The sequence below is a fragment of the Mesocricetus auratus genome, unplaced genomic scaffold (genome assembly GCF_017639785.1).
Source record: "Mesocricetus auratus isolate SY011 unplaced genomic scaffold, BCM_Maur_2.0 Super-Scaffold_100011, whole genome shotgun sequence".
NCBI lineage: Eukaryota > Metazoa > Chordata > Mammalia > Rodentia > Cricetidae > Mesocricetus > Mesocricetus auratus.
In genome coordinates this window covers 81,500,334-81,643,736 of record NW_024429195.1, presented here as the reverse complement: position 1 = coordinate 81,643,736, position 143,403 = coordinate 81,500,334, and the positions used below count along the sequence as shown (strand labels likewise).

General features: G+C 44.9%; 2 protein-coding genes across 5 annotated transcripts; one reads left to right on the top strand and one right to left on the bottom strand.

Annotated features, from left to right (window-relative positions):
• Positions 1-129: 129 nt before the first annotated feature.
• Positions 130-7,243, bottom strand: Nopchap1 (NOP protein chaperone 1). 2 transcript variants are annotated; one of them, XM_013123347.3, is made up of 4 exons: positions 7,090-7,243; positions 5,835-5,921; positions 2,104-2,240; positions 130-930 (listed from the first exon to the last, which is right to left on the bottom strand). In XM_013123347.3, exons 1-4 carry the CDS (start codon positions 7,202-7,204, stop codon positions 703-705), a joined length of 567 nt encoding a protein of 188 aa, XP_012978801.1. In that variant the 5' UTR covers positions 7,205-7,243; the 3' UTR covers positions 130-702. The 2 variants fall into 2 exon arrangements, with proteins under 2 accessions (XP_012978801.1, XP_012978802.1); XM_013123348.3 differs by lacking the exon at positions 5,835-5,921 and having other exon boundaries at positions 7,090-7,240.
• Positions 7,244-33,213: 25,970 nt separating this feature from the next.
• Positions 33,214-141,683, top strand: Slc41a2 (solute carrier family 41 member 2). 3 transcript variants are annotated; one of them, XM_040755164.1, is made up of 11 exons: positions 33,214-33,339; positions 57,199-57,913; positions 64,382-64,489; positions 72,839-72,910; positions 75,664-75,808; positions 77,966-78,112; positions 92,306-92,453; positions 94,359-94,438; positions 121,179-121,310; positions 123,028-123,176; positions 138,546-141,683. In XM_040755164.1, exons 2-11 carry the CDS (start codon positions 57,362-57,364, stop codon positions 138,729-138,731), a joined length of 1,719 nt encoding a protein of 572 aa, XP_040611098.1. In that variant the 5' UTR covers positions 33,214-33,339; positions 57,199-57,361; the 3' UTR covers positions 138,732-141,683. The 3 variants fall into 3 exon arrangements, with proteins under 3 accessions (XP_040611098.1, XP_040611099.1, XP_040611097.1); XM_040755165.1 differs by lacking the exon at positions 33,214-33,339 and adding an exon at positions 33,672-33,878; XM_040755163.1 differs by lacking the exon at positions 33,214-33,339 and adding an exon at positions 42,698-42,826.
• The last annotated feature ends 1,720 nt before the right edge of the window (positions 141,684-143,403 follow it).

Genomic DNA, 143,403 nt, shown 5'->3' with positions numbered 1-143,403 from the left:
CCTCTGGCACCTGCTAGCCCCGATGAAACAATCCTGACTGGTGTGTCAGAAGAGCTACTCAAACCACCCACCAATCTGTAAGATAACCAACTGGAGAACTGGAGTCAATCCTTTAGGCTGTCGGTACCATTACAATTTGAAGACAATGTTTATATGAATCCATATTCATACAGCAACACAGTGATATAGCACAGAGATTTGTAAACACCAAACCTCTTTACTTGAATGTTGCACCTTACAAATCTTTAAGAGGCAGTCTTGATTACCTTGAATAAAATATAGCCACCATCACACCTTAAATGGCAGGGCGCCATTATCCTGGGCTGGTCTCTAGTACCCAGTTCCCTTACAAGGAACTGCAACCTCCCTTGGTACCTAATTTATAAGTGGGAATTTTGTAACCAATAGCCTTATTTTAGCTTCACAATAGGTTAGCTTCACTGAGTCACAGGCCACTGTGCAGAGATGTCAACTTGGACAAATGCCTGCACGTAACCGATCAAGTTATTTCTTCCATATTTCACTCATCAGCGTCCAAGGGCACTACCCTCTGCAGTTGGGCTCTGTCACTTTCTATTTAGAAGATGCCCAGATCATCACGTTTTCTTTTTGACACTTGAAGGGTACCACAGGCACCCTGAAGCCCTTCACCCCAGAATCCACCTTCCCCACAAGTCACAGGCGGGGAGCACCTGTCTCTTCTCATTGGTCTATCTCACTGCTTCTTTTTTTACTTGCCGGACTGTCTAAAACTTCAATCTTGCCTCTGCCACCTTCTGCATGCGGAAGCTTTATGTTGTCTACGGTGACTTCGGAGGGGATGCAGTCTTCATCTTCAGACTCTGAGCTGTTCTCAGAGTCATCCTGTGAGCTCTCTTCTGAACTCTCTTCTTTTGAATCTGACCGATTCATCTCAAATAAGGCCACATCCTATAAAACAATGTCAGGTTGAGAAATCTACTTCAGGGCAGGTCTTAACATGTTCTAATAAAACAACATGGCCAGCTGCAGGGATGACTCAAGGGGTAAGGGTGCTTACTGACTCCCAGAGGACCCCAGTTCAGTTCCCAGCACCCATTACCAAGCGGCTTGCAACACCTCAATTCAGCTTCAGGAAGTCTAACAGTCCTTTGGGTCTTTGGCCCCCATGGCCACCCTCATAGGAGGCAGACACATACTACCATATAACTCTTAGGTAAAAGCAGCAGAGGAAGCTACAGTACTCTTGTAAACTCTGGCACAGGTTGGCTGTGTGCTTAACGCAGTGGTACTTTCATGCTTTTGGGTGCCAGAGGACAGCGTAAGAGCAAGGTCAGCATCAGTTTATTTTCTTACATCTTTAAAAAGCCTCTTCCTGGGCTGCAGAGATGGCTCAGCAGTTAGGTGTACTAACTGCTCTTTCAGAGGACCTGGGTATAATTCCCAGCACCCACACAGTGGCTCACAACTGTCTTTAACTCCAGGGGATAGGACACCCTCATACAAACATATACGCAGGGAAAAATACCAGTGTGCATAAAATGAAAAAAGGAAAAAAGGTTCTTCCTGCCCAGTACACATTCAACAGCATTCTCTGAATCCAAATGGAGCAGTGGTTCTCAACCTTCCTGATGCTGCTGTGACCATTTAATACAGTTCCTCGCATTGTAGGGGCCCCCAGTTATAACATTATTTTCACTGCCACTTCATGACTGGCATTTTGCTACTACTGGAATCATAATGTAAATATCTGTTTTCCAATGGTCTTAAGCAGGTGGAGACCCACTGGACTATACCAGGCACCACACTGGACACTTTGGACTTAAGAAATGCAAACACTGGCCATAGTGACACATCTATAATCCCAGCCAACAGTGGGGAGATAGGCAGGACTGACAATGAGGCCAACTTGGGCTACATGTAAGGCGTGCCCGCTCCCCAACCCCACTCTCAAAACACTCCATATCTCTTGTCCTAACGAGATTGACATTCCTGAGCAAGGGCCAGCAAATTATAACCAGCAGGCTAAATCCTACCTGCTCCCTTTAAAATGTCATTCTTTTCCTGTTTGGGTGGCAAGTACACTAATTCCATCACATGAAACAGAAGCAGGGGCACAGTTACCATCTGTATGATGTTTCCGGATGTCCCATCAATAGTTTCAATATTGAAGCGGTCAGCTGGAGCGACGGCCATTTCCTTTCGTAGCTTTTCATTTGCCTGGGCCATTTGTGGGAGAAAGGCCTGAACCTGGTCTAACACTGTGGAGAGCAAACATAGCATGCAAACAGATTAGTACATTCCGAACTCCACAGCTCCTAGTAAAACACTTCAGAGCAGCACAAGTAAATCCATCAACTCTTAAGGTGCACCTGCTTCTGAGCTGCCTTGGGTGGGAGGGTGGATGGGGTTAGGGGAGACTGCTACTGCTGGGGATTGAACCAGAGCTTTACTTTTGCTAGGCCAAGAAGGGCTCTACCAAGCAGATACACCCCCCAGCCTCCTTTGGGACTCCCAGAGCAACAAGACCACACAATTCAGCAATTATTACTCAAATAGTCTGTGTTTCTCTTCCATCCTGAAAGCATGAAATTCTAGAAAGTTGGCATTCAACAAGGTAACTACAGGCAGAATGACGCAATGGTTAAGAGTGCCTGATCTTTACAGGGAGGCTGTCAAGGTTACTAATGGGAACCCATTTCTAACCTTTTACTATTTCAGTTACTTACAATGTGTGTCGTCTGCCCAACGTCTGTCCACCTTCCAGCTGAAAATGTTAACACCAAACACTTCTTATTGGAAATAGTCTTGCTGTGTAGCCCAGGCTAGCATTCGCAATGTTCATAAATTGGACTGGTTCCTAACTTGCCATTGTCCTGGACAGCATCATGTCCTGCCCTTCCTGTTCACCTTAGGTCAATACTGTCTCTCACCCAGAACAAGCAAGCCTAGGTATTCTGTAGTCTTGCCCACCGGAATCTGCTCTGGGGCGTAAGCTGCCATGGTGTTCTAGCCAAGCCAGGAAATGGTCAACTTGGGAGAGAAAAAAGCCAAGTAATGAATGTTGGCCTGGAACTTCTCATGAACTACCAACTCGCCACAGCTTGGGGCAGCCATCGTCAGATCAATCCAACACCAAAACAGCAGAGCTGAGAGACAGGCCTCGGTGAGGACATGAGCATCTGGATCCAGATAAACTTACACTTTCTGGGTTCTTTCATTCCCCCCCCCCAAAAAAAAAGCAAAGCTGAGTTTTCCTTAAGGCACACTGTGCTTTCACTCTTTGCAATTCAAAGCTGTGATTAACACATCCAATTTCCCCCCCCACGTTGGCTCCTTTAGTCAACTGGACACTAGCTAGAGGCATCTGAGAAGAGGGACCCTCTACTGAGAAAAGCCTGTGCAACACCCCTGCAGGACATTCTCTTAAGCAGAGTTCCACAGGGGAGGGCCTACCCTGCTGTGGGTGGGGCCATCCCTGGGCTGGTGTCCTGGGTTCTACAGGAAAGCATGCTGAGCAAGCCATGTGAGCAAGCCAGTGAGCTGCACCCTCCATGGCCTCTGCATCAGCTCCTTCTCCAGGTTCCTGTCCCGCTTGACTGTGTTCCTGACTTCCGTCAGCAATGAACAGCAATCTGAAGTGTGAACCCAAATCCTCCCCTCCCCAAGGTGCTTTGGCTATGACATTCCATGAAACCCTAACTAGGGCAGAAACTGGTACCACAGTAGTGGGGCATTACTGTGACAGACCTGGGCATGTGCTTTTAAGAGGCTTGTGGAAGAACTCTGGAACTCTGGGCTTTACATCCAAAGTGAGCTGTTGAGAGGGAGCTCAGAAGAGAAGAGGGCTGAGAGCAGCACAGCGGAGACTAGCTTGTAAAGTTTCAGGCCAGCCTCAGAGTCTCTTAGCGACCGACTCTCCTCTCTCTGCTCCACAACACAGGGGGGCTGTTCCAGGCTCATGCGGCCACACAGCTTTTTAAGTGGCTCCACTCTGAGCGACATCCTAGAGTAAGTAACTGCCAGGTATAGTGGCATGAACCAGTACAGGCAGAGGTAGGAGTAGCTATGAGTTTGAGGTTAGCATGGCCTACACAGAAAGTTCCAGACCAGCCAGGGATAAAGTCCAGGAGCAGAGGAAAAAAAAAAAAAAGACTATAACTAAAGCTAGACATGGCACACATAACTGTATCCTAGATCAGGAGACATAGGAGATCTGGAGTTCAGGACTATGTTTAAGACCCTGTCCCAAAAAGAAAAGTAAATTTGGCCTTTTGGTGAAGGTCCATAAATCAGTTACTTGATAGGAGGAGAAAAAAATCACAAGATCATACCTAGTTACAGAGAGAGTTCAGGGCCAACCTGAGCAACTTACTCAGAGAGACCCTATTTCAAAATAAAAAATTCTGCTTCTCAGTGGTGGCACACACCTTTAGTCCCAATACATGGGAGGCACAGGCAGGAGGATCTCTGTAAGTTTGAGGCCAGCCTGGTCTACAGATCGAGTTCCAGGACAGCCAGGGCTGTTACACAGAGAAACTGTCTGAGATAAGAAGAGAGAAAAGACTGGATATATAGCTCAGCACCAGTGCTTGCACAGCCTGCAAAAAGCACCAGGTTCAAGTTAGAGCAACACCACCAAAGACACACGGCACATTACTGTGGTGAGCACTGGGGAGGCTGAGGGTCTCAACTGAACTTCTAAAAATGAAGTTTTCTCACAGATAGTGAAGGTTTTATGAAAGCTATTTCAACAGTCTCCACGAGGGGGAGCACACCTGTGAGCATGCAATTCACTGTACTGCAGTGTGATTAATGAAGAAGGCTGGCTGTTAGGTTATAGTATTGTCAAGATTTACCACATAAAGCGGTGAGCCGTACAACTGATGCTTGTAATCCCACAACTCAAGAGGCTGAGGCAGCAGGGACACAATGAGTTCAGGGCCAGCCTGAGCTATAGAGTTCTAGTTTAGCTTGGTATGTGAAGTCTTTAGAGGACACAAAGTAACACGTAGATAGGGCCCCAATGAGTAACTTAGTGAATCAGTACGTTTATTGGGCTTACGCAGAGGAACTAGAGTGACAACTCCCAAAAGCTGCCTCCCTGCAGCTCTCTGCTGGGCCCACTAGCAGCTAGGTTTCCCTATTACTGCTGGTGTAATCCTTAGGGAAGGGGTCTTGGGAATCCTGCTAAGTTTACTTCCAAAGGGCATTTACTATCTATAACTTCTTTCGTGTCTTTCTTGCTTTTGGAGAAGGGTTTCTCTGGGTAGCCCCGGCTGGCCTGGAACTCAGAGATCCACCTGTCTCTGCCTCCTGAGTGCTGAGATTAAAGGTGCCTACGTTCTGCATCTTAGCCTCCTTACACCATTTAGAAAATGTTTTGATTTAGGAGGGAATGCGTCAATTCTAAGAATACTTCTATACAACAAACTACACAGGGGCCACACAGACTATATCAAAACAAAATAGTTAACCAATATTGGTGGTCTCCATAACCATATTTAATATTCCAAAGCACGTGAACAATAAGTGCTTTTTCAAACAAGTGAAGTCTTGGTAAGTACCCAAGCTGATCTCCATTACAATTTCCCAACTGCAGATGTGGGACATCTCACTCAGCAGGCAATATTATTTTCAGTTTCAAAAAGAAAACCATTCTGAAAAACTGCAGGCAAGAGATTAAGCTGAGAAATCCTATTCCTTAGACAATGACTTACACAATCAATGTAAGACTTACTGCATTTGACTGCAGAGTTTGATATGAGCCAGTAAGACACACTAACCCATCAAATAAAGGATTAATTAGCCTGCACTGGGGGAGCCCTCCCCTGGAGTAGAAAGGCAGTACTTACAAGGGCTCCTCTGCACCCAAGCTGTTTGAAGACTAGAGGTCTTCCTGAAATGAGGCTTAGAGCTGATAAGCAACTGGTCCCAGATACCTGAAAATACACACCCAATTTACATCATAAACACAGCTGAGCCAGGGGTACAACTCAGCACTGGGTTGACCCTCAGCACTGCAGAACACTGCCAGAGGGGACAGATCATCAGCAACAGCTCCTGCGACTGTCTTCAGTCTGGACCATTCCACACCCTGAGGGAGAAGGGGCAAACCCACTCCTCTACATGCTGGTTCTTCGTGGACAAGCATCTCCCTCTGTCCAGCCCGTCTCACTCATCACCAGAACTCAACTGCAACAGATGTACATCGGATTCCACCTTCTGGATTAACAACGACAAGGTGGCACCTGGACTAATAATAGTAACAAGCGGGCAAGGTGGAGCAGACCTCTAATTCCAGCACTCAGATAGGCCAGGCAGGGTCACAGAGTCAAACTGTCCCAGCAGGAGCTGCTCTTGCAGAGCGCTAGGGCTTGATCCCCAGCACTGCTCTGTGACTTCAGTTCCAGCGGATCAGACACCTTGGGACCTCTCAAACCATCTTCTCGTTACTTAATATGCAGCAGACACGAGAACTTTTATGCATTCGTTTAAATTCTACGGGTAGTCCTACCTGCTTGAGTCAAAATGGGAACACGGAGGCCCTGAAAAAGCAACTTTCATACACGCCCCACTACGGAATAGGGATTTGAACCCACTTTTTTGCTTTTGTTTCGGAGACAGGGTCTCACTGTATTATACCTGTGGCTGTCCTGGCCTCCAACTCAAGAGACCAGTGTGCCTCTGCCTCCCAAACGCTGCCATTAAAAGCGTGCGCCACCACGCCCCGCTGAACCCACGTTTTTCTCTTCTGTATCGCACCATCTGAAACCCGGAGTGGATTTCCTGCACACACCTCTCCCTCCACCAAGGTGACACTAAGGAGTGCGTGCTTAAGACCGAGGTTATTAAAAATGGCATTTCGTCCGTCACCTAGCATCCCAGCCCGGCCAGGCCCTCCCTGTAGCTGTCCGGGCTGGCGCAGTCATTTCCCTGGCGGCCCCGCAGCATCCCCGGCCCCGCAGCATCCCCGGTCCCCCGCAGCATCCCCGGCCCCCCCACGGCGTCCCCTGCCCCGCTCAGTGTCCCGGGCCCGCCGCATCCCTAGCCCCCCCACGGCGTCCCCGGAACCACCAGCCCAGCCCTCTCTCCGCGGCCGCCGCTCACCTCCTGAGCCCTCGCTCCCTGCGGTCAGCAGCTCCCTGGACACCGTGACCTGCGAGCGGTCCCCAGAAGACGACGAAGCTGCAGCACTAGACACGCGTTCGCCGTGAAGCTCCATACTTGCAAAACAACAGGAAGGAAATGAAGCCGGATGGAGGAAAGCGTGGGGCGGGGTCAAGGCAGCTATTGGCGGAAACTCGGAGGTGGGCGGTGACAGTGGGGGGAGCGGGTCGGATGCTGGTGCAGGAGGCGGGGCTGGAGCCATGGGCAGGCGGGGGCGGAAGCGGGGTGGGGGGGATGGCAGCGTGGGCGGAGCGCTGCGGAAGCACGTGTGGGGGCATCTTGCAAAAAGGTCTCCCCTTGTTGTTATTGGCAGAGTCAGCAGGGCTTGGCTTAGACAAACAAATTCAAGTTGAAGAACATAGTGTGAGGCCTTTGTCGTTCTGTTTTTGTTGTTGTTTGGGGAGGTTTCTGTGGTCTTAAATTTGTGGCAATCCCGCTTTAGTCTCCCAAAAGCCAGGATTATAGACGGGAACCACCACACCCAGTTCCTCTACCCCGTTCTTAAAATAGAAAAAAGTCATTTTGTCATGCTGGTCTGGTTGACCTCAAGCTAATCATTTTCCTGCTTCAGTTTCTGTGTACTTAGATACCGGCACCCATCACCGTGCTTGGTTTAAATTATTTGCTAAACCAAGTATCACCAAGTTACTCAGGTTGGCTTGGTAATCAAGGTCCTCCTAGTCACTTAGCCTTCTAAATAGCTTGAATTACATGCCGGGCAGTGGTGGCGCACGCCTTTAATCCCAGCGATCAGGAGGCAGAGGCAGGTGGATCTCAGTAAGTTCAAGGCCAGCCTGGTCTACAAAGCTACACCGAGAAACAGGTTGGATGACAGATGTGGACTACCAGACCCAGCTGAATTTGGATTGTAAACATAAAATTCGGCACCATGAGTACTGTTTACATTGCTATGCAACAAGCCTTCAGAGTATTTTCATCTCAAAATACTAAAAGATTGTTCTAGGCAGTAAATGATAAAGTTCGTATTGGAGGCCTGAGTTTGGTCTCCAGCACCAAAACAATTTTTTAAAACCCTGAAACTAGACCCATTGAATAGCAATTCTTCCTGCCCCTGGTACCCATGCTCTGCCTTCTCTTTCCATATAAACAGAATCGTGAACCACTTGTTCTTGTGACTTATATTTCACTGAAAATAATACCTTCAAGGTTTACTGGAAACTATCCCTTTCTATTTTGATGTTGAATAATATGTCATTGAATTATGTACCATATTTGCATTTGTGGGAGAAGGAATTTGTTTGGGAGGGCAGGGTCTCACTATATAGCCCAGACTATACAGTTGAACTCCAGGCTACCCTCAAATAACCCCAAAGTGTTGAGATTGCAGAGAGGCTTTGTTATCAGGGCTAGATCAATAACACATTATCTTTGATCGTAGATATGTGAGCTCCTTCCACCTCACGACTGCTGTGAACAGGAGCTGCAGTTAATATTGCAAATGTCGCATCAAGCTAAGAGTAATAGCACGGGTCTTTAATTCAGCACTCAGAAGACATCGAGGCAGGTGGGTCTTTGTGAGTTCAAGGCCAGCCTGGTCCACATAGCAAGATCTAAAACAGCCAGAGCTGCACAGTAAATCTATATCTAACAAAACAAAACACTCGTGGGGGGGGGGCAGGGCACATGGCACGGGTATGGAAGTCAGAACAACTTGAGGGAGTCTGTTCTTTCTTTCCACTTTGTTAATCCTATGAATTATAGCAGCAGACACTTTACCTGATGAGCTATCTGCCAGCCCAAATAACACAATTAAAATAGGATCAAAGGGCTTGAGTATATTCGTCTTCTTTTTTTTTTTTGAAAGTGGACAAATGTTTATTGTTCATTTCATGCAGTCAGGTACTCTTCAACGACATCTTTAGCTTGAAATTATTTGCCATAGTCATTTGTCACTACACCACTGCAACCTATCACTTGAGTATTCGTCTTAGACCACATCTGAGCTCACATATACCATACACAGACACACACAAGTACAGCAATGTCCCTAATCTGCCTGAGAAACTAGAGACTATGTTCCAGTCCATGAAAGTAGTCCACATGTGATTGGATCCTAAGTGAGCTGTGGTGACAGCTGCCTGCCTGGCCTACACTGCAGTTAAAGAGTCATGCAAATGAGGCTGAGCTGCCCGTCAACAACAGCACCAGGGAAGACGTGGACTCGACCCTCCATGCCAGCCTCTGCTCCAGCTGGGAAGTGGGAAGGGGGAGGGGTGGCTATGACACTACACCAAGTTGGCCTCAAACTTGCCTCAGTCCCCCTGCTTCTGCCTCTTGATTTCCGGGATTACAGGCCTTTGCCACTGTGGGAACACCAGACCTTGAGCAGAAACCCACTTCCCCTTCTGCCTGGGAGTAGGCAGCTGTAAGACAATGTTTAGTAAAAACGTGTTTACTAAAAATGATACAATAAGTTCCTGGCCACTTCCCCTTCTGCCTGGGAGTAGGCAGCTGTAAGACAATGTTTAGTAAAAACATGTTTACTAAAAATGATACAATAAGTTCCTGGGAAAGGCCTTCCCACGGAAACCGCCCTGACCTCGACCTTGTCAAAAGACTAACCGCACCTTCAAAAAACCCACACACATCCACCTCTGGTGTCAGAGCAGGACCAGCCAGGGGAGAGGAGAGAGCAGAGGCTTCTCTGGTGGGAGCCTTTCTTAGGAAGTTTTTCTTGAACCTTTTTGGAGCCTGTTTAAAGTTCTCTTTATATCATTGAACGAGTCTCTGTGTTATCAATACCCGACACCCTCCGCACGTTCTCGGACACAGGCCGCGCAGCAGTCGTGACATGCCACCATCAACTTCATTGTTTTAGTTTGTTTATTTTTTTTTAACACAGAGCCTCAGGTAACCCAGGCTGCCCTCAAACTCACCATGTAGTCAAAGGTCACCTGATACTCCTGTCTCTACTCCCCACATCTGGTTATGTAGTTATAGGATCAAACCCAGGACCTCGTGCATGCACGCTGAACAAGCACTCTGCCAACTGAGCTACAGCCCCAACCACTGAATTTGTTTTTTAAAGTCAAAACAATTTTGTTTATTTCCATACCTTTAAATGTTATCTCCTGGGTTAAGTTTCTAGGATCTTGTCCTAGAACAGCAGTGCATCTAACACTGGCTTTTCAGCTTCTGCTAAAAGGACTTAAAAATACATTCAGAATTAGGACATAACCCTGCTTTCTAGTAGAATGGTTTAATACAATGCAGGCACACTGTAAGGGATGGAACCTACCTCTAGGTGGAGACATGCACTTATCTCCTTCTTAAAGGGTTAATCCAAAGCGGCAGAGGAGGACTTGGTTATCTGATCACCCCCTAGCAAGACTGGTTCATCTTAAAATATCTTGCTCTTCCTGTCCAGAATTCCCACCCCTGATACTGTCCCCACTAGCTAAGGTGCCTTGCAGTGACTCCAAGTTTCCCTGTCTTTCTGGGGCTTATTTCTTCTTTTCTTTTTCTTCTTTTCAGGCTCCATAACTAAAGCTCCCCTTCAGGGCATGTGGCTATGTGCCACTTTGTGACCAACCTCCACGTGGCCTTATCGTAGGGAACTGGGGGTTTGTTCCTTCTCTTCTCCATTGTACTCCTCCCTTCCAGGCTTGGGGGTTTCCCTGGAGTTTCCCTTTTAAACCCAATAAATGGTCCCCGAGCTTCTGTTTGTGTCCATTCTTAAATTATTTTACCAACTAAACTAAAAGCCCTAAGGAAGTTCCCCCATTTCTCGGGTATTCTGTGACAGCTCTGCTGGGATTCCCCTTTAATTCTTCAACTGGCAGAGAAAATGAACCTGTTCCTGTGACTCTAGACGCATCTCTACAACACAGCAGAAGTGAGTTCAGGAGGGGACACATTCAAGAGCGAAACTGCAGGAGAGGACCAGCTGAAGTACTTGTTTCCCATGTTGGCAAACCGTGTTCAGCATGTACTGTTTCCTGTCCTCATCCTACAGATGCAATCTTCTTTTGATCTATTTCCTGCTGAGAAGGTTTTTCCAAGTGTACATATTCTGATCACAAATGGGTGTAGGCTGTCCCAGTTACAGGCCCTATCCAGGACAGAGAGGTCTCCATTATCGTAAAATAAATAGGTTCATGTGGTCGTAAATGCCCACTATTCCCTTTGAAATGGCCCAACCAGAACCCTACACAGTGGGCGTGAACTTCAGATTTATTTAGCTAGGAACACAGCAGGGCTGTAGGCAGAGGCGGCTGCAGAGACTGTGTGGACACAGGGCATACGTCTTTGTACCTCTTGCTTGTGGGACTCAGCAGAGTGCAGGGCTCCTGCTAATACCCTAGCCTTCCAGCCTTCTTGTTTACTTGCTTTGCTATAATTTCTTAGTAGATAATTTGTAAAAGTAATGCTTGTATACCTATTATGCAGATTCCAAAATGAATACATTTTGTCTCTCTGTTTCCTTTTTCCTTTTTTGATGAGGGGTGGGGATGCACTAGGGATTCAATCCAGGAAAAAAAATTTTTTTGAGAGTGTCTCACTGTGTTTCCTTGGCTAGACCTGAACTCACTGTGTAGCTTTGTAGGATATTGTATCACACTGAGAACTCCAAGATTGTGTTATTTACTGGAAAAACCTGTTTCAAGTTGTAGTGTGGCTTGGCCCTAGCAGACACCTTGTATCTAAGAGTTTTCTGACTGAATATTGTAAACAGGATTAAATAAAGTCAACCATAGGTCAAGAGGCAGGAAAATAAACAAACAAACAAGCAAACAAAAAGCACAGAGATTAAGACTGAGTCAGAAGGACAGAGAGACACGCAGGAAGTAGGAGAAACATTCAGTGTGAGGGGTTTTGTTTGAGACAGCTAGGAGAAAGGCCTTTTTTTTTCTGGGACATTGGCAGAGGAGGGTCAGCTGGGTGATCGATCTGCCTTTCTGAGCTAGCAGATTTTCACCCCAGCATCTGGCTCCTGAGTCTTTATTGGTAAAATCAAACAATTGAGATTCAGTCAAAAATCACACTGTTAACCAGGCTGGCCTTGAACTCACAGAGATATACTAGCCTTGGCCTCCTGAGTATTGGGTTTAAAGACCTGCTCCACTACACATGCCTCTATTTTTTTAAGATTTTTATCTTTATGTGTATGAATGTTTTGCCTGTATGTATGTAAGTGCACTCTGTGTGTGCCTGATGTCTGGGAGGCCAAGAAGAAGCCATATCTCATGGTTGTCCGCTGTCATGGATACTGGGAATTGAACCTGGGTCCTCTGCAAGAGAAGTTAGAGCTTTTATCCATTTCTTTTTGCTTTTTTTTTCAAGACAGGGTTTCTCTTCTCTGTGTAGCCGTGACTGTACTAGAACTCAGAGATCCTCCTGCCTCTGCCTCCCAAGTGTGTGTCACCGCAGCCCAGCTTTTTTTTTTTTTTTTTTTTTTTTGCTTTTCAAAATAAAACTCCAGCACTTGGGAGACAGAGGCAGGAGGATCTCTGTGAGTTTGAGGCCAGCCTGGTCTGTAAGAGCTGGTTCCAGGACAGCCTCCAAAGCCTCAGAGAAACCCTGTCTCGAACCCCCCCCCAAAAAAAACCATAAAACTTTGAATTTAAAGATGGATGGCTCAGTCTAGCTTTAATTCACTCTCTAGCCTAGGCAAGGCTTGTACCCTCATGAGTCAATCTCCTGAGTTGCCGAGATTATGGGCCTGTGTCACCAGTCATGAGTCCTTCCTTCCTTCCCTCCTTCCCTCCTTCCCTCCTTCCTTCCTTTCTTTCTTTCTCTCTTTCTGTCTTCCTTTCTTTCCCTAAGACAGGGTTTCTGTAGTCCTGGCTGTCCCAGAACTCACTTCGTAGACTAGGCTGGCCTCAAACTCACAGAGATCTGCCTGCCTCTACCTGTGCTGGGACTAAAGGCTTGTGCCAACACTACTAGGCTTTGTGGCTTCTTTATCAGGATTTTTTTTGTAAGATTTTGTTTATTTTTTATTTGTTTGTTTGTTTTATTATTTTATTTTATTTATTTATTTTGGTTTTTCAAGACAGGGTTTCTGTGTGGCTTTGGAGGCTGTCCTGGAACCTAGCTCTTGTAGACCAGACTGGTCTCAAACTCATGGAGATCTGCCTGCCTCTACCTCCCAAGTGCTGGGATTAAAGGCATATGCCATCACTGCCCCGCTAGGATTTTATTTTTAATTACATGTATATGCAGGTGTACCTTGTGGATGTGTGCACTTGACTGTAGTGTCCACAGAGACTAGAAGAGAGAGTTGGATCCCCTGGAGCTGTTGTTACAGGTGGTTGTGGGTGTTGTACCATGTGGGTCCGGGAAATGAACTCTGGTCCTCTGGAAAAGCAGTATGTCTTGCGTCCTTAACTGCTGAGCCATCTCTTCAGTCTCCAGATTTTGGCACACTGTTGAAGATAGGATAGAGGAGCTGGGCCTGGTGACACAGGTGCGCAATGCCAGCTGCAGAGAAGTGGGGTGAATGCAGAGAGTCTGTGTCCCAGCAAATCTCCATGAAGGCAACTTAAAGCATATCTTATGTAGTTATTTTTTAAGTTAAATACCTTTATTTATATTGTATGCATTTTTTGGCCTGTAAGTATGTCTGTTTGCTATGTGCCTGGTCCCTCAGAAGAGAGCATCAGATCCCCTGGAAATGGAGTTAAGCAGCTGCAAGTTACTGTATGTATGCTAGGAATTGAACCTATGTCCTCTGCAAAAGCAGCCAGTGTTCTCAGCCACTAAACCATCTCTCCAGCCTCCTATAGTTAAATTCTAAATTAAATAAATACCATCCAGCATGGTGGTATAAGCCCGTAATCCAAAGCACTTGAAGGTAGAACAGAAGGTTTTCAAGCTTGAGATCAGCTGGAGGTACCTAGCTCTATTTTTTTTTTTTTTTTTGGTTTTTCGAGACAGGGTTTCTCTGTGGCTTTGGAGGCTGTCCTGGAACTAGCTCTTGTAGACCAGGCTGGCCTCGAACTCACAGAGATCCACCTGCCTCTGCCTCCCAAGTGCTGGGATTAAAGGCGTGCGCCACCAACGCCCGGCCTAGCTCATTTTTTTTAAATTAATGAATTATTCTGCTAGGAGTGGAACCAGAATCGAAACCCCAAATGCAAGTTGAGGCACCATCATCAGAAGCCCTTCTAGATGTGTTCATTCATTCATTTCAAGTGGGTAATTACAGCCTATTTGCTTAGGGTTGGCAATGTCAAGCAAGTACGAGATACTAGAATAGCTGACAAACACCGAGAGATGGACAGATGGTAAAGCTTCATCTCACCAAAGCAAATAGTTTCAAGTGCTATTTAAGTAGTATCCAATGGCTACTGTGGGAGCAGAGAAGAGAGACTCAATCTGTCTGGGGTGATCAGGGCAGGTTTGTGCAAGAATGGAGTCTTCCTAGTTAAAAAGAACAAGAAGCTTAAAGCCTGGAGGCAAGAACTCAGTGGACAAGGTTGGCAGAAACCTAATGAATGCACAGGGCAGAGCCCCTTCTGAAGACCCTGGGGGCAGGGACAGCTCTGTGTGGGAACACCAGACCTTGAGCAGAGACCCACTTCCCCTTCTGCCTGGGAGTAGGCAGCTGTAAGACAATGTTTAGTAAAAACATGTTTACTAAAAACGATACAATGAGTTCCTGGCCACTTCCCCTTCTGCCTGGGAGTAGGCAGCTGTAAGACAATGTTTAGTAAAAACATGTTTACTAAAAACGATACAATAAGTTCCTGGGAAAGGCCTTCCCATGGAAACCGCCCTGACCTTGACCTTGTCCAAAGACTAACCGCACCTTCAAAAACCCACACACATCCACCACCTCTGGGGTCAGAGCAGAACCAGCCAGGGTAGAGGAGAGAGCAGAAGCTTCTCTGGTGGGAGCTTTTCTTAGGAAGTTTTTTGTGAACCTTTTTGGAGCCTGTTTAAAGTTTTCTTTATATCATTGAACGAGTCTCTGTGTTTTCAATACCTGACACCCTCCGCACGTTCTCGGACACAGGCCGCGCAGCAGACGTGACACTCTGAGCATGACCCAAGTGCTCATGGGAGAAAAGCTCAGTTAAGCTTTTCTCAGCTGTCAAACAGAAACGCCCTGGTCCTTCCTGATGCTCTGCCCCACTCTAGTCATCCCGGATGCCTTGTCCCCACTGCCGTAGTTCTTTCTGCTTTTCCCTTGGAGTGTGTGCATGCATTTGTCTGTGTGTGTTTGCAAGCGCGGGGGCATCACAACACCTGTGGTGGAGGTCAAAGGACAGCCTTGGTGTTGGGTCTCACCTTCTAGCCTACTCAAGACAAGGTCTCTTGTTCACCACTGTGGTTGAAGGACTAGCTGGGCTTCGTGCTCGTGGGAGTTCTCCTTTTCATCTCCCGTCTCTAAGCAGGAGTGATGGGATCACAAACACATTTGACCATAGCAAGCTTCGTGTGGATTTTGGGGGATTTGAACTCAGATTCTCAGACTTGCACAGCAAGAGACTTTGCCTGCTAGACCATCTCTCTTGCCCCTCTCCTTCTTATTCCCATTCCTAAAATTTATCTTTCTATGACTGCTGATCCTTCCCATTTCAATCTAACATTATGTCCTCTTACAAGTCTTTATTGACCCTCCCCCCACCTCCAAACTTCGAAAGATGCTTCTGCTCTGTAAACTATGCCCCCCCTCCGAGATTTCCCCTGGCTTCGTAGCTGCAGGTGTGGTATTGTGTGTTAAACTGTTGTCTCTAAGATCAAGGCAGTGGTAAACTCAGAATATTTTTCCTTGTGTATTTCTGGGTGCTGGGGAAGTAAGTAGCCCAGGACCTCAAATTTAGTAAGTAAGTGTTCTGTTAGTGCTCTACACCCAGGTTCTAAACTCGGGAGGTTATTATCTGTTTCGAAGATATGGAGTCTGAGCCTCAACTTATCAGTCATAAAGTATGGCTCAAAACTGCCCTCTACTGCAAGGCTCCCAGGCCCGTCTCTACTGCAGCAGCAACAGAAAGCCCATTCTTCCAGTTGCTCTTTTTGATTCCCATGCCACATTTCCATGAGCAGATTCTGCCTTTTGCCTCGGCTTCCCAGCAGACATGTCCAGAGCCCAGCAATGTCTTACTGTTTCTGTTTGACCCCAGGGCTGGGCCACCGTCCCTCTCACCTGGGTTTATGAGCGACTGTCTTAGGGGTGTCCACTCTTGTTCTCCACACCAACTCCACTGAAACAAAACTTACAGTGGGCTCAGATCAGGGGACTCTTTCTCACTCCATTCCAGACACAGGATTGTGCCCTGTCTGTTTCTACCCTGGCCCCCAACACTTGGTGGTACCCTCCCAGTTACATCCCAGCCTTTTGATGTATCCAGAATATGACACATTCATTTCTGTATCAGGACATCTGTGTTTGCTGAATTTCCCCCCACTTATCAGAACTGCTTTCCTATTTCTTTCTGCTCCAGCTATTACATTTTCTTCCTGTTATGTTATAATTAAGGAGGATGTTTAAATGAAACAAAGCCCCTCCTTCTACGGCCTCCCCATCCCTACTCTAAAACCTTTCTTTTGAGGGTGGGGTGGTGACATGGTTTCACAGTGCAGTCCTGGAACTCACTCTGCAGACCAGGCTGGTCTTTGACTCGTAGAGATCTGCTTTCCTCTGCTTTTCTGAATGCTGGGATTAAAGATGTCCACCACATCTGGCCCAAAACTTTTAACTCTGTTTTCTTGGTAATTATCACTATATGGCTAGATACACTTACAAATTTATTACATAGCCAGGCAGATGTGAGGCACGCCTTTAATCCCAACACTTGGGAGGCAGGCTGATCTCTGTGAGTTTGAGACCAGCCTGGTCTACAAGAGGGAGTTCCAAGACAGCCTCCAAAGCCCCAGAAAAATCCTGTCTCAAAAAGCAAAACAACAAAATTTATTACATATATTGTGAGTGCATGTGTGTGAACATGCCACAGAACATGTGTGGGGATCAGAGGACAACTTACAGGAGTTGTTTCTCTCTACCAAGTGTGTCCTGGGGACTGAACTCAGGTTGTCTGTCTTGGTGACAAGCGTCTTTACTGGCTATCCCACAGGTAAATGTTTTAATTGTTCAGTCTTTTCTTACTTGAACAGGGATCCTGTGAGACAGACACTCATTTCTCTCTCTCTCTCTCTCTCTCTCTCTCTCTCTCTCTCTCTCTCTCTCTCTCTCTCACTCTCTCTCTCTCTGTGTTTTGATTTTTTTTTTTGTTTTTTTGAGACCGGGTTTCTCTGTGGCTTTGGAGGCTGTCCTGGAACTCCCTTGGTAGTCCAGGATGGTCTCGAATTTACAGAGATCTGCCTGCCTCTGCCTCCCGAGTGCTGGGATTAAATGCGTGCACCACCAACGCCCGGCCCTGTTTTGATGTTTTGAGACAGGGTTTCTCTGTGGCTTTGGAGGCTGTCCTAGAACTAGCTCTTGTAGATCAGGCTGATCTCGAACTCAGGGAGATCTGCCTGCTTCTGCCTCCCGAGTGCTGGGATTAAAGGCGTGCGCCGCCGCCGCCGCCGCCGCCGCCCGCCGCCGCCGCCACCACCACCACCACCACCACCATCACCACCACCACCACCACCACCACCACCACTGCCTGGCTATATTTTCATGAATGACACCAGAGCGGTATTCCCAGAGCAGAGGATGGAAAATCACTTTTAATTAAGTACTTATTAAGTATTTGTACATGGATGAATGGTGACACGTGTTGGCACACTGGAGTCTTGTGAGTGACAAATCCTGGACAAACGGCTAACTGAGGTGCCTATTAACATATCACAGCAGACATAGGCCGCCAGGTTCTCCTAGTATCCCCAGTCCCTACTGTTACTGGGTATGGTTGGCACACCCTGCACCCTACCCTAAACTTCTCCAGCCCAGGGGCTGCCCTTCCCCCATGTAGCCCAGTCCTTTTGGGTACCTGGCCCTTTAGGTCTGCCTTTTTCCTGGTGGCCCGGGCCACTCTCGTCCATGGTCAGCAGCTCCTTTCTTCTCTCCTCACACGGCCTGGGTCAGTCCGCACTCTCCCAGATGGCTGTGCCTCTGATTATGCTCTCCTCCGCCACACCTAGGAGCAGCCATGTCCTTTCCTTTCTATTTCTTCTTCTTTTTTCATTCATCTGGTGCTGAAACCCGGAGGAGTGAGAGTTCCCTCCCAAGGAGCTCTGAGCCAAGCTGCTGCTCTGACTCCCAGGGTGTGCATGGTTCATTTGTTTCTGCTGGCTTCTGCCACCCACGAGAGTGGGTTCCAAATCCTAGAGCCGGATTCGCCAGCTGCTGCTTCCCTCTCCCTGTTTTCTAAGCATTTGTCTCTGGTCTGCTCTGGGCTCCGGCCTGCCATGCCCTCCACACTCCACACGTTTCTGGGGCTCCTGCAGCTACTCCTCTGACCTGCTGCACCCACGTGGATGTCTCCCTTGGTCTGTGCTCTCCCTTCTTCTCCTCTGGATAAGAGTCACCCAGAGCTGCCTTTGTTTTACTGTTTCTACAAAAGCCACCTGGTGTGCAAGGAAGCTCCTCTCACCCCCACTGGGCTCCAGTCACAAGGACAAGGGCTGCCTTTCCTCTGTGATTTGGACCCTTTTTCCCATTGTGAGTTTCTTTATCTCTTCCCTCTGGAAACTGCAGTCCCACAGCACAGAAACTGTGCTCTGCTCCCTCCTGAAGCTCCCTTCACCCTCTGGGAGCTGCCTGCTCTGTCTGTTCCTTGATCTCACAGGCCCCCAGCACCATCCCCACACCCCTCCCACCCTCCCCCACCCACCCTCTCCCCACCCCTCTCAGCTTCCTCTTGGAGCTTAAGGGAATCCCCTCCACTTTCTCTCTTCCTTCACGGTCTCTGGTTGTATTACTACAGCTTGGCCTCAGTACAGATCAATGGCCAACAATTGAGAACTTGATTTCTTAGTTATCTTAAATCATAACAATTGCCACTGCACAAACAAATGATCTTCCAAAAGTCTCCTTACCTCTAAAGTTCTACTTCCTGCTCTTTTTCTTTGTTGTTTAGCTCTTTTGGTTTTTCCAGACAGGGCTCTGGTAGCCCTGGCTGTCCTGGTACTTGCTTTGCAGACCAGGCTGGATTTGAACTCACAAAGATCTGCCTGCCTCTGCCTCCCAAGTGCTGGAATTAAAGGCATGTGTACCACTGCTCAGCATAAAGAAAAAAATCTCTGAAGACTATGCTGTAAACTCTATCTCAGGATTTGTAAGTTCATTGGGTATGGTTTAAAATATATAAAATATGTAGCAAAATTTGGATGTTGTTAAATAGCAACCATGTAGTTCTCCTGCACCTTGACTGATGACCTCATCAATATGGAACCAACCATGTGACTGCCAGCCATCTTTACTAAGGTAAATGAAAAGGGATCCCTGCAGGTATCAGACAGGGAAGTGATCTGCTCAAAGAGATAAGAGAGATTGACCTCATCAACCTGGATCAGATTCGGGAAGCTTAATACCAGTCAGTTTGTTGTAGGCATATTTAAACACAATATTTGGAAAAGTGTCTCCAGGCAACAAAATTCCCAAAATTCCAATTCTGGGTATATAATAGAGCTTAAGATGTGACTACATAGAAACTCTTTTATAGAATACATGTGACCATGAGGGTGGGTTCCATAGTTAAGAGATCTGGAATCTGGTGTGGTCTCCTTTGATAGCATAGAAATCAGCAGGCCCTAAAGTACATGTGACATCTCTCCCTAAGGATGGGAAATGGTCTAGGGAAGGAAGAGTCTGGGATAATCATTCTGTGGAGTTAGGGTGAGGTCTGTCCCTTCAGATAGCAAAAGATCGCCAGGTCCTTAACAACCTCCACTCTCAGCTTTCTGGACAGAGTGCAGGTGTTTGGTTTTATCTCCTCCATTGACTTAACATTAACATCACTTGGTCTCTTAGGGCTTCTCTGTGAGTACAAGGCCCTTATGAACTCTACAAAAAGTACATGTGACATCACCATCTTAAGATAACATAAAGTGACAGCTGGAGGGGGGGAGGGGTGACACACCTTTAATTCCAGCACTCAGGAGGCAAAGGCAGGCAGATCTCTGTGAGTTTGAGGCCAGCCTGGTCTGTTACAGAGCGAATTCCAGGACAGGCTCCAAAGCCACAGAGAAACCCTGTTGCCAAAAGTACAGCCCCCCCTAAAAAAACCAAAAAGATGATGTAAAGCCACAATTAAAAAAGCTCCTCTGTCCTACTGTCATCATTGTTTCTCCTATTAGACTAAAGAAACAACAGCAGTTTTCTAAAATATTTTAGATCAGTATGGATTTACATATGATGATAAAATTTAAAGTTATAATGGTCTACTCAGAATAACAAAAGTTGACTTAAAAATTTATATCTAGCCGGGCGTTGGTGGCGCACGCCTTTAATCCCAGCACTCGGGAGGCAGAGGCAGGCGGATCACTGTGAGTTCGAGACCAGCCTGGTCTACCGAGAGAGTTCCAGGACAGCCTCCAAAGCCACAGGGAAACCCTGTCTCGAAAAAAACAGGAAAAAAAAAAAACAAAAAGATTTATATCTAAGTACTTACATCTTTGTTAACTGTTCAACATCAGGCCTCTACAATATTTATATAAGTAATAGCACATGTTTGATAAGTAAGGTATATTTGATAAATAAGATTCATAAATCCCTAGGGTCTGCTTGAGTTCACAGTAATGTTTGTCTAGCTTCTTTGTCTTTTTCACTTAGTTACACCTTAGCTTTTGGGACAAACTAAGAAACTATGCTATTCTGTAATATGGTACCATAAATAAATCTTCAACTCAAATTTTTAAGGCCCAAACTAACAGGAATAAATCTATAAATTCGTAATCTTATGAAAGCTAGGAACTTACAAACTGTTATGTAATTCATTTAGTGACAATCTTTATTTAGTGTCCTGTATGTGTTTTCAAGGTTAAGCTAAATTCAGGTATACTTAATAGATAATGGTCCTCAAACTCTTCAGCGATCTGCTGAATATGGCATTTGAAGTGTTTAATAAAAAGCTTCCAATTGTAGCGAAATGCCCCTTCCTAGCATATTGAACGAAATGACTCCACCTGAATTGTGGTAACACTAAACACTGGGAAGAACTGCCCCGTGCCTTGCCTGCTGCCAAGTGTGGACACTTTTAGGGTGATTGTCCTACTCTGCCTGGTCAAAGATCAGTCCCCCAAGTTCCTCCTCTACAGGGAAATCCTCAGACCTGGGTCTGTCAGTGGAAGGCTTGCTGCTCTGTTGTGGCCACAGATTAAATAAATACTGTCCTATATGACAGCTGAGGACCCAACACCCCTGCCCAGTCATCAACGCTGTGTGGTGGCCGCAGATGAAATAAATGCTGTCCTATATGACAGCTGAGGACCCAACACCCCTGCCCAGTCATCAACGCTGTGTGGTGGCCGCAGATGAAATAAATGCTGTCCTATATGACAGCTGAGGACCCAGTACTCCTGCCCAGTCATCAACGCTGTGTGGTGGCCGCAGATGAAATAAATGCTGTCCTATATGACAGCTGAGGACCCAGTACTCCTGCCCAGTCATCAAGACCACAGGAGCCAAGAGAACCCATCCAGGTAGTAGGGACTTCTCTGTCATTTAATGGCCATTTGGATTATACCTCCTGCTATAATTTATTCTTCTCGGATGATATTGACTAACTGTAGCTTTGTTAGTTTAACAGCAAGCAACCAGCTCCTTCCTCAAGATTACAGCTGCCCCCTCTTCAGACCTGACTCTCCTAGAGCGACTGTTAGGTCTCCAGCTGAGAAAGAGGAACAGTTTACCTCCAAAACTGACTCTTGAAAAGAAATACACTCACAAAACAGGCTTCAAAGTGACTTTTAATTCCTTTATTTAAAGGAACTTGCTTTGCAATGACTGCTGTCAGTAACCAACCACCTGTGTCTCAGGATAAACGCTTGGATGGGGAAAAAAGCTTAAAGTTTATGCAAGTTATACAAAAATGATTTAACCCGCCATGGTGGCACACGCCTTTAATCCCAGCACTCCGGAGGCAGTGGCAGGTGGATCTCTGAGTTCAAGGCCAGCCTGGTCTACTAAGTGAATTCCAGGACAGCCAGGGCTACACAGAGATACTGTGTCTTGGGGGAAAAAACAAACAAAACAAAACAAATAAAAGTGACTTAAGAAATGCAAAAAATAAAAAAGTTTCAGGTTTCTTTTCCTCTGTATGCCATTGTTTTACTAAGCTTGCAAAGTCTTAGAGTTTTAAGATGATTAATTAGCGGAGTTCTGATATGCTATTAATCTAGCCTCAATTGTTAAGAGCACTTGGTCCTCTTGGAGAAGCCCTGGTTTGATTCCCAGCATCCACGTGGCAGCTTACAACTGTTACTTCCGTTCCAGTGCAGATGATGTCCTGTTCCAGCCTCCCGAGCACTGTGCACATAACGGTGCACACATAGATATGCTGGCAAGACACTCAGACACATTCAGTCTCATCAAGTAAGTCGCTATCCTTCCCTTTGTAAAAGAGAGCTGGATGCCTCCAGCATGCACTTCTAATTCCAGCAACGGTGAGATGGCAGGTAGATCATGGAAAGTCCTATAGGCAAAGGTGGTTTAGCCTACTTGGCCAAGTTTCAAGCCAATGTGAGACTCTGACTCATACAAAAAGTGGAAGGTTTCCAAGAAATGTCACCTGAGGCTGTCCTCTGCCCTCTACAACACACGTGCACACACACAAAGAGCCAGTGTGTGAACTACTTAAGAGTGATCCCACAAACCATATAAAATACTCCCAAAGCACAAAGCATTAGGGAACACTATCATTCAAATGTCACACAGCCCGTGCAGCAAAAGACCCAAAGTTTCTGCCCTTGTTGTCACTGCTGTTGCTCTTAACCACTGAGCCACCTGTCCAGCTCCACATCCAGCCTTTTTCTTGGTCTGGGCATCCTGGCTCAGGTCCTGACACTTGTGAGGGAACCATTGGTCAGTTTCCCCAGCTGCACATGGTAGTTCTAGACTCAGTGGGTGTCAGCTAGTCACATCTCAGGGGAAGCTCAAGAATCGCCTTTGAGCCAGCATTTACTCCTCTGCTTCCTCCTTAATTACAAGGCCATGCTCAGAGGGTGAAGGGAAGGGTTCCTTCCAAGCATCTGATACCCTACCAGGAGTGCTTCCTTTGTTTCCGCTCTGGCTTTCTCTAAAATTTAGAAGTCTTCACAGGCAAGCCCCAGTACCTGCTTTTACTCCATCTTAGTCTGCATCTCTGTTCTGGGAGTTGAGTTTAGCAGATCATTCGCTAATGTCACGAAGAGGTTCAGTCCCAGGCTCATCATCCAGACACAACTTTTTTACTTCAGTGAAATCAAACTCAGCATACCCAAAGCAACTCAAATTGTCCCTTTCTGACTTCCTAGTGAACAAAGGTTCTCTGAAGAAGCTATCCGTATAGTAACATTCCTGCAAAGGGCTTGGCCTTGGTTGGCTAGAACATTGTGATTCTAAAGAGAAGCAACATTGTAAGTCAAAAGCCAAACTTATCTGGAGCTGTCTTGGGCCTTTTACTAGGCAATGATCTTAACTCTGTATCTTACCTAACACTCTGAACACTCATCTGTGATCCCAGTATCTGGGAGGTTGAAGCAGGAGGATTGCCACAAATTTAAGGCTAGCCTAATATACTGATACTTACTGAAATCCTGTCTCAAAAAGACAAAACAAGGGGCTTAGTAGGTAAGTGTGCTTGCTGTGAGAACAAAAGGACCCATGTTCAAATCCTCAGTACCCACATAAAAGCCAGTCAGTCGTGCCAGCGTGTCCCAGTTGTGGTTCGAGGCTCTGAATCAACCCAAGCAGACACAAGAGGTTACCAAAAGCAGTATTTAATGCAGGGCAGCGCAAAAGGAGGGGGGAAGGGGAGCTGACTGATCAGGGCCACAGAACAGACTTGGAGGCTGAACTGCAGCTCAGAAGGCCAGTTGGAACAACTATTCAAGCATAAAAGCCATAAATTTGTTGCCAACTTACATTTAGAATATTTCACCAATCAGATTCAAAGATTGAGGGTCTTTCCTTAGAGTTCCACCACTGTCAATCAACATCCAACGCGAGCTTTGCAGTCCAACCGATGGGAACAGGCATGCTTCTAGAGAACTAAAGCTGCATAATGACTATTTCTGTGGTTTAAGGAGGAGGCAGATCAGCTACTGGAAGGTTCCCAGCTCCTCTAGGGCTTGGGAGCCTGAGCTTTGTTTCACCCTACAGGTAAAATGGAGTCTGACGTCAAAATGGCAGCTCGTGGGACAAGGTGCTTTTGCCTTTTCCTAACATCCCAACACCGGGGCAGCAGGGAGGGCACACAGATATCAACACCCCCGCTCCCCCAATTATCTGGGTGCATTAGTTTACTTTCTATTGCTCTGAGGAAAAAGAGGACAACAGCAGTTTGTAGAGGAAAGGGCTTATTAGTTACTATCTCATCACAGTCCACCATTGAGGAAATCCAGGGTAAGAATTCAAGCAGGGTTGGGACCTGGGAACTGGACCTGAGGGAGAAGCCATAGAAGAACTCTGCTTACTTGGCTTACTTGATTGCTGCCCATAGCTGGCCCAGCTTTCTTTTCTTTCTTTTTTTTTGGGGGGGGGTCTACTGATTAGGTTTTTTTTCCATCAATATATATATATATTTTCGAGGCAGGGTTTCTCCGAGGCTTTTGGCAGCTGTCCTGGAACTAGCTCTTGTAGACCAGGCTGGCCTCCAACTCACAGAGATCCGCCTGCCTCTGCCTCTGCCTCCTGAGTGCTGGGATTAAAGGCGTGCGCCACCAACACCTGGCTTTATGTTTTTATTTAAATTAGAAACATGAATGTTTCACATGTCAGTCCCAGCTCCCTCTCCCACCCCTCCTCCCTTGTCCCTCCACCGGTGAGGCCCTCCTTGGGGGATCTCTAAAGTCTGTCATTTCATCCAGGGCAGGACCTAGGCCCTTCCCCATGTGTCCAGACTGAGAGAGCATCCCTCTATTTGGAATGGGCTTCCAAAGATCATTCATAAACCATGGTAAACACTGATCTACTACACAAGGCCCCAGTGATTTCTGTGGCCTCCTCACTGAGACTACATTCCATGGAGACTGGATCAGTCCCCTGTTGGCCTCTCAGCCATCAGTCTTGGATTCAAGAGCTCCCCTTGTCTGGTCAGCTATCTTTGTGGGTTTCATCATCATGGTCTTGACCTCTTTGCTCATCACTCCTCCATCTCTGTCACTAGGTTCCAGGAGTTCAGTTCAGTGTTTAGGTATCTGTGGGTATCTGTCTCTGCTTCCATTAGTCCCTAGATGAAGGTTCTAGGATGGCATATAGGGGGAGTCATCAACCCTATCATCAAGGAGGAGCTATTAGTGTAGTCTCTCCACTATTGCTTAGTTTGCCAGTTGGTGTTATCCTTGTAGATCTCTGGAGATCTCACTAGTGTCAGCTCTCCCCTCAAACCTATAATGACTCCATCTATTATGGTATCTCTCATCCTGCTCTCCTTTATTCTTACCTCGACTCAACCTTCCTGATCCCCCATGCCTTCTTCTCCCCTCCTCTTATCCCCCTCTCTTTTTCTGGGTTCCTTCTCCCCTTCTCTGATGTTCCCAATCTGCTCAGGGGATCTTGCCTCATTCCACTTCTCTGGGGTATAATGCATCTCTCTTGGGAACCTCCCTGTTTCCCAGACTCACTGGCCCTGGGATTGTAGGCTGACACTCCCCTGATCCATGTCTAAAAGCCATGTATGAGTGAGTACATACCATGTTTGTCTTTTTGTGTCTGGGTTACCTCTCTCAAGATGGTTTCCTCTAGTGCCATCCATCTCCAGCCTGCTTTCTTATACAACCCAGGACCACCTGCTTGGGGCGGCCCCACCCGCAGTGGGCAGGACAATCCACCATCTATCATGAATCAAGAAAATGCCACATAGCTTTGGCTACAGGTAAATCTGATGCAGTCATTTTCTTTTTAAAATAAAAATTTATTTAAATTAGAAACAATCTTATTTTATATACCAATCCCAGTTCCCTCTCCCTCCAATCCTTCCATGCCCCCCACCCGCCCCCATCCCATCCCTTTTCTGCTCCATAGAAAGGGTGAGGCCTTCCATGGGGTATCATCAAAGTCTGTCACATCATTTGGGACAAGGCCTAGGCCTTCCCTCGTGTGTCTAGGCTGAGAGAGGATCCCTCTATAGGAAATGAGCCCCCAATGTTCATTCATACACTAGGGATAAATACTGATCCACTACCAGGGGCCCCATAGACTGCCCAGGTGCCCAGGTCTCCTAAATGACACCCACATTTAGGGGGCCTGGTTCCCAGCTGTCAGTCTGGGGTCCATGAGCTCACCCTTGTTCAGGTCAGCTGTTTCTGTGGGTTTCCCCAGCCTGGTCTTGACCCCTTTGCTCATCACTCCTCTCTCTCTACAACTGGATTCCAGGAATTCAGCTCAGTGCTTGGCTGTGGGTGTCTGCCTCTGCTTCCATCAGTTACTAGATGAAGGCTATAGGATGACATATAAGGAAGTCATCAATCTCTTTAGGGGAAGGGTATTTAGGATAGCCTCTTCATTATTGTTTAGAATCTTAGGGTCATCCTTGTAGATCTCTGGGCATTTCCCCAGTGCCAGATTTCTCTTTGTACCTATAATGGCTCCCTCTATTAAGGTATTTCTTTTCTTTTCTTTTTTTTAAGGTATCTCTTTTCTTGCTCTCCTCTATCTTCCCCTGACTCAATCTTCCTGGTACCTCATATGTTCCTCTCCTCCTCTTCTCCCCTTCTCTTTCTCCTAACTCCCTCTCCACTCCCTCCATGCTCCCAATTTGCTTAGGAGATCTTTTTCCTTTCCCCTTCTCTGGGGAACCATGTAGAGGCATATTCTTTACTGAGGTTTCCTCTTATCAGATGATGCTAACTTGTGCCAAGCTTATGTAACACCCAACAACTAACAAGCAAGCCAGACTAGGTGAAACAGCAAGCTTCAAGTTTATTCAGAGACCCCGTCTCAGAAAATGGACTGTAAAGTCACACACACACACACACACACACACACACACACACACACACACACACAGACAGTTGGGCAGTGGTGGTGCATGCCTTTGATCTCAACACTCAGGAGGCACAGGCAGGGAGATCTCTGTGAGTTAGAGGCCAAGCCTGGTCTACAGAGTTCCAGGACAGCCTCCAAAGCTACAGAGAAACCCTGTCTCGACCCCACCCCCCAAACTGACACACATGTACATGTGTTTGTTTGTTTTTTTTATTTTATTTTCCAGTTTAAATTTAGATAAGAAACAAGGTTGCTTCACAAGTCAGTTCCAGGTCCCTCTCCCATTCCCTCCCTTCCTCCTGTGCCCTCCCCCCAACCCCCCCCCTTATCCCCTCATTTCCCCAGGGAGGGTGAGGCCCTCCATGGGGGTGTGCATAGTCTGTCATTTCATATAGGGCAGGGCCTAGACCCTTCCCCAAGAGTTCAGGGTGAGAGTGCACCTCACATTGTTCTATGGGAGTCCAAAGTCCGTGTGTATACTTGGGATGGGTACTGATCTGCTGCCCAAGGCTCAATAGATTACCTAGGCCTCCTCACTGACACCCAGATTCAGGGGGTCTTGATCAGTCCCATGCTGGATTCCCAGGCTGATGCCTGGGATTCAAGAGTTAACCTTTGTCTGGTCAGCTGTTTCTGGGGGTTAAACCAGCCCAGTCTTAATCCCTTTGATCATCAGTCCTCCCTCTCTGTTACTGGCTTTCTTGAGTTCAGCTCAGTACTTAACCAAGGGAGTCTGCCTCTTCTTCGATCAGCCACTAAATAAAGTTTCTGTTTCCCAGACTCTCTGGCCATAGGATTGTAGGCTGGCACTCCCCAGATCTATGTATAAAATCCATATATGAGAGAGTACATGCCATGTTTCTCTTTTTGTGACTGGGTTACCTCACTCAGGATGGTTTCTTCTAGTGTCATCCATTTGCCTGCGAATCTCATGATTCCATTATTTTTTCTGCTGAATAGTACTCCATTGTGTAGATGTACCACATTTTCTCTATCCACTCTTCGGGTGAGGGACATCTAGGTTGCTTCCAAGTTCTGGCAATTACAAATAAAGCTGCTATGAACATAGTGGAACAGACATCTTTGTTGTATGAATGGGCATCTTTTGGATATATGCCTAAGAGTGGAGTTGCTGGGTCTTGTGGTAGGTTTATTCCCATTTTTCTGAAGAATCTCCATACTGATTTCCAAAGTGGCTGAACCAGTTGGCACTCACACCAGCAATGGAGGAGTGTCCCCCTTTCACCACATCCTCTCCAGCATAAATTGTCATTGGTGTTTTTGATTTTAGCCATTCTGACAGGAGTGAGATGGTATCTCAGAGTTGTTTTGATTTGCATTTCCCGGATGGCTAAGGATGTTGAGCACTTTCTCAAGTGCCTCTCAGCCATTTTAGACTCCTCTATTGAAAACTCTCTATTTAGTTCTGCAGCCCACTTTTTAATAGGGTCCTTTGGTGTTTTGGAGACTTGCTTCTTGAGTTCTTTGTAAATTTTGGAGATCAACCTTCTGTCAGATGTGGGATTAGTGAATATCTTTTCCCATTCTGTGGGCTGCCTTTTTGTCTTGCTGACTGTGTCCTTTGCCTTACAGAAGCTTCTCAGTTTCAGTAGGTCCCATTTATTAATTGTTGATCTCACTGTCTGTGCTACTGGTGTTATGTTCAGGAAGCTGTCTCCTGTACCAATTCGCTCAAGGGTACCACCCACTTTCTCTTCTAAGAGGTTCAGTGTGGCTGGATTTATGTTGAGGTCTTTGATCCATTTGGACTTAAGTTTTGTGCATGGCGATAAACATGGATCTATCTGCAGTCTTCTACATGCCAGTCTCCAATTATGCCAGCACCATTTGTTGAAGATGCTTTCTTTTTTCCATTGTATAGTTTTAGCTTCTTTGTCAAAGATCAGATGTTCATACATGGACACACATGTACATGTGTTTGTATACACATAATACATAACTATAGGAAAACTTAAATTGGGGAGATAGTTCAGCAGTTTCCAGATGATCTGGGTTCAACTCCTAGCACCCATATGACAGGTCACAGCTGTTTGTAACTCCAGTTCCAGGGGATCACACACACACACACACACACACACACACACACACACACACAAACACACCACACAACTTTTTTTAAAGAATTTAATCATGCTGGGCGTTGGTGGTGCACACCTTTAATCCCAGGCAGAGGCAGGCGGAGCTCTGTGAGTTCGAGGTCATCCTGGTCTACAGAGTGAGCTCCAGCAGAGCCTCCAAAACAATACAGAGAAAACCTGTCTCGAAAAACCAAAAAAAAAAAATTTAATCATGACATTTGTAGGAAGATGAATGAAATTTGAGATTATGTTAACATAAACCAGAACAGGACAAATTCTCCAAATGAGATCTGTATGTCACTGTGAATGTACACACGTGTGTCTGTGTGTGTACACAAACTTCTCAGGATCTACTACAGAGCTTAGCTGACTTCTGGCCTCCTGGAAACTCCATACCTGAGAGTGCTGAGGTAACATCCAAAGGGAAGCGCTTCCTGTGCTGGAACCCTCCTCTCTGACGCGCCACAGTTATCAGCAAATGCATTGCTTTGTGGATTTCCGTTCCTTGCTGACTACAGACGTTTATGTAACCTCTTCCAGGGTGGAACATGCCATTTAAGGTAATGGATCCGTGTTCCCTATGTCACAGTAACTCATATTTGGATCTTTGTTGTCTGTCCAACTTTTCATCCCCTGGGTTCAGATTAAACGCCCTTTCTTCCAGGGAAAGCTTTCTTGCCTCACAGGAGACAGGCCCCTTTGGCCTGGTCCATCATCACTGCTGAACACCAGCTCTAAGCTGCTTGCTTCACATACAAGGTTGCCAGCAGTTAGACAAAAGATGAAATGTGAATGTGCCTGCCTGCGCCGAGACCTGTGGTGGTGATGGGGGGGGGGGCAGGGACTGCTTCTTCACCAGAGTTCAATGAGTTATTTTCAGGATGAAAACTGAATTTCCATTTGAGTTCCAAGTTGAAGATCAGCACATTTGTTGTTGTTGTTGGTTTTATATTAAAAATCCACACTATACCGTGGCATACAGAATGAAGAGTATAAGCAGAAACTGCCTTCCACAGCCAACGGATTGAGATGGGGAGCACTTGAGACCTCCAGCTTTCTCAGGAAAAATGGTAGATATTGACTTCCAATGCGTGTTTTTGTTTGGTTGTTTTTGGAGACAGGGTTTCTCTGTGTAGCCCTGGATGTATGTCCTGGAACTCAGGCTGTAGACCCAGGCTGGGCTTGAGCTCACAGAGATTTGCCTGCCGCTGCCTCCTAGTGCTGGGATTAAAGGAGTGCTCCACCACTGGTGTGATCCCTACGGGTGTTTGTGAGTGGATACTTTAAGAGACTCCATGAGCCAGGGAGACACACTTACCTGTTAACTTTGACACATTTTGAGCAGCTAATTACCTTCTAGTAAGATGTAGTTGTGGTGGTTTGAAAAAGGGTCTCTACAGGCCTGTAGGGAGTGGCACCATTAGGGGGTGTGGCCTTGTTGGAGTGGGTGAGGTCTTGTGGGAGGAAGTGCGTCAGTGGGGCCAGGCTTTGAGGTCTCAGACGCTCATGCCACGCCCACTGCCATCCGGAAGTGGATGTGGAAATCTCAGCTCTTTCTTCAGCATCGTTATCGGCCCACATACCTACCTCTCACCACAGCGGTAATGGGCTGAACCTCTGAACAGTTAGCAGCCTCATTTAAGTGTTTTCCTTTAAAAGAAGTACCCTCGACAGGGGTGGTGGCACACACCTTTATCCAGCACAGGAAAGCAAAGGCAGGAGTATCTCTGTGGGTTTGGGCAGTCAGGGATGTTACACAGGGAAACCCTGTCTTAAAAAAAAAGTTTTCGTGGTCATGGTGTCTCTCCACAGCAACAAAATACTAAATTAGGACAGTAGTTAAAACACAGACATCTGGAAATGCCATGGCGTCGCTGACTGTGGTTTAAGGGCTTTAAATGGCTTTGTCTTCTGATTGTAAAAGTGGACCATACTTCATTCCACAAAATAGAGTGAGCATCGCAGTGGGATAGAGGGTTCTTTTCGCAGACACAAAGGGGCTGAAGAAAGTGGGAACCAGAAGCCCGGGACCAGACTGGTCATTTAAAAGTCCCTTCCTTTGTAAGACAGAGACAGGGAAACAACAGCTGTTTCTGGGAAAATGAAACAAAACAGTTTCAGTTACTGGTAAAAGTGACTCCATTTTGGGGTTTAGTACAGAACCCTAAACCAAAATAATGACTTCCTGTAACTTTATTCAGCGCCTATATTCTTCATAGCAAGGCTCCTATTCTTAAAGGTGTTTTAAAATCCTCCAAAGACTCAAACTTTATTTTAAATTTGTATGTGTGTGTGTGTGTGTGTGTGTGCTCATGAGACAGATGCCCTTGGAAGCCAGGAGAGGGCTTTGGGTCCAGTGGAACTGGAGTTTCAGGTATGTATTGGTGGAGGGTTGTGAAGATGGGCACTAGGAACTGAACCTGTGTCCTCGGTAAGAGCAGTACCAGTTTTTAACTGTTAATCCTCTTTCCAGTCTTAGCCCACCACCACCACCACTTTAAAATCCTTTAGAAGGTGTGCTAGAGGGGGCTGGAGAGATGGCTCAGCGATCAAGAGCACTGACTGTTCTTCCAGAGGTCCTGAGTTCAATTCCTAGCAACCACATGGTGGCTCATAACCACCTTGAATGAGATCTGGTGCCCTCTGCTGGCATGCAGGCAGAAGACTGTATACACAATACATAAATAAATAAAATATTTAAAAAAAAAGAAAAGAAAAGAAGGTGTGCTAGATCTGGGCACAACGCTACAACTTGTAATTCCAGAACAGGAGGGGTAAGCGTTTGAGGCCAGGTTGGAGAATGGTGGTTTCTGCCTTTAGTCTCAGCATTGAGAGGCTGAGGCAGGCAGATCACTGTGAGTTCAAGGGCAGCTTGGTCTACATATCAATTTCCAGGCCAGTCAGAGCTACATACTACACATGGAGACTGACTCAAGAAAAACAAACAAACAAACAACCCTCCCCCCCAAAAACAAACAGTCTGGACTGCACGGAGACTTTGTTTTTTCTAGACAGAATTTCTCTGTAGCCTTGGAACCTGTCTTGGGAGATCAGGTCGGCCTCGAACTCACAGAGATCTGCCTACCTCTGCTTCCTGAGAACTGGGAATAAAGGTGTGCAACAACACTGCCCAGCTGTGTGTTTTTTTTTTTTTTTCGAGACAGGGCTTCTCTGTGGCTTTGGAGGCTGACTTGGAACTCGCTCGATAGTCCAGGCTGGTCTCGAAATCACAGAGATCCGCCTGCCTCTGCCTCCTGAGTGCTGGGATTAAAGGCATGCGCCACCGACGCCCGGCTTCTTTTTCTTTTTTTCTTTTTTTTAGACAAGGTCTCACTATGTAACCTTGGCTTTTCTGGAACCTGCTAAATAGAGAAGGCTGGTCTTGACCTCACTGAGAGCCACCTGCCTCTGGGATTAAAGGCAGGTGCCACCATACCCAACTGTGTGTGTGTGTGTGTGCGTGCCCGTGTGCGCGCAGAGGGTCAAGAGTCATTCAGAAGCTCCCTTACGGGTCAAAGTTAAGTTCAAGGTCTGACTGTAACACAGAAGAAAAACAAGGATAAATAGTCCAGTGTCCACCTAAAAAGCCGCTAGAGCACCCCTGTCTCAGTCCGGTGAAAGCTTTTGTTTGAGGCAGTAGCATAGCCTCAGGATCAAATGGAGCAGCTTTCCCCTGGAGCCAGGGCCCTAGGGCTCACACCTTTGTGGGGTGGGGCGGAGTTCCACTAGCAGGATCGCATATAATAGGTACCTAACAAATAGTCATCAAAGCAGCTCCCGGTTTTCCTTGGCAAATTCCGGCTCAAGTCTAGCTCGACTACCAAACTCGAGCGTGGGCAAACCGAAAGGCTTGGCTGGGCAGCGCTCGTGCACTTGGCTCTGACCCTGCCAGGCGCTAGGAGGGCGTGACGCTGCCCGCACGTCTCCTCCCCGTCCTTTGGCCTCCGAGAAGCTCGCAACGACTCCCACGTCCTCGGTTGAATCTCGGTCGCATTCTGATCCGCAGGGAACGCAAGCCGGACCCCGCAGAGGCCCCGAACCCACGGAGCGGTGAGCCGAGGATGCGCGGGCTGGGATGCGGCGCGGAGGATGCGCGGGGCAGCCTGAGCTAACGCTGCCAACGGGAGCCGGAGCGGGCGGGCGGGCGGGCGGGCGAGCCGGCGAGCGGCTGCCGGGGCGCGGCCGCGGATCCGGGTAGCCGCCCGGGCGGCCACATCAGCGGCGTTCGGCGGGCTCGGCCGGCTGCGCGCGTGCGCGTGCGCGGGGCGGGGCGGGGCGCGCGAGTGGCCGCGGGCGTCGGGTGGCTGTCAGCGGCGGCGGGGAGGCGCGGCGGGCCCGCGGGGCTGGGCCGGGCGGACTGACTCCGGGGGCGTCGCCGCGCTGGGGCTCGGCCGGGGCGGCCGCGGAGGGAGCGGCGGCTCCGGGGTGGCTAGGTGTCGGAGGGCGGCGGTGCTGCCGGGCGCTGGAGCCGAGGCCGGCGGGACCGGAGGCCGCCCGCCGCTGCCCAGCCCTGCCCGCCGCTGCCCTCGAGCTCCGCGCCCCTCCGGAGGCCACGGCGACCAGGGGCGCGCGCCGAGGGATGCAGGCAGGTGAGCTCAGATGCGGATGCGGGGAGGCGGGCTGCGCTCGCCCCGGGAGCCTGCTTGGGGCTCAGCCGCGTCGCCACCCCGCTCTTGGCTATGTGAGTGTACAATATGTCTCAATTTAAGAAGGCTCGGTGTCCATTTGCGGCGAGAACTGGCGAGAGTGTGTATGTGTTACTTACATGTTGTATTCTTAGGCATATTATACCTGTGTCCTCTTTTTGTAAATGGACGTTTGATTGATACATCAGCTGGCGTACGTGCTACTTAGCCTCCAGAATGTGGCTTTTCGTATATTCATCTAGTTTTGCAACTGTCACCACTATCCAGATCATTTTTTTCTTGTAACCTCCAAAAGAATCCCCGTACCTGTTAGATGCTGCGCATTCCCCCACGGTGCCAACCCACTGGCTGCCACTAATCTTTCCATTCCTATGCACTTGCCCTTTGTGGACACCAATGAAATCATACAGTATTTGTGATTCCCCACCTCCTCCGTTTAAACACAAGATTTTGCCTCTTACCTTAGGGAAGCAGTCTCGCTATATAGTTCAGTCTAGTCTGAATTCATGGTCCTCTTGCCTCAACTTCTCAAGTGGTGAGATCACAAGCTTTTGCCCCAGCCAGCTAAAGTGTGTGTGTGTCTTTTTGTTTGACGTCCTTCATTTAGACACATGCTTTTAAAACTCAGTCATGTTGTAGCTCGTGGGTGTCTGTTCGTACTTTCCTATAGCTGAATGACTGCTTGGATGTGGTCACTAGTTAATGAAATTGCATTGGTTTTCACTTTTTAGCCATTGTCTATAATTAATGCGGCTGGAACATTTGTGGATGTTCCTTTTTAATGCACCTGAACGCATGCTTAGGTATGAATTTGCTCAGTGCTTAACTTTTTAAAGAAACTTTTAGGCTTTAATCAAAATTGCTGCGTTTTAAACTCACCAAACAGTATATGCCAGTTGCAATGTCCTTAAATCGCCAACACTTGTCATTTTATTGCTATTTTTTTACTGCTTTTTTAGCCACCCTAGTGGGTGTGACTTGATATCTCTTTGTGGTTTTAATTTGTGTTTCAGGTCAGGGATAAAAACAGTCTTTCCTATGCTTATTGGCCAAGTGTGTGTCTGTTTTGGAGAAATGTCTAATGAGATCCTTTGCTCCTGTTTTTGCTCTTTGTTGTTTTGTTGTGGTTGTGGTTGTAGTTGAGTTGTACTATTCATGTATACGAAAAAAATCTCAATTTTAGACTGGTACTGGTCAAACTTGGGTAAAAATTGACCAAGTGGTATTTGAATATTTCAGAATGCCCTTTACCTGGTCATTCTTGGGCATTTTATTGTCTGTTTTCATTTGTAGGTTTTTTTTTTCCGGCTTGCTTGAGAAAAACCACAGGTGGTATGTACTAGGATCCTGATGAGATTTTAGTTGCTGCTTTCCTAATCCTTGAAAAGTTTCACTTATCATTAACTGCAAGTAATTTATGCTGAATGCTCAAGCAGATTTTCATGTGCATCTCTATAAAGCAAAAGGTTTTCCCCCTTTCAGTTTGTATAGTTTGTATTGCAGTTATGATACATGTGAATGCTAGATAATTTGTTTGCTTTTTGAGATAAAGTCTCTCGCTGTGTAGCCCTGGCTGACCTGGAACACACTGTGTAGACCAAGCTGGCCTGGCAGCAATCCTCCTACCTCTGTTTCCCAAGGACCAGGATAACAGGTGTCCACTGGCATGCCCGTGAAAAACATTGTGCTGACTGAGATTAAAGCCTCCTGGAATGGAATGAATGCGACTAGGCTTTCCGCATGGCTGATTGTTGAGTGCGTACAAATCCAGCCTCTTGTCTTTCAAAAAATTAGTAGATGAGATGATGTTTCTCTGTTCTAGAACATCTCAAGTTCCTTTTTCCGTTGATCTAATTGCTGCTAAAGAAAAACCTATTTAATGAAACTGGCTGTGTGGTGAAGAACTGTATTCAAGGCCATTGTAGCAAAGTAAGGGTCATTTGGGAGAATGGGTTTGGCCCTAGGGACACAAATTGGGTTTAGTCTTGAAAGGATTGTGGCTATGAAAGGGGTGTGGCTAAACAGGGATTTATGGGCAAAGAGCAAGGTCAGGGGCCATGGATAGGAAAGTAGTAAGAGGAAGCATCTCCACCCAGCAGGATTCTGGGTAAGTATTTTAATCTGATGATGATTCCTGCTGAAGATGAGCCTGGGCTCTGGGGCCCTGTGGTGAAGCACGCAGGCCCACCTCCAACACACACCTGGGGAGGGTGTTCTAATTAAACTGGCTAGTCAAGACTCTTTGCTAAAGATGAAGTTTGTGAGACATGGAAGACTCAGGAAACTGAATAGTTTGGTCATGCAAGGAATCTGCTAATGTCGACATATCCTATCCAATTTCAGGAGCTCTCTAGCAAAGAAGGTGGAGATTGCCAAGGAGATAATGGAAAGCAGGAGATGGAAAGGATGAAGGGACAGCCTAATCCCCCTCTCTTCAGCCTATAACATTGTTATTATTGTCATTATTATTATTTTGGGTTTTCTTTTGGGGGGGTTCGAGACAGGGTTTCTCTGTGGCATTGGAGGCTGCCCTGGGGCTAGCTCTTTTTTTTTTTTTTTTTTTTTTTTTTGGTTTTTCGAGACAGGGTTTCTCTGTATTGTTTTGGAGGCTGTCCTGGAACTAGCTCTGTAGACCAGCCCGGCCTCGAACTCACAGAGATCCGCCTGTCTCTGCCTCCCGAGTGCTGGGGTTAAAGACGTGCGCCACCAACGCCCAGCTGGGGCTAGCTCTTGTAGACCAGGCTGGTCTTGAACTCACAGAGATCCGCCTGTCTGTGTCTCCCGAGTGCTGGGATTAAAGGCATTCACCACCACCTCCTGGTCCAACCTATAAGTTAAAAAGCAAATAATCTTCAATTGTTCTTATACCTTTATTAGAAATCAGCTGATGGCATCAGCACATGTCCTCTTTGTGTTTTTGCGTTGACTCACCTATTGAACATGACTCTGAAAGTATAAACGTTGATCTCTTCCTGGTTGTCCCCCACGTGCCCAGTAGATGCTCCCTCTCTGCTCCCCGCAGTTTTTGTACTTCATGTTGAGAAAGGTACTCTGTAAACTGGGCTTGGTAGAACATGCCTGTAATTTTGGCCCTGGTGCTCTTAGTTTCAGGTCAGCCAGGGCTACCTAGCGAAACCCTGGTACAAAGAAGATCACCCTAAACAAAAATGCCTTGAAGTAGGTGGCAATGAAAACTTACAGGTTTGGGGGAACTGACCCCTGGTTAGTTTTTGTTTGTTTTTGTTTGTGTTTTGTTTTTGAGACAGGGTCTGTCTTATGTAGCACTGGCCATCCTGGAACTTGCTATGTAGACCTGGGGGCTTCTAGAACTCACTGGGCTGGCCTTGAACTCCCAGAGATTACCTGCCTTTGTCTTCCTAGTGCTGGGATTAAAGTTGTGTACCACCTTTCATAATCAGTCCCTGGGAAATGATGGTCTGAATCAACTTGCCTGATTAATGTAGTGGACTTCTAGGGATCCCCTCATCTCTGTGAAATTACTGTAGTTAAGTTTATTTACCTTTAAAATACATAGAAATGAGCATAGACAATCTCTGTATAAAAGTATATGTCTCTCTCTCTCATCTCTATACATACATACATGGGAATGGCTAGAACTAATCTTATTTTGATTTTTAAATTTTTAAATTTATTTTTATGTTTATGAGTGTTTTGCCTCCATACATGTTTGCTCCACGTATGCATGCCTGGTGCCTCTAACAGTGGTTACCCTAGTGGTTGTGAGCTGCCCCGTGTGGGTCTTTGGAAAGAACTGTTAACCACTGAGCCCTCTCTCCAGCCCCATCTGCTTTAATTTTGATGTGGGTGGATTTAGTCATATTCCTGTTTTCACAACCAGCTACTAAGGAAATAGTACCTTTGAGTTAAGGAGGGACAGGACAAGTAAGTATTGAAGACTGTTTTAGCCAGGCTTGGGAAGCAGAGGCAAATTCAGAAGCTCTGAATTTGAGGTCAACCTGGCCTATATAGAGAGTTCAAGGATAGCCAGAGCTATGTAGAGAGACCCTGCCTCAAAACAAAACAAAAAATAGGTAAAATAAAATTAAAAATTGCCAAAAGAATGTTCTACAGATTTGTGCAAAACTTGCTATATTTCAGAGAGTGTGGTTCAGAAGATGCAGGGAAAAGCAGGAAGGAGGAAAAATTGAGGTGAGAGTCTAGGAAGTATGGAGATTTTGCTTCAAAAACAGTCTGAGTAGGAAGAGTTGGAAACCCTTCTTCCCTTGATCCAGTTCTTGTTATTTTAACCCAAGTTCTGGTCATTATTTGCTACTCTTTTTAATATATGTTCTTAAGGACTTATGTCTGCCTGGACTCAGAGTTAGAAGTAGAAGGTCCCAGTGAGGACAGCCTATGTCTCTTGGCAATCTGTTCCTGGCGTTTTTCTTTGCCTTCCTTCATTCATATTCTCTCTCTCTCACTCACTCACTCTCTTTGGTCTCTTTCTTCACTACAGGATTTCTCTGTGTAGTCCTGGCTGTCCTGGAACTCACTCTGTAGACCGGGCTGGCCTCACAGAGATCCTCCTGCTTCTGCCTCCTAGGTGCTGGGATTAAAGGTCACCACTGCCTGGATTCCTTCATTCTCTTGAGTTTAGCGTATTTGTAGCCTCCTTCTTGTTTTTCTTAGTGTGTTGTTTCTTCCAAGTAATTTGTCGGCATTCGTGTTTCAGGATACTGGAAGTAACCAGACCCTGAATCTTTGGTACTGTGGTCCTGGGCTGTCCCCTTCTTGTTTAAGGGCTTTCTGACAACATATTGGCATTCTTCAGAGAGCTTCAGAAAAGCTCTAGGACCTTGTGGGCTCTTGAGCTCCAACCACCAAGGCAATGTCCAGGAATAGTGTTCTCTTCTCGAAGCCGCCAGGTTGAGAGCACTCAGACTGGCATCCACAGCGCGTCCTCAAGGACTCTTGTGTTTCCCCTTGCCAGTTCTCTGTGGCCTGTAGCAAGGGTGTCCCTCACTGAACAGCAGGTGTTCTCTGCCGTGTCTCAGACACCATGCTCCAGGGGAAAACCTTGTCGTTCCCGCACTGATTTGACCCACATACGGCACCATCAGCAGCTACTTCACCCAGCCATCAGCAGCTACAGTGGCCTTGTGCTTCTCTCATAAGTGTACAGTTTGCATTTCTTTGTCCACCTCGGTGAATGGGTTTCTTTTTTATTTTTTTTTATTTTTTTATTTTTTGGTTTTTCGAGACAGGGTTTCTCTGTGGCTTTGGAGGCTGTCCTGGAACTCGCTCGGCAGACCAGGCTGGTCTCGAACTCAGTGATCCGACTGCCTCTGCCTCCCGAGTGCTGGGATTAAAGGCGTGCGCCACCAACGCCCGGCAGGGTTTCTTTTTTAAAAGATTTATTTATTATGTATACAGGGTTCTTTCTGCCTGCACGAATGCTTTCGGGCCAGAGGGCACTAGATTCTCATTACGGATGGTTGCTGGGAACTGAACTCAGGACCTTTGGAAAAGCAGCCAGTGCTCTTAATCACTGAGCCATCCCTCCAGCCCCCTCAGTGGGTTTCCAACAGTCTGTGGCTGGGAAGGAGGTAAACATCTTCATCTACACATGGCTGCCTGCCTAGAAGGTGCCTCGAAGAGGGGCTTCTTTTAGAGACAGCGTCTCACTGTAAGCCTTGCTGGCCTGGGCCGGGCATTGGTGGCCCACGCCTTTAATCCCAGCACTCGGGAGGCAGAGGCAGGTGGATCTCTGTGAGTTTGAGACCAGCCTGGACTACCAAGCGAGTTCCAGGACAGCCTCCAAAGCCACATAGAAACTCTGTCTCGAAAAACCAAAAAAAAAAAAAAAAAAAAAAAAAAAGCCTTGCTGGCCTGGAACTTACTATGTAAACCATGCCGACCTCAAACTCAGGAATCCACTTGCCTTCCTAGTGTCAGGGCTAAAGGTGTGTGCTGCTGTGGTGGGCCCTGTGCCTGTGTTTTCTCTGCCTTACCTTGCTTCTCCAAGATGACCTCTCCTAAGACCCAGGAGTAAGTGTAGGGTCACCATCATCACGTTGGAGGCTTTTTTTTTTTTTTTTTGGTTTTACGAGACAGGGTTTCTCTGTATTGTTTTGGAGGCTGTCGGACCAGCCCGGCCTCGAACTCATAGAGATCCACCTGCCTCTGCCTCCCGAGTGCTGGCATTAAAAGTGTGCGCCACCACCGCCCGGCCACATTGGAGTTTTTCAATGTGCTAACTGCTCCGCTCTCTCCAGAGCCTAGTAAAATTAAGGTCAGGCCTGAGGTTATAATGCAGTTGCAGCATGTTTACCCAGCTTGGAGGAGCAGGTCCCAGGACCTGGGTTTGACACCAGCTTCTCAGCAGCTGCAACAGCTGAGATCAAGCAGGGGATGGTGGTGATGCCTGTAGCTCAGCTGCCCCAGAGGCTGAGTTCACCATCAGATGAGACTTAAATACTGATAAAAGATTCCAAGATTCTGCCGGGCAGTGCTGGCGCATGCCTTTGAATCTGGGCGGTAGAGACAGGCTGATCTCTGAGTTTGAGGTTAGCCTGGTTTACAGAGTGAGTTCTAGGACAGCCAGGGCTGTTACAAAAAACAAACAAACACACACACACACACACACACACACACACACACACACACAAAACCAAATCCCTGCCTCAAAAGAAACAAAATTCTGGTAAAGCCAGACTGGAGAACTAAGCGTAAACCACACTTGGTTTCTTCTTCCTTTTTAAAAATGTTTCTTGCGTATGTGTGCACGTGGTGTGAGCACATGCCTGTGTGATTGGGCAGCAGGTGTCTTGCTCTGTTACTGTCTGCCTTATATCCCTTGAGAGAGGTCTCTCATTGAACCTAGGCGTCTGCTGACATATAGCAGCCCCAGCAATTGTCCTGTCACCATGTCCCACAGAGCTGTGGTTACGGGAGTAGGTGTGGCTGCATCTGGCTTTTAGACATGAGTGCTGGGGACTCGAACTCAGGTCCTCATGCTTGTATAAGAAATGAGTCCTCTTGCTCAGTGAGCTGTTTCCCCAGCCTCCGGTCAACTTTACTTACTCAGATGAAATTGTAGCGCCTGAAAACCTCCAGGAAGGAAAGCCCTGGACTTCACTGAGCTTATGTGATGGGAGTTGCATGGAAAGGAGGGAGGGGCAGGTAGACAGACCTCTGTGAGACCCGCTCCCTGCATAGCAAGTTCTAGCAGCCAGGGCTACACTGACTCTGTCTCAATAAGTAAGTAAAGCAGAAAACAAGAATATGTTGTACATGGATACTGCTAGACCCTAAGGGTTAAGGAGTTGTTGTAGGTATTTAGTTAGCCTTCTTGAGGAATTTGGATTTATCTTAGAGGGAGTAAGATGCCACTGAGTCTAACCAGGGCCTGATTGAGATTTCTGGCGAGTGATACAGGTATTCCAGAACCTGGTTCCACCGGAACAATCTTCCCATTGTTTTTGTCACCAGAACCTCTCATTCCATAAAGTCTTTGTTTGCCTTCCCTTCTTGCTCCACGATGGAAAGGTCTGAGAACAGATCTCGCTTCTGGCTTTTCACATTGCATCTGGTAACTAGTATAATACCTGGTGCATAGTAGGGGTTAAACACATGTTTGCAACCAGTCAGTGCCTGGTGTACAGTGCCTGGTGCATAGTAGGGACTCAGCACATGTTCATTGAATTTCATGTTAGACATTTATTATCCTAATATTTGAAATATACATAATGAGCCTAGTATGGTGATTCATTTCTATAATTCCAGCACTTGGAAAGATTGAGGCAGGAGGCTTGTTATGAGTTTTAGGGCAGCCTGGGCTACAGAGTGACACCTTGTCTCAAACAAAACAAAACAAAACAAAGGGGGCAGGTGAAGGCTCTTGCCTGACAGCCTGAGTTTGATCCCCAGAACTCCTATAGTGACTAGAGAGAAGCAGCTCCTGAGAGTAGTTCCCTGACTTCCATACACACCCCCTCCACACTCGTGATGTGATACACGCACAGTCACAGACACGGATAAACATATACACACAAATAAATGTCAGACAGAAAAACAATGGGACCGAAATGCGGTGTCACATACCTGTCATTCTGGCACAGAAGGCAGCAGGAGTAGAATTTCTCCAAACTCCAGGGTGGCCTTGTCTTCACAGGAAGTTCCAGGCTAGCCTGGACTACATACTAAGACGCTATCTTAAACAAACAAGAGACAAAAGAGGGGAATATTTCCCAGTAGCAAGAATGACTGCTGTTTCTAGCTATACTGTCTTGAACAAAATTGTTTTATTAGAATTTTTTCTCAGTTGAAGTTCTAGGGTTAGTACTTAAATTCACCTATTTAGAAAATAATCAATCCAAAGTTTTCTCTTAAAGTAAAACAGTGGCGAGGATAGGGAAGGTGATGGGTATGGCGAACTCTCTGGCAGATCATGTCAGTTGCATAGTGGTTCCAGGCCAGCCGGGTATACCCCAAACCCTGTGTTAAGACGACAGCAGGAGCAGCAAACCACAATAAAAGCAGTGAGTCTTGACTTTTACTTAGAAGTGTGGAAGAACGGTGCAGGTCGCCCACAGGAACTCTGAATACTAACAAAAGCAGCTTTGTGCAGGTGCTGGGGACACCGAGTAAGATGGGTCAGAGTGCATCAGTCACCAGCGCCAGCCAAAGAGGTGAAAGTAGGACATCCGTGTGCCCGAAGAGCTTATGGGAAAGAACTGAATGATGTCAGTTTGTTTCCAGAGAATGTTTCTGCTGTCACAGTACTGCGACATCACAGAGTAAAACTGAGAAACCGAGCTGCACCGGGAAGACGCCTTTGGTGTATGGTTCTGATGACTGGGAAGAGTTTGGGAAGTTCCACGAGCAGCGAGGGATTTCAGTTCAAACTCTGTTATCTGTAGATTTTCGAGGTATTGAAACTTGACTAGACTTGTAAGTTTATAGAGATAGATTTTAGACTGGACTATCAGAATCAAACTTTGTTAGTATACAAATGGCCTCAAAATATTCATTGAACTAAATTGATATTGTTAACATGTATAGGTTTTAAAATGTATCATCTGCATGCAAGTTCACAGGTGTGTTCAGGGATGTGTGTGTGTTTGTATATGCAGGGATGTGTGTACACGTGTGTGTGTGCATGTGTGTATGTGCATGTGTGTGTGCATGCGGGTGTGTGTGTGCATGTGTGTATGTGCATGTGTGTATGTGCATGTGTGTCCCTCAGGCACAAGTGGACGACTAAGGACAACTTGCAGGAGTTGGTTCTCACTTTATACCATGTGGGTCTTGGCGATCAAACTCAGTTCTTCAGGCCCAGTGGCAAGTGCCTTTATCCACTGAGCCATCGTACTGGCCCCGTGTAATTATCCTAAAGTAATTCCAGACGTTGGAAAGTATTATGCACAAACTTGCTCATTTTCATTGCAGTGTAATTTAGTCAAGAGAGTTGACTCTAGGGGAATGACTCATTAAAATACGTCGGCCCTTTGAAGGGATTTAACCTGCCGCCTTCCTCTTCCCCTGTGGATAAATGTGTTGAACACTCAGACACTCTGTGCTTTCCTCCAAGCTAGGAATTCCAGGCCTGGTCTTAATGGCCACTTGATGTCTGGTCACGTGAGTGTGTGACTTAGAGGTCTCCATTCTCTGTGTGGTTTTCTGTCTGTCTGCTTTTGTACTCCCTCTCCTGTTGGTCCTCTCCCCACGCCCCAATTTCTCTGAGTCTTACTTACCCTTTAAAGCTTTTAGTCTGTTTGGTGGGCACATTTTGTCAGGCCCTGGGCAGTGTATGGGAATTTGTTTCAGAAGCTCGCAGACTGGTGAGGAGCTGAGGAAATGAAATGGAGCAGGCACCTTAGCACGCTTCACACGTGTGACACGGATGAGCAAGCCAGCTATGGCAAGCATATCTGAGTGGCCAGAAAACATTTGTTCACTTATTACTTAATAGAAGATAATACCAAGTGAGTTCACCTGTGAATCAGGCAGGACTCTTTGTACCCTTGGCCTGTCTATATGCTGGCTGCAGGATCATCTGGAACACCACAGTGACTTCCATGTCACCAGCTGGCTAGTCAAAAAGTCCAGTGCCCTTATCTTACTAACTTTATAACTATGGGAGCATTACTTAGACCACTTAGACTCAGTTTTCCAAGTGTAAATTATGAATATATAGCAAGAGGATTTTGAGGCCGACCTGGGCACATTCTAAGGCATCCTGAACTACTTAGCAAGACCCTGTCATAAAAGCATTTTACAGTAATTAAAAAAATTATTCTAAATAACAAATTAGAGATCTCTATTCTGTAACCTTCCTACATTAGCAATATTTCCTTTTAGAGCCCCATGCTCCCACCCAGTGTAACTTAGTGGTAGAGCGTGTGCTTAGCATGCATGTGCTCCTGGGAGCACACCCATCAAACAGCAGTGTAAGAGACTGCTGTGGTTCCTTAAAGGCCAACACTGTCAGTAGATGTATGTACTTCTCCTCCCTCCCCCGTTTGTTTGTTTGTTAGTTAGCAGGGTTTGAATCCAGGACGTGCTAGGCAAATATTACAACCCCACTTTTGTTGTTGTTGTTTGTTTTTTGAGACAGGGTTTCTCGTGTAGCTTTGGAGCCTGCAACTCACTCTGTAAGCCAGGCTAGCCTGGAACTCACAGAGATCCACCTACCTCTGCCTCCCAAGTGCTGGAATTAAAGAAGTACGTGTGAAACACATCTGATTGTGTATCACAAGGTGAGTGGAACCCCTAGACAGCCTGGGGTACCCACAAACTTGGGATCTTCTGGCTCAGGCTTCTGGGTGCTGGGTTCCCAGACTTGTGACCATGCTCAGCTCAGCGGGCTCTGCTAGTCAAAGCTTTGGAAGATGCTCTGATAAAGACTGGCCTGTATCCCTCTGGGTCTGCTCTCATTTCCACCATTTCTGGACCAGAGGACAGTGTGCCGGGGATGATTGTCTCTGCAGGGTTCACCCCACAATACATACTCTTCTTTTTCTGTAACTCTTTGTTTACATTGTACATAATCTGTGTGACAAGAAGAAAAAGACACTGAAGAATGCTATGCTGTAGACTTAGGGAATAGGTTCTTACTATTTCTTTGATAGTCTCATACATGTTTATAATGAATCATGATAACTCTCACTCTCTCATCCCCCTTCTTTCCCTGTCCACCTGGCTCTGTCTCACTAATCTGTTTCTGCATTCCTGTCTTTTTGTTTTGTCTGTCTGTCTCTCAGGGTTTGTCAAGGTGTGTATGTGTGGCTGTGGGATTGGAAATACCCACTGAAGCTGAGGTTGGGGGCATTTTGACAGTGGAGTGGTTTCACAGCTGAAGATGGAGGCTCCTCCTCCCGGAGGCTGTCCTAATGTCCTAAGCAATGTTGCTCACCACTGAGGGGGAGGATCCTTGAGCTCCTCCCCCATCCTCACTGACTGTTGAGAGCCTGTCCTGTGCAGGCCTCCTGTAAGGGAATGGTCTTATCTTCAACTTCTAGTTGTACTGGGAACCCTTTCTCCAAGGGTGCTTTATTTTTGTTTTGTTTGGCTTGTTTTGTTTTTTATCAGTTTTCAGCTGATAGTCAACTAAGAAATACTCAGCTTTGACCAAAGGTAGAGGAGAGATTGCCAGAGTAAAGATAGGGAATGCTAGGTCATTACTTCAATTTGATGCCAAGACAATTGAGTAATCGTGTTCCTATAATTGGCCTAATCAGCATGTAGATGTTTCTAGTGAGTTCAGCACCTGAACAACCAAGGGGAGCATAGCTGCTGGGTGTGAGGTCTGGCTCATCCCCCTGGAAGGTGCCACTCTGACGGTGGCCGGCTTGGGAAGGTGATGTCAGCTGTCTGAGTTAGACCTCCCTCAGTGTGGGAGCTGTCCCATGTCACTCATTTGACCACCTAAGGAGGTGAGGTAGTGCAGTGTGTGTGTGTGTGTGGGATCAGTGCGTGTGCATGCGTTCGTGCATGTGTCTGAGATCCCATGGGAGTCCTACTTGTTCAAGATAGAAAATAAGAATGGGTCTCGGAATACTAGAAATGCTGAGTAGATGTTTGGACTATGAGAGTGGCCAGACATTATTGTATTCATTTTTTTTCAGCTAGCCTACAGAATACTGGAATTCATCATGACACTCTCATACATGTATATATGACTTCCAATGGGACATTTTAAGTCTTAAAATAGAGACTAAAAATGGAAACTTTACATGAGGCAAGGAATGTTCGTAGAGACATCTTTGTTTCTCTTTTAACCTTCGTTATGTTGGCTTTGTCCTTTCTTGATCTCTTTCTCTCCCTTTAGTTTTTCCATTGTGAACTTTGACCTGTTGGCATCTTTTCTGTATTTGGTCATTCTGGAAGCTTTTATTTTATTTTCAGTTTAATTATACAATGGGTCAAGTCCAGGTTTTAGGTTGGTTTCAGGGTTAAACACTAAACGGGGGTAGGAGCTGGTGTGTGAAAAGGCAGTATAAAATTGGTATGGGCTCCCAGTAACAGCTGGTTCTTACTGGAACACTAGTGAAATGCTGTCCCTTAGTGTCAGGGCTGGAAGAGCTGGAGAAGTATGACTCATTTATTCCTATATATGCCATCTTGTCACATCTAAGTGTTGAGTCAGCTTATAGAATCACCTTCTGAGAACAGAATCGTTGGTTTTACTTTAAAGGTTTATTTTTAGACAATTTCGCACGTTTGTATACAATACATACCAATTTTACTTATATTCGAGACATTATCTCAACTGTAGCCTGGTTGACTTGAAACTCTGTGTGGCCTGGCCTAGCCTCAAGCTTTGGTAGTCCTGTTTGAGTGCCTGGATTACAGGTGTCAGCCATCACGCCTGGTTAAATGTTAGTTTTAATAAAGTGGTATAGTTGGCCATGGGAGGCAGAGGCAGGTGGACCTCTGTGAGTACAGCCAGGGCTGTATATATAGTGAGACCGCCTCTCAATAAACAGACAGCAACAAAAAAAGAGTATAAAAAGAGAAGTGTAGAAGAGTCAGTGGTAGCAAAGTAAATTGACTGTGAGATGTAGCTTCAGATGTGACGGGACGTTTCCTTTCTATTGAAGCGAAGACAGATGCCCTGACTTTCATTACAGAAAAGCAAAACAACCCAGCTCCCAGCAAGGTGTGGTGGCACATCTCCCTTCTGACACCCGGGAAGCAGAGGGAGGAGCACCAGAGGCTCAAGGGCACCCTTGGAGATGTAATTCAACGGTTCCCTTGGAAGTGTAAAGCCAACCTGAGCTGCTGGGGATTTTGTCTCAAAAAACGGCCCCACCAGGTTTAATGTTGCATTCCTTTAATCCCAGCACTTACAAGGCAGATCTCTGAGTTCAAGGCCAGCCAGGGTGTGATAGTGAGCCCCCCACCTCAAAAACGACACACCAGGCTGCAGAGGACTCAGTCACTAGGAATGAATGCTCCCTCCCTGAAGACCAGAGTTTGGTTCCCAGAACCCACGTTGGATGGTTCCCAGCTGCTTGTAATTCCAGCTCCAGGGGTCGATTCTTCCTCTGGTCGCTGTGGCGTCCACACATCCAAAGCATACACTCACACAGACACACACAACATTTAAAAAGAAAGGAAAGAAGAAGGGAGAGAGAATTAATCAATCTAAATACAGAAGAAAATGCACACCAGCACTCCCACCCCAGGCCTCTGCAGCAAATGCTGGGTGCAGTTTCTAAATAACGTTTACTGTGCATTTGTGTGAGGTGCTAAGTCGTGTAATATTCTCTGAAACTGCAAGTAGTTAATGAACTTTACATGTCAGTTGCAAGAGAGTGTTTTTCTTTGGCAGTTTTGCAGAATACATGTAAGGAATATTTAAGATAACATAGTTGCTGAGTTTCTTGTCCCGCCTGGTCCTGCTGCCCTTCTCAGTCCCAAATAAAAACTCAAAGACATATATTTATTAAACTGTTGGCCAATGACTAGGGCTTCTTATTAGTCTTAATTATTAGCTCTGTCTTAATTATTAACCCATTTCTATGAATCTATGTATTTCTACGTGGTCTTGGCTTACCAGAGAATGCCCGTCCCTGTTACTCTTTTGGCTGGTTACATGGTGTCCGTGTCTGGCAGGCTCTCCTGCCTACCTTTCCCAGAATTCTCCTTGTCTCCTAGTCTGCCTATCTTCCTGCATCTATTTGCTATTGGCCAAACAGTGTTTTATTCATTACCAATAAGAGAAACATATATACGGAAGGACACCCCCATCATAGCACAATGAAGTATGTCCTTGGCTTTTTGTAAGCAGTTTTTCTACATTTCTGTGATTCAACTTGTCTTTTATGATAAGCCTTGCTTCAGACAGTTTCTCTCTCCCTCCCTCTTTCTTTTGCCCTTTAAAATGATTTATTTTTTGTGTGTGCATTAGTGTTTTGCCTGCATGTGTGTCTGTGTGAGGGTGTCTGATCCCCTGCTGCAACTGCAGTGACACATAGTTGTGAGCTGCCACGTGGGTGCCAGGTCCTCTGGAAGAGCAGCCAGTGCTCTTAACTGCTGAGCCGTCTTTCCAGCCGTCTTCATTTTGAGACAGGGTCTCTCTGTGTAGTTCAGCTGTCCTGAAACTCACTTTGTAGATCATGCTGGCCTTGAGTTTACAGAGATATGCCTCTCCTCCCTAGTGCTAAGATTAAAGACTTTTGTCATTCCACCCACTAATTACATTGAGATGATTTTTCACATTTCAACTGGTTATTTTGACAGGGGCTAGATATAATCTAGCAGAGGGTACTTGATAGAGTACTATGTTTATGTAATCCTTCTCATTCTGTAGACACATCTGTATTTATTCTGTCAACATTTTCTTAGTAAATATGAGGTGGTTTAATGGTTGATTGTGTGTTAGTTGATCTGTTGATTTAATTTTTTTGAGGTAGGGTTTTATTAAGCAGTTCAGTTTAGGCTTCAATTTTTAATCCTCCTCTCTCCACCTGATACTGGGATTACAGGCTTATCCATCATTGCCCCCTCCTACCCTTTAAGAGGGGGGGTTTGCTATATTACCCATGATGACCTTGATACCTCTATCCACCAGAGTGACTTTGTGTGTGTGTGTGTGTGTGTGTGTGTGTGTGTGTGTGAGAGAGAGAGAGAGAGAGAGAGAGAGAGAGAGAGAGAGAGAGAGAGAGAGAGAGAGAGAGAGAGAATAAGATTATGGTGAGAACCAAATTAACTTCCCGGAGTCTCCTACATTGAAAGTTTCTTTCTGTGAGATGTAGTAAAGATTTAGCACAGGAAGGATTGTTGCCTCCACTATTTCTTTAGACTTCAGCACAGTTTTACAAACGTTTAGCCTGCCTTCTAGTTATGCAGAGCTTTAGGGCTGCCAGACTTGATGACGTGTTATGATAGTCTGCTGGCATTGGCTGGCTGTTGAGTAGAGGCTGACTCATGCCTGGATCTTCTCAGCTTCTGTCTGTGTAGTTTCCAGAGCACCAGAGTGTTGTATGGTGGCCAGCTACCCTTTCATGCTTTTTTAATTTCCCCAGGTGGTCAAGAAAGTTGACATCACTCCTAAGTCAAGCTTGTCTTGAGTTCACTGTGGATGGGAAGGTTCTGGTGGAAGCTAAGGAAGTGAAGGTTTTTCTTAGATGCCAGCTCTGTGTACTTTAGCCCCATAGGAGACAGCGTTCTTTTCTTTAAAACACACGCGTGCACATACACAGACACACAGACATACACACATACACACACTCACACACAGACACACATACACACGCTCTCACACACACTCATACACACACATTCACATACACATTCTTTTTAAGACTCTGTGGGGGGGTAAGGGGCACATGTGTACTGTGTGCGTGAGTGCAGCTGTGCGTGGGGGGTTGGATTCCCTTGGTGCTAATATCTCAGGCAGTTTGGCTGCCCAATGTGGGTGTTGGGAACCCAACTCAGGTCCTCTGAAGCAGAACACATTTTTATTGCACTTTAGATGTAAACTTATAATCAGACAGGATAGTGTTTGGGGGAATATTAATTCTTATATTTCTGAGTACTTGTAAATCAGCTTAATAAAGTAATGATAGGGTAAAGTATGTAAATTACTGTACCTCCCACTTTTTTTCACCTATATTCATATGATAGTTGCTGACTCAGCTGCTGGTTCTTTACACTTTTGCCAGGGAATAGACTTTTTTCTAGAGATGCAATAACAAAAGGAAGTCACATATCTGCCCCTATCCTTGTACATTTCTGACTGGATGCCGTGCCTGTTTGAGGTAACAGAAAGAACACAATGGAATGACAGAGAGCTCCTTTACGTTGCCATGCTGTTTGTTTTTTACAGTTCTGGGGATCAAACCAGATGCCTTGTACACGGTAGACAAGCGCTCCACCACTGAGATACAGCCCAGCCCTGTTTTTCTAGACCTCTTACTAAATTGCTCAGCCTCGTCTTGAACATCAGTGCCCTTGTCTCACCTCTCTAGTGCCTTGGGTTAGAGGTGTGGACCGCCATACCCCATGCCAAGCTGGATTTTAACCTTTGGGAGCCAAGAATCAATTACACAGGAAGTGCAAGGTGCCTTCTGTCATGTAAGAGTTGACAGTGGGAAACTAAATGGATACTTTAACTCTTACAAATTATTTTTAAAAACTGTAGCTGGGCCTTTTAATCCCAGCACTCAGGGCAGAGGCAGCTGGATCTATCTCTTGTGAGTTTGAGGCTAACCTGGTCTATAGGTTGAGTTCCAGGATAGAGAAGCCCTGCCTCAAAGCAAAACAAAACAAACAACAAGACAAAACAACAACAAAGTAAAATGGGGCTGTATGTGGCAGTGTGCACCTGTAATCCCAGTTTGGGAGGCAAAAACAGGAACATTGCTGCAAGTTTGAGGCCAGCCTGGTGTGTGTGAAGAGTCCCAGGCCAGCGAGGACTGCATAGTGAGATACTGACTGAAGAAAAAAACCGAAATAAAATTATAAACAGTAAGTGTGATGATGTAATGGCTATCTTTCACTGTCAGTTTGATTTGTAATCACCATGGAAACACATCTCTGGGTATGGCTATGAAGATATTTCCAGAAAACCCAGCGCATGGGGGCAGAGTCTCATGGATTGGGTCAGATTGACTGAAGAAGGAAATCAGGTTGAGCACCAGCACTGTCTGTCTGCTTCCTGACTGGATGCAGTGTGACCATGTACCTCATGCTCCCGCCACCAAGTCTTCCTGACTGTGAGCTCGATAAGCCCTTGCTGCCTCCCTTGAGCTGCTTTTTAGGGTTTTGTCAGCCTTCTCCGTGGAGGGGGATGCTGATTGTGTTGGTAATTTTAATGCTTACCTTTCTCTCTTCTCTGATTGTTAATATGGGAGATTTTCTTGCTACTTTTACTAGGGCCTTTTTTTGAATGCAGCAAAAGTTCTAGGTCTTAGGGACAGTGTGGTAGAAAGTATAGAGACTGCAGAAATTGTAAAGCAGATTGGATTGCAGGAGTCTGGTAATATAGCTCAGTTGCGAGATTGCTTACCTCACATGGGCAAGGACCTGTGTTCAATTCAGGAGAACACACACACACACACACACACACACACACACACACACACACACACACACACACACACACACACGTACGCACGCACACACGCACGTACGTTTAGAGCAGATTTTGGTTGGTCTAGGTAACCTGGAAAAACATTGTAGGGAGTCCAGTGGATAAGAGTGATGAAATCAAAGGGTTAAAAATGAGAAATGGGCTGGGCTTGGTTGTATGCACCTTTAATTCCAGCATGATTCCAGGCAGATCTCTGTGAATATTAGGGTAGCCTGGTCTACATAGTGAATTCCTGGCTAGCCTGGGCTACACAGTGAAACTGTGTTTCATGAGAGGAAAGGAGAAGACAGAGAAGGAGAAGAAAGGAGGGAGGAACGGGGAGACGGGGGTGGGGGGTGGACTTTATTTTGATTTGGGTCTTTAAGGAAAGTTGAGCAGCCATGGCACTTCTGCTGTTTGCCGGCTGCGTAAAGCAGATTAAATAGAGTCAGTCTCCATCTTCAGAGCCTCCTGCACAATTAAGCGCTTCGTGGGTATTTTTAAAGGCGTTAGGATTTTTAAGTAAAACAGGGAAGTAATTTGTATGCCATCAGGCAAGTTTAGTTTGGCTGAGCCTTCTGAAAGCAAACTTGATGAGGAGAGGATGGAGGAACGGGGGGGGGGGTGTGGAGTGGGGGGGTGGGGTGGGTGCGTTCCTGCAGAGTGTGGAACGAGGAGTGTGTGGAGCTGAGGCCAGGACTGGTAGCCCAAATGCATTTCTTTCATCTTTTAAAAAGAAACACTTTTCGCATCAATGCTAAAATTCTCATGATTCAAACTGCTTTCAAACAGAGTGCCTGGTCCTTATCTCTATTAAGTGTGTTACCCTGGGACAACTCTTTAACTAGTGATAAGCTGGGGCAGGCCTTTCAGGGGACATGCATGAAGTTTTCCATGAACCTAAATGTGTAGTATTTTTTTTTTGTTTTTATGAGACAGGGTTTCTCTGTATTGTTTGGAGGCTATCGGTCCAGCCCGGCCTCGAACTCACAGAGATCCTCCTGCCTCTGCCTCCCCAGTGCTAGGATTAAAGGCATGTGCCACCACCACCCGGCAATGTGTAGTATTTTAAACTTTAAAACCTTTTATTTATCATCATCATCATTATTGCTGCTACTATTATTATAATTATTGTGTGTGTAGGTCAGAATGCAGTTTTGAGGAGTTGATTCTCCTGGTCAACATTTATGTGGGTTCCCAGGATTGAACTTGAAGTCTTCAGGGTTTGCACAGCCAGGCTGTGAATCACCCTCGGCTGCTGAGTCATCTGACTGGCCCCCGGGAAGAGCTTTTAACTTGGTAAAATATCAGAAGAAATTGCTGTGGTTTTTGAGATTCAGATCTTTGGAAACTTAATTGGAAGCTCTTGATCAGAACCTTTAGTTGCTCAGTATGTCAGATAGACTCCTGAAGAGAAGAAGGCAGCCATTTGGGGTCAGATCAGCTGAATTATTCCTCCTGGTGTGTGTGGCTGCTGATGCCAGCAGAGATGAAGATGTGTCATCCTCATTAGTGTCCAGGAAACCATGGCAACAGGTAGAGGTCAATGCCAGTGAAGATGAAGATGTGTCATCCTCATTAGTGTCCAGGAAACCATGGCAACAGGTAGAGGTCAATGCCAGTGAAGATGAAGATGTGTCATCCTCATTAGTGTCCAGGAAACCATGGCAACAGGTAGAGGTCAATGCCAGTGAAGATGAAGATGTGTCATCCTCATTAGTGTCCAGGAAACCATGGCAACAGGTAGAGGTCGTCATCCTCTCATAGGAGGGAAGCAATGTCTGGGATTGATGGTAAGATCTGCCACAGCAGCACTCATCCTGGAGCACTTTTTGGAGTTACTATTTTATGAGTATGAGCATTTTGTCTACGTGTATGTATGTACACCGTGTGTGTGCCTGATATGTGAGGATCAGAAGAGGTTGTTGGATCCCCTGGGGCTGGAGTTATAGGTGGTTGTGAGCAGCCATGTTGGAGCTGGGAATTGAACCTGAGTTTTCTGCAAGAGCACCAAGGGCTGTTAACCATTGAGCCAGGTCTCTCTCTCCTTAAGCACTTTTGTAAGATGAATGCAAATGATTGCTCAGACCTTGAAGCTTAAGTTACATAAGCAGTATCAGGAAGGGCCCTGTGCTTTTATTCCCTCAAACCATTCTCTGGCAACTTACATTCTATTCTCTCTCTCTCTCTCTCTCCCTCCCTCCCTCCCTCCCTCCCTCCCTCCCTCCCTCCCTCCCGTCTCTCTCTCTCTCTCTCTGTCTCCCTCCCCCTCCCTCCCTCCCTCCCTCCCTCCCTCCCCCCCCCTCTCTCTCTCTCTCGTCTTTTTGTCTTCTTGTCTTACACAGGGTTTCTTCAGGGTATGTGCTTTGGAATTCTTTGGTTCTAGGACTGTAGGGTGCATGTTGACTAGTGTGTGTTCACACTATTTACATACTAGTTCACATTCACATTTGGTCTCCAGGGTAGATCAGATTATTGAATGTATTAGAAAGTGCTTCTCAGCCGGGCCGTGGTGGTGCACGCCTTTAATCCCAGCACTCGGGAGGCAGAGGCAGGTGGATCGCTGTGAGTTCAAGGCCGGGCTGGACCAACAGCCTCCAAAACAATACAGAAAAAAAAAAGAAAAGAAAAAAAAAGAAAAGAAAGTGCTTCTTACACTTGATTATGTATGGAAATCACCAGGGATATTACGAAAAGTGCAGCTTCTGATTTATTCTGTCTGCCCCCTGCCCCCCTCCACTGCACAGGGTTTCACTACCTAGCTCTGGCTGTCCTGGAACTTCACTATGCAGGCCAGCTTGGAATTTGCTATGCAGACCAGGTCGAGGCGACCTGCAGGTCTTGCCTCCAGAGTGCTGGGATTAAAGGTGTGTGCCACCACACCCAGCTTTTCTCTCTGTTTCTGGGCATGGCTGTGCAGGCCCATTATCCCAACTACTCTGGAGAATGAGGCAGAAGGATTACAAATTCAAGGTCTGCCAGGGAAACATGGAGAGACTCTGCCTCAAAATAAAAAGTAAAAGCAGCTAGGGTGAAATCTCAGGTTGAATACTTGCACAGTCTGCATAAAGCCCTATGCTCAGTCCTCAGAGGCACAGAAAATAAAAGCACTCAGATTGCTTATAGCACTTGAGATAGTATAAACGGCACATGTCGTAGTTGCTGTTCCGTTGCTGTGAAGTGACACCATGGCCAGGGCAGATCTCATAAAAGAAGAATTGATGTTGGACTTGCTCACAGTTTCAGAAGGTTAGCCCATTATCATCGGGCAGGGAGACAGGCATGTCATGGTGCTGCCGCAGCTGATCTGCAGGCAGCAGTCAGAGAGACTGGCCAGGCATGGGCTTCTGAAGCCTCAGTCCCACCTCCAGTGACACACCTCCTCCAGCAAGGCCCATGCTAATACCTGACAGCTCACCAGCTGGGGAGTGAGCATCCAAATCTGCGCCTACAGGGGCCATTCTCATTCAGCCGGCCAGAGCTGAATTGTCTGTATTCTGTATTGTTGGGGACTGACGACAAGAACAACCAGTAGTACCTATTCAGTAAGATGCTTTCCCCTCTTTGAGACAGGATCTCATGTATTCCAGGCTGGCCTTGAACTCCGTACATCTGCAGATGAGTTTGAACTTTTGATTCCCTGCTTGTATCTCTGTGGTGCTGGGATTGCATCATGTGTGCCACCAAGTCCAGTCTCTATGGTGCTGGCCTTAAACATAGGTCATAGTGCATGTTTAGGCAAGAGCTGTGCCAATGAGCTACCCACCAGCCCGTAGGTACACCCTCCCAAATGTTTTCCATCTGTAACTGGCTGGGTTTGCAGCTGTGGAACAACCCTCGTATACGGAGGTCCAACTGTAGTACTTAATCAGTCACTGGATTCCTGGCGCCACTCCATAGAAGTCAGTACCATAGTCCCCTGCGGAAGTTAAGAACACAGGACCACACATGCATAGATGTTCTGAATCAGGAGGCCTGGGGTCTTTGAGCCAACGCTGTAAGAATGTTCCTTAGCAGTAGTTACCGGGTTTCTCCCAGTGCTGAAGAAGAGGGAACAATAAGACAGATACGCCAGCCCCAGTGCCTGCTTGTCTTACAGACCCTCATGTGCTTCTCCTCTTGTCATGCTTGGTGCTCAGTCACTTCAACCGAGGAGAGGACACCTTGATGATGAAAGTGTCATGAAGTCACCAGTACAGTTTAGCTTGGTAGGTGAGCAGTACCGTAGGGCAGGGGGCCATGTGTCCCATATCACATCAGTGCCAGGCTCTTGACCTTGGTTCCCCAGGAAGTGTAAGACAGCCTGTGGGTGTTCCTGAGAAGCATCTGAGGCCTCCAGACCCTTTGTGATAGATGTGGCCATGATGTTACTGTGCGGTTAGGTGCTGCTGGGCAGCTCAGTGCCAATTGGTGACTAGCTACAGTAGCTATCTGTGTTTGTCTTTTGAGACTCTAGTCACTAGCTAGCTACTCAGAGACCTACTTGGGGACATTAGTCCACAGCAGACTTGAGGAACTTGGAAGGGAATTACCAGCTTTGTTTGGTTGGCTTACAAAATGGAGGACTGATATTTATCATTATTTTGAGTTATTTCCTAAATAATCTAAGGAATATATTTATATATATACATATACACATACATACATACATACATACCATATATATATATTTCAAGACAGGGTTTCTCTGTGTAACAACCCTGGTTGTCCTGGAACTCACTCTGTAGACTAGGCTGGCCTTGAACTCACAGAGATCCACCTGTCTCTGCCTCCTGAGTGCTGGGATTAAAGGCGTGCACCACCAATGCCTGGCTAAGGAATATATTCTTAAGTCAATTAAATGATTTTTTTTGTATGTGAGAATGATAGATGACTCTAACCTAGTTTTATATGTGGACTAAATGCCCTGTACTGTATTCAGGATACCTATAAAATGTTTTTTACAGTAAATGTCACCTTTGTCTCTTCATATCTTAATGAAAAATGTGTAATAACCTATAAGTAGAGGAAATGGCTTATTAGTTTAACACTTTATTGTGTCTTTTATATTGACATGTGCAAGGGGCTGAGACTATTTTGGTGCGGAAACTCAGAAACAAGCACAATTTAATTTTGAATGCTCTCCACAGGGACAGGAGCCATTGCTTCCTTCCTCTGCCTCCTTTGGCGTTGTTAGAAAGCGGGTCTCACTCTGCAGCCCAGGCTGCTCTCCATCTTTCGGCAGTTCTCTGCTTGGGCTTCTCAGTGCTCCACAGGAGTGTGCCGCTGTGCCCAGCAGCCGCCGTCACTTCTTATCTTAAATGGATCCACTGTAGAACCTCACAGGCGTCAAAAGACCTCATATGGACTTATGTGAAACATACAAGAATACAAACACTTTTACCCAAGATAGATTATAAAGTGTTTACACATTTTGTTTGTTTGTTTTGTTGTTTTTGAAGCAGGATCTCGATTGTAATCTTCACTGGCTTGGAAATCACTATGTAGATCAGGCTGGCTTCAAACTCAGAGATCTGCCTGCCTCTCCCTTCTGAATACTGGTATTAAAGGTGTGTACCACCACGCCTGGCTTCTGCACTGTATTTTTTATTAAAAATGCACTTGTATGTCACAAAACAGATCTGCATCCAACTCATAGACTAGACTGTGGGTCCTGCACTTATATGAAAATCAGTATGAGTGGGTTAATGTAAGTTTTAAATTTTATTTTTTCCTTTGCAGATTGAATCCATCTCTGGAACTTGTGACTGCTTTTAACCAGAGGAAGCGTTTTCTGCATAGGAAAGTCAATGGCTTAATTTCGGCAAGTGCTGGTGTGGCTTTGCTTCTGCTATGATCCACGAAGCTTGAGTCTGAAGGACACAGTGCTTTTTGGGATGACAATATGACTCACAGTAAAGGAAGATCTGTCACTTGCAAGACAAGTGGCAGTCCAGATAGTGGAGGAGGTTTTGTAGACTGGACTTTAAATTTAAACACAATTCAGTCTGACAAGTTTTTGAACTTGCTTTTAAGTATGGTGCCAGTCATTTACCAGAAGAACCAGGAAGACAGGCATAAAAAAGCAAATGGCATTTGGCAGGACGGACTGTCAGGTGCAGTGCAGACCTTGAACAGGAGGTCAGAGCCACATCTGGACTACCACGAGTTCTCAGAGCAGGCCTTCCACAGCAGCAGTGGGCATGCTCCAGCCAGCTGCAGCCCCAAGTACGACGACTATGCCGGCTATAACTACTGCGACGAAAGGGAGGCTTCGGAAACCACCGCCATGTTACAGGACGAAGATCTGTCCAGTGAGGGCGATGATGTTATTGTGGAAACAAACCAGAAGCTACCCAAGGAGTCCAGCGGCATCATGGCTCTGCAGATACTCGTGCCGTTCTTGCTGGCTGGGTTTGGAACAGTGTCTGCCGGCATGGTTTTAGACATAGTACAGGTGGGTTTTCATCTTTAGTTTCAGTCTGCAAGAATGTGTGTGTATGTGTGCGCGTGCATGCGTGTATGAGTGCACGTGTGTGAGTATGCACATGTGAGTGTGTGGGCATGCTCATACGTGTGCGTGTGTGTTCGTGTGTGTGTGTGCATGCGTGTATGAGTGCACGTGTGTGAGTATGCACATGTGAGTGTGTGGGCATGCTCATGCGTGTGTTCGTGTGTGTGCGCGCTCACGCATGCTAGTGCACATGTGTGCCAGAGGTCAGCCTTGGATGTCTTCCTTAGTTGCTTTCCACCCTGTTTTGTGAGGCAGGATCTCTCACTTCTACCTGGAAGGTACTGACCCAGTTGGCAGCCGGTGAGACTCTAGGGGTCCAGTCTGTCTCTGTCTCCTCAGCACTGGGACTATGAGTGTGCGACTGTGCTCGGCTCTCTGGTTGAAACAAGAATTTCCACATCTCCCTGGCTGACCTGGAACTCACTATGTAGACCAGGCTGGCCTTGAACCCACAGAGATCCAACGTCCTTGATTCTGCCTCCCAGTGTTGGGGGTAGAGGTGTGTGCTATCCCTCCCAACTGGTTTCTTGTTTTCAGCCTAGGTTCTGAGGGTTGAATCTAGTCCTTATGCTTTACTCACCCCTTCTCCTCGTCTCCCTCCTCTCCGCTTCCCTTCTTGTTTCTGTTCCTCCTCGTCGCCCGTCTTCCAATAGGGTCTCACGGTCCACCTCTGACTGGCTTTGAACTTGCTGCCTGTCCAGCCTTAGCCCCACCCCCAGCCCTCCATGCCCACCCCAGGTGCTGGGGTTACAGGCGTGCGTCCACATCTGGCTTGACCACTTTTTTTGTTAAAAATGTTTGATGTAGGATACGTATCTCAAGCACTTATCTTTGCTGTGGGAACATCATGTGTGGTAGGAGTCTGAGCTGTAGCCTCTGCATTCAAGCCTTATCTTAGATTTAATTTATCCCTTTGTGCAGTGAATGGCTTGAGAAACTCTTATCTCTGTTAACTTCTCTTTTAGAAAATTGTCTTTTTTCCCATGCCGTGGATAGAACTCACATGCCAAATGAAGTAACTCTTTGTTACAAACCCAAAAGCAAGCCAAGTAAGAGACAAGCCTAATGATGATTGCCGATGCTATAGGGGATACAATATATTTATTTACCAGAGAGAGAGAGAGAGTCACACAAGCTAGGAGTTAGAAGCGTGGCCGCCTTCCAAAAGAGGAGGTCCTTTTTCCTTTTGCTTCCTTTTATCTCTACCTGTGCTAATTTACTTGTCCCCGCCCTCATGGCCGGATAGCTTTGTGAGGTTCACTCCTACACAAGCCCAGTAAGCAAGCAGTATGTTGAAACATTTTACTTTAAAATAAAAAATGTACATGCGCTCATTAAAATGAACTCAAGCAATGTAGTGCTAAATATGGGCTCTCTTCCATTCGTTCCTCATCTCCCTACCCAAACCGCCGCGCTTCTTGGCTTCACCCTCCCCTCCTTTACTTCCTCCGCCTCCTTCACCCCTGCTCCGCCTCCATTTGTGTGTGGACACAGCCTCTCATGCATCAGGAGGCCCTCAGTCCCTGAGCTATGCCCCCAGCTGGCTCCAGTGCTTAAAGCGTTTTTGTATTTGTGTGTATTGTATGTGTATGCGTATGGTGCTGACGTGGAGGTCAGGGGACGGCTCCCAGGGTTGTTTCCCTTCTCCAAAGGTTCTGAGGTAGAACTTGGGTAGTCGGTCTTGTCGACAGCCTTGACTCACCCAGTCAGTGTTTCTTTGATGTTGTTGTTTTTCAAGACAGGGTTTCTCTGTGTAACAGTCCTGGCTGTCCTGGAACTTGCCCTGTGGACCAGGCTGGCCCTGAACTCTCAAATCCACCTGCCTCTGCTTCCCAAGTGCTAGATTAAAGGTGTGTGCCACCACTGCCTGACCCAGCCAGTGCTTCTTTTATATGCTTATTCCCTTGAACCCCAGATGACTTCCCACCAGGGCTCTGGTCCACTTTCCTCAGGTCCCGGTTCTTCTTTTATTTAGCGACTTTATAGGCAAATAGAAGGGTCTTGTTTTCCTGCGTCTCTGATGGATTTCACCTGTTTTGTTATCAATGACAAAGACCTGTTCTTTCTGGCACGAGTTGAGTTGATATGCCAGCTCATAAAGTCTCCTCCTGGGATAATCCCATTTTAATTGCATTTGTAAAATGCCTCCTTGTGTTATTAAGTATTTCTATGATCTTTTCAATTTAGAATGCAGTTTTGTATCTGTTAACTTTATGGTATTTTTTTGAGGGTCCTTTTTTGCTATCTTCATTTGATTGATGGAGATAGTGACATTTGAGAGGTAGTCTGACTCCTCCAGGGTGTCATAATCAGCTGTGACAGGTCTATCCCTAGAGGTATGAGTTTTGTTTCACTGGGGCATGGTGACACATGCTGGAAATCCAAGCACCAGGGAAAGCTGAGTCAGGAGCATCACGAGTTTGAGACCAATCTGTTCCATTATATAGGGAGTTCAGGACAGCCAGAGCTACAGAGTGACACCGTGTGTTAAGAGAATCATTTCCAGTTTGGTGGTGGTTTTATGACTCTGTGTTATGCCACCTCTTAGCTTATTACTCTAGGATGACTAGCTGCTTCAGATGCTAACTCTCAATGTGTTTTCTTTCGTTTTTCTCCCTTCCTTCCTTCCTCCCTTCCTCCCTTCCTTCCTTCCTTTTGTCCTTGGGAATATCATTATATCTCTTGGAATTCTTAGCTCCTCATCTGTAAACTTAATAACAACAGTCTAATTTTCTTATGAAATTGTTCTAAGTAGTGCTAAAACCCAGACTAAATTCCAGACGACCCAGTCCCATATGCTGAGCTCTTAACCGTTAGCTACATGGACTCTGTCACATGAAATGGTAAAATAACTGGGAAAGCCTGGTTTCTGGCATTTGGGATGCAGAGCCATGTGGATCACAAGTTTAAGACTGACAGTCGTGAGTTAATAGCCAGACTGAGCTGTCTTAAAATCTCAAGCCACATAGCAACATGGCTCAGGGGTAGAATGCTTGCCTAGAATGTGATAGGCCGTGGACTCCTCCATCTTGAGCAATGCCAATAAAGGACAAAAGGGTGTTGTTAAGAGAAGCTTTTTCTTTGCTAGCCGCTTTGGTTTATCCCCCGCCAGTCACCTGGGCTCTGCCGCGCCAGCCTGGTTCTAGATCCGCATGAGTCCCAAATAAACACACAGGAGGCTATATTCATTATGAAGCTGTTGGCCTTGTTTGTCTCTTACTGGCTAGCTCTGCTTTAAGTAATTACCCCATAATTGTTAATCTAAGTATGTTTCTTACCGGAGAATAGTTCCAGGCTGTCCTACTCCCAATGGCGGTCACATGTTGAACTCTCTTGTCTTTCTCCTTCCCAGAATCCTCCTGGACTCCTAGCCCCACCTATCTAGATTCCTATTGGCCAGACAGTACTTTATTGACATATACACAGGACTTCCACAACATCTCCTCTTTTCTGTTTAAACAAAAAGAAAGGTCTTAACTTTAACATAGTCAAATTGTATATGACAGAACAGTTATCAAGTAAGAACACAGTTACAACATTTTGTCTATTAACATTTAGCAAGATCTAAAGAAAATATCATCCATCCCATCCTTGTGAGTCCAAAGTCCTATATGTAGCTTATCTTTTATCATAACTAAGGAAAACTATAATTATAACTATCTGTCTTCAACTCCATCAAAGACCACAGAAGGATAATATATAAACACTAGGATTGACAGAGACATCTAACTGCCTGGACAGTCACCCGAAGTTCCTCTGTAACGTTGGGGCATCCATCTTCAGCCCATAGGCCACAATGTGTCTGGAACACTTCTCAGCAAAGCAGGAAATTTCAAACTGTCCATCTGCATTGGCAGTCTGTCAGTCATTTTTCTTTGTCCTGCAGAACGTCTCCTAGACTCTTCCATGAAGCAGAAACCCTGTAAGACTGAGTTCAGCAGTCACTTTCCTGTGGGTCCTGCATGTCCAGATGATACAACAACAGTCAAACAGTCTAGGCAAGAGCAGTTTCTTGCCCAAATGGCTAATCTTGCCATGTTGAAAGCAAACTCCATAACAGGTTTCTTCGATGCCCATCTTCCTCTCAGATGTAATTGGTGCTGCCAGGAGCAGACATTTCTCATTGTCAAGACAAACCCTAAACCATTTTAAATGCCATGTTCTGAAGGTCTTTGAGAGGTTTGAAGACTGCTATCTATCTCAAATATATTTCTGTATATCTAGAAAACCTAACTTACCTAACTATAAGTTCTATTGTAAGTAACTATCTATAGTCTGTATTCAATCATGCATTATGTTTTAAAAGATCAGTATAAGCACAATACTTAATCAAGAGGAGAAATATACACATCACAAAATTGACCTTCAATTTGTATCAATAAATGAAAAACAATACCCATACCATAATTCCCCTTTTTACCATTAAAAAGGATTGGCTGTGATCACTAGCCAATTATAAACAATCCCCTTTAAATGAAAACAAAGATTTATAAACAACATGGGAATTGGGACGTCGCTCATTCCAAACTGCTTCCTGCTGGAAGGGGGCGCTGTTTATACCATTGGGGATCATGACAAAACTCAGAAACCAGTATAAGTCCATATTTTCGGGATCTGTAAGACTGCATCATCTTCGCTGTTTCGATTGTTGGAACACCTGGTCCACTGCTTCTGGGGGTCTTGGTTCGACAAACCACAAAAGCTTGGAAGGAATCCTTAGCTTTTCATTTTCTGTGGAAACATAAATAAAAACTCCTTTTCCAAGTAACAAATCCTTACACTTAAATTTTGAAGTCAAGGCATTTTTAAAAGATAGAAGTTGGATTAATTCAGCAGCATTTATAATCAAGTGTATTTTAGCAGCAGTTCCTTCCTGAGCAAGCAAAAAACTGAAAAACACAATAGCGTACAGTATCCAGACTCTCTGTGTATTTTCCATATTTACGTGGCTTATTTATTTATCTATTATTACTTTATTTCTTTCACTTTTATTTCTTTTTCTCTGAGACAGGGTGTCTCTTTGGAAATCCGCCTGCCTCTGCCTCTGGAGCAATTCCTACCGGCGTGCGCCACCACAACGCCGGCTTTTGTATTTATTTACCACTTTGCCGTTTCATTTTCTCTCTCAATCTCACGTATATTTTTAAACACACTGTAAACCTTTAGAGGTTTTGTTCATCCAAGTCTGACTTTACTGTAAATCTTTACGTTTTCCTGGCCACGTGTCTTATCTGTAAAACCGTGGCTGTTTTAAACTGCCGTTTTTTTTTTTTCAAGATGGCGGGCATAAGCTTGATTCCAGCTTACTGCCTCAGTCCATGCTGACATCCAGCAAAAGCTGCCACTTCCAGCTGTACGTACACACTTTTCAATCGTTAGCAGAGTCTCTTAAAACAATCTTGCTGTTTTTTTTTTTCTTTTTTTTATGCCGAGTCAGGAAGACTCCGTAAGCAAGCCAAGTGAATCTCGGCTTGTCGTTAGCAAAACAGAGCACACCTGAGAAAAATGCTGCTACCAAAAATCTGTGCTTCTCTCCGTTCTTCTGTTTCTAAAATTCCTTTAAAGCTTTTGTCATTCTGCGTGGAAATTCAATCCCACTCCTGATCACCATTATGTTAAGAGAAGCTTTTTCCTTGCTTGCCGATTTGGTTTATCCCCCGCCAGTCACCTGGGCTCTGCCGCGCCAGCCTGGTTCTAGATCCGCATGAGTCCCAAATACACACACAGGAGGCTATATTCATTATGAAGCTGTTGGCCTTGTTTGTCTCTTACTGGCTAGCTCTGCTTTAAGTAATTACCCCATAATTGTTAATCTAAGTATGTTTCTTACCGGAGAATAGTTCCCGGTGTCCTACTCCCATGGCGTCACATGTTGACTCTCTTGTCTTTCTCCTTCCCAGAATCCTCCTGGACTCCTAGCCCCACCTATCTAGATTCCTATTGGCCAGCAGTAATTTATTGACATATACACAGGACTTCCCCAACAGGGTGTGACACAGAAAATCTTAGAAGCCCGAGGTTAGTTACGTTATTAGTGTTAGCTGTAGAACGGGATGCAGTTATATCAGATGTTGAGCCAACGCCAGCTGAATCTTTAAAGTCACTCAGATCGTGACCTCAGGAGGGCACGTGTTCCCTGACGGCCTGTGCTGTCCTTTAGACATGGAAGCAAAGCCAGGCGGCTGGCGCACGCCTTGATCTCTGCACTCGGGAGGCAGAAGCAGGCCGGTCTCTGAGTTTGAGGCCAGTCTGGTCTGCATACTGAGTTTCACTCCAACCAGGGCCACATGGTGAGACCCTGTTTCAATAGCAGTGACAACAACAAAAAGGAAAGCAAATTTGGAAGTAAAACCCTGAGGTCTTTAGAAACATCCTTGTTCTAAAGAGCGGTTGTTTCCTTTTGTTTCACAGCACTGGGAGGTGTTCAAGAACGTGACAGAAGTTTTCATTTTAGTCCCTGCACTTCTTGGTCTCAAAGGGAACTTGGAAATGACACTGGCTTCTCGATTGTCCACTGCAGTAAGTTTTCCTACTTCCTCTTCCGTGTATTACTTAGTCCTCTCTGCTTAGAAGAACCTGTGTTATTTGTGGTTGCTTTCTCTATCTATAACCTCAGAGAATGCGAAATACTTTCGACTGACAAGGTGCCCTGAAACTTCCTGGGGTTCTCTCACCTGAGAATATAAACCTGCTTTCCCATATCACCTGAAGAGCAATAATGTTTGCCTCCTTTGATGCTAGGCCACATTAGCAGTTATTAGGGTGGAGTAGGCAAATTCTGATAGTATATAGGTTTGTGATTAGTAGAGTTGAAAGTAGAGCTTCTGTAAACTGACCAATTAAAATATATACTGCAGATCTTTTTATGTCAGTTAATCTTTTTTTTTTTTTGGTTTTTACAAGACAGGGTTTCTCTGTATTGTTTTGGAGGCTATATCGGTCCAGCCCAGCCTCAAACTCACAGAGATCCGCCTGCCTCTGCCTCCCGAGTGCTGGAATTAAAGGCATGCGCCACCACCACCCAGCCTAGTTAATCCATTTATATACTTTATTGGTATATGCTTTTTCTTTTTCAGATAGGGTCTCAAATTTGCTTTGTAGATCAGGCTGGCTCTGAACTCACAGAGGTCCTCCTGCCTCTGCCTCCTAAGTCCTGGAATTAAAGGCGTGGCCAACACACACTTGGTTATATCCTTTTATATTATATAACTCCACAGTTTGATTTATCATCCATTATTGGATATATAAACACTTTCTAATGGTCTCATTGTAAATGAGTTGGAGAAATGCCTCAGAGGTTAAGAGCACTTACCTACATTAAAGACGAGTAGGCCTCCAAGATCTGCCCAGCCGGGGACAGCAGACAGCACGGACCTCTCCAGTCTTTCCCCAAGTATCTGAAGAAAAGAACTCTTACCTCCATGGAACTGGATTTTAGGGCCCACCATGTGTCAGGCTGTCTCTGTCCGTAACTCCAGCCCCAGGAGGTCCGATGCTCTCTCCTGGTCTCCTGGCAGACTCTCATAAATAAACAAGTAACCCTGAATAGTCTCCTCTTTTTGAGTGAGGGTGTCTCTCTCTAACCATGGCTGGCCTGGAACTCATTATGTAGTCCAAACTGATCTTAAAATCAGAGGTCTTCTGCCTCTGCCTCCCAAGTGCTGGGATGCACCAGCACACCAGGCACGACAAGCAGTACAGTGAATGACAGTGCAGGCATGAAGCTGACATAAATCTGAAGTAAAAATGAGGTAGAACACACCAGTGATTGGACACTGATTTATTGATTTCTGCAGTGATTTACTTAAGGCACTGCACATTTGCCAAGCATGACTTCACTTGGTGCCTGAAACAGAATGACCTGGAAAATACCCAGAACAACGGGTTTCAGGCACACTGTCTGTCATGTGTGCTTCCATAAAATCTTGCTTGCTTGCCTGCTCCACCTGGTGGTTTTAGTGTGTAAAATGAGAATGCAAATGACCTGGGGTGACGCCTTTCAGGAGCCGTGGTCACTGGTGACCTGTCCTCTCTCCCACCCTCCTCAGTGCTGGAGTGCTCATTCCAAAGATTCTCCTGACAGCTCATTTCAGGCCTCAGTAGGGGAATGAAGAAAACCCGGCAGGTGCTTCAGATCCCTTCTGGAGAAGTCGCTGATGTGTCTAGAACCCATCCTCTGAGAAGATGATATGTAAGCTGGAGCCTGAGCAGGGGCAATGAGTTGGCCCTGGCAGGACCTCAGAAGAGAAGACCATTCTGCAAACCTCACTTAACCGCTGTGATCATGTCAATGGAAAAATCTATGTATGAATGTTTTACTTGAATGTATACATGTGCACAGTGTGTGCTTAGTGACCCCAGAGGCCAGAAGAGGGCATCGGAGTCCTTGGAACTGCAGTTATAGAGGTCGTAAGCAGCCATCTCTATGGGTACCGGGAATTGAACGTGCTTTCTGTGCAAGAGCAGCTGCCGAGACAACTCTTCAGCCCCAGTGTCAGCTCTTCATAAGATCTAGGTAGATCTTCTTTGTCATTTTGATTTTTCTTTTTTGGTTTTTCAACACGGGGTTTTTCTGTAGCTTTGGAGGCTGTCCTGGAACTCGCTCTGTAGACCAGGCTGGCCTTGAACTTCACAGAGATCCGCCTGCCTCTGCCTCCCAAGCGCTGGGATTAAAATAGACCACACCTGGCCTATTTTGATTTGTTTTCCAGACAGGGTCTCACTATGTAGACCAGGCTAGCCTCAAACCTGCCTCTGCCTCCTGAGTACTGGGATTAAAGATGTACCCCACCATGCCCAGCTTAGATATGGCTTCTCTAACAGTTGGGCTTGGGACTCACATGACATATATTTACATAGTTTAAGATTATATAAACTTGGAAACTTTAAATATTTTACTCTCTTTTTTTGTTTGTTTTTGTTTTCCAAGACAGGGTTTCTCTGTGTAGCTCTGACTGTCTTGAAACTTGTTATGCAGACCAGGCTGGCCTTAAGCTTAGAGATTTGCCTGTCTCTGTTCCCTAATTGAGGGAATTAAAGGTGTGCGTCACCACTGCTCAGGAATAAATTTTCTTTTCAGTCTGAAAGTTCAACATAATATTTAGAATTCATGATTCTCCTGGTGTTTGTTCTGGAACGTGCTGTTGTGGAGAGAGCCAACCCTGCTCTAAGGTTTGCATCTCCTCCACTCCTGCCCCTGGTTCCTACTCAGCACTTGGAAAGCCCTGAGATCAAAGCATGCAGGAGGCGAAGGCATGGGGACTGTTGTGGGTTTGAGGCCTGTCAGGGTTACACAGAAACACCTTCTCAAAAAGCAAAATACTAACAAGAGGCTACACAGACGGCCCAGGAGTTGAGTACTTGTTACGTTTACAGAGGACCTGCTTTTGATTCCCAACACCAACACGGGGATCGACAGCCATCTAACTCCAGCTCCGGGGGCTCTGGCACCCTCTTCTGACCTCTGAGAGCACCGGGTATACATGTGGTCCATAGGTATACACGCAAGGTGCCTTAGTCACTGTAGGACCAAGACAACTAGTGTAAGAGAGAGGTTTAGACCATTATCATCATGGTGGGCAGTAGCTGAGAGCTGTGACCTAATCCATAGGCTGAGAGACTCTGAACTTGTCATGGAATTTTGAAACCTCCAAGCCCACTCCCAGTGACACACTTCCTCCAACAAGGCCACACCTCTTAATCCTTCTAATCCTTTCAAATAGTGCCACTCCCTGGTGACTAAGCGCTCAAATGTATGAGTCCATGGAGCCATTCTTATTGAAACCACCACACAGGCAAAATACTTTTACATGTAAAATAAATCTAAAAGCAAGACAAAGAACAAGCAATAAAACCCCAGTGAGACAGGGCTAGATCATAAGTTTAAAAATATCCAATGCTACATGACAAGTTCCGGTCCAGCTTAGGTTACATCACCAGATCCTGTCTCATGTTGTAAACCAAGCATCCATCCAGGAGTGGTGGCATGGGCTTTTAATGCCAAGCACTCAGGAGACAGAGGCAGGTGGATTTTATGAGTTCAAAGCTAGCCTGGTCTACATAGATGTTCCAGGATAGTCAGAACTACACAGTGAGACTGTCTCAAAAAAAAAAAAAAAGAAGATGGAAAGAAAGGAAGGAAGGAAAAACAGGTAACCCCTCCACGCCCTCACCACAGTGACAATAGAACACCAACATGGAAGAGAAGCTGTGTGTTTAAAAGGATTACTTAAACAGAAAGCCCTTAATATTGTACTCTGTAAAACAGTGCGGGCATAATAGGACTTGTGAGTGACCATTCGTTATTTGCAGAGAAAGCAGTTATTTTTCTGGAAACTTCTGGAATAACCAGTGTGCTTGGAAGAGGATGGGTGTTTCTTTCATGATGTACTGCAATTAACGTCTGTTATTCTACTTTTGAAAAGACTCCGAAACTATCCTGGTGCTGACACTTGGCCAGAAACTTATTCTTTTCTTCCTCTTCTGCTCCTGTGTTGTTATTTTCAAACCTAAGGTTTAAGGATACATTTTCTCAAGTGATGATGTGATACAATAATACATTAAAAAACTCTTAAAATACAAAAACCCCAATAAGTTAGGGGGTGGAAAGATAGCCCTGTGGGCAGAATGCCTGCCTTGTAAGTGTGAGGATCTGTGTGGTCAGCCCAGAGCCTGTGTTTTGAAAATGACAGATGTGGTGGTGCATGCTTGTCGTCCCAGAACTGGGGAGGCAGAGACAGTTGCAGGCCATGAGACACCTTGTCTGGAAAACAAAGTGGATGACACCTGGGGCATGGCGTCTGAGATTGTGCCCTGGCCTCTACACGCATGTAACACAGTGTGCACGTGCACCTGCACACACAGAAGTTCATGCATATACACACTTATACAATACCGATTTCTTAAAGCAGTCTAAGAATGAAATCTTGATGAATGCCTAAAATTCAAGTTCATGCTTATTCACTACATGCTGAATTTGGGCTTTACTCCTTGATCAGTTGGCATCCAGATGGAATGTGTGTTGGTTATACCTTCAGCCTTTGCCTTTGGCTTTGAGGAAGGACATGAGGCTTGCCTAGACCCAAATCCAGGGGGCGTCCTCCAGGAGAACCTGAGGGGGGCCTTGAGAAGCCACAGCGGAAGTATTTAAGGAGGAAGAATATTACTGGAAGGGAACTGAAAGGTGGCTTCTGCCTCACTTGTTGCAAAGTGGACTTTGTTCTGATAAATACAGTTAAGCATACAAGCATTTAAGCAACTGGGTCACTTTGCCAGGAATACTGAAGTTTGAGTTCAATGATCTCAAAGAACATTGTTCTAAAAGCATTTGCTGTTCTTGGTCCTTGTCCAGCATTTGTTTGGATTCGTAATAGATAAGCTCTGCCATTCTGTTTTGACATAGGTCATGCTGTAAGGCATAGGTGACCAAAGGGCTAAAGCAAAGTGACCGTCTGCTGCTATAAGTGAGGCCAAAGGTGGGGTTGATTTGGGTTATGGTGGCAGGAGAGGATGTGGTGAAGTTGTTGGGACTAGAACTGATTGCCAGAGAATGACAAAAGACTGTAGAGTAGTCATTCTAAACTCCCTTTACCTGGAAAGGGCAGCAGGTTAGTCGACCGAAATGTTGGAGCTGGTGGCCCATCGCTGAACCCTGATCATTTCCAAGAGAAGCCGAGCTCACGTGTGTGAGGTTGAGTTTGCGCATCCTTAGGTTGTCGGCTGGGAAAGACACTCCATGTTAGTGACTTCTTAAGATGGCCCCAGCCTCAACTCCTCTTTCTCCATTCTCTCCATTCTGCGTTGCTACTCTCTCACATCTCGTGTTGCTTTTTCTCCTACTTGTTTTCATTTATTTCTCTTTGATCTTTTTCATAATATGAGGGTTTAACAATCTTTAATTAAAATATAATTACATTATGTCCCCTTTCCTTTTTTTTTCTTATGTCATGTCTGCCCCCAACCACACTCCCTCCCAAATTCATAGTCTCCTCTTTTTTTTTTTAATGTGCATTGATGTTTTGCCTGCATGTGTGTTTGTGTGAGGGTGTTGGAACCCCTGGAACTGGAGTTATGGAAAGTCTTGAGCTGCTATGTGGGTGCTGGGAATTGAACCTGTGACCTCTGGAAGAGCAACCAGTACTCCCAACCACTGAGTCATCTCTCTGGCTCGCATGTCCTCCTCCTCTTTAACCCTTGTTGTTAGGTGTACACATGCGCAAACAGAAGCACAGCTAGTTCACTGTGTCCTTTCAGTGCTGTCTGGCGTGCATGTGTCTAGGACTCCTTGACATTGAATAACCAAAGAGGAGACTCATCCCTGAGAAAGACGAGCTTTTCTTCTCTCAGCATTGTTACTTGCCTGTAGCTCTTCATCTAGGGGCCAGGCCCCATGAGCCGTGCCCGTCTATGTTGGGATGGCAGCTGGCATTAGAAGTGTTCAGGTCTTGTTCGGGCAGCCGTGTTGTCGCCATTTCATGGGTGTAGCTTCCCTGCCATAGCTCGAGGACACCATCACAAGCGGCAACTTTGTTCTCTGCCTCTCAGAATCTTTTCACCTCCTCTTTGATGATCCTCTACGTGTCATTTGTGCTGTCGGTGCATCCACTGGGGCTGGGTATCCTATGGCCAGTTCTCTGCATTTCGAGCAGTTGTGTAATGCTCTCTGCTGCAGAGGAATCTTCCTGGGTGAGGGCTGAGCTCTACGCTTGTGTGTGACTATAAGGGTAGCTATTTAGCGTGCAGTTACGAATTATACTGGTTTAGGAAAGTGCTGGAACTAGGTTCTTCTCTAAGATCCATGACCTCACCAGCCATGCGTAGTCTGTGGCCTTGTGGTAATGTGAAGGTTGCTGGTGCGATGAGCTGAGAAACAGCCCAAGCATTGGGGTGGGGAGAGGGCTGTGTGAACTTGGCAAGGGAATGCCTCGATGCCCGCTGTTTCTGACTGCCTTCCAAAAATCATGACCTCCCTCACTTGCATTTCCCCAATTTTAGAGTTCCTGTCATGCAGTAACCTGGATGCTGTGTGGACAGGAATTTTGTGGAATGTAGCTCCCACCTTGGAAGAGTTGGATAGTGATGACATCGAGTGACTCTGCCAGATTCCCCAAGCCAGTGCCCTCATTCTGTCCCTCTGCCACCCTTTATCTCTTGTAGACCCTAACACACGGCGCCTCTGCTCCTTACTAACGACCATGGAGGCTTCGTGTCTAATGCTTTTTTATGGAGTTAGTAGTCTTAGGTTGCTAACTATAGCCATCAGCATCTTTTTTGATGAGTTACTGAAAATGCACATCAATCTTTGCCTGCCTCTTCAGCTCTAACTCTGAGGTGGATCCACATTGCTCTCTTGAGTAGAGCTTCAGATTGTTAGAGCTATAAACATCATTGAACCAATAACTATGTTCAGGTTTAGTAAATAGATCTATAAAGACTGCATGAGTAATTATTCTAACACACTGAGAAACCTCAATATTTGCATTAACTGGATAGTTTGAGGCCAAAGTCCACAGGGAGATTGCAGAATAAAAAATGGTTTCTAAATTAAATAGATGGCATCTTGATGTGACTGTTCACCTGCTGATTTGCTGCTACTGAGACAATGCTCGGCTGTCCATGGCTAAAACTATCGGTAAATAGCGATTTTACGTGTCTCTGTGGTGCTGGATATTGAGCCCAAGGCCTTGTGTTTGCTGCATCTCCTTTACTCACTTTTGTTCAGAATTTTAAAAAGCTTGAAAGTTAGGCAGTGGTGGCACTCGCCTTTAATCCCAGCACTTGGGAGACAGAGGCAGGAGGATCTCTGTGAGTTTGAGGCCAGTCTAGTCTACAGAGAAAATTCTAGGACAGGCTCTAAAGCTACACAGAAATTCTATCTTGAAAAACAAAAAAAAAGCTTTAAAATATTTATTTAGTGTATGTGTGTGTAGTGTAGTGTATGCACATACCGTGTGTTAGTGGGAGGGGCGGTCAGGACAATTTGCAGGAGTCCATGTGTCCATGCCCCCCCCCCATCATGTGGCTTCCAGGAATCAGGCTTCAGCCGCCAGGCTTGGATGGTGAGCACCTTCACTGCTGAGCCTTCTCACTGACTCCAGATGTTTTTATAACATCTGAAAACCTTCCATGACTGGATGATGGATAATTAAAACCTAACTCGGTGTAATATATTTATAAATGTGTTTGTGTATTGCTAATCATTGTCCATTGCTTTCCAAATTACTACATTACAAAAACTTGGAAAATTTGGAGGTGTGTGTGTGTGTGTGTGTGTGTGTGTGTGTGTGTGTGTGTGTATTTTTAAAATCCGGAGTCGGCAAGAAACTTATCTTGATCACAGAACGGTAGAATATGTGAATACTACCCTTATTTAGTAAAGTATTCTTCCATTTACCAGAAAGATGTATATATATTTTGATGACTGGAGGTATACAATCAAAATCTGTGAACTGAATGAGTCCTTATTGCTAATAATTGTACTCATAACTCAAATACAGATTATGTACACATGAATGATTTGTTTATTTCTTGCTCTTTGGCCAATAACTCTTTGGATTTTATTAGTTTTATGCTATGAAATTATGTACCAACAGCTCAAAATGTATAGCAGTTTTTTTCTGTTGGGCCTCATTATATCAAATTGGGCATGTGAGGATGATAATTGATGATGTAGTTATAACATCTGCCAGTAGATGGAGGACTATAACTTGTTGTCTAAAACATTTTCCCCATCTCTGCCAAGTCGATGTCAAATAGCAGTCTGGTGGTGAGCTTAGAATTGCTCTGAACACAGGCTGCACACAGCACATTTGTTTTGTTTTTGTTTAAATAGAGCAGATAACAGAGTGATGCTAATATCCTCCTTGACAGGTAAATGTTGGGAAGATGGACTCACCCATTGAAAAGTGGAACCTAATCATTGGCAACTTGGCTTTAAAGCAGGTAAGTGACATGTTTATTTATAGATCTGGGTTGTGAAATTTACCATTTGTTTCAAGAGACACCAAAGCAATAACTTAGTACCCTGAAAAAGTGATGTCATCAGTTGATGCCTATGGCCTTTGTAAGTTATTCTGTTTCTAAAACTGGTCAACTTCTTTCAAATGTAAAACAGTATATGAGTACTGAAAACCATGCAAGTACACCATACTGTAATAGAACCAGGTTTTATATTAATACTTATACAGATGTTTAAGAATTCATTGTTTAAGTACTGTCCTAGTTACTGTTCTATTGCTGTGAAGAAGGCACCATGACCAAGGCAGCTCTTATAAAAGGAAGCATTTAATTGGGCCCTGGCTTACAGTTTTAGAGGGTGAGTCCTTGATCGTCATGGCTGGAGGCAGACAGGTGTGGTGCTTCAGCAGTGCCGAGAGCTTACATCCTGGTCCGCAAGCAGCAGGCAGAGAGACACTGGGCCTAGCAAGCTTTTGAGATATTCTCAGTTAGACCACCACATGTGCTGTGCTAATGCTCTACTTTATTTATGACTATAATTTGCTTTTGTGGCAGGGAAGAGGATCTCATGTATCCCTGGCTGGCCTTAAACTTTTCATGTAGGTGAGGATGACCTTGAACTTCTGATTCTCCTGCCTTCTGAGTGAGTGCTGGGATTACAGATGTGCATCACCAGTCCTGGTTTATGTAGTGCTCAGGATTGGACCAGAGCTGTGCGCCCTAAGGGAGCACTCCAGCTGACCCCATCTCTAGCCCCATCTTTATTATTTTGGGGCAGACTTCTGGTGTTGCTCAGGCTGGCCTTAAACTCAGAATCTTCTTGCCTCAACTTCTGAGGCATGCCATCATGCCCTACTTTTTGTGTTTTGTTTGTATTAGTTTTAGCTTTTGTTTTTTTAGGTGACATCTCTGTTTCTCAGCCTGATCTCAGACTCCCAGGTTCACAGGAACACAATACCAAGACTGCCTTCTTTAATATTTCTAAGCATATTAGTTGCTTAATTAAATGAGCTCTTTTCTGGATATTGTGGTCACCCACTAAGTTTATGCTGATTTTCCTTAGTTAATGTTGCCATTGTTAATATTAATAAATCCTTTAATCATCAGTAACATATGTAATGGATCAGGACTTACATATCATCTCTGACTCCTTCTACTGGAATGTGTCTCCTCTGCCCCTTCATGTATTCTCTCCTAACTCTTAGGTAAATGATTTTAGTTGTCATGAGTAACATTAGCTACTATGATCATCAGGAATATGTACTAATTTTAACGTTAGCTCAGCTAGGCCATAAGATTGAGAACATGGTTGTGGGAATATAGCTTCATGCATTGCATTTCAAGGACAAAAGAATTCCTGAAATAAAGGCCTTCTCATATCTATGCAGTTGCTTCTAAGTTTGTAGAATTAAGAGCTAAGAAAATCTGAGCCCTAGCCTTGCTGTAACCCAGTTTGTAACATAAACCAGCAGTGGAGCCTTTATCAACTTACATAATCGTCTGGGCTTGAGTTTTTACTTTTCATTCTGGTTATTTTGTTAGGAAAGTCTAAGAACTATTCAGCTTGATGGTGCAGGAGTCTAGGCAGGATGGTAAAAACACTGATTAACAGGATGTCTATCAGTGTATATCAGTATATCAAACATGCAGGAAGTTTGTTCCCAGTAACAACAATAAATCAAAACCAAGACCTTCCAAACATTTATCAATCAATAGAGCACTATGACAAATCAAGAAGTTGAAAATGTTCTGATTTAAACCCTGAACACTCTGAAGCTGTGGCTGTGTTGTGAGTGATCTATACAGGTCACTGCTGTCAGTCCATACCTTGGCACTCTGTCTTCCTGTAAGCCCCGCCCTCCCTTGTCATCCTCTTTCCTGCAACTGTTTGTTAGGGTGCTTGCCAGAGATGGCCAGGAATTTGCTGATTCTAGTTGCCAAAATGCAATGCCTCTTCGGCTTCCTCCTGAAGGACGTGTGGCAAACAGGGGACTCGGGCAGACCTGTCGTGTCACAACAGGTGCCCACCAGTGAGGCAGTGTTGGTGGCATAGGAGAGGATGGCAGCTGTGGGTTGGCTAGGGAAGGTGGTTTCCTCGCTGGAGTGCCACCATCACTGCTGTGGCGGAGAGGATGAGTGTGGCATGCTTGTTAAGACCTGGAGGCCCAGGAGAGACGGCTCAGCAGTTAGGAGTCTGTGCTGTTCTTCCAGAGGACCTGAGTTCAAGTTCAGTTCCCAGCACCCACTCAGGTGGCTCATACCAGCTGTAGCTTCAGCTGCAGGGATTCGTGTCTCAGCATTAGGGGCAGAGGCCAGCGGATCTCTGGGTTTGAGGTCAGTCTGGTCTACAGAGTAGTTCCAGGACAGCCAGGGTGACACAGTGAGGCTCTTGTCTCAACAACAAAATGAAACAAAACAAAATGATGTGGCCCTCAGTCTACTATACCTGTTGATGCAGATGGGGCGATTCAGGGCCCACGGTCTAAGTGGTGTTAGAACTAAAACCCAGCAGCCTCTTTAGAGTGAAGGCAGCGGATGGGGTGATTTGAGGGCCCAGGGATGGGGCGATTCAAGGCCCACGGTCTAAGTGGTGTTAGAACTAAACCCCAGCAGCCTCTTTAGAGTGAAGGCGGTTGAGTGGCCACACAGCACTCGGTTTTGCCTATCTTGTATGTGATGACTAATGAAAGTCTAATGTCTAAAATTACTAAACTGGATTTTACAAAAACTGTTTTCAGGTTCAGGCCACAGTAGTTGGCTTTTTAGCAGCCGTGGCAGCGATCATATTGGGCTGGATTCCAGAAGGGAAATATTACCTCAGCCACTCCGTACTTCTGTGCTCCAGCAGTGTGGCAACCGCCTTCATTGCCTCTCTTCTGCAGGGTAAGTGATTTGTAAATGTCTGCTTGGCAATTTTTGACCTTTTAATAAAAGGATCCATTTCCCAGGTTGGTGACTTTTTTTTTTTTTTTTTTTTTGTTTTTCGAGACAGGGTTTCTCTGTGACTTTGGAGGCTGTCCTGTAACTGGCTCTTGTAGACCAGGCTGGTCTCAAGCTCACAGAGATCTGCCTGCCTCTGCCTCCCGAGTGCTGGGACTAAAGGCATGTGCCACCAATGCCCAGCAGGTTGGTGATTTTTTTTTCCTCTGTGGTTTTTTTTTAATAATTTTTTTTATTTTCCATTTTAAATTTAGATAAGAAACAAGGTTGCTTCACAAGTCAGTTCCAGGTCCCTCTCCCTTTCCCTCCCCTCCTCCTGTGCCCTTCCAGGTTGGTGATTTTTAAAATGATATTTGTTCATGATGAAAATGGCAGAAAATGTCCACATAAACTTTAAATAATCTTAATTTAGATGTATTTTTATGTTACTATTTATTTATGTATTTACTTTTTTATTTATTTGGTTTTTAAAGACAGGGTTTCTTTATGTAGCTCTGGCTGTCCTGGAAATAGTTCAGTGGACCAGGCTGAGATCCATCTGCCTTTGTCTCCTGAGTGTTGGGATTAAAGGTGTGTGCCACCACTGCCTGGTTTATTTCATTATTTATAAACACAGTAGAAAGTGGGATTTTTGAGGTTGTTCCCCTTGGCCACAGATGCTTTGGCTCAGTCTTGAGTAAGAGCAGTACACTAGCCAAGACACTCACTGTTTTCCCCATGTTAAGTGAGCTCAGAAAGGCCGTCCTGGAGGCTGGGGATATGGCTCAGCCCTCAAGAGGACTGACTGCTCTTCCTAGAAAGGCCTTCCTGGGAATCTCTCGGGGGGGGGGGGGCTTTCTGACCTGTCCCAAGCAAGCATTCCAGGAATGCTCAGTTTCAAAAGCAGTCGCTCATTCCTGGACTCCCAGGGGACCTGAGTGCAGTTCCCAGAACCCACATGGGGCAGCTCACGAATGCCTGTGACTACAGCCCAGCGTGAAGGCTGGGTCCAACACCAAGGGCCTCTGAGGACACCTGCACTCATGTGTGTGCTGTATGTCACACAGGCGTGCAAGTATACACATAAAAAACGAAAAGCACCCCAAACTTTAAGTTTCTGTGACGATGTAAATGTAGCATTGTGCCTGTGCTTAGCATGGCCTCAGATCAGAGATTTGCCCACCTCTGCCTTCTGACTGCTGGGATTAAAGACATGCACCACCACCCGCCACACCCCCTCTTTATTTGTTCTTTTCAGATTTAGTTATGGGCATGAATGTTTTGCCTACGTGTATGTATGCCGAGCATGTGCATGCATGGTGCTCCTGGAGGCTAGAAGAAGGTGAATCCCCAGAAACTTGAGTTACATATGTTGTAAGTCACCATGCGGGTACAGGAGCTGCCGGTGTGCACTTAGAAGTGAGCCACCCAGCCCTCAAAGAGCATCAGTTGTAGACGTAGTCTTGCCATTTCCCCTTCTTTTTTTCTGAGTTTTTGTATTTGTTTTATTTTATTTGAGTGTCTGTTTTGCTTGCGTGTATGTCTGTGTCCCACAGCGTCAGGTGGGTGTTAAGAATTGAACCCAGGTCCCCTGGAAGAACAGGTGCTTTTAACCTCTGAACATATCATCTCCTAAGAGTAACTTTTATAAGCGTCTCCTGTTCTGAACTCTGGTTTTCAAAATTTAATTATATCCTGCTTCCTAACATTTCACTGTAGGCAATAGATGAAGCATTTTTAGTTACCACATTGTTTTGTTGCTATGTATATGAATAGGATGCCTCTTTTTACCCCTTTTCATTCAAGGGTTAAAATGAGAATCTGTACTTTGATATATATGCATTATGTGTAAAGCATATGCCTCATTAAATTCAAAATTTTAGTTTTACTGTAATTTTACGGTAAATGCAACACTGAACCAGTGATGTCTTCTGTGGTCTCTTGCAGTTTGCTGAAGGGCATTTTGCCAACGGGTTACAGTAAAATATTTTGTTTGCATAATCAGTTTATTTGAGCATTCTAACCGGAACTGTTGTGCTGTCTCCCTGCTGTGTGTTTCAGGGTTTTGGGAATGGATTTTTCTGAGTCAGAATCTAAAGTCACGAGCATTCTTTCTCCTAGGAATAATAATGGTTGGCGTCATCGTTGGCTCAAAGAAGACAGGCATAAACCCCGACAACGTGGCCACACCTATTGCTGCTAGTTTTGGTGATCTGATAACTCTCGCCATATTAGCATGGATAAGTCAGGGTTTGTACTACTGTCTTGGTAAGTTGACTTGCAGCTAAAGGTGGCATTATTCAGTCTTTAAAGACTGTCAGTGTGAAATGTCATGAATCCATGGTAATCTTCGTCTGTTAGAAGCGGCAGTAAAATTGACTAGAACACTGTAACTCAAACATTTATTATGTGTTGTGGTTTTCCTATGTTTTTTCTTTTACTGAGTTCAGAGCTCTGAGGAAATGTTTTTCCTAGGTTAATTATTGTTTTTCTGTTTTGCCCCGTCCACCCTTCTTTCCTGAGGCAGCCTTGTTCGTGTAGCCCCAGGCTGTCCTCAGACCTGCTGTGTGGACAGTGCACACCTTCAGCTCCTGGTCTTCCTGTTTCTGCCTCCTCATTCCACCTCCAAGCATTTGGTTACAGGTGTGCAACAGCTGGGTGTGCTTTGGCATTTTAGACACGAAGATGGAAGTTACGTGTGTTCCCCAGCTACTGGCGTTTAACACAAGCCTGTCAGGCCCCATGGTTTCTGTGCCTTCTTCTTGTTGCACAGCCAGTTAGGAATCACCCTGCACTGTTTTGTTACATGCTTTGAACACAGAACACAGGGTTTTCATGACGGTTTTGTTTTTGTTTTTTTAATTTACCAGTCAGTTTTTTTTCCTACACCAAAACCCCATACTAATAAGTAGCCTCAAGACAGCTAAAAACTAAACAAAAGACACATCCTGAAAATTAGCTTGAATACCGGGTGAAGTTAGAGTCATCTTATATACAGATTCCTGATGAGTGGTGATGGGAAATGTGTAGAATCCAGTGAATTGCTTTAACTGGAATGTGTGCTCTGGGACCACAGTCAGTTGTATTGAATCTGATTTGTGAGCATGAGTTAAAGGCAGAATATTAGTTTTGCATTCATTTTCATGTTAAGTTGTGTGCATGTACACATGCATGTATCAAACGTGCAGTTAAAAAACACTTCTGTAATAAAATTATTTACAAGCCAACCCCAAAACAAATATTCATTCACAAATTGGCATGGGTTTTGTACAGCTTTGTGGTCTAATTTTGAATGCATCTAAAGTATACTTAAAGTTTGAAGAGGAACTTCAGATGTATGTTTGAGCCAAAGAGAGGCTTTAATCTAACAAACACAGTGAACTGTGTGTGGCTTTGGCAGGAGCATGGGAAGCTTCATTCAGTGTGTGTCACTGTCCTAACCTTGATTTGATGGGTATACTGTACTATTCTCTTAGTCTGTTAAACTCATCACACAGCCCACAGGCCGACAGCTGAGCAATTTGTCATCCTTACCCGGGGGTCCAGGCTGTTCATTATACTTTGTTTTTTGTTTGTTTGTTGTGGATCTGAGAATTGAACCTGAGTCCTTGCTCTGTGATACACTGATACTTTAACTGGAGTGAGGAAAATGCAGTTACCATAATCTTAGAAAGCACTATTATTAAGTATTGTTTAGGATTTTCTAGGCCTTTATTTGTCTCCTGAGAGTTGGCTTTGCAGTGTTACAGACCCTTTTCATTTCATCTGTGTAATTGATGCCCCCATGGGATTTTCTTTTTAAATGGACTACCGGTTAATTCTGCAGTTAATTTAATAACAGCTTACAGGTGTTCTGAAATCTCATTTTGTTTGGATTGCCAAAGTGTCTGCCTCTCGAGCACTAGGGGGCCTCAGAAGATCAGCAGTTAGGTGCCTGGCATTTCCATTCTGAATACAAAGATTAGAAGTAGGCATATTTAAATTCTCAGATCCTATTCATCTTGCTGAGTAGCCTGGTCCTTGGAAACAACAGTATTTTCTGAACTACACGGGGAACACTCGGCAGTGTTCAGGGAAGAAAGGAGGATCTTTTTGGTAGTTGTAAGCTTTGGCTATAGAGGCTACATACTATGTGTTCAAAGAATTGGACACAGGAAAAGTTCCATGGTCTCAGTTCATGAAGAGGACACAGCAGTTGTAAATACATACATGCCCAATGTCAGTGCTCCTAAATCTAGGAAGTTTATTAACCAGATGGAAGAGAAGTAGAGGACAATACAAACATAGTGGGAATTTCAGCACCGCATTTTCGACAAGGGTGGGTCATCTGGATGGAAGTGCAGTGAGGAGATAGAGGCTGGACTTGAGGTGGATAGTATCCTAGGAGCCTGACAATCTGCAAAGCGTTTCGTGAGCAGTCAAACGATGCACATCCTTCTCATGTGCATACGTCATTTTCTACAACAGACCCCACGTTAAGCCATTAACAAATCTTAATGAATTTAAGAATCATGTTATATCTTTTGTCACCATGATGGAGTGAAACTAGAAAGCAGTGGCAGAGGGGAAAGTGAAGAACATATAAATATACACAAATTCAACAGTACACCTCAAGCATGGAAATGGCTCAGAGAACTCAGAATGGAAGCTAGACATCCTAAGGGATGAGAATGGGTGCAGCAGGGCAGTTCTAAGGAGGGTGCTCCTACCTGTATTAGAGAAGACGGCGAGTAGTCTAATACTACACAGCAGGAAACTGCAAAAAGAGCAAACTAACCCAAAGTCTGCAGGAGTGAGTAAGTGCATGAGTGTAATTAATCCAAGCAGGAAAGTTATGGAATAAACTGACAAAACGAAGGGTTGGTTTCCCCTAAAATGAAAATAAAATGGCAATGTGTTATTTACCTTAGACTACAAAGAGAAAAAGACTATGAACTAAGTAAGACCAGAAAGGAAAGCATAGACATTGTAGTCAGTACCCCGGAATGGAGAGGATTACAAGGTGTTATCACGAAGAAGTACATGCCAAAAACCTGGCCTCTGAAGAATGGATGCATTTCTGTAAGCATACACCCCTGAGATTGAGTCAGGAAGAAAGCGAAGACTTGAGGAGACAGGTAGCATGTAGGCTGGAGTAGTGATTAGAAAGAAAAGAGGTTTGCGTGAGTGTGCAGCTAGCCTGGGCTAGAGGAGACCTCGTCTCAGCAATCCAAACACACACTCAGACAAACGCTGAAAAGTTAAAAACCCAGGAAACAAATGCTCCTGGAAGCATTCCGACAGAACATTCATGCTCGTTTTATGAGGCTGGCATCTCAGACTGATAGCAAGGCCAGAGAGCTGCCTCAAGGAAGTCGTTGGCAGTGGCCCTGCTGGACAGAGCTGATGCAGCCTCAGAAAACACGAGCGGACAGCTAAAAGTGTATCAGTGAGGGCAGCCCCTGTGATGATGCAGGGCCAGAGCGCCCATCTCACCTCTGTTCAGCACCAAACTAGAAGCACTAACAGCAATCAGACACGAAAGGGGGCAAAAGGCATCCAGCCTGAAAAAGGAAGAGTTAATTATCCCTATCTGTAGATGACATGGTCCCGTGTATGTTTAAAAAAAATGAAGATTCCACCAAGAAGGTTTTAAAACCAATTAAAAGACTTCAGAATGTGAATCAGGAGTTAAGTCTTTATTATCTGAGCTAGAGATTGTGGTGTGTGCCTATAATTCAGACATTGAGAAAGCTGAGCCGAGGATTTTGAGTTCAAATCCAGCCTGGGTTACATGGCAAGCTCTAGACCAACCTTGTTTCTTTATGAGACACTGTCAATAAATACACCTACCCATCCATCCACAAATCCATCTACATACATACATACATACATACATACATATATACATATTATATATGTCTACCTGTGCTTGTCTGAATTGTTATAGAACTTCATTGAGGTGGCTTTCATGACTTTATGTTTGGTCAGTGTTATAGCTTTTTATCTAAATACAGTACTCCCTCTCCCCTTTTAAAAACCTATTTTGTTCACAGCAGGAAGTCAGTGGACTAGACATTAATTAGAGTACTGCCTTTGGCCTTACCTTTCTGTTTGAAATACAAACTTCTTGACAAATACTGGGTTTTTTTAATTTAATTTTTTGTAGTACCCTTGGTGCTGTATGCATAATAGATATTGAATAAATACTGTTTTACCAAGTACATTATCTCTTTTGAAAATGATTTAGTTAATATGCTTAAAACTTACTCAGGTGGCCCTCTAATGACTCTGGCATGGCGACTGCCCAGGAATATCATTGACTGTAACAAAAGCTTCCTTCGCATGAGGACTCAGGATTAGTGACATAGTGTATGGCATGTTGGCTCAGCACAGAGCTCTGGGGATTAGTAACACTTCAGAAAAGTAAAAATGGAAAGTAGACGTGTCGAGAAAGATCAGATGGAAAGAGATGAACTGTGGTAATGTGAGCTCTGGCTTACGTGATTATGATGTGCCTTTATGTGCTTAGCAGGGAAATGTAAAGGCTGTGCCCATTAATAGGGCTGTCTGCTTCCATCACTGAGCCAGCAGCTGGAACCTCTCAACACAGTGGCTGCTGGCTGTTTCTTTGTTCTTGTTTTCATATTTCTTTTCCAAGCAGAGTTGGAGCTATCAGGAAAAGATTTTCATACAGGTATGAGTTTTGACTTTAGGGAGAGAAAGCATATAGGAAAAGATGTAGGTGTGGGTTTCTCAGGAGACTTGCACCCAAGTGTCCTTAACAGTGGCCTCATGTAGGAGTTTGGCTTCTAGAGTGTAGAGGTTTCTTTTTTTGTTTGTTTTGGTTTGGTTTTTTTTGAAACAGGGTTTCTCTGTGGCTTTGGAGGCTGTACTGGAACTAGCTCTTGTAGACTAGGCTAGTCTTGAACTCACAGAGATCCGACTGCCTCTGTCTCCCAAGTGCTGGGATTAAAGGCGTGCGCCACCACCGCCTGTCTTGAGTGTAGAGGTTTCTAAGGGACTCCATTTTCTTTTAGTAAATGAGACCGTAAAGGGAGGCACCTTCCTAAGCATGTTGGGATGGGAAGACAGGCTGATTAGGTAGAGCCACCGATCCACGAGGGTGGAAGAAAAACAGACAGGTTCTGACCAAAGGAGCTTCATGAGTGTTTGAAACTCTGAGTCTACACCCAGGAAAGTGTGGGTCATTGTTATTTTAACATCATACTGGAAACATCTCTGTAGAGGGATATTGTGTCTATGCAGTCAGTCTTCAGCAGAGTTTGTTTATTGTGCTGGATTGACTCTGAGCTGGAGAAACGTTCACCAGACTCAGGGGTAAGAGGTTCCTTTCCTCTCCCACACCTTGTTATTTTCTCTGCTTTCCTGTCCTGCCTCAGTTTCTCCCTCTGGGATCTTATATCCTTAGTCTTTAGGATTTCTGAGCTCACAATCTATTTTTGTAATCTCTACTTCTAAACAAGGATGGAGATCTTGCAATCTAGGGATTGGAAGTGTTGATTGCCTGATCTAAGGGAGGTGTGAGAAGGTCCTAACGTGGAGACGAGAGGTCCTCACTGGATGGGACTCTGCAAAAGAGGATGTCTTTCCTTGGGATGCTAAGGCACATAAACAATAAACACAGCAACTGAATTGATTGCCTAATGTTAAAATTAGCACCAGAATATAACTTTAAAAAATTATGTGCCAGGCTGTGGTGGTGCATGCCTTTAATCCCAGCACTGGAGGCAGAGACCGGTGGAGCTCTGAGTTCCAGGACAGCCTGGTCTACAAAGGGAGTTCTAGGACAGCCAGAGCTACACAGAGAATCCCTGTCTTGAAAAACCAAAAATCATTTAAAAAAGTCATTATGCATATGAGAATCATGATGACATATTATTAAAACTTGAGGCAAAACTTGATAGGAGGACTAAGGACATGTCCCTCCAGCCTCAGGAGTGTGTGCAGTACTCTGCCCTTCTGTGTGAGGTGGGTTGTGTGCTGTGGCTTGCAGAGGTCAGAGGACAACTTGTGGGCTTGTGAGTTCTGTGGATGAGACCCAGGTCAGTAGGCTTGGGGGTGTCTTACTTGTCATCTCCCTGGCCATGTGCTCCTCTTTAATACCAGTAGAGTTCTGTCTGTCTCGTGCTACTGAAAGCATATCAAGGATGGGGTGGCTTATTTAGTTTTTTGTGGGATGGCTCCTTTAGCCTGTTGGAATCAGTGTCTCGTTAAGGGAAGACATCAAGGTACTTGCCCATGGTATCATTTATGAGTAAGGCAAGATTGAAACCCTGCTTAACTCTCCCTGTGTCTTCTGTCCTCTATTGCATGAGTTTGAGTCTGTGCCTGAAGTCTGCCTTGTGAATCTGTCCTATGTGGCTGTGTGTGGTCTCTGAGTATGTCTGTCCCTGTGTGTCTTTCTGAGTGTGTCTCCCTGTCTTAGGATTTCTATTGTTGCAGTGAAACACCATGACTAAAAAGCAAGATGCAGGGGAAAGGCCATTGCTGATTTCGCTGAAGGAAATCAGGACAGAAACTCAAACAGGGCAGGAACCTGGAGACAGGAGCTGATGCAGGGATCATGGAGGATGCTGCTTACTGGCTTTCTCTACCTGACTTGCTCAGCCTGCTTTCCTATAGAACCCAGGACCCCCAGCCCAGGGATGAAACCATCCACAATGGGCTGGGCCCTCCCCCATCAATCACTAATTAAGAAAATGCCTTATAGGCTTATCTTCCTTTCAGATAACTCTAGTTTGTATTAGTTGACATAAAACTAGCTAGCACAGTCCCTGAAAGGGGCTTTGCTCTCCTTTGAAAGCAACAAATAGAAAGTTGTTCAGTGGGAATGCTTTACAGAAATCTTGAATGGAGTTTTACAGAGATGAAATCACTGGCCCCAGCTGACCCAGATAACAGTATTACAAACGTCATTATTTACCAGAGTTTCCATGTATTAGAGTCATCATTTATGATGGATGTTCATTTTATAATACTGCTTGTTTCCAGCAAAAGATTTTCATAACACACACGTATTATTTTTTAGTCAGGGGCATGGAAGAGTGCATAACTTAAGATTACAGTTATGTGTAGCTTGAGTTGATTACATGGGAAATATGAGGAAATAAAGCTGACTGTTGCATTGTTCTCTTAAAGGCAGGTAAAACATGTTGAATCTACAGTAGGGCAGCAGTCTTAAGTCTTAAGTGACCTCAAGCTATATTATTAATTCTGGCTGTGAGGTCCAGCAAAACCTCTTAGAATGTAAATTATTTTGATAATATTGCATTACCTCAATTTCTGGGCTTAATAGTAAGACCCCTGAGTTGTAAAAAAGGATGTCACAAATTATATACAGATAGCATGGCAGAATATGAGAGACTACCCACAGAGGGCATCTAGTGGTTGATAGGTTAAATGGAAACTAGTGTGTCATTGTAGTGTTTATGCATTAAGTTAACAGCAAGAAAAGGAAAGCAGTGATACAAACCAAAGCATAAAACAAGATTACGGCTGCTGATACATCTATATGTAGGACTTCCCTTTATGGTTACTGGTGTAGCACTTTAATCCCAGCACTGGGGAATCAGAGGCAGATGGGTCTCTTTGAGTTCAAGGTCAGCCTGATCTACCTAGTGAATTCTAGGCCAACCAGGACTACATAGTGTAACTGTCTTCAAAACTACAAACCAAAAAACAAAGATCTAATTGTCAATTTTCACTGGGCATGCATTTCTTCTTTGTAGTGGGTTAAATTTTCACTGGGCATGCATTTCTTCTTTGTAGTGGGTTAAATCAGGCTGGTGGCATGGTCCTGCCTCTTGAGTATGGCAGATACAGAGCAAACAGGCTGCCACCACTTCAGGCTGTGGACTGATAATCCTGTTTACCTAGCAGCACAGGAGAATGGAACAGTAATGTTTTCCCTTAGGTGAGATGAGTCATGAGTCCTTTAACAATTTTTTTTACTGATCTGCTGGGGACAACAGAATCTGTGCTCTCTGAGTCCTCTAGTCATATTCAGTCACCTATGTCCTTGTTTGGGTGGCCCTTTTCTTCTTGCTTCTGTATAAGATGGGCTTATGTTGCATTCTGGGACATAATTACCAGCAATTTCTGTAATCTTACCTACCAGCATTGCTACAGGTGTTGTTGTAGCTTGTAGACACCCTGGCAACCCATAAGCTGTATTCTCTAGCTACAGAAGTAAACTGAGGGTTGGGGAATGTTCTATTAATTTTATTTTTATTTTTTTGGTTTTATAAGACAGGGTTTCTCTGTATAATGTTCCTGGCTGTCCCGGAACTTACTTTGTAGACCAGGCTGGCCTCGAACCCACAGAGATCCACCTGCCTCTACCTCCCGAGTGCTGGGTTTAAAGGTTTGTGCCACCACTGCCTGGCTTGTCCTCTTAATTTTAGGTAAGGATTTTCAATGCCAAGTTTTATTATTGGGCCATGTGTAGACTTATTTCCAAGGCTGGATTGCCATAACAGTTTCCTTATCTTTTGGACATTCCCACAAACTGGTTACTACAGAAGCTCATTTGAAAGGGGGGTTGATTAAGGCAGGAAACAAGTCTTCATATCGAAAGAGAGTGAATATTATTAACCTGAAACAGTTGACCAGCTTTTCTCCTTTTAGGCAGGATCTCAGAAGCAAAATTGGATTCATTTTCATTCTTCCACCTTCCCTTGGGAAGGTGACTTGCTAAGGCTCTGTGGGTGCATCAGATCCAAGCTATTTCAATCCCTTGAGAGTTGCAGGGCACCCCCTAGCTGTTTATGGCATATTCTAGAGTCTCACTAACTTGATGTGTAGGCGTGAAGAGTCCAAACTTATCTTGTCTACCACTGTGTTTGATTTATTTAAAACACTGTGACATATTTGAGTGATTTTTAGAAGTCAGTTCTCCAAGAAAGTGTGACGTTATTAGTGAACTTTTGGGGAAAAGTGTATAGTGTGTTACTGTGTTGGTCACACAGTTGGTATATAAAATTTGTCACTCTACAGTTGGGAATTTAGATGAGGACAAATTCCATCCATGAAGTGATTTAGAATTTGCTGGAAAATGCTGCCAACTTTCCACCAGGTGGGAGCCAGGACCATGGAAGTGTAGTCGTGTTTGACAGTTCAGCGGAATCAGAGCAGTTTGTACAACTTGGGCTTTGTGAATATACTTTTCTATAGTTTAAGTACTGCATACATGAACTCTTGCTGAGTGTGAAAATCCCAAAGCTTCATGTGTTTTAGTTTGCAGTTGTCTGTTTGCCGAATTAGCAGAAATATGGTGGCTTGAAACAATGGTGTTTTATTTTCTTAGTTCTAGAGGTTTGATACCCCAGATCGTGGAGGATAGATGTCAAGGTGTTGGCAGTGATGGCTGCTTCTAGAAGCTGAGGGGGAGAACCTATTCCCGCTCTTTCCGTGTGGCGGCTGCGCATGCTCATTGCTTGCGGTGCCCGCTTCTGCTCACATTGCTCCTTCCTCTGCAGATGGGTCTCGTGCTCCTCTCACGCGCATGCCCGTGATCACATTTCTCCCTCTGCAGTTGGGTCCCGTCCTGCCCCTCTCACGCGCATGCCCGTGATCACATTTCTCCCTCTGCAGTTGGGTCTCGTGCCCCTCTCGCGTGGATGCCCGTGATCACATCTCGTTCCTCTGCAGTTGGGTCCCGTCCTGCCCCTCTCACGTGGATGCCTGTGATCACATTTAGGACTCACCCAAAGCATCCACACAGCCCTCTCACGTCAGAATCTTTGGCTTTATCATTTCTGGTAGCCCTCAGTTTCCGGGTATCTTTGTGGGTTAATATACACTTACCACACACAATACTTGTGATGTATTGAGATTTTCATACAAAATACTACTCTAACCAGGCTGTACTAACCATGCTTCATTTAGAAAAAGAGCATTATTCTACATTTTAATATGATGCAGAAGTTTGTGTTAGGCTTTTAAATGACCATTTTCTTTTGCAAATTGTGTCATTAATGGTTTTTCTAAAAGTGATTCTTTAATTTTCTGACATCAATTAAACACCAGATTGAAATAGAACACAGTTGTAGTAAGTCATTTGGAAGCACTGGTTTCATGATTTTCCCGCTTTTTTAATGCTTAAGAAACTGACTTTATACGTTATATCTTACACTTTCAGAAGAGCTGTGATCATCAAGTATCCCGGAACATCCACTTACAGACCCTCAACTTCACCCAGCGTTAGCACTGCCTCTAGTTGGCTGAACTGTTTCCCCTTTTAGGTTTTCCCTCCTTTATTTTCCAATGAAGCCCTTAGGAATCAGGTAACATGCACCATGCAGCCCTCCTTCCTATGTGAACAGCACAGTGGAGTTTTCCTAAGGTCCTTCTGTCTTCACCTATTCCAATTCCAGGAAGTTTCCCTGCCCCCACAGAAGCCTGGTAGACACGAGCACGCTCCTTATGACGCTCCCTGGCTCCTGGCAACTGCTGATCTGTTCTCCATCTGTTGTTTTGTTTCTTCTGAACATTTCATCTCATGCCTGGCTTCTTTCAGCCAGCATGGTGTTTTCAGGGTTTGCCTATATTTCCACAGGACCTGTGGCTGACTCTTAGTGTGGACGATTACCCCAGAATGAGTTAATAGCATGGCTAATACTCTCTTGGATGAATACACTGCCTTTTCTTCTTTAACCACTTGATAAATGCTCAGATCATTTCCACTTTTGCAGGTAGTGCCTCAGTGAACCTTGACCTAGGAGTTCCAGTGTGAAAATGTGTGCTTCCAGTTCTGGTAGGCACCTACAGAGTGTTCTGGGTTACGCGCTAACTTGGTTTAACTTTTTGTGGATCCTCCAGGGCACTCATTTTTTTTTCCCTCCGGGGAGTGCTCTTCTCAGCTTCAGATGACCTCCCAGACAGGTAGAGAAAAATGCTGTCAAAGCCTGTGGTGGAGCTTCCGTCTACCCAAGCACGATGCCTTTAGCCTCTCCTTGGTGCTGTGGAGATTGTTGGCAGGGTTAGGTGTTCTATGAGGTAGGAATGTTTCCGCTTGGAATGTCATTTACCATCATCTGTGGTTTACAAGAACCACTGGGAATCCCTTCAATAAGCACACGCTTTCCATCTTTAAGAAAGTAATGGAGAGGCCCCGTGAGGTGGTTTAGAAGGTGGGGCCCCTTGCTGCCAGGCCTGATGACCTGGATTTGATCCCTTGGTTCAAGGAGAGAACTGACTCCTGCGAATTGTCCTCTGACCTTCACACATGTGTCATGGCTTACAGGCATGTGTGTGCACATGCACATACTAAGTAAATAAATGTAAAATTAGGAAGCAATGGAGAGACTGACAGCAAACCCAGCATTAGCCAAGCTCTTTTAAAGTGGAAGAAAAGTAAAACTAAATTGTGTTACCATTGTTGTCCATTTGTTTGTTTATTTATCATGAGACAGGGTCTCACTATATAGCTTTGGCTGGCCAGACTGGCGGGAACTCAGAGATCTGTCCGCCTCTGCCTTCTAAGTCCTGGAATTAATGGTGTATACCCTGTTTCTGGTGCAAAATTAATTTTAATTTATGCCAATGAAGATAATATTTGTGTAGGCAGTTTTAGTATCTGTAATAATTAATTATTACTATAAATATAAATATTGCCTATTTCCTCTAGAGGGTAAAACTTTTATCTCTAGGTGGAAACTTTTATCTAGTAGGAGCATCTTCAGTCATAATGGGATCTTTAACTATCTTAAGCTCTAAGCAGTAGTTCTCAACCTTCCTAATGCTGCGACCATTTGATACAGTTCCTCATGCTGTGGTGACTCCCAACCATAAAATTATTTTTGTTGCTACTTCATTAACTGTAATTTTGCTACTGTCATAAATCATAATATAAATATCTGAGATGCAGGATATCTGATAAGTGTCATAGCTTGTTCACGCAACCTCAGCACTTAGGTGGTGTAGGCAAGAGCATTAGGAGTTCAAGACCATCCTTGGCTACATAGTAAATTGAGGACATCCTGGAGTACCTGAGGCCCTGTCTCAACCAAGCAAAGCATTCTTCTTAAACTTAAGGTTATGTGACTGCAAAGACTGTGAGAACAACTCTGTCTTTAAGTAGCGAAACCCTTGCTAAAGAGGGTAAGTGTTTTTGTTACAAAGAAGATCAGGAATATCCTGGCAGAAATGTTTATAATAACACTTTGGTTAATTAAAGAGGTGTTTATTAAATCTTAGGATAAGCCTGGTGTGGTGGTGCACACCTTTAATCCCAGCATTTGGGAGGCAGAGGCAGAGGCAGGCGGATCTCTGAATTTGAGGCCAGCCTGGTCTGCAAAGCCTAGGACAGCTGGGGCTACACAGAGAAACCCTGTCTTGAAAAACAAAACAGCAACCACATAAAGTCCTTAGGATAAAATAATGCTTTAAATAAAATATGGAAGCAATTTCCAACAATAAGGAAGCATGAAATGTAAAGAATTTGTGACTTGGGAGCATAGAGTTAATTGAAGTTCATGCTAAAGAAGGTTTGCATATTTGCATACTTGTAATTTAGCTCATTAGAGTAACATCAACCTTATAGTTTCATTAGCTCACTCTTGTAATTGTTAGAGAGCTAACTAAAGTCGTATGTTATATAAATATTTACTTTAAAAATTGTCATCTTTCAGATCTAAAAATTGTTATTATGCTGTGTGTTTTGCCTGTATGTATGGAAAAACTTGCAGGGATTGGAAGTGTTGATGTGTCTGGTCTAGGGGAGGCGTAAGAAGGTCCCAGTGTGGAGACAAGAGGTCCTCACTGTGGCACTCTGAGGAGAGGATGTCTTTCCTCAGCATAGTAAGACGAATAAACAGTAAACACAGCAACCGAATTAATTGCCTAATGCTAAAATTAGCACCAGAATATGACTTTAAAGATTACCATACACCTGAGAACCCTGGTGATAAGTCATTAAAGCTGGAGGACCGAGGACGCAGTGTGTGAAGTGCCCATGGAGGCTGGAAGAGGGAATGGGATCCCCTGGAACTGGAGTTTCAGATGGTTGTGAGCTGCCAGGTGGTTGTTGGGGATTGAACCTCGGCCCTCTGGAAGAGCAGCCAATGCTCTTATCCACTGAGTCATCTCTCCAGCCCTTTTTTTTTTTTTCCTTTTTAAAGCTTGGGGGGGGGATCAGGGAGTGTGTGTGTGTAAGTGTGTGTGTGTGCCACACCTTATATGGAAATCATTGGGTAGTTTTCAGGAGTCCATTCTCTCCTGCCAGTTAGTTCAGGATCACATTCGGGTGTCGGCCTTGCCTTCTTGGCCTTCTTGCCGGCCTACTGTACGCTTTCTTTTGTGTTGTCCTTTTGTGGCCTAGGCTGGCCTTGAACTTGTGATTGTGTGTGCGCCACCACACCAAGCAAGTCACCTTAATTATATATTTAATTGGCTAGGCTTGTAAAAACCACTTTAGGTACTTGGAAAAAAATCATGAGAAAAGTGATGTAAGTAAGCTATATCAGTGATTTTCATGCAGTCGAATATTCCAAGCGTGGTTGGCTGCTGGCACCGTGAGCACAGGCTGCTCAGGGTCCCGTTGTTCTGTTTCCGTGCACAGCGTTGGACTATTTTGTGGGCGGTTAACTAAGCTCTGCTTCGAAGTTACATTGGGGAAATGTGGAGCAGACCTCGCCCCAAGGCCTGTGTCCTCTACTCAGATGGGCCTTTCTCAGGTGTCCTCTGATTGCTGTCTGCTCAAGGCACCGCTCCTCTGCTGTTGGATGTTCCCAATTCGGTGTCCGCAGGCTTCCGAGGGCTGTTGAGGACGCAGGTCACCTTGTGTGCGCATGTGCGAACGAAGTTCACTCCGCACACAAGCTTGCCATTCACTTCCCAAGCTCTTCCTCTGCGAGTCTCCTCTCCTGCTCTGTCGTGTGAATTCATGTTCCCCAGGCGCGCGCGCACGCACACACGCACACACGCACACACACACACACACACACACACACACACACACACACACACACACACACACACACACCAGACTAAACAGTCGTGCCGCAGACATGTGCTGCAAAGAGGTACAGCGAGGTCTGGGCAATTGTCCAGGGTGACTCCGCCGCTGCTTGGTGCCCTTCATGGTGTCCTTGCTTTTCTTGTGTGGGCTGTAATTGTTGTCTCAAAATAAGTGTTTGGGAAAGTAATGTTTTTCTTTGGTTGCATTAATTGATACTTTAAAAGACCATCTGTGTAGCACAGGCTGGACTTAAACTTGTGGTTTCCAAGCTCCAGCCTCCTGATTGCTGGGTTAGGGGCTTTGAATTTTATTTACAGTTCTAAATTTTACAGTTACTTGGCTTTGAATTTTATTTACAGTTCTAAATTTTGGGTATATAGACACTTGGTGGTGGCACGACACCTAATACTTGATAATAAATCTGGTAAAAATGTTTCTTTTTCTGGCTTATATTTTCTGTTGGAAAAAAGGGTTGAAATGTCTCTTTTTCTTTATTCTAGAGACATATTACTACATTTCTCCGTTAGTGTGTACCTTTTTCTTGGCTCTGACACCTATTTGGATTATAATAGCTGCCAAACATCCTGCTACCAGGACAGTACTCTACTCAGGCTGGGAGCCCGTCATAACAGCCATGGTCATCAGCAGGTGAGTGTCGGGCTAGGCGAGGGAGAACAAGCATGTTCTGTGTAGGTATATATGTACTAAACAAGTTTCTTGGACTAGCGGTTGGCCATCAGTTAGATGAATCCTAACAGGGTTGCAAAATGGAATATTAGCAACCCAGAATAACACTGTTGCATTTCTGTTGCAATAGAAAGATGTTTGTACCTTCCACATTTGATGAAAAGGGTAATCTGGGACAGAGTAGGGATGTCCTGTAAAATGTGGTAAACTATGAGTCTTGTGTGCTTTTTGGATTTATAATACGAAGATCAAAATCAGCATGGAAAGCCCTGAAGAGGAGGTAGAGGATGACAGCTTTGCCTCTGTTCCCGAGACCAGCTCTCTGGAGTGTAGGAGGATAGTGAGCATAAGGAAAGATATCTCTAAGAATTAGAGAATTGATCATTATTTTGTGACTAGATGTATCGAGAAGGGCTCACCATAGAGAGGGCATTCATGGGAGCTCTGAGATGATGCATGCTCACCTACCATGCAAGTCACTAAATACAGGCTAAAACTAAAAATGAGAAATAGCATTTTTGCATGCTACTTGGCAGCATAGAGGCTACCGTGGAAAGTAACTCCTAGTGCAAAGAGGATCTGGGAACGGGCCTACGGTAGATTGCATTTCCTAGAAGATTGAGGCAACAGGTATCTATGGGTGTTGGGACTGGCAGTGTCTTATAGTAAATAAACCACAGACTGAAGGTAATCAGTTAATGAAGGCCTAAACAAGCCTCCAGGTTCCATTGAGATACTGAAAGCGTTTGGCTTGCCACTGTGTTGTATTAAAATAGTCGTCTTCCTTCCCAGACTTCTCAAGCCCAGCTCTTTCGGCTGCTACAGCTCTCTGTGGTAATACAGTTGTGATCCATTTAGTTTTAGCACAGTAGAAACCAGCCCTTTACTGCCTGCTTGCTGGGAAGATGAAAAGACGCTGCTTTGCAGGTGAATTTCTAGGAGGCTGAGGCTGGTGTGGTCCAGGCTTTATAGTGAGACCCAGTCTCAAACAAAACAAAATGAGAAATCCTATGTGCAGAAGAATACGAAGGGACCGTTAGTCCCATTGTTTAAGGCCTTGAAGTTGTTAACGGTGCCTTATAGGTCCTTATTGATGGCTTAGTGCAGTTACCATATGTATAATCGGAAATTATGACACACACCTATAATCTCAGCACTTGGTAAGATGAGGCAGGGGGATTGCTATAAGTTCAGGGCCATCTTGGGCTATATATATAGCAAGACCTTGTTCCCCAAAGGGAGAGGACAGATAAATAAAACAAACAAACAAACAAAAACTAATGTACAAACACATTTTGCCTGATGGTTATGGTATTTATTATTTAGTGTGTGTAGTCTGCATGTATGCAGGTATGTGTCCAGGTATGCACCTGTGGAGGCCAGAGGCCAACACCGTGTTCAGAGTGTCTTCTTCTATTGCACCCTTTTTGTTTTCTTAGTTTTTGAGATGGGCACTCACTGAACCTGGAGATCACTGATTGGCTGGTGAGCCAGCCCCGAGTTCCTTCTGTGTTCACCTCCCGCTGCAGAGATCACAGGCTCCCCTTCTGACACCTGGACCTTTAGTGGGTGTTGGCCTTTAAACTCAAGGCTTTGTGCTTACATAGCCTGCTCCTCACCCACGGAACGCCTCTCCTGCACCATCATAGCCAGCTCCTCACCCACAGAACGCCTCTCCCGCCCCTTCACAATTTTATTTCCAACTTGTTACAGTTAACATTGATTTCTACTTTGACACTCTTCTTTTTGCCTCATTTTTATGTTGCATAAACATTGTATTATACAAGGTGGGGGTGTCTGAATGTCAGAACAACGTGAGATTCTCTTCCTTTCTTCTTTCCTAATATGTGGTTTTCTTTCTTTCAGCATTGGGGGCCTTATTCTGGACACAACTGTATCTGACCCAAACTTGGTTGGGATTGTGGTTTACACGCCAGTTATCAATGGTAAGACTTGAAGGTACTGCTTCATGATGACATCATTCTCAGGTACCCCCCTGGTCTCAGTACATACAACACTTTTTGGAAAAGAGCTATTCCTCAGTCATTTTTGTTACATGTTGGTTTAGGCAGGCACACATGACTTTTAGAGCTCATGTGACACAAAATACAGCATCTCACCTCTGACTTGTCGTTTTCCTTTTTGGCTCACCTGCTGTTCTTATATTTGCTTTTGTTGATTATCTTAGAAGAAGCAGAATTAGCCAGATTTGGCTTAAATTCACTCCATTCTCTAAGATCTGTTGCTCTACTGACACCTGAAAATCCTGCCTCAAAATTTTCTTGCCTATAAAATGAAAATTATAATCCTTACATTGTATAATACATACATTAAACTATGTTAAAATAGTATTATTTTGTTTGAATTACACTTAACAAGACAATTTAATCCATCTCTGGATGTTCATTAAGTTGGACTTTAGTATAGCTTAGATTGACATAATTAAAAAGTAATTCTACCTTGGCATGCAATTAGAATATATCCTTTTCCTTTTTTTCTAAGAATTAACTTTCTGTGCCTGGGCATGGTGGTGTATGCTTTTGATCCAAGTGCTCAGGAAGCAGAGGCAGGCAGATCTCTGAGTTTAAGGCCAGCCTGGTGTACAGAGTGAATTACAGGACAGTCAGTACTGTTACAGAAAAAGCCTGTCTTGGAAAAACCACACACACACACACACACACACACACACACACACACACACACACACACACACACACCGAATTAACTACACATAAAACGTATACAATGACATGTTATGCAGAAGTCCAATTTTAGATCTAAAATTTCTACCCAACATTGTAATTTTTGTCTACTTTTATAATGTCAGAGACATTTCCCTTACAAATCTCTCTCCCAGCTGTCTGATGCCACCATTCCCCTTCTGTCAGCCATCCTTAAAATCATGGAACCATCTGATTCTTCCTGGTTCTCCTCTTTGACTAGAACTTTATCAAACCTTGTCCGTTGCCCCCTCACATGCCTGGCTTGTTGGTTTGTGTATACAATGGCATGTCTCTTCACTGCAGTCTGAGTTGTCACACTGAGACCATCTGTCGGAATAATGAAGTAACTTTCCTGAATTATTTCCTGTGTGCCACAGCAAACCTGAATCCCAGTGTCTTTCAGAACTCTTGATCCTGTTGGACTCAGGGATCCCATCCCAGGTGCCCAACTATCGCCAGGCTTTCTAGATTCGTGCAGTGTCCTGACGGAGATTCTCACCCTCACTACCAGAGCAGCCCTGCCTTTCCTGTTCCTGCTCTCTCAGTCTTCAGCTTACAGGGTTATTGGAGTGACCTGTATTACAAGACATTACAGGGAACGTAAATGGAAATTAACCTTTACTGGCAAGACTTTTGTGACTCAGTTGCTTCATCTTATACAGGGAACCGAGTTAGAGTGCTGACAGGCTCTCTTTGGAGGTCTGTTCTGTGACGTCATGCTGTTAAATCCCTTTCTGTATGTCTATAGGCAAACCTTTTAGTTGGATATCACAATGAGCTTGTTTTATGTTAAATTCAGCCCTGTAGAAGAATGGTACCAAAGATTCCATATTCTCAAATAGATAGTTTTTAGAATTGAATTGCATTTAAAACAATTTTATTAGTTTTTTTTCCATTTTTATGTGTGTGTTTTGCCCACATGTATGTCTGTGTGCTGCGTGTGTACTTGGTGCCCACAGAGATCAGAAAAGGTCGGTGAATCTCAGAACTAGAGTTACAGATGGTTGCAAACCACCATGTGGATGCTGGAAATTGGAACTGGTTTCCTGCAAAATACTCTTAACCACTGAATAATTTCTAAATATGCAAGGGATGTGCTATTTCTCCTCCCCTTCCCATAATAATATTTATTATGTATCTATGTAAGCGTCAAGTAACCACAAGTCTTTCATTCATGTTATATATGCTTTAATCCTTATGTGAGTAACTAGTCCAAGATGGAATACCTCGTGAATGATGGTGAGTCAAACTTCAAAGCCAGATCTGCTCAGTTCCCAAATATGTAATTTTTTCCTCTCAAAATATACAGCTACTAATTTAGCTGATACATATATCCCTGTGTTTAAAGTAAAGCTTGTATTTGTTGGTGTGACACAGATGTCATTAAATGTTTACATGCCTCAGAACAAATAACGTTTTCTAAAATGATTGGTCACACTTGCTCTGTAAAATATTAGTAAGTACTATTTGAGAAGTGAGTTCTGTGGTCAGTTAAATTCAGTAAACATTACGTTATCAGAATTCTTGACTACAGGATATCTTAAACCATTACTGTGATAATACCTTCTGTTGGAACTATTGGAATGTCTGGATCTCACCTTTCTACCCGAGGCCATGCTTGATGAACCACTGAATTAGAGGTTCCATGTTGTTTATTTACTTATTTATTAGTGGAACCAGGGGATGAGCCCAGGTCATGTGCTGTCACACGAGATTTCGCCTCAGCCCACAGTATTATTTTCTTCGTAAATATTTTATTAATTCTTTGAGGCTGTCACATAATTTTGATCATATCCAATTCCCACTCTCTCCCTAACTACTCCACATCCCCTCTGCGTTCCTAGCCTCTAACCTTCCTGTCCTCTTTGTTTTTTCTCTTTAACAACCTGTCATTTCTAGTTTGTGTTAGGGTATGGTTATCCATTGGAACATTGTCAGTTTACCAGGAACCAAACTGTCTTAGTTTCTGTTGCTGTGAAGAGACACCATGACCATGGCAACTCTTATTAAGGAAAAACATTTAATTGAGGTGGTTTACGTTTTCAGAGGTTTAGTCCATAATCATTATGGTGAAACATGGTGGCGTGCAGGCAGACACGGTGCTAGAGACAGAGCTGAGATTCTTACATCTTGACTTCTAGGCAACAGGAAGTGGTCTGTCTCACTGGGCATAGCTTGAGCATATATGTGACTTCACATCCTACCTCCACAGTGAACACACTTCATCCAACAAGGCCATACCTACTCTAACAAAGACACAACTCCTAAGAGAGCTACCCCCTTTGGGGGGCATTTTCTTTTAAAAAAATTACACACACCCTTAAGAAAAACTGACTTTACCTACTCCAGACATTGTTACTGTCCATAACTCCTCAGTTAGGGGTAGGCTCATGAACCCCCTCCCACTCTATGCAAGAATGTTGACTGGGTTGTGTAGATCTTATTCAGACAGCCACAGCTACTGTGAGTTCATGAGTGCAGCAGTCTGCCAGGTCAGAAGACATTGTTTTGGCCTGATCCCCTGGATCTTGGAATCCTGGATTCTTCCTGCTCACTCTTCTAAAGCGGTCCCTAAGCCTTGGGGAAAGGGTGTGATATGGATGTCCCACTTGTGGCTGAGTATTCCACTGACATTTATCCTCTGTACTTTGACTAGTTGTGAGTTTCTGCATTAACTGCTGACCATGTCCTGAGGTCCTAATCATCTATGAGTGGAGAGATACAAACGTAATGAGAGGGCTGTGCAATACTGTGTCCTTTTAGCATCATAGAGAGATAGGTTCACTCTTGGGGCCTGTAAACTCCCCAGACATGGATTCTTGCCGAGCTTTATAGTACCAGACATGTGTTTCTTCCTGTGAACTGGGTCTTAAATCCAATCAGAAGGTGATTGGTTACCCTCATGGCATCTATGCCACTTTTGCACCTGTGGGCATATTGTGCTTATGCCAGTTCACAAAATTCACAGTTGGGTAAGATTGTTGATGACGTCTCCCAGTCAAGCAGCCCATATAACACCTTCCAGTATTATGAAACTAGCCTGCAGCAAGAAAGATTCTTGATTTCTCCAAGTTCTGCCAACAGTGCATATGGTATCTTCAGCAAGAAGGTCTTAATATTAAGTTCTAATAGGTAATCAAGAAAACTAGCAATAACGTGTATTGTTTTGGGGCACCCCACAACCTATTTTCAAATAATAATATACCATTTTGTATATGGGATCAGTAAACCCTTTGTCTTCTGTCATACTTTTGTTTGTTTTAAACCCTATAGTACATTATTATTTATGACTTAGATAGTTATTTTAAACATTAAGCATAGTAAAATGGTATTTTCTGTATTCTCTAACACAGACTGGCATTTCTAGCCTTCCCTTTGTACCCATGCCCACTTCCATCTGACTGTCCTGTCTTCTCCATATGCTTGAAGAAGTCCTGTCAGTGTTTCCCACAGGGCAAACCGGAAGAGAACACACAGGTTTCAGGCACAGTCTCACCGGTGTATCTCTCTTCCGTTTTCATCTTTAACGGTGCCTGTTTGAAGTTCTTTCACCTGTGTCAGAGAAAAACCTGACTTTTCTTTACCTACTGGCTGCCTGGGTGCCACTCCATCAGCTCCGCAGGACCTTGCTCGGTCTCCATCAGTTTCTCCAGTGTTTCTCTTATTCCCTGTGCCGCCCTCTCTTGTGTTGTTTTCCTACAGGTGTGCTAAGTCTTTGATACTCACCACCTTTCCCTCACTGGCCTGATTTCCTTGCCCATTGCTTGTTTTCAGTCTCCATCCTCAGCTGTTTGATCACTCTTTTCCTACTTTCCCGATTCTCATTTCATCCTGGGAAAGCTCTCTCTTGTGTCTCCTGCTTTCTGCCTGCTATGTAAGTGTATATATTCGCAAAACTGTTCATGGTCATCATCAATTCTCTATCTTCATTTTGTATTAATGATGCTGTCTGGTTCAGAGACTTTTCCAACTATAGTCCCCTGGCTGGCAATGCTATCAGGGACTGTTAGAAACACAGATTCTGAAGATTGCCTTGGAAACTCTGGGCTGGAACCCTCCATCGACTCTGAGAGCATACAGGTCTGGGGACCCTTCTCTTGTCACAGGGTTTTAGCACTTCAGTCGTGACTTAGATGTTCATTGCCAGATCTGTGCTTTTTTTCTGACAGTCTTAATTTGTAGCTCAGGCTAGCTTTAATTCTAATTTTTTTAATCTGAATTTTTTGTTTGCTTTTTATTTCTTTATGAATTTTATTTAAATTAGAAACAATTGTATTTTACATATCAATCCCAGTTCCCTCTCCCTCCCATCCTCCCATGCCCCCCACCGACCTCCCCATCCCATCCCCCATCCACTTTCCAGGGAGAGTGAGGCCTTCCATGAGTGATCATCAAAATCTGTCAAGTCATTTGGGGCAGGGCCTAGGCCCTCACCTGTGTATCTAGGCTAAGAGAGTATCCCTCATGGGAAATGGGCTCCTGAAGTCTGTTCCTGAGTAGGGATACATCCTGGTTCCATGGCCAGAGGCCCCATAGACTTCCCAGTGCTCCTAGCTGTCACCCATGTTCAGGGGGCCTGGTTTGGTCCTTTGTTGATTCTCCAGCTGTCAGACTGGGGTTCATGAGTTGCCACTTGTTTAGGTCAGCTGTTTCTGTGGATTTTCCCAGCATGGTCTTGACCCCTTTGTTCATCACTCCTCTCTCGGAAACTAGATTCCAGGAGTTTGGCTCAGTGCTTAACTGAGGGTCTCTGCTTCTGCTTCCATCAGCTACTGGATGAAGACTCTAGGATGACATTAAGGTAGTCATCATTCTCATTATAGGGGAAGGGCATTTAAGGGAGCCTCTCCACTATTGCTTAGGTTCCTAGTTGGGGTCATCCTTGTGGATCTCTGTACAATTCCCTGGTGCCAGATTTCTCTTTAAACCTATAGTGGCTTCCTCTATTGATGTGTCTCTTTTCTTGTTCTCCTCTATTCCTCTTCCCACTCAATCTTCCTAATCCCTCATGTTCTCCTCCCCCCTGCTCTTCTCCCCTCCTCTTTCTCCTCCCTCCCTCCCCTCCCCCACACTCCCAATTTGTTCTTGTCTCTTTCTACATACTGGGGGACCATGTATGTCTCTCTTACAGCCCTCCTTGTTTCCTAGCTTCTCTGGAGGTGTGGATGGTAGGCTGCTAATCCTTTTCTCTATGTCTAATATCCATATATGAGTGAGTACATACCATGTTTGTCTTTCTGTGACTGGGTTACCTCACTTAGGATGGTTTCTTCTAGTGCCATCCATTTGCCTGCGAATTTCAAGGTTCCATTGTTTTTTTTTTCCACTGAGTAGTACTCCATTGTGTAATGTACCACATTTTCTGTATCCATTCTTTGGTTGAGGGGGCATCTAGGTTGCTTCCAGGTTCTGGCTATTACAAATAACGCTGCTATGAACATAGTTGAACAGATGTCCTTGTTGTATGAATGTGCATCCTTTGGACACATGCCTAAGAGTGGAGGTGCTGGGTCTTGTCGTAGGCTGATTCCCATTTTCCTGAGGAATCTCCATACTGATTTCCAAAGTGGCTGTTTACACTTCCACCAGCAGTGAAGGAGTGTCCCCCGCCTTCTCCACATCCTCTCCAGCATAAACTGTCATTGGTGTTTTGATTTTGGCCATTCTGACAGGAGTAAGATGATATCTCAGTGTTGTTTTGATTTGTATTTCCCTGATGGCTAAGGATGTTGAGCACTTTCTTAAGTGTCTTTCAGCCATTTTAGACTCCTCTATTGAAAATTCTCCGTTTAGTTGTATACACCACTTTTTAATTGAATTATTTGGTGTTTTGGTGACTTGCTTCTTGAGTTCTTTGTATATTTTGGAAATCAGCCCTCTGTCTAATGTGGGGATGATAAAGATCTTTTTCCATTTTGTGGGCTGCCGTCTTGTCTTGTTGACTGTGTCCTTTGTCTTACAGAAGCTTTTTATTTTCAGGAGGTCCCATTTGTTAATTGTCAATCTCAGTTCTGTGCTACTGGTGCTATGTTCAGGAAGCAGTCTCCTGTACCAATTTGTTCAAGGGTACCTCCCACTTTCTCTTCTAAGAGGTTCAGTGTGGCTGGATTTATGTTGAGGTCTTTGATCCATTTGGACTTAAGTTTTGTGCATGGCAATAGATATGGATCTAAAGCTAAAACTATATAAAACAGGCCTGCCCTGTTACCTGGCAGAATGCACTCAGGCAGCATTCTGGCCAGCCCAGGGTTCCATGAGAACCAATCTGCACGCAGGTGCAAAGGACCCCTTTAAAAGGACAGACCCCTGCCCACTTACTCTCTCTACTCTTATCTCTCATCTTTTCTTACTCTCATCATCTCTTCTCTCCCATTTTCCTCTCTCTCTGTCATGCCTGTCTCCCCCCTTTCAGTCTCACTATAATAAACTATGATTAATATGCTCTCCATGGCTCATGCTCCGTCTGTCATGCCAGTCCTTATTCCCTAATTAACAACACTATATAATGGAAAAAAGAAAGAATCTTCAACAAATGGTGCTGCTGGCATAACTGGATCAGGCTGGCTTTAAACTTGTCATCCTTCTGTCTTAGACTTCCAAGAGTTGAGATTACAGACTTAAGCCACCATGCCTGGCTCAGAATCATACTGTAAGTTGGTATTTTCACATGGAAGACCCAAAGATCCTAAGCCCTCCTTCTGTACTTCATGCATCTATTAAGTGGTATGATTATCTGCCAGTATTCCACCTACGACGCTTAAGTCTAGTCAGATATCGGTTGCTTCCTCCCACAAGCTTTGTGCTGCTGTTGGACCAGCTCATCTTGCAGGCAGATCCCACGTAGACTGAGGTTTTGTAGCTGGGTTGATGTTCCCCTTTTCCTCTGGTATGCAGAGTACCTTCCAGTGCTGTGAAGATGCGTCAGTAGGGCTGAAGGCCCTCGGTAGGCAGCATTGACTTTTGTCCCATGAGTTGGGTAGTGGTGTCTTCAGCTATAGGGCCTCACTGCCAGTTTGTGGAGAGCAACCAATAGCCTTGGCAATAGCCTGCCTGGGTTGTTTCAGAGTTGCAATGGGCTCCCAACAACTTGATTAGATATAACCTATTCCATGAACTGGAGGCTTCGTTTGGTGATGGGAGATGTCCAGTTAGGGCTCCATCTCCCTGTTGTTTGATGATTCCATTTCGAATGCCTTCGTGTATGTATATATTTTAGGAGGCTTCTGCTGTATTAGGTTTCCATATGACCCCTTAAATGGCCCTTAGGTTTAGCTGTCCTTCCCTGTATTTCCCCTTACTCCCATCTTCCTGTTTGATCCTCTCATTCCAGTCCCCCCATCCATAATTTTCTAGGGTGGTCCAACCCTCCCCACTAGTTCCTTACTCTAAGCCTAACTTCTGTGTGTATATGGATTATAGCCTGCTTATTGAAACTGAACAACTAACATCCACATATAAATGAATATATACCACATTTGTATTTTTGGGTCTGGGTTACCTCACTCAAGATAATTTTTGTAGATCTATCCGTTTACCTGTGAATTTCATGATTTCAGTTTTTAAAAAGCTGAGTAATATTTCATTGTATAAACATACCACATTTTCTTTATCCATTCATCCTTTGACATAACATATAGGCTGCTTCTGATTTCTCTATCGTGAATACTGCAGTAATGAGCAGGGTTTGAGTAGGATCTTCTGCGGCAGGATGCACAGTTCTTTGGGTGTATGGCCAGGAGTGGTGTAGCTGGATCTTGAGGTAGACTTATTCCCAGGTGTCTGAGGAACTGCCGCACTGATTTCCACAGTGGCTGTACAATTTTGTAGTTGTACCAGCAATGGATGAGATTCCCATTTACTCCACACCCTCACCAGCATGAGCTGTCATTAGTTTTATTGATCGTGGCCATTATGACTGGGATACGATGAAATCCCAAGGTCGTTTTGATTGCATTTCCCTGATGACTAAGGATATTGAATAGTTCCTTAAGGGCTTCTAAGCCATTTGAGGATACTCTGTTTAGATCTGTACTCCATTTTTAAAATGTGATGTTTCTTTGATGTCTAGGGTTTTTTTTAGCACTTTATATATTTTAGATATTAGTCCTCTACTGAGTGTGTAGCCAGTAAAAATTTCTTCCCCATCCTGTAGTCTGCCGCCTTATCCAAATGGCTGTGCCTCTTGCCACACAGAAGCTTTTCAGTTTCTTAAGGTCCCATTTTTCAGTTGCTGTTCTTAGCACCTGCAGTATTGGTGCTCTGTTCAGAAAGTCTTTTCCTGTGCCAACGAGTCTAATTCCCATTTTCTCTTTTTATGAGATGCAGTGTAGGGATAGCTGGGGGGATAGCTCGGCCATTAAAGGCTCACAACCAAAAGATAAGATTCAGTGTGTTTGCCCTTATGTTGAGGTCTTTGAGCCATCTAAAGTTGAGTTTTGTGCAAGATGAAAAGTATTGATTTATTTGTATTGTTCTACATGTAGCCATCCAGTCTGAGCAGTACCATATGTTGAAGATATTTTCTTCTTTCCAGTGTTTGTTTCTGGCTTCTTTATAAAAAATGAGGTGTCTAAAGATGTGTAAATTTATGTCTGGGTCTTCAGTTTGGATCCATTGATCTGTCTTTATACCAGTACCATACTGTTTTTATGACTGTAGCTCTATGGTAGAATTTGAGGTAGGAGATGTTGACACCTCCAGTTCTTATTGTTTAGGTATCCTGTTTGTGTTTTGTTTTGTTTTTGGTGTGTGTGTGTGTGTGTGTGTGTGTGTGTGTGTGTGTGTGTGTGTGTGTGCGCGCGCGCATGTATGTGTTTCCATATGAAGCTGAGAATTGTCCATCCAAGTTCTGTGAAGAATTGTGTTGGAATCTTGGGATTGTGTTGAATCTGTAGGTTGCTTTTCATAAGATGGCCATGTTTTTACTATGCTAATCCTACTGATCATGAGAATGGAAGATCTTTCCATCTTCTGTTATCTTTTTCAATTTCTTTCTTAAATGTCTTAAAGTTTTGTCATGCAGGTCTTTCACTTGTTTGGTTAGAGTTATTCCAAAATACTATATATTTTTGAGACTATTATGAAGGGTGTTATTTCCCTGATTATTTCTTAATCTGTTTGTCATTTGTATGTAAGAGGGCTACTGATTTTTGTGAGTTAATTTTTTTAGTCAGCTACTTTGCTGCAAGTGATTATCAGCTGTAGGATTTCTCCTGTGGAATTTTTAAATACACACACACACACACACACACACACACACACACACACACACACACAGAGAGAGAGAGAGAGAGAGAGAGAGAGAGAGAGATTGAGAGAGGGAGGGAGGGAGGGAGGGAGGGAGGGAGAGAGGGAGAGAGGGAGGGAGAGACTGCAAATAAGGATACAGGTAGAATTCTGTGCTAAAACCATTTTGCCCTGGGCGTTTTTTGATTGAAAGACTTCACTGCTGCTTCTATTCTCTAGGGGTTATAGGTCTTTTTAAATTGTATATCTGATTTTGATTTAACTTTGGTAAGTGGTATATATCAAGAAAATTACCCATTTCTTTTAGATTTTTCCAATTTGGTGAAATGTAAGTTTTTAAAGTATATCCTTGTGATTCTTTGGATTTCCTCGGAGTCTGTTGATATGCTCCCTTTACATCTCTAATTTTGTTAATTTGGATCCCCCTCTGCCTTTTAGTTAATTTAGATTAGGGTTTGTCAATCTTACTGATTTTTCTCAAAGAACCAACTCTTTTTTTCATTGATTCTTTGTATTGTTTTTGTTGTTGTTTCTGTTTTATTGATTTCGGCCCCGAGTTTGATTATTTCTTGCCAGTTATTCCTTTTGAGTGTTATTTCTTCTTTTTGGTATAGAGCTTTCAGAGGTGTTGTTAAGTTGCTAATATGAGATCTCTCCAATTTTTTATATGGTCCCTTAGTACTATGGACTTACTTCTTATTGTGATCCTCCTGCCTCTGCCTCCTTCAGCAAATCCTACCAGTGTGCGCCACCACAACCGGCTACTTCTTATTGTGAACTTGCCTTTATTGTGTTCCATAAGTTTGGGTATGAAGTGTTTTCATTTTCTCTCCGTTCTAAAAAGCTTAAAATTTCTTCTTAATTTCTCTCTTGACCAGTTTTTCATTTAGTAATGCGTTGTTACATTTTCAATGAATCTGTAAGCTCTCTGTTGTTTCTGTTACTGCTGATATCCAGCTAAAATCCATAGTGGTCAGATAAGATGTATGGTATCATTTTAGTTTTCTTGTGTTTGTTGAGACTTGCTTTATATTCAAATATGTGGTCAGTTTGGGGGAAAGTTTCATGATGTACAGAGAAGATGGTAGGTATATTCTTTTGTTTGGGCAAAATGTTCTTTAAATATCTATCAGGTCTATTTGGTGTATGTCACCATTTAGTTTCAGCATTTCTGTTTAGTTTTTGTCTGGATGACTTGTCTACTAGTGACAGTAGGGCATTGAATTCACCCACTATCCCTGCATGAGGGTCATTATGTGATTTAAGCTGTAGTAGTGTTTCTTTTATGAACTTGGGTGCTCCTGTGTTTGGTGGCTGGCCTTCAACTCACAGAGATCTGCCTGCCTCAGCCTTCTGAGTGCTGGGATTAAAGGCGTGTGCCACCACCACCCTGCTTAGTTTACATCTTTTTATTAGGGAATCAAGACCATTGAAGTTGAGAATTATCAATGAGCAGTGTTTGTTGTTCATTGATATGAACAATATCATATTGTTATCTTGTTGTATGGACCTCCCTTTTGATTTACTGGTCTGAGGTTATTTATTCCTGTTGTTTTCTTAGGTGTGGTTAATATCTTTATGTTGAAGTTTTCTTTCTATGCTTTGTAGAGCTTGATTTATAGATAAATATTGCTTAAATTTGGTTTTATTGTGGAATGTTTTGCTTTTTCCACCTATGGTAATTGACAGTTTTGCTGGGTATAGAAGTCTGGGCTAGTATCTGTGGTCTCATAAAATTTGCAGAACTTCTAGCTTTAGGGTCTCCATTGAAAAATCAGGTTTTATTCTAATAGGTCTGCCTTAATGTGTTACTTGGTCTTTCCCCTTGCAGCTTTGAATATTCTTCCTTTGTTCTGTATGTTTAGTGTTTTGATTACTGTGTGCTGTGGGGACTTTCTTTTCTGGTCCAGTCTATTTTGGTGTTCTACATGCTTTTTGTACTTTGACAGTTAGGGAAATTTCTTCTTTAAGTTAGTGGAAATTCCTTCTATTATTTTTTTGTTGAAAATATTTTCTGTGCCTGGGTTTCTTCTTCTTCTGTTCCTTCATATTATTCTTAAATTTGGTCTTTTAATAGTTTCCCAGATTTCCTTCATCTTTTATGCTTGCATTTCTAAATATTTAACATTTCCCTTAACTGAGATATTCGTCTTCTATCTTGTCTTCAAAGCCCGAGATTCTCTCTTCTGGCTCTTGCATTCTGCTGGTGAGGCTTTGCCTCTGAGGTTCCTATTTGGCTTTCCTTCAAGATTCTATTTCTACTTCCATATCTTGAACTATTTTCATTTCACTTTTTTTTGCATTGTCACCGACTTCACTAATGTAATGTATTTATTCGTGTCCTCTGTAAGGTCCTTGAGCACATCTGTAATGTGTAATGTGTGTATTCGTGTCCTCTGTAAGGTCCTTAAGCACATCTGTAATGTGTAATGTGTGTATTCGTGTCCTCTGTAAGGTCCTTGAGCACATCCGTAATGGCTGTTGTTAAGGCCTTGTCTTGTGCTTCAGCTACATGATTGTAATTCTTGATGTTGATATCTGGTCTTGTCTTATTAGTGTGAGTTCTCTGTTCCTTGGCATCTGTGGCCCTTTTTGGATCTTAGGAGCTTGTGGTGGCTCTGGACTGCCTGGCCGACCTGCTTCTGAGTCCTTACCAGGTGTGGCTGCTGGGGGCCCCGGGTAGAAGGGTAGAACCTGTTTCTAAGTATTAGGGAGCTGATAGGACGGTATGCTGATGGCTAGAAGGTCACAGGGCTGGGAGGGTCCCCAGAGGGAAGACAGCTGAGTCTGCCATGAGGGTCTGTGGAGCCACAAGGGATGGAGGAAGAGAGGAAGGCCAGGATTTTGCAGGAGTTCTGCAACAGGACTGTGCATGAGATGGAGGAATTGGAGCTGGAGGCTGGGAAGGAGAGTGAAGAGCGCCTACCCGGTTCCCAGGCTAGTATGGCTAACGGCTTTCCAGGGAGAGAGCACGAGACAAAGGGAGGAAGGCTGTAGAAGATCTGCTGGGCCCCCAGGCAGAGAAGAGAGGCCGCAGCAGGTCGACTGTTCCCGCCCTGGCACTGTGGAGTTGGAGGATGGGAAGGAGCATGGGTCGCCTGTGTGATTCCCTGGCTGGCAAGGCCAGTGTGTTTCCAGGGAGAAAGCGCCTGGGTGTTGGCAGTGTGTTTCCAGGGAAAGTGTCTCGGTGTTGGCAGGTAAGACAAAGGAATGGGGTGAGGAAGGAAGGCTGTAGCATAATTTGCCTTTTTTTTATCCCTGCAATTGGTCATTGTTTTTCCTGAGTAGATCTCCATAAATCACTCTCTGACCCTGCACTCAGTTTACATTGCTGTTCATTTTTTATCAAAAAGTAGAGTTAAGGCACTCACCACCGAGACTGAGTTCAGTCTCCCAGGATCCACATGGAAGGAGAGAACCGGCCTCTGCAAGTTGTCCTCTGACTTCTATGGGCACACCATGGCGTGCACCTGTCACACACAAACAAAGTAACAACGACAATAACATTAATGGTTACCTAACAAACCAGATTGTGCCCATTGCTCAAAGACAGAGTTCCCTTTCTGGTTCCCGGAGAATAAAACATCAGTGATTTAGCCCAACTCACTGGGTCCAGTCTACCCTAGCTTCTGCCCCCCAGGGTCACCCCACCTCCCTGCCCACACCGAGTCTCCGCTGTTGAGTTGCCCGTGCTTTCTCGGCCAGGCACACCGCCTCTTCCTCCCGCCGCTGCGCTGGTTCTCATTCTCCTCTGTGTGTGCAGCGCTCTGGCCGTCCATCCAGACCCCGCTGCAGCAGCGCATCTGCAAAATGTGTGCTCCCAGTTGTTGGCTCTCGCTTTGAGCTTCCCTGCTATGCTTTTAGCAATTGCACTGAAGCATGTATTTATTCTGAATGGTAACTCCTGTTTTCTGTGATTCTGAATAGTGCCATGGTGTTAAGGTTTGGCAATTGTTGAATGAATAAATGTATGAGTTAAGGAATAAATTTCATTTTGCTCTAGACTACATGTCACTGAGGCAGAGGAAATCGTCATGTTAAGTAACACAGCTTAGGTCATAAAACAAATTCATAGACATTAGCGGGAACTCTTAAGGTACATTTGAGGAGGCAAAAGTGGAAAAATGGTTCCTTCCATTTATATAATAGTTTTGGCAATGATAGCAACATTTATTTCTTTCCTTAATAACTTCTGTTTATAACTAGAGAAATTGGCTTAATATTAACTTCTCAGCTCTTCTGTGTGTTCTGCTCCCCAAATTCTTTATGTGGAAATATTTAGGCGCGGTGTCTTCAGATATTAAATGAGAGTTAAAGATTCAAGAGTAAATTATTTTCAGACAGAAGAGTCTGTCACATGGCTTGGTGAGGAAAGGTACTTGTCACCAAGCTTGGCAACCTGAGTTCAATGCCTGGAACCCACAGAGGGGAAGGAGAGAACCGACTCCTGCAAACTGTCCCCTGACCTCCACCACACACAGGAACACAAATAAGTAAGCACAGAGAAATTAAGAAGAAAGAGTTGAACTAGGTATCCATCCTGGGAAGAAAGGGACCAGCCATTTATGTGGTGATGAAGACGTCATTTAGGAGTGCAGCTTGGCTGGTAGCAGACTAAGTCAACGAAGGTAGTGTGTTCTCATGGGGGTATTATTACCAGTGAGAGTGGTGAGGGCACAGGTGAATCCTGGGAATGTAGCGTACTGTGGCGTCTCCTTCAAATAAAGTCCACGAGCATCAAAAACTAAGCCGTGTGCTGTTTGAGAATCCGCAGCTTGAGAAAAAAGAAAAATGCAGATGTGTGGGAAGCAGCCAGGAAGCTGTGACAGGGGAGGAAGGGCTGCTGGGGGAGAAGGCAGGGATGCTGCAGGGGTGAGTGAGGGGCACAGGCGAGCTTATTGTGTGAGTCTGCGTAGTCCATGTTTGCTGATGAGTGGGGTGTTGTGGGGGAGGGGAGAGACAGTGTCTCTGTGACTGCAGCAGGGGGAGGGAGAGATAGTGTCTCTGTGACTCTGCAGGGGAGGGGAGAGACAGTGTCTCTGTGACTGTCTGCAGGGGGGAGGGGAGAGACAGTGTCTCTGTGACTGCAGCAGGGGTGAGGGGAGAGACAGTGTCTCTGTGTCTGCAGCAGGGGAGGGGAGAGGCAGTTTCTCTGTGACTGTTTGGAACATGCTTTGTAGACCAGAATGGACTCAAACTCTGCTTCCGCATGTGTTTTTATTTATTAAATATTAGAGTATTTAAAACCTGGGAAGCAGCACCTGTATTGTTAATTTTACTGTTATTGTTATTACATTGTTGATGTGAATAGAGGATTAGGGTGGAAATCTAAAAGAGGGCCTTTGTCTGAAATGAGCAGTGCTAGGGTTGTTGGCAAGCGGGCAAAGGAGGGATGGAGGGCAGGTTGGGACTGCATGAGGGACGGGAGTAATGAGGAGGGAAAGACAGACCAGTCACACCTTACTAGACACTGAGAAAGGCTCCCCAAAGAGAGTCCGTGGAGACAGGGATAAGGGGTGGGGAGGAAGATTAGGGAGAGGGACTTAGAGCTGACAGCCTCACTTGTCCCGAGTCAAGTAGAAAGATTCCCCCCAGGACAGTGTTTCTCAGCGTTTTCCTGTTACGGTTCGTAAGAAGAAAGCCATAATGTTCGAAGAATGCTCTAGGTTGAAGGAGCCACTTGTGGGCCATTCTAAGGACTTAGAGGGTTATCTCAACTACCTGTGACTTATTTATACATGCTGGGCAGAAGTTCTAACCCAGGGCAGTGTTTTTTAAACTGTTTTGTTTTTATTATTATCACTTTCTGAAGGAGCCATTTAAAATAATTCCCCCTGAAGATAGCTATATAAATAAACACTACATATGTCTTTCTATATCTATCATGTGGTTATATTACACTAGTATAGAGGATATGTGTATATATATGTATTTATATGCTTTATACGTTGAAGGAATACAGTATTTTTTCTCTATGCTTGAAACTACTTCTGCCCTCATTAGAAAATGCATGAGCTAGGGTGGAAAATAGAGAGACTTGGTCAGTTATTAGTCAGCTTATGTACAGTGTACTCATAGGAAAATTGCCAATAAAGGTGGATGGCGTGTGGGAGTTAAATGCACTTGCTTTACCCAGATGAAAGGAGCTTTGCCGCACTTGGAGTATATGAAAGGGAGCATGTTCCTGTGCATCTCTTGAAACTGAAGACGTCTGCATGTGAACGCTGGTGGGGAGTCCTGCTTGGAGGGTAATCCTGCAGGGGTGTGTGGATGGGCTGAAATAGTTCATATGGAAGGTGCTGGAACACTTGCCAGGCCGATTAGGAACATAATTTGCCTTTTAAGGAAATGAACTTTTGTATTAGGTTCCGTTGAAGATGTGCAAAAACACATTCTCGGTAGAATCTGAAACACAATCTATGATGTGACCTGAAACATTTACTGGGAACAGAGTTTTAAGGGACTCCTGAGATGAACTTGCTGATAATCCCTTCTTAACATCAGGTATTTTTACTATTAATGAGCTTATTCTAGCATGATATACCTAAAATTAGCTCCTGCAGATACCGAGGAGTCTCGCTAACTCTTTAGTGTATTGACAGACCGTTTCTACTGATGATTTTAATTTATATGAGACTATCTTTAGATGTTTTCTGCTCACTTTAATAATGCAATTAGTGTCTGTAGAATTTAAATAATTCAAAAGCTGTGTTAATAACAAATTCTTAAAAGCAACAGTGTAGAAAACAGTATCAAGAAGGCATCCTTTGACATCAGAGAAAGCTATCCCAAGGTAATAATTTTGCCGTAATTAAAGGGTGTGATCAGCGACCCTGACAAGACTGTGAAGGCTGCCTCTTAGCAGTCTCTTCACTGGTGACATTGCATTCTCTTCATCTGCAGAAGCAGCATTAGTGCCTTTCCAAAGTCACTGCGGAAGGCTTTGAGATGACTTACCACGCATATGGTAGCACAGAAGTGATAATGGTGCTTCTAGAGAGTTCTACCAAGCCATCTGTGGCTCTCAGAGAGAGCTACAAGGGATCATTAATAGTCCAGGCTCAGGAAACTCTCAGCTATGGTGGAGTGGCTCAAACTAACAGTGCATGCTATCTGTGTCTGCACTGAAGCATCCCTGCCTAATAGAACACCAGATGGAGCGTTACCCCGAGAGAGTCCCCCAGTGAGGAGGTGGGAGAACACACTACGGTATATGCATTCTGCAGAGGCAGTTACTGTTGGGAATGTTGTCTGTTGCTCAGTATCAAGTTCATTCTTACTGTTGGATTCTGCTGCATTTTGAGAGGCTGTGAGCCAAAGTCCATTGGTGATCACAAGGCCCTATTTTAATCAACTTCTTTTCTGCTTCCCCAGAATCTCTGTGACAGCGCTTCCATTCTGTAGGCAAAAGCTCTCCCTCTTTCAGCTCCTGGGATGCATTAATTCACTCAGGAGAATGAGTTACTGGCCTTGTGTATGTGTGTTAGCACATGTACATGCATATTAGATGTGGGGTGCTCTGCTCTCATTGTAGACTGCAAAAGTGAGCTCTGACTAGAAAACTCCAGACTTAAAGGCACAGTTGTCGTTAGCATCCAGTAGAAAAGTTGTTAAATGGGGCTGGGGCTTTAGCTCAGCTGGTGCCATACTGAAGACCTGAATTCGACTTGCCCCCAAATCCATGCCCAGGCTGGGCACCATAGAGTGTCCCTGTAGTGTGTACCTGTGTTCTTGGATGTCCTGTGGCAGAGACAAGGGAATTCCTGGAAGCTGGTAGCCAGATAGCCTACGGTACTCGTTACAAATAATGACAAGAAAGAGACTTTCTCAAACTCCCGAGGTGGGTCTTTGTCCTCCACGTGTGCATTGTAGCACACAGGGTACACATGCGCGAGCGTGTGCGCGCGCACGTGTGCACACATACATGCAGCACACACACAGAGACAGCACACACACATACATACACACACATGCAACATACACACATGCAGCACATATACACACAGCACACACACACATGCACTCATGCATGCACACATGCACACACACAGGAGAAACTCAACAAGCAAACAGAAGTCATTTTAAGTCGGTATGGATACCAGATTGGGCATGGTGGTGCATGCCATTAGTTCCAGCACTCAGGTGAATCTCTGAGTTTGAGGACAGCCTTGAAATAGTTCCAGGTCACCAGAAGTACACAGTAAGTTTGTGTCTGTCTTAGGGATTTTGTTGCTATGATGAAACACCATGACCAAGGCAACTTGGGGAGGAAATGGTTTATTTCAGCCTACACTTCCAGGTGATGGAAGTCAGGACAGGAACTCAGACAGGGCAGGAACCTGGTGGCAGGAGCTGAGGTAGAGGCCATGGAGGGAAGCTACTTACTGACTTGCTCAGTATGCTTTCTTATAGAACCCAGAACCACCAGCCCAGAGATAGCACCACCCACAATGGGCTGGGTCCTCCCCTGTTGATCACTAATTGAGAAAATGCGCTACAAGCTTGCTTACAGCCTGATCTTATGACCTAGCACAGTGTCTAAAACTAAAATAAGACACCAAATGAATTGGAAAGCAGTACAGTTCCTTGCTGGCTTCTGACTGATGGATTCTACATCATGCTAAATGAAGGCATACAATAGGAAACACCGGGAGTCAGGAACACCCTATTTATGTAAATTGTGTGTTATTGCTGTTGTGATAATTAACATATATCACTGTGTTCATAATTGTGCTGGATGTCTTCATATGCATATTATTTACTTATTTCATTATCTTTAAAAGGGTTGTCCTTATTTTCACATTAGAAAAAGGAAGTAGCAGAGGGATTCCACTCACTGAAATCGTGACAGTGTTGGGGCGGTGTTCTGGCCCTTATGCTGGAGCTGCGGTGGAAATCTGCAGGGAACCAGGCTCTGCATTCATGTGCTTTCAGTGACTGCCTGGCCATGTGACCTTTACACATAAGTTTAAAGAAATTTGCTTCCTTTGAAGAGTGCCCAGGACACTGTAGGGTACATATTTTTATGTTTTATGATAAACTGAATTCGTTTATTTTTTATATTTAGTATTGTTGCTGTGGTATGTGTGGTGTCTGTGGGGTGTATGTGTGTGTGTGTGTGATGTGTATTGTGGAATGTGTGTGTGTGGTGTGTGGTGTGTGATGTGTTTGTGGTATGGTGTGTGTGGTATTTGGTGTTTGTAGTGTGTTGTATGTGGTGTATGTGTGTGGTGTGTGTATGTGATGTTTATGGTATGTTGTGGTATGTGTGGTGTGTGTGTGTCTGTGACGTTTGTAGTATATTGTATGTTGTGTGTATATGTAGTTTGTGTGTATTGTGTGTATGTGTTGTGTTGTGTGTGTTATGCATGTGTGTGGTGTGTATATGTTTTGTGTGTGTGTGGTGTATGTGTCTATGGTGTGTTTGGTGTGTATGTGGTGTGTATGTAGTATGCGTGTGGGGGGTATGTGTATGTGATGTGTGTATGTATTTTGTATGGTGTGTGTGTATGTGGTATGTATGTGGTGTGTGTGGTATTTGGTGTTTGTAGTGTATGTGGTATATATGTGTGGTGTGTGTATGTGGTGTTTTTTGGTATTGTTGTGTGGTATGTGTGGTGTGTGTGATGTTTGTAGTGTATTGTGTGTTGTGTGTATATGTAGTTTGTATGTGTTGTGTGTGTTTCAGTGGCTATGGGCTGTGTATGTGTTTTGTGTGTGTGTATGTGGTGTGTATGTGATGTGTATGTATGTGTATGGTGTATATGTGTATGTGGTGTGTATATGTGGTGTGTGTGTATGTGTGATGTAATTGGTGTGTATGTAACAGCCTTCAGGATTTGGTATTCTCCTCCTCACTGTGGGGTCTGGGGCTCGAGCTTAGGTTATTAGGTTTTCACTTTTGTGAGCTGAGCCACCTCACCAGTCCTAGAGGACACTATTTTATGTTTTTAAATTTATTTATTTTTAATTGCACGGGGCAGCATTTGCATGTGAGTGTAGGTGCACTTGGAAGCTGGAGGTGGCGGAGCCCCTGGAGCCTGACATTGTCCTGGGAATTGAACTCAGATCCTCAGAGGGACAGTACAAACCCTAAACCACTGGGCCATCTCTCCACTCCTCTTGAGCTAAGTTTTAAATCATCATGTTTATTGTTTTTAGTCTGACACAGGACCTTGCTATGTAGTCAAGCTCAAAATGCTCTCGCCTTAGCCTCCCCAGTGCTATAATTCCAGGTGTGCACTGCCACACCAGCTGCATGTCCTAGTTACCTCTGCCACTGTGCCAAAGCAGCATGACCAAGGCAACTCATAAAAGAAAACATTTGCCTGGGAACTTGCTTGTAGTCTCAGAGGGTGAGTCTGCTACCGTCATTCAAACCGATCCTGTGGGAGGCCCTTCACATCCAAGCCACCACAGTCTACAGCAGAGGACCTCACCAAAGCTCTTAGCACCCAGTTCAGACATCCTCTTGGAATGGTTTTTACTCTTTGCATCCAAAACTCCCTAGTAGTCACACACTGCAGAATGACATTTTGGCCAGTGACTGACCTCCTATATGATGACAATATTAGTTTGTACAGCAGCCTTAGTCTGTATAGTTAGTTATGAAAGAAGATATCTAACAATGAATTCAGCAGTGTTACCCCATCATTAATCAGTGTTCACTCCTATTCAGGTGGAGTCCTGATGAATTCATATTATCATTCCAATTCTAGCACCAGAACTAAATACAGTTCTTAAAAGATGTGCATTTGGCCAGCAACACCAGTTAGAGATAGCACAAATCAAAACCACAGTGACCCAGAGTGTCACTCCATCACGAGTGACTGTTGTCAGAGACAAAGGAAAACCGTGGTGAGGCTGTGGGCAGAATCCTGTGTTCTTGGTGTGAACCTGAAGTAGAATGATCACTAAGGAAAACAGTATAAAGGGCCATCAAAGAGTTAACATGGTCACATGATGCAATGGTCCAAAGGAAATGGAAGCAGTATGCCAGTGACATTTGCACTTCCCCAATTTCCAAGGTATTCTTCACAACAGCTAAGGAATGGAAGCCATGTAAGTACGTCAGCGGATGAACAGATAAAAGGAAATGTGTTGGAAACAAACAGTGGGATACTGTTCAGGGTTAGCATGCAGTCTGGTCACGTGTGACAATGTGAACGAAATGAGAGTGTTATGTCGAATGAAACAGGCTAACCACAGAAAGACAGGTCCGGTGGGATGCCAGTCGGGAGACTCAGAGAAAGCTAACTTCCTAGAATCCGACTGTAGAATAGTGGTCACCAGAAGCCGGGGAGAGTGCAGTAGGGGTGGGGATTCACTGGTCCCCACTAGATTGGGAAGCCCTGCTGTGCTGTTGTGTATAGAGAGGACTACAAGTAACTTGTATTTCAAAAAGCTAGGAAAAATCACTTTTAATGTTTATGATTTTAGTATTTGATGACCATATGATAAATATTTAAGAAGATAAACACAGTTAAGCATTACAGTGTGTCTCACAGCATCGCGTGGTAATCCATTAGTGTGAACAACCCTTATGGTCTTTGTGTCTTATTTATCGGTTGAAATGGGCTCATCACATGCTGCCCAGGTTGGTTTTGGCTCTGGTAATCCTCCCACCCCAATCCTGAGAGTGTATCACCACACTCAGCTCTATGTTAAAGCAAAAGCATTCTTCTGCATTAAAAAAGATTTCCAAAAAAAGAAATTTCCAAGCCTAGAGAGATGGCTCAGATTAAGAGCATTTGCTGTTCTTCCAAAGGACTTGAGTTCAAGTTCAGGTCCCAGCACTCACATAGCCACTCACAACTGCTTATACTCCAGTTGCGGGGGACCTGTGGACATCTGCATGCCCATGGCACATGACATCTGCATGGGAATGTTGCATGACATCTGCATGGGAATGTTGCATGACATCTGCATGGGCATGGGACATGACATCTGCACGCGCGTGGCACATGGCATCTGCACGGGCGTGGGACATGACATCTGCATGGGCATGGTACATATGCACATGCTCAGGCTTATACACACATACACATAAAATACTAAATCTTCAAAAAAAACCTTTTAAAAGAGAAGCTTTCCAGTTCTTTTTATGTCATGTTTCTTTCTGAGATCATCCTTCCAATTGGTACACATAAGCCCCCTCCCCCTTTCTTAAGTCTGGAAGAGTGAAATGGCTCAGATGTAGGGCAGGGCATGCACATCCCTTTATTACATAGTTCCAGTGTGTGTGTGTGTGTGTGTGTGTGTGTGTGTGTGTGTGTGTGTGTGTATTGGGGATCTGAGGTCCTCTGCTCTGAGTTCTCTACCACTGAGCTACACTTCCAACCCAAGTTTACACACCTGATAGCTTTGTGTCAGGATGTTGAACTCCATGTTATTATCATCTGTTCATGTGCCAGGATTTCATGTTTTCTGCCTGTCGTGCTGGATGTGAAGCGCTTACTTTGCTTCTGTTTTGTATTTCTTTGATACCCAATGAGCTTGGGTCTCTTCTGTTTACTAGCAGTTTCAGCTAACTTTGTGCATGTGTGTGAAAGTATGTGTATATGTGTGTAGTGATGATGTCCACATGTGTGTGCAAAGACCACAGGAGAATGTCAGGCATCACTGTTCACTTGTCCCTTTGAGATGGCGTCTCTCACTGAAACTGGAGCTTTGCAGGTGGCCAGTAAGCCCCAGTGAACTTCCTGTCACCAAGTTCCTACAGCATGTGGTGACTGGATATGCCCAGTGCTTACACGGATGCCGGGATTAGAACTCAAGTCCTTAAGTTTGTGTGGCAAGCTCTCTTACCTGCTGAGCCCTCTCTCTAGCTCCTGGGTTAACCTCTTTGGTGAGCTGTCTGCTAAGTCCCTTGTCTTTTTTTCTGTTGAAAGTTGCTCGTGTTGCAGGGTTTCTCCACTTGGTGGCTTGTTCTCCCTCTTTGCCTAAAGTGTTTTCTGGTGAGCTAAAGTTTTAAATTTTATAAACTTGCCCTTTGTGTTTTACAGTTGTTAAAGAATTTCCACATATACTAGTCAGTATTCTCCAAACAGTGGGAGTGGGAGGGGATTAAGAGAAAGGCGGGGGAGAGGAGGAGAGAGTGAGAGTGAATGAGAGTGTGGGAGGGAGAGGAGGAGAGAGAGAGAGAGTGAATGAGGGGGGATCAGACTTTCTTTGGATCACCAGCTCTCAAATAACGAGACTTCTTAATAAGTGGGAAAACTTGGCTTTAGCTTAGGCTTGTTCCCAACTAGCTCTTATAACTTAAATTAACCTGTTTATATTCATCTATGCTGTGCCACATGGCTTGTTTCCTCTTCTCAGTACCACATGTCTGACTTGCTCCATGCCCCAGATTCCTCCCAGAGTCACCCCCCCAGTCAGAAGTCCCGCCTACCTTTCCTGCCTAGCGATTGGCCATTCAGCTCTTTATTAAACCAATCAGAAGGTGCCTTAGCAGAGACACATCTTCACAATGTACAAAAAGATTATCACAACATTAGAGAAACTGGCCCATCAATTATGGAGGCCAGTTCTAGTGAGCCTCAGAACCAGGGAAGCAAGTGGTGCAGAGCTGTTGGTGTAAGGCAGAAGGCTTCAGAGCCCAGAGTTTTCTGACAGGAGGGTGCCCCAACTCCAGGAGAAAGGTCCTTTTCCTTCTGGCCAGGTGCCAGATAATTGGATGGACTCCATCTGCCAAGAATGATTCTTTCCCTCCATCTTCCATCTCCTGTGCTTATTTCATGCAGAAACAACCCCCAGTCACCCAGGAATGATCTTTTACCGCGTGTCCTGAATCCGGTCGAGCTGATTCTCAACACTCGCTGCCTCACCAGCCTGCTGCGCTTTGTTTTGTTCTTAATTCACCTGGAAGTGGGTTTTGTGTTTTGTGTGAGAGTCAGGACCAGATTTCACTGTTGCCTCACACAGCTAGAAGTCATCTTCGTGCCCCACCCTGCAGTACACACCCAGCTTGGATGTGTATTGGGTTAGAGCTTTTAGTCATGACTATGGAGTTGTAGTGGGTTTTCCCCCATGTATTCTTATAATCATGTTACATTCCTCCTCCATTTACTTGTTAATGAACTATATATTAATTTCCTTTCAGATGTTAAATTGGTCTTTCATTCCTTGGATAAGCCCAATTTGGTTGTGATGTATCACACATTGAGTGTTTTGCTGGATTTGATTTGCTAATAGTTCAGAATGGAAGTTATTAATGATATTCCTGTTCACTAGATATTTCTGTTCACTAGAATGGTGGTGAATTCTGTTCATTGCCCTGTGTTCATATATTGGACTGCATTATTTTCTAATGTATAGCTATGTGTATCTGGGGCAGTTGTCCACAGGGGTGCAGTGTAGACACTGATCCCCTGGAGCTCCACCTATCCGAGCTTGTGGACCTGTGGGGCCCCTGCAAGAACAGTGTGCACTCTTGAGAGCCTCCTCTTAGCCTGTAGCTGCGTAGGCTGGCACAGGACTCGGTGTGTCCCAAGCTCCCTCTGTCTCTGCACTGGGATTAGAGGCACGAGCCCCTGCTCTTCTCGCTTTCGTTCTGGGTGTTGGACCGTGGGTCTCCTCTCTTTTGTTCATTCGTTCAGAGACTCAGTTATGGGCTGCTTCCTTGTTGTGTTTTCTCTCAGTCAGTTGTGCTCTTCCGCGTCCTGTTTCAGTACAACTTTTACAGTTTTAAGGACAGGAACTCGACATCACTGATAGCAAACGTTTCTTCTGTATAAGTAGAAGCAGTTTCCTAATTTCAAAGGATTTCTCTGTGTGCCTCCCATGTAGTTCAGGGTTTTGTTTTGTTTTTCAGACAGGGTTTCTCTGTGTATCTCTAGAGGCTGTCCTGGAACTCGCTCTGTAGACCAGGCTGGCCTCGAACTCACAGAGATCCGCCTGCCTCTGGCTCCTGCGTGCTGGGATTAAAGGTGTGTGTCACCAACGCCCAGCATGTTCTACTTTTATTAAATTGACTGTTTTTCCATTCTCTTGTGATCTCTTCTTTTACCTGTAGGTTTAGAAGTATACTGTTTACTTTTGAAATATTTGGGCAGGGACAACGCAGATGTCCTTTTCCTGTGCCCGGAGGGCACCCTTCAGATGTTTTAGTCATTTCGAACTCAGAGACTTGTTCTGTAGCCTGTAGTGTCTGTGAACAGCCAGCCTTGGGATCTTGGTGTGCCTGGTAATGCTGGGGGTGAAAGGATGTCATGCTTCCCTGGACACTGGCCCTGCTCCTTCGGTTTTCTTTAGCGTTATGTGTGTCCAGCATATGTTTGTTTCGTATTTTAACTCATCTGTGTTTCATCTTTTATTGTGTGTTATACACTTTCCCTGATGGAGTCTTTAATGTGTCAACCATAGTTATTTTAGAATCCTTGTCAAATAATGTCAGTACCTGGATCTGGGTATAGTAGCTGATGCCTGTAATGCCAGCATTTGGGAGGTAGACCAGGAGTTCAAGGTCATAGCAAGCTCAGGGCCAGCCTGAACTACAAAGGACCCTGTCTCAAACTGCAAGTAATAGAGAACAAGAACAATTATTATTTCAAGACCCTGTAGTTTTATTAAATGCTTGGCATTGCACGTAAAAGACCACTGGGAACCGAGGTAAATATTAGTTGTGTTTGTTGGGTGAGGTTAGGACAGAATCCTTGCCTCGTTTTTCTTCATCAGTGGACCCTGCTACCCTGTTCTCTGTGTGGCTGCGTGTGGACGGCGTGGAGCGACTACCCGTCTCTGTTCTTGCCCTTCCTCTGTGGCAACATGCTGATGCTTTCTCTCTTACTGCTACAGGCTAGGGTTCTCTTACCTTACCTCATCTCCAGTCCCTACGCCTGGTCCTGAGCGGTGAGGCGTACTCAGTGTCTTTCTCTCTCCTCCTCTGTCGGCCGGCAGTCAAACCTCCAGGTTGGTCTTGAGCAGAAGAGCCTCCAGCAGCTGCTGCTCGTCTCTTCCTCCTGTGGCAACAGTGCTCTGCCTGGGACAGGCCGTGGATCCCTTCCTCCCACTCACAGGCAGCCTGCCTTTATCTGAGAGGACTGGTGTGGCCCGGGTCTGTAGTGGTTGAGATGGTCCCGTGAGGTTGGCTCTTCATTCTCAGACCCTCCCTTGGTCTGTCTCAGAAGGTCGGGTGTCAGAATTGGAAATTGCATTTGCTCTCTTCTCACTCTCAGGGCTGTTGTCTCTTCCTCACTGACTGCAAGTGGAGAAAGAATTTGAGTGTCCTTGTCACCTTGGAATTCATTTCCTACCCCGGCATTAACTCTACTGCCTCTCAGTCACGGAGAGGCTGTTTGTAGGTTGAAAACGAGACTTTGCTGAGTAATTTTATTCAGCTCCTAATTCACTTTCTTGAGTATGCTGAGAAAGTATCACACCTGTCAATTTGAATAAATCCAGCTTATTTTTCTCTCATTAAGGTGACAAACATCAGTATCATGTAAACTAGTTTCGTGAAGTGATTGCAAGAATGATTTTTAAAAATTACCCATTCCAGTCTGCTGTCACATCAGACAGCTAATCAGGTTTGAAAATAATGAAGGTGTTTTTTGTAATAATGATATTTGGGTTATCTCTTTGAACATTAAAGAAACCAGCCTTTCAGGAAAAGTTTGTCTCACTGACTGAGAATGTGACGGGAAGAGACTTGCTGTGGTGGGATTGATGGCGTTGTTTAAGTGAAAGGTAACCTGGCTGTTTCCCAACGTCTCAGGTATCGGTGGCAATTTGGTGGCCATTCAGGCCAGCAGGATCTCTACCTACCTCCATTTGCATAGTATCCCTGGAGAACTGCCCGATGAGCCCAAAGGCTGTTCCTACCCGTTTAGGACGTTCTTTGGTTCAGGTAAGTGTGTGGGGGTTTTGCCTGGAACTGCTCCCTGCTGAGGTCTGGGTAGGTAAAATTTGTTGGATCAATATTTTGTGAATGTTGTGCTGAGCTAATCTCAGGGAACAAAGACCTTCTGTGTCCCTAAGTCTGTGTGTGCTATCGTGACGTTTGCACTTCCTATTCCTGTCTCTGTTGGTTGTGAGTCTAGCCTTTAACAGCTGACTTTCTCTCCAGCACTTGGGAGGCAAAGGCAGGTGATCTCTGAGTTCAAGGCCAACCTAGTCTGTAGAGCCAGTTCCAGGATAGCCAGGGCTACACAGAGAAACCCTGTCTTAAAAACAAGGAAAAAAAGAAAAACTAAGAAAAGAAAGAAAGAAGAACCATAAAGCACCTGTAACTTAGGGACAGTGGACTTTTCTTCCGGAATTACTGTTTTTTGGCTCTTTAAGATGTGGGTGTTTGTGCCGGGTGGTGGTGGCGCACGCCTTTAATCCCAGCACTCGGGAGGCAGAGGCAGGCGGATCTCTGTGAGTTCGAGGCTGGGCTGGACCAATAGCCTCCAAAACAATACAGAGAAACCCTGTCTCGTAAAAACCAAAAAAGATGTGGGTGTTTGCTCTGAAACAGGACATTAGGAGACAACCCAGTGGCAAGGAACAATGTATTACTTAAACGAATGGATATGTGAGTGCCGAAAATCTGAGATCATTATTTTGTTACTTCAAGTGTGTCTGAGCGCCCCTTGTACTCCTGGTGCGCCTGGAGACTGCGGGAGGACATCAGGAGGTCTAGAAGGTTGTGAGTCATCACCTGAGTCCTGGGGACCTTGGTCCTCTGGAAGAGCAGTCAGTGCTCTTAACCACTGAGCATCTCAGGCGCCTCCTTCTAATATCAGTGATCGAACAATAAGAGAAGACACAAAATTGACATTCCATTTCCCCCCTGTATTTATGACAGTAGTGTTCTTCAAAACAAGGTTTGTTTTGTTTTGTTTCCCTGAGACAGGCTTTCTGTGTGTAGTCCTGGCTGTCCTGGAACTCACTCTGTAGACCAGGCCTGCCTTTGCCTCCTGAGTGCTGGGATTAAAGGTGAGTGCCACCACCACCCGTCTCAAGATAGTTTTTAAACAGTCTTTTTTTTTTTTTTTTTTTTTTTTTTTTTTTGGTTTTTCGAGACAGGGTTTCTCTGTATTTGTTTTGGAGCCTGTCCTGGAACTCACTCTGTAGACCAGGCTGGTCTCTAACTCACAGAGATCCGCCTGCCTCTGCCTCCCAAGTGCTGGGATTAAAGGCTTGTGCCACCAACGCCCAGCTAAACAGCCATTTTTTTTAAACTTGATTTTTACAATTACACCTACTAGGGGGAATTCCCAGGAATTAAGTGAATTATAAGTAACCGAACTTTATTCTTAGCAGTTGAGTTGATGAAAACACTCTGAGCTGTAGTAAGGAGAAAGTTACCCTCAGTTTGCTGTTTTAGTTTTCTTAGATGCAGTCTCACTGGCTGGCTGGGGTGCTGCTGCCCCAGCTTCCATAGTGCTGGGGCTACAGGCATCCGGGGTTGTCCTCCGACTCGGTGACGTGGACCACCATGCCCACTGCATAGGTTCCATTTGTTTTCCCACCTTGTGAGTGCCAGACAGACCGCCACCCCCAGCTGACCTTCCGCTGAGCCATGCCCCAGCTGTAACCTTCAAGCGTGACTTTTGATGCCACTGTGTTTCGCGTCACAGGAGTGAACAACAAGTCGGCCCAAGTCCTCCTGCTCTTAGTGGTTCCGGGCCACCTGACCTTCCTCTACACCATCCACCTGATGAAGAGCGGCCACACCTCTCTGACTGTAGTCTTCGTCGCTGTGTATCTACTTGCTGCTGTGCTACAGGTGAGAGGGACAAACGGAAAACCTCTTCTGCTCAGATTGCTGGGAAACTGTCACAGTGGACTTCTGCGGTACGCAGCATAGCCACCGTTTCAGAAGTCAGCTGAGGCCTTTGCATGGACTTGATCTGAAACCAGTAAGCTCTGCCACTTCTGTTCAAAGAACCTTTGGATTGCCTGGGTTTCCCGGCATTCTTTGTTGATTATCCTGCTCTCTTTGACATATCTTCCAGTAGATTCTTGAAGCAGGGAAAGGAAGCACGTTTCTGGGCTCTGCCTAGTGTCTTACCCTACTTTTCGTATTAATAGGTTGACTGATACTTTTCTCTTGGAATTTTGAAGGTGTGTTTACTGCCTTCTAGCTGTTCGCATTGCCGGGGAGAATAGGTACCATCGATCTGTTGTGTGAACTTGTGTTTTTGTCTGCTTGTGTTCACACGTGTTTGTGTGAATGAGTGCAGGTACATGTCATGTGTGTTACGAGTGTGTGGCCGTCAGAGGACACCGTGGGTGTCAGTACTTGCCTTCTGCTCTGTTTGTCTTGTTGCTGCAGCTAACTGTCTGCAGAGCTTCTAGGCTCCCCAGTCTCTGCCTCCTGTCTGCTGTGGGGGTGCTGGGTTCCAGATGTGCTTGTCTGCAGCTGGCTTCATGTGGATCCTGCAGGTGCAAACCCAGATCCTCATACTTGCGGGCAGGCACCTTCCCCTGAGCAGTCTTTCCTCACAGTGTGACTCTTGCTTCGTGAGCTGCTTTTTACTTACTGCCTCTTTTCTTGTCGCATGCCGGTAGTTTTAAATTATGTGCTCATGTGCTCTGCTGTGGCATATTTTGTCTCTTCTATTTGACTCCATCAGTTCAAAAGTCCATGTTCTTCAATTCTGGGGAAAACTTCTTTAAATGTTATTTTGTAATGAGTTTTCCTTTTTCCCTTCATATGTAATGCAGGCTGGCCTCAAACAGTGCGCCGCTGGCCGTGGCCTATGAGTACTGGGCTACAGTAGTGATCTCCATGTTTAGCACTTCATGGATTCCTTATGGTCTCTAGACTTGCATCAAACTGTGTTTTCTAAAGTTCTGTGTTGTCATCCGTTGCCTTTTGAGATTTCAACTCCTTGTTATGTGTTGTGTAGAAGGCTTTTTATTTCTTTTGGGCTGGGTGGTTGGTGGTGGCAGACACCTTTAATCCCAGCACTTGGGAGACAGAAACAGGCAGATCTCTGTGAGTTTGAGGCCAGCCTGGTCTACAAAGCTCCACAGAGAAACCCTATCTCAAACAAACAAACAAACAAACAAACAAACCAACCAACAAAACAATAAAAAGAAATTTTCTTTTATGTGAACAAACCCTTTCCTGTGTTCTTGCAAACAATTCTAATGAAACTCATTAGTTCTCACAGACACACCAACACACATACTCACACACGCACAGGCACACTCATACACTCACATATGTTCTCACAGACACACCAACACACACATGCACACTCATGCATATACACACAGGCACATTCATACACTCACATACATACTCATACACTCTCATGCATGCACACACATTCACACTTGCACACATTCACACAATACTTACACACTCACATGCATGCACACTTATATGCACACTCACACACGCACTCACGGGCAAGATGAAAGCAGGAGGGGCCCTGGCTGGGGAAAGGAAGGAGTAGGGCCGGACGAGCGAGGGTAATGGATGGGAAGTCTGTGTGCATATCAAAGTACATTGTGTCTGTGTGTGAAAGTATCATACTGTAACCGTTATTATGTATAATTAATACATGCCAACAAACAACATCTAAAGGCATGCCACTATAATAAATGTACACATTTTAAAAATTAAATAGTACCTAAGTTCTACTTTCCTCTATCTCTCAGAGACCATCACTTTGAAATATTTTATTCACTTTTTGTCATTATTTGTAAGTTTTAAAGTAACGTACCTAATCTTCCAAGTTTATGACTTTGACTAAAAAAAGAAACAAGTGAGAACTTTGGAGCCATTATAATGTCCCGTATATAAAATATGAGTTATCAGAATTCAGCTAAGCCTGTTTGAACGTCTTTATTGTAAGGCGGATGGTTTGCTCTGGCTGCATTCTTTGAGCACTGTTTTCCTTGGCGTCAGTCACTCTGTCGTTTTGACTTGAGCACTGTTTTCCTTGGCGTCAGTCATTCTGTCGTTTTGACTTGGGTGTCTCCCTGTAGACCCACCGTCTCACCTCTGGCTTCTGGTTTTAGCTTCATAGCTTTGGTGCCTCCTCCAGTGGGGATCCCTGACTCCTTCAGAGGCAGAATAAGATAATGCCTGGGGTGGAGTTTGAATTTGGCCTTCCGGGGAACTTGATGTGGCGGCTGAGGCTAGGAAAGGTGGATAGAGAGCAGTCCAGGACAGAGGAAGGGAGCTGGCCTGTGGAGTGTCTGCTGTGTTGAGCACTACACTGCTTTCACACACCGAGCACTGAAGTCTAGTGTTATGGGAGATTGGTTCTTTGCTACGAAGCAGTGGTAAAAGGGTATATGCTGTAGCTGGTAAGAAATGAGTTATTATCAGCAAATATATTTGTCTTAGCAACATGTATAGGCTTCTCATTAACAAAATTTAAAAGACAAATTGCCTTGAATTTTGTTATTACTACATTCTTGATTTGGATATTATAGTTACATACAAATTATGCCATCTTTTATTTCCCAAAAGATTCATATTCTAAATAAGATATTATTCTCTACAAATCCTGTATCCACTTTACACAACCAGATGAATCCCCTTCATAATAGGACTTAATATCAGGATGTTGGCTAATAACTTGATTTTTTACAAGTAATAAAAGGTTGTGATTGTTGAAACATGTAATTTAATGTGAGCATGCCCACAACACTGGTGGGACAGACTGAGCTGTAGTGGAATGTAGTAACATGGACAGCGGCCTCCTCGCCATCCTTAGGAAAGGTGGCAGTTCTTAGCTCTCAGATCTCCCTATGTCAGTCAGAAGCCACAGAGTACTGGAGTGACAAGTCACACCGAGTAGCAGTAGAGGTCAGGGCCCACGGGACTAGCATGGGGTCCCTCCCAGCATTCCGAAACGCCACTGCGTTCCATGGAGAGCCGCCTCTAAATCATGAAGCAGGAGCCCGTCCCTCAGCACTGAACCCCAGGGCAGCCACCCACAAAGCAAGTTAATTAGCCCCGTCCCTGGGAGTCGTTAATTCTGGGGAGCCTCGCCATCGTATGCACAGAGTGTGCACACCTCATCCGCCTCGCCTGGAAGCTGTAATAGTTGGGTGGCTGACACATAGCCTCCTATTAAGCGATGGCCCATAGCCTGTACTCTAGCTGGCCTTACAGGAGAGAGCCCAGCAGCCAGGTGGCCGTGTCAGCCCTCTTGGCTTTGCTCCCACTGTAGCTGCTTGTTCCTTGGGGTTGAAATCTGTCAGATCTCTCTTGGGAAGAGCTCTTCTCCTCCCTTGTTTTTTGGTTTGTTTGTTTGTTTGTTTGTTTTTAAGATAGAGTCTTGCATAGACCAGGCTCTCCTTGAACTTGGCTGGTAGCTGAGGTTGGCCTTGAACTCCTGACCCTCTTGCCTGCACCTGCTGGTTTTGGTGTGACAGGTGTGTGGACCACACCTGGCCACTTTATTCTTTCCATGTGGCTGTTCCTGTGTCTGTTAGCTGGGATTGAGAGGCCCTCTGAAGAGAAAGGGAATGTTGTGACACTAGGAACTGTAGTCCTAGTCTACAGCTGACAGAAAGCCAGTGAATTGTTGAGATCTCCTTTTAGGAGTGTCGCATTGCGTTTCTGGACCTGTGGTACTTCTCTGGCACCATGCTGCTGTTCTGAGAGCTAAGGTGAAGACCTTAGCATCCAGGTGTTTTCCTCAGGGCATGCTTCTCAATAGTGCCTTAGGTGGGTGTGCCTGGGTTCCCACAGACTGAGTCCTGCGTTAGGGAGGCACGGGAAAGGGCCCCCCTCAATCTTATCAGGCCCCATGAAAACAAAGCAGAACCAGAGAGAAGTTGAGCCAGCTGTCCCCAGATGTTCTGCCTCGGGCCTTTTGTCTGTACTCTGGGTGCAGCTGGAATTTCATATTTAAACTTAGAGGGAAGTCACACAAAAAGATCCCAGCTGTGCCAAAGCGGATTGTTATAAAGCAGGAGAGCAGCTGGGTGTGGTGGGACTCGCCTGTGATCCTGACCTTGGAAAGCTAAGACAGAGGAGGTCAGAGTTCAGGGCCTCTGGGCTGTGTGGAGAAGCAAACATAAAGCAGACAGGTGTCAGAGGATGATGAAGCAGTCACCCAGAATTGGAGCTAAGAGGACACTTTACTTTTTACTGTAGGGAAGCCACAGGGTGACCAAGCAGAGACAGGGATCTGTCTGGCTTACAGTGCTAGAAAATCGTGCCATCAGAAACCTGGGGACATGCAAGAGCCCAAGCAGCTGAGTGTCGTTCATGGAAGTTTGATGATGAGAGTGTCTGGTTGTCTCTCACTGTGTGATTCTTGGGAAGAATTAGTTCCTAGGTGGCTACTTTAGAAACTAGTACTGTCATTGATTGGTAGCTTTTAGAACATGCTCAGTGGAGTTTGTTGATGAACCAGGTTTTTGTTTTTGTTTTCTTAAGACAATTTTTCTTTTCTTTTTTTTTTTTTTTTTTTTTTTTTTTTGGTTTTTATGAGACAGGGTTTCTCTGTATTGTTTTGGAGGCTATCGGTCCAGTTAAGACGTTTTTTCTGTGTAGTTCTGGCTATCCTGGAACTCACCCTGTAGACCAGGCTGGCCTTGAACTTGCAGAGATCCACCTGCTGCTGACTCCCAAATTCTGGGAGTAAAGGTGTATGCCACCACTGCCCAGCTGGAAAGAGGAACTTAAAGCAGTCCTTAAACACTCATTACAGTGGCTGGAAATGAGCCAGTTCTCTCCATCAGCAGCAGGTAGACCTGCACACCCCAGTGACACGTGTGTGTATACCCCTGTGACACGTGTGTGAGCCTCCAGCAGCAGGTAGACCTGCACACCCCTGTGACATGTGTGTGTGTGTACACCCCTGTGACACGTGTGTGAGCCTTCACCAGCAGGTAGACCTGCATACCCCAGTGACACATGTGTGTGTACACCCCTGTGACACGTGTGTGTACACTCCTGTGACACGTGTGTGAGCTTTCTCAAGATCCAAGCTGCCAATGTCAGGGTTTCACACCTGCCAGCTTCTCAGAGCCACCCCAGTGCCTACCTTGCCTCTCCATAATGCTGCTTAGGTTAATTAGTGCCTCTTCCCTTTACCCACTAAACCAGCCTCTGCTTTCCTCCTCATCTGTCTCCAAATGCTTCAGGCCCTTGCTAAGCCAAGGGTCCATTTTCTCAGTTTCAGACTTCTTAGTTATTTCCACCTCTTCCTTTATGCCCTCCCCATACTACTAAGAAAAAGCTTTCGGCTTTCCCCTTCCATCAAAGAATTCCTAATTCTGTTGTTCTCTCTGGAGTACTGCTTTGAGACAGTGCCTGCCTGTGTGGTCCAGGCTGGGTCCTGACTCGGCCTCCAGAGCACAGGAAGCATGAACCACCATGTGTGGCTGTGCCCGTGTCTTTCTCTAGCTGCTGTCATCCCGCTTCTGTGTTTTTGACACTGTATTGCAGAGCCCTCCTGACCATGCTTCTCATGGCTGTGCTGAGTCTACGTGGACCTCTCACTTCGGCATGTTCTGAATTGACTCACACTGGCTGCGATCAGAGGCCTTTCTTTCTGTAACTCAGCATTGCCTCTGAGAGTCTCTCACGTGTGTAGCTGTTACTCACCGATTTTACTGCTGTATGAAGTCCTTGTGTGAATATTGCACAACACGTTTACTCTATTTAATTTTTAATTTTATGTGTATGAGTATTTGTAGGTGGAATTTTATGTCCCTCCAGCCAGCTCCCAAATAACCATACAGAGACTTATTATTAATTATAAATGCTCAGCCATTACTAACTAGCTCTTGCAAGGTAAACTAGCCCATATTTCTTTCTTTTCTTTCTTTTTTTCTTTCGGTTTTACGAGACAGGGTTGTCAGCCAGCCTTGAACCCACAGAGATCCGCCTGCCTCTGCCTCCCGAGTGCTGGGATTAAAGGCGTGCGCCACCACCACCCGACTTAGCCCATATTTCTTATCTACATTATTCCACCCGGATCACTGCCTTTCTTTAACATGATGTGTTCATCTTCCTTCTCCCCTCATCTCCTGGTGACTCCGCCCTTCTTCATCCCAGTGCTCTTCCCCTGTCCACAGGTCCTGCCTAACCTCTTCTTCCCTATCTATTGGCCGTTTAGCTGTTTATTAAACCAATGAGAGCAGCATCTTCACAGTGCACAAAAAGATCATTCCACACCTTCATGCGTGTGTTCCATTTATGTGATGCCCTCCAGGGCTAGAAGAGGACATCAGATACCCATGAATAGAGTTACAGCTGTTGCAACTGCCATGTGGGGGCTGCGACTTGAACCCAGGTCCTCTGGAAGAGCAGCCAGTGCTCTTAACTGCTGGGCAGTCTCCAGCCCTGACTCACTGTTCTTTCACTGAGCGGTAAGCTCATGACTGTTGAATCTGCGGTGTGTTATTGTGGGTCGTTTTTTGAACAGAAAGCTTTATGTACTTTTGTGTCATGAACTCCGCAGGAACTTTTTAATATTATGGGTTACTTTTCAAAATAAGGTTTTAGTTTTGTTTTGTTTTCTCTTGATGCCAGGGATTTGAACTCTAGACCTCAAGTGCAGTAAGACATGCTATCCCATTGAGCTATGCCCTCAGCCTCCCAAGTCAAGGTTTTAAATGCACACAGGGAATTGTAGTCATATGAAAGAAAATGGCATTTTCTTTCTCCAGAATACATGCATATTTTAGAAGCATTTTGTATTGTCTAACAGTCATGTTTTTCAGAATAAACATAATACAAATAAGAAGAAAAAAGGAGGCAGAGGCGGGTGGATCTCTGTGAGTTTGGAGCCAGCCTGGTCTACAGAGTGAGTTCCAGGACAACCATAGCTACACAGAGAAACCCTGCCTCGAAAAACAAAACAACAAAAAGAAATTAATATAAAGATTTTGTTGTTCTTTTGAGACATGGTTTCTTGGGCCAAGGTGACTTGTGTAGCCGATAATGACTTTGAACTCCTGGTCTTCCTGCTTGCACCTCGAAAGTGTGGGGATTGGGGATCATAGGCATATACCTATACCTGGCCTAAAGACTGTTATACTCAGGACATCCTTCCCTCCCTTGTTGAAACTAAACCAACAGTCAAGAGTGAAATAGCATTTCCTAGGTTATTTTACTTAGAAGATGTCTGTGTAGTCTTTGAATAAAGGCCAGGTGTATTTAAAATGTTAAATGTGTGGGCACCTGGGTTGCACCTATGACCGACTGTGGCTGTGCCCAGGGAAGCAGCCTGCTCAAGGCTGGCTAGGGACCTTCACCGTAGGGACCTGCAGCCTCAGCGCCTGTGTCCCTCTCCCTGGGAAGCCTCTGAGTTTTCTTGTCAGCTCAGTGATGCACTTAAAGAGACATTGCTTTCCAAAATTTGCTGATCATTTGAAATCGTTCTCAAATGATTGAGTTGTTTGCAATGTTGCTAAAAAGTCAGGCCTCACATCCCTCATTTGGGAAAGGGGGTGCCCCTCACTTGGGAGGGGGTGTCCCTCGTTTGGGTGAGGGTGTTCAGTCTTGAGTCTGGTTGTGTGCTGTGGTAACCACAGGAAGAACCCTTTCTTTTCCTAGCTGCCCTCAGTCTCTGTTCAGCAGAGCCGGGGTGGAAAGGGAGAACAGTGTAGCCTCCGGTGTTTCACAGCCTCCGTTGGACTCAATCGCTGTCTGACCAGACAAGTCCCTCGAACCCTTCTCCATTCCAGTTTCCCATCTGGAGAAACTGTCTCTGAGATAAACCCCACCATAGTCCTCAGCAAAGGACATCAAATGTTAGCACCGCTGACCCCCCAAACCCCACAAAAACAACTCAGATGAGAATGACATTTTACCTGAATATCAGTAGGCCGGATCCCTGCTGAATGATAATCCTGGATTATTCCCAGACATTAAATACTGGATTTCGGGGCTGGAGAGATGGCTCAGTGGTTAAGAGCAGTGATTGCTCTTTCAGAGGACCCCAGGTCAATTCTCAGCACCCACATGACAGCTAGCAACTGTCTATAACTCTAAGATCTGACACTCTCACAGAGACATGTAGACAAAACACCAATGTATATAAAAATAAGAATAAATAAATTATTTTTTAAAATTCTAGATTTCATAGGTGGTGTCCAGCCTGGAGGCTGAACTAGGAAGAGGCTGTTTTACAGGGCATGAATTCAAACTTTGCAAAGCTCAGTTAGGAAGAGCTGTCCTCATTTCTCTTTCTGAGGTCTATCTGTGTCATATGCTAATCATCTTTCTTCACACAGTGCCCAAGGCCGCTGGCAGTCACAGAGTTAAAGAAATGCTAATAATGCGAGTGTGGATCTGAGCTCAAAGGAGGGGCCGCCCTAGAGAGTCACCCGCGTCCAAAGCAAATATATATTCTTGTGCTTACGTATTTATTTAAATTCCAGACAGTTCGTTTCTAACTTGCATAATTAACCAGGGCTACAAAGTTGCCTTTTCAGAAGGCATATTTACCCAGAGAAGTTATGCATATTTCATCGAGAGCAGGCAATGTTAAACTCAGTGCACTCTTGTTTTGGAATCTGATGTGGAAAGCATTTGTTCCTTGAAATCAATGATTTAATTTTCATGGAAAACCATGTTGCAATAAGAAGGCTCCGTACCATGATTTTCATAATTTACACCCAGAGATCTAAGAAAACACTAATATATTTTGATAACCTTACAAATGAAGTTTTAAAATTGTAAACCTGTTTGAACGGTAAGTCATTATAACATCTTTAAAAATAAATCACGTAAGAGGGTGATTCTGTGGCCCTGTTGTCGAGAGTGGATGGCATGAGAACATGGAGGAGAAATACGGAGGACGTGGAGAGAGGCTGCTGTGTGTGACATGTATGACAGCAGCTCCTTCCTCTGTAGTTTGCGCTGGGACACACGGGAAAGGCAAGTCTGTCCATTTTAAAGAGAGGCCCGGGTGAAATGTCACAGCCCTCACTGGCGTGGTCCTGAGCTGTTGGTGCTGACAGTGGTTATGGACCACTTGCTAGGACCAGGCAGCGGTGTAGCCCCACACAGCAGCTCATTCCGGGCCCCACGAGGTAGGTGACAACGGCTCACTTTAGAGGCGAGGGCAAGGAAGACTTGGAGTTTTCATCTGTGAGCAGCAGCAGCTCTCCATTGAGGGGCCTCTTCACCTCAGGGCCTGCTGCTCCAGGGTTCTGCAGACACGCAGACTTCTGCCCCAGGTGCCTCTTAGGAAAGGCTCTTGCAGCCCTGTGAATGGGTTCCCACCCTCTCAGCTGCAGGGACTTGTAAGAAATAGGTAACCACACATATGTATGGGAAGCAAGTGTTTCAAAGCGATAAATAAAAACTCGGGTAAGTGCCACACCGCTTCCTGTCCCATGCCGTTCCTCCTAGTGCTCTTCAGAACCATAGCTCGTCATTGTCCTTGTCATTGTCCTTGCCGTGCCTGTCCTAACGTATCAATACTGTTATTTTTAATACCTGGAAGCTGTGTTAAAGTGTTAACACTGTTCAGAGTTTTCTGTTGCTGTTTTTATTCAACCTGATGCTCATGAGACAGTGCTGTCTAGTCCTGTTCTATCTGATTCTCTCTTGTATGGCCTGAGACTTAGTGGCCATTCTCATCCAGGTCACGTTCAACGCTGGGTGCTCTGCTGGGGGTTCTTGCTCACCTGTCCGGACACTCCTTAGTAAATTCTCTGGCCTTCCACACGTATCCCTAGGTTTTGCTCTTGATCTTTGGGAACACCTGGGGACCTGAGATCCTAAGAGCCTGTTCCTTAACAGTGAAGAGTTTGTCCTTCTGTCCTGGTGGTTCAGGGAAGAAGAAAAGAAACCTTGTTTCTGCGGGGAATCCGCATATCATGCATACAGATTGTCCTCCAGCAGAGTGAGCCAGTTGGGGCCTGGGCCTGGGGAGGATTCTGAGAAAGGTAACGCTGAAAACAGCTTGGCCTTCACGACTGTGAATCTGAGTCTTACTCAGCCTGTGAGCTGTTTGTATCTTACCAGGAAAAAACAAACCTTTAAACACAAAACAGTCCTTATCACTCTCAATTTTTTGTTTAGTTTTTGAGAGAGGGTTTCTCTGTGTAATAGCTTTCACTGTCCTAGAACTTGCTCTGTAGACCAGGCTGGCTTTGAACTCACAGAGGCCCGCCTGCCTCTGCGAGTCCTCTTTAGGGGCCTCCCTGATCACCTTGGCTTTCATATCTTGGTTTCTCCTGTTCACTGGGCATCTTCCATGGCCATCTTTTCCCTTGTGTTTTTAACAAAGATTAGTTTTCTTCCGGATACAGATATTTTACACTCAGTCAGTAGTGTGTGGCCTGGGCATCCATGAGTGTGTCAGCAGTAGCCCTGGTTTCCCAGCACTAACTTTTGAGCTGGTGATCTTGGGCAGTTCTTACTCTCTGTCTGCTTTAGTTTTCTCCCTTGCCAAAGAAGGATAGCATCCCATACTGTGCTATCGAAATGGTCTGAGAATTAAATCAGTTCGTGTGTGGTGGACCTCTTGGAATGCCACATGGTCCCATTACAGGCCACTTAAAAGACAATGCTTGCTATTACGTGATTTACATTTGATTTTTTCCCATGAGATGATCGTGAGATGGAATACACAAATTAAAACACTGCATTCCATTTCATGCTCGTCTCATGGGAAAAACCAAAGTGACCAGTGCCCCTGTTGTTAGTGTGCTGTCCCTTGCATCTCTTTGCAAACTTGTTGGATTATTTTTCTTATGAACTGCAGGAATTCTCAGCAGTCTCTCAAAATATCTTGAACATTAATTCTTTGTCAACTAAATGAGAGGCAGGGATGTTTTATAAGCCTGGGGCAAGATTTTAATATATTGAACTACAGAAGTATTCACTGCAACTTAGCAAGTTATTCATTTAATACATATTTTATTTATGACTTCACTGCCAAATCAAGATCAGGATGATACTCTGTTATATTTCCTTATAAAGTTTTTCTTTTTATTCATTTTACCTACAGATTCTGTTGAAGTATAGCAGAAGAAAATAGAGGTATCTATTTTCTTTCCTTTTATTTTGTTTGTTTGTTTGTTTTGTTGTTGTTGTTTTGTTTTTCGAGACAGGGAAGGTTTCTCTGTATTGTTTTGGAGGCTGTCCTGGAACTCGCTCTGTAGACCAGGCTGGCCTCGAACTCGCAGAGATCTGCTTGCCACTGCCTCCCGAGTGCTGGGATTAAAGGCGTGCGCCACCACTGCCTGGCTTTCTCTCCTGTTTCTGAGAGAGGTAGCACTTGAGACAGGGTCCTTCTGTATAGCCGGGCACTCATGGTTCTCTTGCCTCAGCCTACCACACGCCAGGCCTGGCTGTTTCCTTTTTTCTACCACACGCCAGGCTTGGCTGTTTCCTTTTTTCTACCACACGCCAGGCCTGGCTGTTTCCTTTTTTCTACCACACGCCAGGCTTGGCTGTTTCCTTTTTTCTACCACACGCCAGGCTTGGCTGTTTCCTTTTTTCTACCACACGCCAGGCTGGCTGTTTCCTTTTTCTGTCACATTCTTCCGGATAGGTCCACACCCTTTTCTGTCGATTGCCAGACGTTGAGTACCTGAGACTCTGTGCTCGCAGCTTCCTTGTGACAACTGTGTGGCTGTTTCTACCTCTCTGCCACAGTTTTTCCAAGGGAATCTAGGAGTGATGAAATGTAAGGACTGGAAAGCAGGCTAAACAGGAGATAAGTCAGGGAATGAGTGAAGTTGTGTCTCAGTGCAACTTTATTCACAGAAGTAGGTGACAGGGTGACCTATCTTAGGAGCTGTCACTGCCAATGCTTGCTTTAGACCAGGGCGTCATGAACCTTTTCTATTTGTGACGGTTTTTCTCCTAAGAAAATTTTATGTGATGTTGATCAGTCAGCAGAAGTCTTTCCACTGTTTCCTAGATTTTTTTAAATTTTCACTTTAATTTCTTCAGTCATCCAATGTCATCTAGAAGACGTTGCTCACTCTGTGTGTGTGTGTATGCTCTTGTGTATGTATGCTCTGACCTCACTTATTGATTTGTAACTGTATTCTATTGTTGTCTGAGAGAATATACAACATTGTTTCAACTTTTAAAATTCGCTGGGACTTGATTTTGGTCTGCTCGGCAGTGTCTTGGGAGACATATGTGCTGACGGCAGAACCTGCTGTGTGCCGCTGTGGCGAGGCACAGGCTATGCGTGTGGCTCAGAACCTGCTGTGTGCTGCTGTGGCGAGGCACAGGCTATGCGTGTGGCTCAGAACCTGCTGTGTGCTGCTGTGGCGAGGCACAGGCTATGCGTGTGGCTCAGCATTTGCTCTCCTGTTCAACCCCAGCGTTTCTGTGCCCGTTGAAGAAAGTGCGGTGTTAGTGTCCCCATTGTTACTGGGTTAGAGTCTCTCCCTGTATTATAAATATTATATATTAACATAATCATATAAATATTGTATTATAAACATAAGGGGGGTCACATGGACGGTGTGTGTATTTGCAGTTTCCGTGTATTTGTGTTGAATCAGTCCTTTCCTGATGACATTCTTTGTCTCATTGGTTATATCCTTCAAGGGCTGCAGTGTCTGGTGGGGATAGCTACTCCTGTCCCATATTGGCTCCCATTTGTGTGTCTTTTGTGGTTTCCAACCTCCTGTGAGTTTTCTTGTAAGCAGCATATAGTGGGGTCTTGCTTTATTTTTAACCATTTAGTCAATCTGTTTATTTTCATTGAACTTAGTACGTTAAATGAAAGGCTATTGTTAACAATTATGAACCCTTTTTACTGTTTCACTAATTGTGTGCTGCTCACTTTCCATGACTTTTTCTTTATGATTTACTAATTTTCTGTTATGCTGAGGTTAAATTTATCTTCCAGGGAATTTTTTAATGTGCATTTCATGAAACATTCTTAAGTATTTCTTGCATGACTGAACTAGGAGTACTGTGGTTCCTCAGATTCTACTTCTCTGACTTCATTTCTTCAGATTTTGGAAGGATAATTGTGCTGGGTATAGCATTCTTGCTTGGCAGGGCATCTTTTTTCTTTTATTATTTTGGCTGTATTATCTCATCCTCCATTGTCTCTCATCTCATTTGGCCTGTAAACATTCTTCTAATGCCTTTGCTGCAAACATCTGCTCTCAGTCTCATGGACCTTTGCTTATAATGTGACTGACCATTCTTGGTGATGAATCTGTTTTGGTTGACTCGAGTTAGACACTTTTGAGCATCCTGAGTCTGTATACCTGCATCCCTTGAAAAACTGGGGGCAGTTTCAGTTATTACTTTGTGAAGTGGGTTATTATTACTGTCACTACTGTGCGTGTGTCTGTTTGATGGGAGGGGTGCACACATGTTACAGTGTGTGTGAAGTCAGAGAACAGCTTTGTAGCATTGGTTCTCCTCCAGTCTTAGCCAGGGTTCCAAGGGTTGGACTCAGTGGTCAGACTTGCAGTGACACACACTGTCCCCACTGAGCCTTCTCACCAGCCTGCAAAATTGGATTTAATACTTTCCCCTTGTTTACTTTCCAGAATTACCATGATGCAAGTGTTTGTTTGCTAAGAGTCTCCCAAATGCCTTAAATGTACTCTGTCTGTCTGTCTTTCTAACTTGTTAGTTCTAAAAGTCCTACTTGTATTGGTTTGTTGTAGAAGCATTCTCTTTTGTTTTTCATTTCATTGATTGAGGTTTTCAGTTCTAAGAGGGTCCAGCTGGGATTTTTTGTTTGTTTGTTTTTTCTTTTCTGAATTTTCATTCTGAATTGTTTTTCTCATTTCTTTATATTGTTGATCTCTAGCCTCTTGCATCTTGAACTAGGTTTTGTTAGGAATGCTATTTTGAGTTCTTTTTAGCACCTCAGAGGTTTCCTTCAATCTGAGATCATTTCTAGAGAACCGTGTTCTCCTTTGCAGGTTTCATGTTTCCTCCTTGTACCCTGGTTGGTGTCTGTGCAGCTGGTGTGTCCATCTCTCTTCTGATCTTGTGAAGGACCTTTTGTAGCAAAGAATATTTGTGTTTAGATGGGACAGAGGATGCCAGTTAGCTTGGGTGCTCGAGATTAGTCACAGAGACCCCACCAGCATGGTCTTGGTGCGTTTCTGCCTCTAACTGATGCCAGCATGAGTGTGAATGCCTTTGCAGTCTAGACCGCAGCCTTAAGAAAGTTGTGTCACCTTGGAGTGGAGGTCAATGTCCAGAGGTGTCTTCAGGCTCCAGAGTCTGGCTGCAATGACACTGTGACGGCAGCTGCGGCTTCAGTCTTGGTGACAGTGGAATGTGGAGAGTACTGTCTTTGGATCTTCAGGGCAAGTACAGGGAAGACCATGGGGTGACACCAGTAGACACAGGATCTCCACAGAGGAGATCTCCAGGACTCCCAGGTTTCTGTGGGCCATGGCCGTCATGATTCTGGAGACACAGGATGGGCTGGGCCAGATGAGTACAGGTGGTGCTGGGGCCTGGCTTTGAAGGATTTGGAACACAAGGGAGATTGTTCATGGGTCCTGCTGCATGGCTGTTGGTGCTGGTTTTGGTGGCAGGAAAAGAGTCTTTTCCTAATTCCTTTGGGGCCAACCTTTGGGGCCATAGACCAGGCCTTGAACTCACTCCATGACCTATTAACTCGTAGAAATCCTTCCTTGTCTCTCAAGTGTTGAAATTACAAGCCAAATTCCAAATCTTACAGCACGTAAGCTCAAGATTCTAACATTCTCTGCTTCTGACACACCCAAAACAGAGTGTGGCCTAGCTTTGTGACTGCCGGGCAAGCTTAGCCAGGGAAGTCATAAGGAGGCGTCAGCCTCATGCAGGGGTGGCAGGGCCCATAGCTTGTCTCTGGCGGAAGTCCAGGGCATCTGGTTTCACCCCTAGGATCTTGTCTTTGGTACCTGTCTCGCAGATTTGGACAAGCCTCCCTCCTTCCTGGTAACAGGGGTCAGAGTTAGAATGGCAGCACTTGGCCATCTATAAGCCAAGGCAGAGGTTGGTACTGTGTGTGTTTTCCAGAGAAGAACTCCCCTCGCCACAGCTGGATGAAGACAAGGTGGGATGCTGTCGGCCTGTCGTTACGGAAAGATTACATCCTGCTAACTGGCTGCCTCTTGTCAGGCATGGTTCTTGACCTAGACATCAGCTCTTCCTTCCAGAAACAAGCAGTTCGGGCTTGTGGCCATGGTGGGCTGGGGAGTCATCTCTGGCATTCTCTTGCAGGTGTTCACCTTGCTGTGGATTGCTGACTGGATGGTCCATCGCTTCTGGAGGAAAGGGAAGGACCCAGACAGCTTCTCCATCCCGTACCTGACGGCACTGGGTGACTTGCTTGGGACCGCTCTGCTGGCCTTAAGTTTCCATTTTCTTTGGCTTATTGGAGATCGTGATGGAGATGTTGGGGACTAATGGACCCTAGGAGCTGTTGTGGGGTCACCCAGGAGGAGAACGCAAGGCAGCTACTGCTGTCCTTCCCCAAAGCTCTTCATCTGTCGTGTGACTTGTGACTTGTGCCAGGGTAGTCTGCGGTTCACCCTGACTCCATAAATGGCCTTAACGTACTTTTTAAGGAATTTGTGTTGAAATCACAATGAAGGGTATTTGTGCTGCTTTTTGTAGAATAAATAATTTGACGCAGACATAGATACAAGCTCACACTCTAAAATTAGTTAGGAAAGAATCTAGGATGTTTACAGTGAATAATTTTGAAACCACAGACCTAGCAGAAATATACTTTATTATTAGGTTATAATGAAGGGTGGCGGCAAGGAGCTTTAATCTTGCTGCCATGTCTCACTGCAAAGGGAGCCGTGACGTGAAAGGCACCAGCTTCCTTCCGAGTATTAATTGCGCCCTCTCCCATGGGCGCTAAGGTTGCCAACTGCTTATTCCTAAACTGACTCAATTGACTCTGCTGAACACAACACACTTGTCTGAAACTTCCCTGTGCCAATGTTCGTTTAATTTCAGTTCTCAACAGGTGACCCTTTAAGTAGTTTTTGTCGTCGTCAGAGAAGGGGTTCACCATGTTGCCTAGCAGGCCTTCAGCTTGCAGCCCCTTGCCTTGGTTCCTTCCTCCTGACTCTAAGAGCACTGGGCCATTTTGCTCATTCGTGTTGAAAAATGTAGATCTGATTTAAAGAACAGTCATTGAAGCAGAAGATGGTTGACAGACAGACAGGCAGACAGACAGGCAGACAGACAGACATAGTGATTTCTTTGAAATAAGTACCATTTAATATAACACCTGAGATTTGGGAGGAGCAGGTGGCCCTGTTGCTCTGTAAGGCACCCTGCCTGTCAGTTGTCCCTCCAAAGGAGAAGTTGTGGCTTACCTCCGTAAGCATCTCATCGCAGGCTTCATCTACAGGGACCATCTCATATTCTTAGCTGTATTTCTCAAATGTTTTTCTGAAACTCTGGCCAGTATCCTACGCACAGACTAGCACCTGGCTGTTCACTAGGAAGCACTTTTTAGATCACTTAGCGCTTAGGAAAACTTGAGTGCAATCTTTGAAGACCATTAAATATTTAATAATTTAAACTGCTGAGGGAATAAAATGCTCATGGCGTTGATTGTCATCGTGTTTGTGTTGTGTAACTAACTAGCAGGTAGTTTGTAAATATACTGAGGAAATATTCTTATTAAAGTCTTTATGGAGGCCGTGGTTTAAAGTTATATATTTTTGCTTATTTTTACACTTCATTCAATTCTTCTGCCTTATAATCAAGCTTTGAAGGCATAGTGCAAACAAATTATGGGATCTCCCCTTTAAAGCGGTACAATGTCACAGAGTGACTGTTCTGACAAAATAAGCATAAAGTTTACGCTGATGAATATTTAGTCGCAAAGATTATTTTATGTTTAAAAAATTAATAATACCTTTCATTTTACTATAAAGTGCTGTGAATTTGGGTTTTGCATCTGGGCTCTATGTTCTTCTGTTTCCTGTTGAGACAGACTTGCTTTATATCCCAGACTAGGCTTAAACTTGAGATCCACCTGCCTTAGCCTTGGGTTTCATTCTCTTTAACCCTGAAAAATGCAGAGGAAGCCCCAGTGTTAGCACTGGCCAGTGTTAGTGTCAGACTCTGTGCTATGAATTCCAACGCACACTCGAATACCGATGGCATTGTCTTGCCGTGGTTGAATGGAGACTACTGCTGTATTTTACAGCTGGAGACAAGGGATGAGAGGAGTGACATTTTTAAGATTGCACGGCTGCAAAGTGGCCAGACTGTTCTAGACCAGTGTTCTTTGTTATGTCCCTCTGCACAAAGAGTATCCACTTAGTCAGTCACCCGAGAGGAAGTCCAGTGCGGTGGGCTAGACTTCCAGATTGCTCAGGTGTCTTGGTGGTCAGCACAGACAACTCTGAGCGGCTCCTAAGGGCAGAGAGACTGGAAATGAAATAATGAATATTTTACCTTATAAAATAGTTTCCGTTTTAGATGAAGACTTCAGACTAAAGAGCAGTGCCGCATTTCTTTTCTTTTGTTGATGTTGTTTTTTTGTTTCTCGAGACAGGTTTCTCTTTGTAGTGCTGGCTGTCCTGGAATTCATTTTGTATCCCAGGCTGTCCTCAAACGCAGAGATCCTCCTGCCTGTGCGCCCCCTGCCCCTCCCCCAGCCCCCAGCACTGGAATTAAAGGCGTGTGCCACCACTGCCTGGTGACACCTCATTTCTTACCATCTCCAGGCACCAACCATCCTCCTAGACCACAGGAGGGTATCGGGCGGTTGATGCTCAGCCTTTGTCAGAGCAGCAAAATATCTCAGACACATGTAATAGTCAAAAACAGACTCTGCCTCCAAAACAATACAGAGAAACCCTGTCTCGAAAAAAAAAAAACAAAATAAAACAAAAAAAAAAAAAACAGACTCTGCCTAAATGCACTGTAAAGGGATATACATTTTTTTAAGAACAACTGTAGAACTTTGAAAGTCTTCATCTAAGTATGTAAGTTTTATTTACCCATAAATTTTATTATCGGTCTTAGGTAAACTAACAGTATTTTTATACCACTTAAGCCCCTACTTTCCAAAAACACTTTTTCCACTAATTTACCAGGCACATTATACACACAGCTAAATAAATCATATGTTTTTATTCTTGACCATCCACCTTCTTTTGAAGCTAATAAAATAGAAACACATGGTGGTGTATCTTGTGGAGACATCAGAAAACCTCACACCATAAGCTGTCCACAGTGTAGCCAGATGAGTCTTTTAAAAGTGTCCCAGTGCTGGGGCGGGCCTTCCTTCCCTATGTTGAAGGTATAGTTTACCCACTGAAGGTGGGCTCTGGGCACCTTAAAATTGTGTAGACCCAAGTCAAAATAAATAAAATGTGAGAAGCATTTCCTTGTGCTGTCGTGGGTTATTTTTAATTCCCCTGTCAGCTACAGACTGTGGAACGTGTCTGGAAATCCCCCAGAAGGGTCCCGGCGGTCTGCCCCTCCCTGTGTTTATGGAGAACACTCACCGGGTTTGGGGACAACCACACCTCCAGCCCACTGCTCCACCGTGCTCTTCCTGTGGAGTGCTCCTGCCTTCCCCCCTTCGTCATCCCACACAGAGCCCTGGATTCGTCAGTCCCTGCTAGACTGGGCCTGGCTCTGACTGAACAGACCTCAAGGTGTCTGTCTGTCCGTCTCTGTCTCTGTCTGTCTCTCTGTCTGTCTCTCTGTCTCTCTCTCTCTCTCTCTCTCTCTCTCTCTGCCTGGGTGGTATGGGGATATTTTCTCTGATCAGTTTTTTTTTAATGTGTGTGTAACACGTATGTGTGCAGATGTCTGTAGAGACCAGAAAAGGGCACTGGAATCCTGGAGTTGGCTAATTGTGAACCACTTGATACTAGGGCTGGGAATTAAACTCAGGTCATCTTGGAAAACCGGGAAACACACATGACTGCTGAACCGACTCTCCAACCCCTGAGCCAGGCTGGGAATGGGTTTCACGGAGTACACGTGACCACACTTTGCATTCTGTTCTGGTATCTTCTCCGTGTCAGCCACCACCAGTGACTGAAATGTGGCAAGCAATCACAAGTTAGGAATGCAGGACTCAGCCCAGATGTTCAGGAGACGTGGCTGGAAGACAGCCATTCTGCATGCATGCTGCCAAAGCCCAGATGATAAGCTTAAATCAAGGTAAGTCAGCCCAGATGCATGGCCACCCATATCCTCAGACTCACTCTGTGCATGACTCGCCTTTGACTCACTGGAAGCCAGGATTTAAGAGGGTGATGCATGCTGGATGTTTTGAATGAATGATCTTAAAGAAATGCTCAAGGCCAAAAAAATCCACTTGATTTCAACCAAGCTGGTTCTGAAGAGCTGTCAGTGTATGGACCAACAATGGTGGATCCTTTCTGTCTTGGTAGAAAACAGGAGGTCAGCCAGAAATGGCACACTTGGCAATGAGGAAAACACACAAGATGTGGTTTCCGGACACTGAATCTTCACCAGCCCTCATTGGATAAAACTCCAATGCAAAAAATGCCTCTTGTCAGGTTCAAAGGGGGCTTCTCAACCCCAAACAGCAGTGTCACTGACAGTGTCCTGGGCTGCAGTCTGGGCACCAGTCCGGGCTGGAGCTGAGCTGACAGGTAAACAGACTTCAAATCAGCATTCCTCAGAAGCCTTGTAAAGGGGTTTCTGTCTGCCAGGAAAGGCATTACTTTCTTGTCGGCCACCTACAGCCCACCCCTCCTCCCGGGAAAGGAGTCTAGTTCTCTATTAACTCAAACAAGACCCCCACAGATCAAAGCCCTACATGGCTTCCCAGGCTGCCCCAGATAACCCGCCCACTGCCTGCCCCAACGTAACCCTTGTAACTGCCAGGCCTCCCAGCGTTTCTCTTCCAGCTGACCCCGGACAGATAACCTTGACAGTTTGAATAAATGTTTCCTTCTCAGCCCACGGAGTGGTCTAGTTTGGTGGGTCCACTGCTCCTCCCTCATGTAGACCTTTTCCCCGGTTTCATTGCAGTTTCAGGGGTGAACCACTCGGCACGAGCTCAAGGAATTAGTAAAGCAGTTTAAAATCAGGTTGTGTAAGAGGACAGGGTCCCTGCAAA

Excerpts from the sequence above, each read along its gene's own strand:
- Nopchap1 (XM_013123347.3), bottom strand. The coding sequence starts at position 7,204 with ATGGAGCTTCACGGCGAACGCGTGTCTAGTGCTGCAGCTTCGTCGTCT. Across the intron at positions 5,922-7,089 it reads AGGGAGCGAGGGCTCAGGAG|GTATCTGGGACCAGTTGCTT; the intron begins GTGAGCGGCGGC and ends GTGTATTTTCAG. Across the intron at positions 931-2,103 it reads CCGGAAACATCATACAGATG|GATGTGGCCTTATTTGAGAT; the intron begins GTAACTGTGCCC and ends ATTGTTTTATAG.
- Slc41a2 (XM_040755164.1), top strand. The coding sequence starts at position 57,362 with ATGACTCACAGTAAAGGAAGATCTGTCACTTGCAAGACAAGTGGCAGT. Across the intron at positions 78,113-92,305 it reads GGGTTTGTACTACTGTCTTG|AGACATATTACTACATTTCT; the intron begins GTAAGTTGACTT and ends TCTTTATTCTAG. Across the intron at positions 123,177-138,545 it reads TACTTGCTGCTGTGCTACAG|GTGTTCACCTTGCTGTGGAT; the intron begins GTGAGAGGGACA and ends ATTCTCTTGCAG.